Genomic DNA, 144,179 nt, shown 5'->3' with positions numbered 1-144,179 from the left:
CAATCTTTGTATGTTTTGAGAAACATGCTGACTGTGCTTCTAAGACTCTGAAAATGCCCCAAAGGACTTAGAGCGAAATAGCACACACCAAAAAATGTAATATGATGTTGTCTAAGAAGGTGGAACCCAGTAAGACTATAATGGGTGTGTAGAGTAGTGGAAAAGTCACTAACTTCAAAGGTTAAACAAATCTGGGGCCACATATAGAACGAGTAGGAGAAGGGGAGTAGGTTACGATACTAAGGCAAGACTGATCTCTTTTTATCTTTACTGCTAAAACATAACTTTGTAAAACTAACTCACAAACTTGGTATGCCACACAGAAAGGCTCACAGTATAAAAGGCTTTCGTAAGAAGAACAATAATGCTAGACTTGGATATAAAATCGTTATAACAGCGAACCATGGTACAGGAGCTCGTAAACTTCTCTGAAAATATGAATCATAAACTCTGGTCCAGACACAACGGTGGTGATGGTGTGTGGTGTGGTGGTGATGGTGTGTGGTGTATACTCTTGTGGTGTTGGTGTGTGGTGTGTGCTGTGGTGGTGTTGGTGTGTACTGTTGTTGTGATGATGGTGTTGTGTACTGTAGTGGTGATGACGGTGTTATATTTTCCTCTTTAATTCACTATAAGTCACCAGATTCAATAATCAATGAAGACATACCAGGTTAACGTGACCGCCTCCCTGCGAATTAAAAAAGAAAAGATATCTATAGATAAGTGGTGATAAATAAAGATAAGCAAAATACTAAACGTAGAGATTTGCATTATGATTAGAAGATTGCACAGTTAAAATATCAAAGAAATTGGACAAACATCCTAGAACTAGATACAATTAAGTAAACCATAAATTTTCACTTTTTGTATTATTATTATTATTATTATTATTATTATTATTATTATTATTATTATTATTATTATTATTACTACCCAATAACTAATGCCCCGATCTTTATGGAACTTATACTGTAAAGTCGTTATATACCTTCAAATATCCCATAAAATTCTGAGCAGATTTAGGGGGGCGATTGAATTCATTTGTGTTAGTTAAAGTATTATATACGACACCGTACAGTAGCTGGGGGGAGATTTATCCTCTACGGTCCTTATCAACATGAAGACATTTATCATTTACGTGAAACAAATTATTTATATAAATTAATTCGTTAATCCTCAATTAATTATATTTCGTAATTGTCCTCAGTTTAATCCAGATTTATGTTGTTTTTTTATTTCTTGGTGAGAGAGAGAGAGAGAGAGAGAGAGAGAGAGAGAGAGAGAGAGAGAGAGACCTTGCTGAAGTTCATTTATTTTATGATATTAAAGAAGAAAAATGAAACAATTTAAGTCTTGCGTAAATAAATAAGAATATAAATTTATTATACACATTTCCTGCCTCAATAACACACAAACATAAAATAGTCAAGTTTATGTGTAAAGATATATTATAGCTCAGCAAGGAGGCAGGTGAGTCTTGTTTATTTTCCTTTCTTAAGTTACTGTTTGTTTGAATTTTTATTTTAAACGCAATTTCATTAGTTATCGTTTGTGGTATTGTGTCCTAGGCTGTTATTTTATTGATCATTTAGTCACCTATATTCTCTGGCCATTGGTCATAGTACTGATTTTAGACTCTTGTATTGCACATGTATTGCAGTAATGGTGTTGACTCATGCTGCAGTGTTGCTGGTGGCGCTGCAGATGTTGGTGATGATGCTGCAGGTGGTAGTGGTGGTGGTAATGCTGTTGATTCTGGTAATGTTGATACAAATGTTGATTCTAGTGCTGCAAATGCTATACCGGTTAATTGTGAGGCTGCTTACGATGCTGCTGAGGTAAAATTGTGGTGCTGGTTGGTGGTGGTGCTGCTAACACTGGTGATGGTGTACCTTTGTTGTTACTGTTATTGCTGAATTTATAGGGTGACGATTATATTCTGCTGCTGTTTTCGTTGTTTTCGTTGTTTATTGTAATCCCGTTTTTCCTTTCTCCTTCCCATTTCTTTTTGATATATTTTGTAGTTAAAGGCAGTTGATAATTTTTTTTTTAGAAGCACGTGCCGATGTTTGAGTGCTGTTTATATTTGTGGTAGTCTGGGGATATTGGAATGGTAAATTGCGTTATGGGTAATGTTGTAGGCGTTGGTAGTATTAGTGGTAGGGGTAGGATGTGTGGCTCAGCTGGTAGGGTTTGTGGTAATTGTGTGGTTATGACGTAAATTTTGAAGGTGTTTAGAGTACCATCACTGCCTCATCCTCTGGTAGTGTATGGTACTTTAGGTGTTTGAGTACCATTCTCCTCCTCCTCCTCGAGTACTCAAACTCTAGTGAGTGAGGGACAGAGTGGTGGCAGTAAATAAATAACCTTTGTTTAAGGTTCCCTGCGTCACAACCTACTGAGGCTGATTTATGTTAATTATACTGTTTATAATTAATGCTGGAAAAGCTGGGTGGTCGTTCTGTCATATGGTCGTATATCGTGGTCGTGGTGGTAGTGCTAGATGTTCGTTCTCTTCCATGGTCGTGGTGGTAATGGTGGGTAGTCGTTCTCTCCCATGGTTCGTAAATCATGATCATGGTGATAGTTCTCAATGGTCGTTATCACAAGTAGTTGCACGTGATGGCGACTTTACTTGAGTGGTCGTTACCTCAGGTGGTCTGGGATGAGAGGAGAGTGTTAGGGTCATTTGTCTTGCAAGGAAAGATATATAAGGTGTTTTTTCCCTCGGTCAAGCTGCCAGATGTTGGGGTGGATATGTTTGTTGACGAAGTTTGTGTGTGTTATTTCTGGCTGTGTTTGTATTTCATCCGCTCGCTGCTTAAGTTTGGTGTTATATTGTTTGCTTGAGTGGGTATATTTAATTTTAGCTTGAGTGTGTTTGTTGTCTAGTATCTGAATGTGTTTGTGGACTTGTTTGTAAGTATTTGTTGTTTTGCATGAACTGTTTGTTGATATGGTCGAACATCTTCATTGATTCAGGGCTTGTAGGTTAGGTTAGGTTAGGTTAAGAGACTGCAGTAAGGAAGCAGAGAGAGAGAGAGAGTAATGTATTCACTGGCCAAAAACTTGTAAATGATTTACTAGATTTAAGCTACTGCCTCCAAGTTTTGTTTAAATAAATAATAGTGCCATTAGTCGTCTTTTGATAGAAAAATCTATTAATAAATAAATAAATATATATATATATATATATATATATATATATATATATATATATATATATATATATATATATATATATATATATATATATATATATATATCCATAAGAGTGTAAGTCACGGCCACTGTAACTTATTTACTAGAGAGTTTCAACCTTCTTAGGTAATGGGGATCTCACCCCAGGTCTCACTTAGGTCGCGGGCGTCCCAACCTTCCTTCTTCACCTTTAAGTTCTTCCTATAATCTTGAGTACTACTAGAGAGAAACCCAGGCTGGAGAACATTGGGGGGGTCATTCGACGTTTAATCAGAGTTACTCACCAAAATTACATACAAAGAAATATCTCCGAAGAAACTTAGCCAGGATTCGTATTCTGCTAAGCTGGTATGTCATTTACAACTAAGTGTAAAAAAAAGGGAGCTAAAAAGACTAATATTCAAGGGTCTGTATTATAAATAATTTCCTTGTAACTTAAAATATGAAAGAAATGTCTAGCAACAATAGTTTAAGTTTGGCAGCCATCTTTTTTTTTTTTTATTCATTGCCTTAGGGACCCACAGTTCAACTCTGTTCTTACAACTTTAATCAGGGGGAAAAATTACGTGGAAACCTCTCAAAGCTGAAACTATATTCCAGCCCACGTAAGTAAAATATTTCAGAGTTCCTCGGCTGATATAAGTTAAAAATCTGAATAGTTTGTGGAGTTTGGAAGACCACGAGACTTGATGGAACATTGTAAGGTAGGATAGGTATGGAACACTTGGTGGCAGAGTATAAGGCAGGATAAGAGTGGAACACTTGGTGGTACAGTATAAGGCAGGATAGGTATGGAACACTTGGTGAAACAGTGTGAGGCAGGATAGGTGTGGAACACTTGGTGACATAGTATAAGGCAGGATGGGTGTGGAACACTTGGTGACACAGTGTGAGGCAGGATAGGTGTGGAACACTTGGTGACACAGTGTGCGGCAGGATAGGTGTGGAACACTTGGTGACACGGTTAAGGCAGGATACGTGTGGAACGGATGCTCACAGATTAACACGTACTTAAACACACACATATATTAACACACACACACACACACACACACACACACACACACACACACACACACACACACACACACACCAAAATAAAACATATGCACATACAATTCTCTATGAAGAAATGCACATTTGTTTTCTATATTCATTCTGTGGAACCCTTTGATAGGATTATTTAATTTTTTTCAGCTATGATCTTTTTATCATGTTAGTTTCCAGTTAGATAATATTCATACACGTATACACATACCTGCTGTTATATTAGTTTTATTGCTTTTTGTGTAGATATAAAATACACCACTGTACTCTGCCACTCGGGGATGTTGTGTAGATATAAAATACACCACTGTACTCTGCCACTCGGGGATGTTATGGTCTCCACCGTTTTCACTCTTACAACTTGACTCAACTTCATATCACAAGTGTCAGGTTGGTCCAGGAGACCCGGTGGCCCATTAGGTGCACGAGGGGCTAGCCTGGCGGGTACTGTACTCGAGCTCATCCACTTCTCAAGCTGTGTTTTAGGTACTCCTTTACAACTGGATGGACTAGGGATGCCACATGTGCGAACCAGCTCCTCTTAGAACAGGAAGTGAACGGTATATCCTCTTGGCTCAACTCCAGGACCTCCTGACTGAGAAGAAGTGTGCGAGGCTCCTTGAGAGGCGAGAAATGGTGCCGACGTCATCCATCCATTACTTCACCTCTCTGTCAAATAAATCACCTCATCTCCTCGTCACTTATCCAAACACGGAATACGAGTATACTGTACTGTGCCGTGGCAACATTAAACAGAAATACAACTCAGGAAATTAGAGTCTGATGGTAAAATGTTGTCCTCCCTTCTGCTGATTATTTATCAGCTGGTAATCAGTTGGGGTGTCAGAAGGCTCACGTGACCTTACTGCCAATAACCTCACTTGATTATTTTCTTTTTTATGAATAACAGTATCATTGACTGACTTAAAGTATATACCAGTCACTGCTGTCGTGGAAAACCCATCTGCATGAAAGCGTCTCATTTACAAGTATTTTGTTTGTAAACATGTGATAAATTGCCTCGCATTCTCTTTATTTACCTCTTGCACATCTCTATGAATTGGTAAACAACAGTAAATTAATTCAGCAGAGGAAGTCTTGCATGAATTATGTGAAAACTTTGGTGGACTGGAGATTTATTACACGGAGGAGACCCAAATGTTTACACCCAACCTTCTCTTGCTTGTTTGAATGATATCTACAGAAGAAAGAAAAAAAAGAAGATTTGTGAAACGTGCGTCGCATAGATCTGACGCCTCGGTGAAATTTTATAGTAGAAAATTTTTTACCAACTAACTCTCTCATCCACTCACTCCATCTTTTAGCTTCCCAGTTTCTTTAACATTGTCACTTACTGTTAATCATTACTGAAGCCTCCAGCACCTAAAAGTCTTTGTTAGACGATGTTATATCGCCTGATTAAAGACTTGTTTTATCACACTAATCAGCCAAGTTATAAACGCTCAGCATGAAGGCCAATAACAACATAAAAGAGTGACATGCAACAAAATAAAGCCGAGTTGTAAAAAGTTATGACTTCCGTAATATTTTAATAATTGTTATGAGAAGTTTTAATTTTGTGAGAGCAGCAGTGAAGGATGACCTGTCTCACTCCACCATGTTGATGGGGGGGGTGAAGGATGACCTGTCTCACTCCACCATGTTGATGGGGGTGAAGGATGACCTGTCTCACTCCACCATGTTGATGGGGGTGAAGGATGACCTGTCTCACTCCACCATGTTGATGGGGGTGAAGGATGACCTGTCTCACTCCACCATGTTGATGGGGGTGAAGGATGACCTGTCTCACTCCACCATGTTGATGGGGGTGAAGGATGACCTGTCTCTCTCCACCATGTTGATGGGGATGAAGGATGACCTGTCTCACTCCACCATGTTGATGGGGGTGAAGGATAACCTGTCTCACTCCACCATGTTGATGGTGGGGTATATACCTGTCTCACTCCACCATGTTGATGGGGGGTGAAGGATAACCTGTCTCACTCCACCATGTTGATGGGGGTGAGGGATGACCTGTCTCACTCCACCATAGTTGATGGGGTGAAGGGATGACCTGTCTCACTCCACCATGTTGATGGGGGTGAAGGATGACCTGTCTACCTCCACCATGTTGATGGGGGTGAAGGATGACTTGTCTCACTCACCATGTTGATGGGGTGAGGGATGACCTGTCTCACTCCACCATGTTGATGGGGGTGAAGGATGACCTGTCTCACCCACCATGTTGATGGGGGTAAAGACTTTGTCTCACTCCACCATGTTGATGGGGGGTGAAGGATGACCTGTCTCACTCCACCATGTTGATGGGGGTGAAGATAACCTGTCTCACTCCACCATGTTGATGGGGGGTGAAGGATGACCGTTCTCACTCCACCATGTTGATGGGGGTTGAAGGGTGACCTGTCTCACTCCACCATGATGATGGGGATGAAGGATGACCTGTATTCCCGTAATATCGATATATATATATATATATATATATATATATATATATATATATATATATATATATATATATATATATATATATATATATATATATATATATATAATTTTCATAGCACTAAATTCGCTTTACTCTTATTCACAATAGCTCTCACCTCACGGACACTCACCTCCCAACTGACTTGTTACATGTTGGGGTGTGGGACCACCTGCCTCCCTACAGTACACCAGACTATTATAAAGCATGAATTACCTCCTGCTTTTGTTTTCGTTTCCAGTTTTCATTTAATTTTATCCTTGTTCCTCCCACCTTCCGCGGAATATAATACAGTGACTTGCTTATAAAGTTTAATTGTTTGTATGTTTCAGCCTACATTGTCATCAGATTTGGCCGCTTCTCTGACGTGCTTTTGTTTTCTTACTAAACATCTCGAGCACCCACCTGGACTTAGTATTTACTAGTTATGTAGCCTTTATGCGTGGATAATAGTATATACTCCTTTCGTCACCTTTCGATAATGAACATGAAGGAAACAGCTTGTACACGTAGTGCAGCGGACGGTGACGGTGATCACCAACTGTGCCAGACCAGACACACGAAAGCCTCGCGGCGCCACCACACTGCTGCAAGTCACTGAGATAAGCTCCACAAATTTAGTGCCAGGTCTTTCACAAAGTGTCTCTTTGCACTCCTTTATAAAGCAAAAATGTTTCTCATTTGTCAAGATGATTTGTGCAATTGCAAATTAAGTATGAGCTTCTATGCAATTAACTTTATTCTCTCAACAAAGTCATAAGTTTGAAGAAAATTTTTGCTTTGGCGAAAGCTGCAAGTAAAGCAAACCTTAGTTCAAAAGATATTTAACTATTAAAATAAAAAGAGACTAAAGATTACATTAGTGACAAAGGATTAGTGGAAGAGAAAGACAACGCAATAATAAGTTTGCATAAAAGACGGTGAAAATCTTCATAGATCTTACAGGTTCTTGCAAAAACCTTAGATCATGTTTGGCTTGATGATGCACGTATTTTATAAGCTTCAGAGGGGTTGAAAACCAACCTTCACATAATTAGTTCAGTCTATATATTCTTGTGTTCTTAATCTCCATTACTTCATAAACACGACTTTGGTAGAAGTCATTATTGAACCTGAACCAAACACTGATAACTTCGGTGTTGACGTCCATTTATCTAAGGCAACTGAAACACACACACACACACACACAAAAGCCATTATTGAGATACAGTCACTGCTCCTGTTGAATCTGTGATGTTTGTGGCATCTAGGAAAAATGTCTGCTGCCTGTTTATTAGCCTGGTCAAGATACATATGAGTATAAATTTATTAAAAAAATAATAATTTTGAGCACAGACTATAAACCTTTCTTTATCGAATATTGAGAGTCAGAGATTCTTTTTAGATGTTACACCACCTCCCACAGATGTTGCACTGGAAGAGCTAACATCAATGTGGCGAAGCTGTAGAGTGGCACACGTCCATTCTCCAAGCTTTGCGTTTTGTTGTTTTGTCAAGTCACCAGTCTTACCACAACAAGCTAATATACACCGTTCAATAAACCCTACTTTTATTACACGTGAGGGTATGTTTCATTTTGGTTTCTGGATATTACGTATACTAGTGAGCCACCTAATGTAATGTTTTCTGTTATTGATGTCTATATATTAATGATATTTACTTCAATGTTAAGCTCAATAGTGATAAAAAAATTAATGAGGTCCGCTTTTATTTATTTTTTCACCGCATTTGGTCTTGTTTTAATGAACAACACACATACTACAAGAGAACGGAAATATTTATCACCCAAGACCAGGGCAAGCAAACACATGCTGTTAAATCTTATTTGTGTGGTAACTGTTCTTCCGTAACGAATCTTCCTTACTAATGAGGCTGCACAACTGACACTTATTAATGGAACACGAGACAGTAATGACTCCGACACGCCACAATGGTTTTCTTCCACCACCTTGTACACACCAGTTATACCATATTAGTAACTTACTATACCGCCGCTATGGAGTGACTGTGGAGCATTAGTGCAATAGTTTGTATGTACTTAGATGTAGCTACTGTATACAAACACACACACACACACACACACACACACACCAGAGAGAGAGAGAGAGAGAGAGAGAGGGGATGGATCTACCCTAATGGATTCCCCATATTCTTCACAAACCCCGGGGGGACTGAATCAATACTGGAAATGCTACACCCAAAAGCTTAGTCCAAAGCAGAAAGAGAAACATTCTGTCGGTAGCCTTTAGCATCTGAGATTTTATTTTTTGTTAGTTTTGTGTGCTAAGTAGTAGTAATAATTAGTTTCCATCATTGAAGTAAAATGATGGATTTAATTGTAATTAAGCCTAAAAATTGGCTCAATGGATAAAAATGTTCTTCCATTGTTTCCATTTTATTTCATCTCAAAATTTCCGAGACCTTTGAGTGCCTTGTTACAATAACATCAAACTATCCGGGAGTAGTTATGTTTCTCTCTTATTCTATTTCTTTTATTCCTTTCAAAGATGCTATCTTGCCCACTGTTGATGTGTTCCCTCACTATGGTCCACACTATGTCATTAAACTGATGTTCTGTTCACAGGGACGTATTTATTCATCTGCTATGTATGCTGTATTAGGTGATTTAATCTCAATTCAGCTTTGTTGAATTCTGTATGATAGGTATTTGTTAAGCTGTTGAATATTTATACACTTATGGCGAAGTAGATACGTAATCCAACCCTTTTTACTGACTTCAGTCAGCGCTTGTATTTATGCTTGGAAATCTGCAAATATTACATCATCAGATAAACTAATTGGGTATAGTAGGAGGTAAATGCGTCGGTCCTGTAACTGTTAACTAAAAATGTGCGTCCTACTTATTGATTTTTTTTATTACACAATTTTCTAATGGTTACTTTTGGAATAGGAAGATGTAGCTCATTCAATGTGCAGTCCTCATATCTGAGTTATCCATGTGACCTGCCAATCCAAACGTTTTCAGAATGTCTTTAATAATAGTCCTAAATTTTATAGATATCTTGGGACTCTCTACTTTTTTTCATCGACTCCCTAAAAAAGCAAAAAAAAAAAAAAAAAATCGACCAACATTCTGAAAGTTAACATAGGAGAGTTATGACAGCAATGTATTCTTTTGTACTTTATTCCCAAGAGACTTCCTCTGCCACCTGGGGATCACAACACTGATGCGGGAACTCATTGAATTTTCTCTCACTTCTCAAACTTTTTACACCCCGTGAATATTTCATGGAGTGTTGAAAGGAGTTGTGATATTAGATTTCTTCTCTATAACCAACGTTTCTATCTGATCAACTCTCTCTCATCCATGACAAAGTAAAATGGAAAATACCAATAAATTGGATCTTTTGTGTAGTGTACAGTAGACCTTGTGCCTTTATAAACAAATATCATTTGCTTATGTCTCTGATAAAAGAAAATTATGTTCTGATTCTCAACATTACTCAAGTATATACCCTTCTTTTCCCTCATATCAGGACCTGTTTGGCAATTCTAAACTTTGTCACACTTCAGCCAGCCACGTTAATTACCAACAACTCCCCTTTGGTAACTTAATAACATATTCAATTCCTGCTTAACTTCCTGGTAATTAATCCAAACCACAGGATCATTACGTAGTATACTAAAACATTTATAAACTTAAATTAGAATAATTTATCTATCTCAAGGCAACACGTAATGATGTTTAGTTTCAAGTAATGTAAATATATCTGATTTGTATAATTTAAACACTTATTTTTGACACTGTGAGGAATGTTTATTTTAAGGCTTATGTTCATAGATGGTTTATTGGCCAACTGAGGAACACAATTACCTATCACAGCCATGACGTCTCAATACCTGGCCTCTGGAACTTGGTCTTTAGTACCTGGTCTCTGGTACCTGGTCGTTCTTTGTAGTACCGGCATAACATAAATATCCCTTCTACTGACACACACACACACACACACACACACACACACACACACACCAACACACACACTACCAAAAAAAAAAAAAAACACTGAATAACTCCGCAGTGGAATTCTCTCCTAATTTACACATCGTGAGACGAACCATTTGCCTATCACAGTAGAAGCCTCTACCCTTGGGTCTGGTAGCTACACAAGGGCATACTAGTGTGTCCCGTTAACTCGTATACTCTAAAAATAAATCAGGTCATAAACACGAGGAGATAGATTTTTTATCGAGTTATTTTTTCTTCAACTTTTACCTCACACTCTGCACTTCCTCGGTTCGAAAAAAAAAACACTTTCTTCTTTGTTTTCTTCTTTGTCTTCCTCTCTTTAGTGTTGTCGTAAAAGGGACATTGGTCATTCACTGCCTCTTCAATGACTTTTTTTTTCCAGGATGTTCGTTGTGAGGTGGTTTTCCAGGGGACATTTCACACTGTTTATTATTGCTTCTTCCTCGAGGAGAATGCACACAGGTTTCATATTCATGTTTGGTGTTGCCTAAAGACTTTTCTCTCTCTCTTCAAGTCGGGTTCATTTACTACATTAATATTCAAATTTTCAATGTAACTTTAATTTGGTGGTGTGTTTTTGTATATTTTTAATTATATTTTAATTTCTTTTGTTTACTTTTACAATATATTTTTTTTGCGATGGGGTGTGCGAGAGGTCCAGCTCATACGAATCTCACATAATGGGAAGTCTTGGTGTATTAATTTTTAACAGCAGGTAATGTGATACAAGACGAAACTCCTCTCCTGTATGTAAACTTCTCATAAGGTTCCTCTCTTGTATCTAGGAAGCTCATCAGTATAACATTTTAATAAACACTGGATGTCACACGGGTATAACTTGACGTGGTTCATTTCACAAAGAGACAATTTAGGTTTATTTTCTTCAATGGAATCTTAGTTCATAAAGGGCTAATATCTTTCTGCCTTGATAAAATTAACTTCTGAGTTTAGAGGATAAAGTCTTTCATATTCGATCATTATTTTCTTGTTTTGATGATCGGACGACTTGGGTTATCTGCATCCTATTGTCTATGGATGAAATATAAACATGGTTGAGTTTTCTATGAGTAAATTAAATACTTTATCATGTAATCATTGTGTAAATAAAAAACAACAACAACAGAATATTGATCCCATAGAATATAATTTGGATATATTTTTTCACAGAACAATATTACTCTCTGAAGGTATTATATAACTGTATATATAATTTGTGAGAGAGAATCCTGAAATGGCTGATTAAACTACCTGGTGAAATTATTAGGTTAATCCGACTAATCGTACTTTTTTCTAAGATATTAATTTAGCCTTTGTTTGAGAGATCAGTATAAAGCACATAGATTATACTTTTTGGTGAAGATAATTACATTTTAGTTTTGGGCTGCATTAGTTTGTCAGTCAACCTTATGGATGAACATATTGATTCACTGACTTGACTGATCGATGCCTTCCTCCAGTGCTGTTATTCTTAATATGGTTTAAAGCCTAAAGCACATTTTACATGACTAAATTACTATCCTATTTCTCCTCATTAGTAACATAAAAATATCAAGATTTTTTTTAACAATATTCTGGTATTTAACAACTTGCAACTTCATACGATTAAACAAAAATATCCCGTATTGGAATGGTGAAAAATTGGGCTAGATCCCATTCTAGACAAGGGTTATATTATGGGTAGAAAAAGGTCGTCAATGAAGACACGATAGGCAGGAGGAGGAAGGCAGGGACATTATTGTGGGAAGAAGGAAGACAATGTAGATATTATAGTCAGGAGGAGGAGGAGGAGGACACAGTACGTAAAAGGAGGAAAAAAGGAAGACATTGCAAGGAGGAGATAATGAGGACACTAGCTAGGAGGGAGGAAGATAAGGAGGACACTAGCTAGGAGGAGGAGGTGAAGGAAAGCAATGATGACACCATGAGTAAGAGGAGGAAGAAGACAATGAAGACAATATAAATAGCAAACGAAAAATTATATAGTGTTACTCTCGTCATTATTCTTCCACTTATAATGTAAACATAGATGGCGGCTCCTCCAAAACACTGATTTAAAATTCATGAAAGTTTGTATGAGAAATTATGCCTTTGACGTCATACACCCAGATAATACATTCTAATTCTTGACAACAACAACATAAATAGAAACTTTGAGAAAATACACTGGACATGGGGAGAAATATACTGGACATGGGAGAAATATAATCTGACTCAGTATGTTTTGTCTAAGTTTTAAAGGAGTTAAATTCGGCGTGATTAATGTTCCGTATCTTAATTATATGATAGGAATGTTGAATGTGGAGTATTTATAGTGTATAATGATCTGTATTATGGTATATAATTACATGGTAGAGGTAGACGTTCAATAATTCAATCAATCAAGGCACCACTGTCATCAGCTTCAATCATCTGTCATTAATCATTCATCCATTATCCATCATCATCATCATCATCATCGTCATAATTATCATTTATCCATCATCAATCATCAGTCATTCATCCATTATCCACCATTCATCCATCATTCATCCATCATCATCATCAGCATCATCATTATAGGTGTTAATGCGAATGTACTTATTAATTCGTTAATTCGCTATTTCCCATTGGGTTAATCACAAGGCATATCCCCAGTTAATTACCATACTAAGATCATTATTCATCGCTCCCTCCCCTCTCTCTTCCTTATCCCATCCAAGGAGCCTCTCAGTGTGTGTTCGAAACAGAGGTCCTTTCCATTGCTTGGCGATATCTCAGCCACTTCGTGGACTAAAAAGCTAGAATTTGACAAAAACATGTTCTTTAGCTTTTGAATTATATGTTCATTTTAAGTTGTTATAGGAAGTACACTGTAATGGTGTTTTGAAAGTGCATTATGTTTCAGAGGATGATGTAGTAGGAAGTTGTTTTGAAAATGGGTGTAGAAGAGGAGAATAATATTGGTTCACACAGAGAGTATTTTGGTGATTTTTCTGTCTTGTTCAGGATCACTGTTTGATTACCTTTGTCTCTTGTAAGGTTCGTTGAGTCTAATATATTCCCTTTAAATCTTGGTTCGTCGAGTCCAGGAACAGGTTACATGCTTGAGTACGTTCGAGTCTTTCTGTATACTATTATAACTTCTAGGGCTGTGATTTAACTTATGGGAGACATACCAAGGTTTTGTGTTATTAGTCCCAAGTGGTTGGTTAAAAGTGCTTTCTCTAGTCACGTGTGAACAACATTAACGACGCACGATATACGACCTTAGAATAACTCCCAGGTGATAGTTAATATGACCCCTGGGACGACTGCAGCTGTTGGACATTACCTCAATATCTTTCACCTCAATTGTTGGTCAGCATAGCTCACCAACACGACCTTGGGCGACCACAACTGAAGGCTAACAACTTCACCAACATGACCCAGAACGACTACAAATGAAGGCCAGCAACTTCAACAACACGACCTTGGACGACCACAACTAAGGGTCAACAATTTCAGCAAGGCGGGAACCAGCTCACCTGAGGACTAAGGGAGGGATTGCGGGTAACTGAAAGTTAAGCTTCTCAGACTAGACTGGAGCTGCGTTGTTGTGTTGTGTGCATGAGCGACACCAATACTTTTCTTCCCGCAACAGGCGTGGTTCATATATATTTCTTTCTTTTCTTTTATGATATTTATTTGTCGCCTTTTAGTTTAATCTTTGTTTTTTTCAATTTGTCTGTATTTTTTTTCCCTTTCGTATATTTTCCTTTTTCTGTTTTATATTTTGTTCATATACGGTGTTTTCATAATATATGTATTCGTAAACTATATTTTATTCCTATTTTGTCTTACTTATGGAGAAAAAAATTCTATTGGGTATTATAGAGGTAATTCTAATTTCGTTTCTAGTAGTCCTAAGACACCCCTGTGAAAATTTCCTGGTTAATTTACTTTCCGAGAAGGAAACCCTGATATTATACTGTACTGTATATAAACTCTTAACTTGCATGCCTGGAAATGACCCAGCGCGTCTCTTATATCGACCATCGTGCCTCCGGGAACACTTAGACCATCATGCCTCTTGTGCTGCTTCATGGAACATCCAGGTCATAGGTCTCCTTTGTTGCTTCAGGGAACACCTTGGTGTCTTGTGTTGCTTCAGGGAACAATCAGATCATAGGTCTCTTGTGTTGCTTCAGGGAACACTCAGATCATAGGTCTCTTAGGTCTCTTGTGATACTTTAGGGAACATTCAGATCATAGGTATTTTACAGTGCCTCAGGAGACACTCAGAGATACGTCACCCCTGTGTTGGAGATATACAAGGAGACTGGGATGGTCCTCGTGGGAGATGTAAACAGAGGGATGAGAGCAAGAGGTAAACATTAAGCTAGTGTGATGGCTCAACTAAAATGTCTGTAGTGTGTGTGTGTTTTCTGGTGACTTCTTCATGTTATTGTTGTTGTGGTCGAGGAGATAGTGGAGGTTAGGAAGTACCAAACCTCCTCCTTCTCTAATCTATGTTTAACTTGATGCTTATTTAATCATTTAACCATTACCTTAAAACTGTATATGAAGTGAAGGTAATTTTACAGCAGATAGTGGAATGTGTATTCACTCAGGACACTCTCTCTACTTGGGCGTGATCGATGTATTTCAGAATGTGACTCTTTGTTGTCTCGGTAGGGTTGTCAAAATTCTTCGTCTGTTGTGTCATATTTTTTCAATGCAATTTTGTATAGCTTAGTATTTTAAGTGACTATACGACGTGGTAGATATCGATGTTCTTTACTAATGTTTTATAATGGTGATTTTGAACTCACGTAAATGTTTGCTGAAATAATGTAAAATAAATTCAATCTGTGAGGAAAAAATTATTATCTTAATTAATTTCTTATCATTTTATTTCATTTCGAACATCCCTACAAACATCAACTTGCAGATGGTGTCATGGTGATTAAATTGGATATTTAATAAGAAATGAGAGATTTGTTCACAATGTTGATTTAAACACAAAAATGTTTATAAGTACATGGAAAGCAAATTTCATGGTCCTGTCAATGTTTCTTCTCTGTTAAGTCAAACGCTAAGTAAGAGTTTCGTTGGAGTGATTCTGTACTGGGGCTGCCTGCCCTGTTTAGGATGACGTAATAAGAACCAACACAGTTAGGTAAAACAAGAAAGCTTACACAATAAACTAAGTTTCCGATAGGATACGTGTAGCTGGGGCAAGTGGCTCCAGCAGAGGAAGGTGAGGTATGTAGGTCCGATGTTCTATACTGCGGCCTCCACAGGTGTGTTGTGTATACCTGGAATAAGTGGCTCCAGCATAGGCCAGGGTGGTGTTATAAGGACCTTTCTGCTAGAGTAGTGTGGTGAATGATGTATGAGAGGGAGCTAGTGACCCTTGGGGCTGTGTATAAGCTCTTGTGTCCCCCACCTTCCCTGTTGGTGGTGTTGAGGGTCACGCCTTAACGTAGATGATGTTGGCTCTGGTGGTGAACATCGAGGTAGTGACATATATAATCAAATAGTATGTGATTATCTGTGATTTTTTAAATTAATATTAAGAGAAATATTAATATGTTTCGGTACAGAATACTATAAGAAAACTGTAAACAAGTTCAACTCCGTAACTCTTGTGTGAGGTGAAGCGAGTGTGTAACAGAGGTGAGGGGGTAGCTGTGGGTGACGTTTACCGCTAAGTGAGGTCAACGAGTTGTGACATCACACACAACGCTCCAGAACGTTCCAATATATTATAAATTAACTGATTCGGCAATGTGAAACTTTTATTTAGTTAGAACAATTTTGGATGGGATAAGAAAGAGTAGAGAAAAAGAAGGACAGTAATTATACTGTTTAGTGGAGGTCAGTCGCCTCAAACTGATGGTAGTTGACCTTAATTACTTCAACCTGATAAGAAAAGACTCGCCTTCCATGGGGGATTCACCATACCTGTCTCACACACATACCTGTCCCACAGCAACAAAGTATTGTACAGTTTACACCTAATGAAGGAGACGACGCAGCAGCAGCCACCACAAAGGACCTCCGCTCCTTAGTCAGGTTGAGGAAGTGAAGGAAACAGTGCCTCATTAACTCCTTTCCTCCGCGGTGACTCAAACAGGGGTAAAATTTATTCTCGGTTACGTAAAAATTTAAGTGTGTTTACCTCAAGTTAGATATTTATTTTGTCTCGTGGGCTGTATTGTTTACTTAGTGAGTCGTGTTTTGGTTCAGTCTTGGTGCTATCTGGTCCCGGGAGAGTCAGAGAGGCATGTAACTCACCCACAACACACTCCACAAATTATACTAAAGTAGCACGTATAGCAACAAAATTACACTCACTTTACACTTATAAAAACACAACTACATCCGCTTTCTTATAACAACACAACCTACGTAGTACGACTGAGCAAAATCGACTACGTACTAACAATATAAGTATGTACATGTCTAGTTAGTTTGTGTAACTTTATGCCGTTGTGATTTTTTTTTTACAGTCTACTGGCCAATTGACACCCAATTTTTACTGTCTACTGGCCATTGGTACGTAATTTTTACTGTCTACTGGCCATTGGTACCTAATTTTTATTGTCTACTGGCCATTGGTACCTAATTTTTACTGTCTACTGGCCATTGGTACCTAATTTTTATTGTCTACTGGCCATTGGTACCTAATTTTTTGTCTACTGGCCATTGGTACCTAATTTTTATTGTCTACTGGCCATTGGTACCTAATTTTTATTGTCTACTGGCCATTGGTACCTAATTTTATTGTCGCATTGGTATTTTATGTATGCCATTGGTCTTTTTATTGTCTACTGGCCATTGGTACCTGATTTATTTAACTTCGGGGCGTTGATATCCAGGACATGTGTTAGTTTTCTCGTTGGTGTCGTCCAGTATACCCAATTCCTACCTCCCTCTCGTTGCCTCCATTATCCCCGGTCTCATGCTGAAGCCACCAGTCACCACCTGTCTGAAACCATTCACACCCTCTCTTCTCTGGCCTCCCTCTTCCTGTCACCCATCATTCTCCCCTCTTTCTCCTTACCTTCTGCAATCTCTATCCATTTTTATTTTACGTATCTGTCCAGTTTCAATCTTCGTCTCCCGTTTTTTTTTGTCTACAGTGTTATTTTCCACCCTGGCCCTTCTTTCTTAGGACTCTTTCAAATTCAAGAATGTCGTGATTTTTCCGAAGATTCTCATCCGATCATAACAAAAACCTATTATGATTAGAATTCTCCAACAGTCAAAAACGAATGCAACATGTCTGCTTTACTTTCTTCAGTAAGATGGGATTTTGTTTATAAATTATTTCTGTATAAGTCTGCCAGGGTTGTAATGGAGTGTATATGTGTTAAAACTTTAAGAATAATCACAATTATCAGGAAAGGCAACGAAGTAATCATAAATTTTCGTTTTTATCTTAGTCTTAACTCTTGGAGAAAACAATTAACACACTGATAGAAATACTATTTTTTTTTATCTTGTTTAAGGATTTGTCTTTAATCGTAAAAACACAGAGACATATTGAGCCAAAAACTTTAATTTTGCGAAACTTTATGGAGATTAGATCCTGTTTTGTGGTGAATATAACATTGATTAATAAAACTACGTAGTATATACAACACAAAACAAGTGAACTTTTTATCCCCTTAAAATCTAACTATTACAAAAGATAAAGTTATAATATGTATAAATTAAGTAAAGATTTAGCTTCTATCTTGAGTAAAAATTTACGATGAACTGATGGAACTCCCGTGGTAGAAAGTATTACCATCAAGATTTATTGTAACGCAAATTAAGTGGCTGACTGTGAACTAATTTATTTCCGGGAAAATAAAAGTGGTGAAAAAATGGTTATGATGAAGACAATAAACATTTCTCAATAAATTATTGGATGCAGCATTTTGGGACCCTTAATGTATTAGCAAGATTTAAATTCTATATTTTAACCGGGACACTTTAGAAAAAGTTGGATTTGAAGTATTGTAATTTAGGTCACTTCGTGTTTATGATGGTCGTTAAGGGAAAGATACAGCTAGCAAATCTGACTTCTTGTTAGACAATAGTGTCAATTAATTGTCTATATGCCGAAATGAAATGGCTAATACACTCCTAGATTGCTAATGTTTTGAAAATAATGAAGACAATAATATTGAAAACAAATCCCTTTCGAAAAAAAACAAAAGTATATATATATATATATATATATATATATATATATATATATATATATATATATATATATATATGTATATTTATATATATATATATATATATATATATATATATATATATATATATAATATATATATAGATATATATATATACATATATATATATATATATATATATATATATATATATATATATATATATATATATATAGAGCCAAGGATACTCATTCGAACAAACCTATAGTCAACGCAGAACATTACATTGTTTTCTTACTTTGAACTGTAACTCACTTTTCATAGACAGACAACTGAAGACAACTCGAATTTAATAGCCCCGTTGAGGTATGGGTGATGTTTAATAACTTATCTGAATTAATAAAAAAAGTGAATCATTTAAGAGAGTATTGTAAGAACCTTTTAGGTGAATTGGATATACGTAATGTCCTACCTAGCGGCGGTGTTGATGACTGTTGTGTTAGTTGGAGTATAGAGGCAGCGGTAGTGTAGGTACAGAATACAGTACTTACACTCACTCACTCATCTATCACCATTACTGAGATACAAAACATAAATATCATCACTATTAGTTATTCTCTTCACAAAAGGGGAGTAGGAATCAAATACTGAAAAAAAACTGCTCAAAATTACAGAACTTTCCGCCAGCTGTTGTATTTTATAACTGACAAGCGGAGAGGGAGAGATGGTCACCTGGAGGGCCTAAAGGTGGTGTATTCGCTAATGGAACTTTTATCACTTACCTTAACAATCATAGGAGAAATCTGTTTTGTCTTTGTCATCTTTGGTGTTTGTTTTGTCTGTTTATCCGTTTATCTCTTTACCTCTTTTTTGTTTTCTCCGCCTTTGCCATTATCTTCCATACAAATGTTTATAATGGGGTATAGGCCTAAGTTTGGTGTGTCCCTATGACTGTAAGAGACATTTAACCACATCTTAATGCTTACATATGCTTTATACAGAGTCCATGTGGCTGACGTGCTGTGGTTGGTTAGCATGAACACATTGGTGATCTATTAGGACAGTCGGAACAAATGTAATTATCCTGGCAGTCGTTAATGTTGTTACTGTGATTCAACAACTAAAGTATATAAACGGGTAATATGGTGTGTAAATTACGCTAGTCCATCAACACTAAAAGAATGTAAGAGATAAAACTTAATGTTTGTGGAAGTCAGCATAAGTGTATACATATGTAGCAGGAGAGAATGGTTGTGTATGTGTGTGTAGTACAGTGAGGATGCATCTGAGTGCAACAACAGGAAGGTCCGCACCACTGATTACTTCACTACTGTATTTGTGTGTCAGCGCCAGTGTGCCGATTGTCGAGGACTGTAACACACTAGTTAACGCATACTCACATTCATAATCATGTAACACCATAAATATAATAATAAAAACACAGAGTCACTTAACCATGAAGAGTAATACACACATACACACACAGAATCATGTATTGCAGCATAAAATTGGTCATTAACTTATATACATATCCGTGAATAGTTAACGCCTGATAAATATTTTTGAAGGTTAACATATTTTAATATTCATACAGAGTAACATACACTTTAAATACTTACGTATAGTTAGGCATACATATTCGTGTCCAGCAACAGCCAAAATATATTCACCTTCACCAACACTCACTTTATTCATAAACATATATACTATACGTGTGAATGACAAAGATGTATATATTAATGTTAGTAACACTCCGGATGTATTCATGAATATAGTAACACACACATATAACAATCCTCGATAATACAAGTATGTTCTCAAAAAGTTATTACTAATTTTTAATGCACTTACAATAGAGATCTAGTGTACAATATACAGCTTGCCACTCGGTAATTACTATAGTATTTTCGTCTCTTCTTTTGAAGATGTTGAAGTAGAAAAAAAGTCACTCGAATTTTATTTATTTGTTAAGGATTTGTTTGTTCTGCGCCAAAAGTTCACAATACTTCTGCAAATCGTCACTTTTCTTTCCACTGAAGCATTTGTCAAACTTTCTATAACATGGAGCAGCTTCCCTTTAAGTTAGTTAACATCATATTATGGTAAACCTTTACTTTAAGGAGAATCGCTTTACCCCAGGTCTCTCATGCAGCTATATATAGTTATATGAGGAATCCCTTCTCTTTTTTCCACCTGGCAGTCTCCATATTCATGCTTTGTCTCTGCTTGTCCTCATAGTTTTTCCCTTTCTCATCTATAACACGATATTGCATCCTTATACCCCAACCTTCAGCACTTTTCCTGGTTCATGCGGCTCCTTAGCGCCAGTAAATAACCAAGGAACAATAATAAAACGTGGTTGGCCTTCATGCTGACATGTGATGGGGGCAGTGTGTCGTTACTGTGGTGCCAATCATGGAATACACGAGACAGGAACGACACTTAAAGTCCTCCCTGGCCGCAATAGGTCAGTAGAGGACAATAACAACACGTAGCTTCTTGGCTTGGCAGTGACGCTTGTTGCTGGCTCTGTTGTGGTTCTCAGATGCTGATTTAAATGTCAGGAGTCACATCAAGGCTGAGGATACTCGGGACACACACACACACACACACACACACACACACGTACACACACACACACACACACGCTTATTTTTTGGTGTAGATCGAAATAATAATTGTGTGTTTAGAATATATTCATTACCAAGCATATTGCTTATGTGTCTTATGTGTGTGTGTGTGTGTGTGTGTGTGTGTGGTTAATACATCACCCAAGGAACCAAAAGGTAACAAAAACATGAAACGATTCAAACTCTCTCATGATATTTAACGTCTTGAGGGAATTCGTTGTAGTATCCTTCTGTATATTTTCTGAAGGTGTTAACTTTGTAGTACCTTATCTAAAAGAAGAGACACACACTCAAGAAAGCGTAAGTACTGTATCCCTAAATATCCTGTACTAAGACTTCAACCATACGATCTTCATTTACAATAAGCCACGCCCTCGCCCCTGTTCCCCCTTTCCGCTCATCCCTGCCCCTTTCCGCCTAAAGAAAGGGTAGAAGAACAGTCTTAAGATGCGAGCAAGTTGAACGATATCAAGGATCTCCAACCCTAGAGTAGGCGGCTATTGTTCATCTTCCTGTGACTCACCGTTCACGACCCTCTGTGTGTGTGTGTGTGTGTGTGTGTGTGTGTGTGTGTGTGTGTTGTCATTTCAGTCAAAAAGATGAGGGGAAGTAGTGAAAAAAGGAAAGAAGAGACAGGTGAAGGAAAGAGAGATGAAGGAGGAGGAGAATGAAGGAAGCCAAGATACAGGTGAAGGATGGAGACACATGGGGAAAAGAAAATGAATGAGGGAGAGGTGGAGGAGAAAAAGAGAATGAATGAGGGAGAGATGGAGGAGGAGGATGAGGAGACGAAAAGAAAAATAAAGGAAGAAAAGATACAGGCGAAGAAAGAGGAAAAGGAAGGCAGGAGAGACAGAAGAGGGGGGAGTCGATGAAAGAAGAAAGAGGAGGTAGAAACTTAGAGAGACAGGTTTAAGGTAACACCACCAAGTGAAGGCTTCAGGACTGAACACTTGAAGGTGGTAGTCTGCACCTTGGCACCTTGTCTCCCCACCTATTAACACGCGGTTTCCTGTGGCAGTACGTTGATAGTTTTGTTCACGTTACACATATTAATACCATGAATATTGGATACATTGTATATACGACGTATATTTGGGTATCCTTATTTTTTTCACTAAAAAATACCAAATTAATCCCATACAAATAAATATCAAGTAAAAGGACGTTTTTATATATGTTCACATAAAATGGTAAGAAAGATCTACGTAAGTGTCAGCTCCACAACGTCGTGTGGCCTCCACGCTCACAGATTAATAAACCTTAGAGATGGAAATTAAATTTCTATTTTATCTGCCACAAGGAGTGTTTAATTCCCTGTAACTTTAAACTGTGTGACACATTTTCCACTCCACTCCAGTCTCACAAACTTGACTTCTGACAAATGCAAATTAATAATTTTGTGTGTCCAGCCTTGTATCCCTGGAGTATAAACAGTATTTTAATTTACTTTCTAGTAACACTTTGGAGAAATCATATTTTATTCAAGCATAAATCACAAACCTAACAAACTATATTTTTTTAATCTTCAAATATGATGAATCTGGTACTGTATGCATTTACTTCTTTTGAAATATTACGTGAAAGAAAAATTTGCCGTGCGGAACGACAATTTCATCAACATAACTACTCATGAAGCTTGGATGTCACAGAGAGTTGGAGTAGCAGTGACTTCGTGTAGTGTGCGGTACTCTGATACACACGGCGAACCTGTGAGATGAAAGGGGATGAAATCTGATAGAGAGGCTTAACTGGGCAGAGGGAGAGTGGAATATGATGACGTGGGGGGGGAGGTAAAGGAGGGGGGAAGTTCAGATGAGATTGAATGAGGAGACGAGGGGAAGAGATGAAGGGTTGGAGGAAATGGAGAAGGTAGTAACTTAAGTGGAGAAGAGAAGGTAAGTGAGAAATAAAGCAGAGAAAGAGAGAGAGGAGGAAAGGGAACAAGACAGAATAGGGGAAAAGGGGAAGAAGGGGAACTAGAGGGAAAGAGAAGAGGAGAGGAGGGGAACAAGAAGGAGAGTAAGGAAAGAGGGGAGTAAGGGAACAAACAAGTCCTCTACAGTAATTTACCTGTTTGTGGAACGTTTAGGCGAGAAAACTAGCAGTAAATATTTCACTCCTGACCTTACAAGATTCGCAAGAAATTACTGCATTAAGTCGCTCGAGTGTTCTGAGAGATGTGTGTAATCTGTTTCATGAGTTTTATTACTAGTGATTATAAGATTTGTGAGGCAGACGTACAGCAGTAAGGATGTGACTTACTGTAGTTAGGAAGTGACGTGCTGTAGTGAGGATGTGACGTACTGTAGTGAGGAAGTGACGTACTGTAGTGAGGAAGTGACGTACTGTACTGAGGAAGTGTCGTATTGTAGTGAGGAAGTGACGTACTGTAGTGAGGAAGTGACGTACTGTACTGAGGAAGTGTCGTATTGTAGTGAGGATGTGACGTTATGTAGTGAGGTACCAGGACCATTGCTACCTTAAAGTCCACTCCTCATTGTCCATTGAAACATTGTCAAGGCTCCACTGTTGCACTATTGAATGATGCTGAGGTTCCACATATCACTGTACAGTACATTGTCTCCTGCTATTGAAACTCCATTAATGATTGTACACTATTTTACCGCCTTCTTGCGTCCTTGGTAACACTTGGAGGAGATTGACTAAACATGCAATCCATCTTCTCCCTTCCTTTCAGTTTAAAGTTTCTACATACTGTACTTGCTTTATGGAGGTATTTATTTTTTTATTAGCTATTAAATAATTATCAGAATAAATATTGTATAAATAAGAGATACAACAACGCCAGAGATGGTGGGTGTTGGTGTTACTTGATGCTCGACCACCTGGATCTTCCTCCCTCATAATAAGGATCAAACTGAGCCGCCGCATCTTGAGGGGATCAGGAGTCGCCTTCACCAGCGCCTGTGTGTTGTCCTGGAGGAGATGGCGAGTTGCTGGTGCTTGTCACATGGTCTAAATATTATCGGGTTTTAAAGCTTGATATTGAAGCATACGTCCCTTGAGTCATAACAAAGATAATGCTCGACAATTTTCTAAAAGACATCTGTAATGAGTACAGTCTTAAACTTGAATTTTATATTATGACAGAATTGGTTAAATTTTCTTGGATATTAAATTTTCTTCCTTGTTTTGGTTAAGATTAGCTTTGGCAGAGAACAACCCTACTACCCTTCTCCCAATAGACCACAAACCTGGTTCATCAGCCTCCTGTATGGGGGACAAAGTGGAAACAATTAAGATTTTCTAACCCATATGCCATTAAGTCTTTCGTGTTAAAGGGAATTATATCGTTATTTCTAGGTAAATCTCGGGGTCCAGCCTGGGATTATGGTAGTCGCTGTGGCAATGGGAGGAAGGGAGAGAGTGATGATAAAGAAAGGACATATAAGAGAGATGAAGGGGGGCAAGAGAAGAAGGGATTCAAGGAGGATAGAATAAAGGATGAGGGAGAAAGGGATAGAACGAAAGAGGAAGAAGAGAGGATGAAAGAGACGCAGGAAGGGACAGGCAGTGAGTGGTACCTAGAAAAGGGAAGTGATAAGAGGAGAGCTGTGATGAACGTACTGAGGAAAAAAGGAAAGGCTTTGTTATTATTATAATGAATGGAGAAAAGGGCGAGAAAAACCCGTCATATTTGTTAATGTAAAAAAAGAAAATATTTAAAACTAAGGAATGAAATAATGAAATGAGCCTTGATTTAGTAGAGGCAAAATATCTTCTATCATTAAGAATTTTAACCACACGATAGGGAAACGTGTCAGGACGCCAAAACCAGACGCATAACACCGGGGCTCCCCTCACTGTAGAAGGGGGCTACTATAATAGACCACATCTGTTATACCAGTTAAAAAGAATGCATGATAGCCAAAGAAGGGAGGGAGTGTTGTACTTTATTTTCACCACTTTGGGCTTACAGGAGTGGAGATGGAGAGTATGAGAAAATCTTTAATATATACCTGTCAGTTTGATACCATATTAGCAAAATACATAAAACATGTAGAGTTATATAAGATTTTTTTTTCTCATACATAGAACGGGCTGAATATTATATATGTATTTCGTCAAATGCTTTTATGTATTAAAGTATGGTTGAGGAAATATGATGTTCGTGAATTTTGCAATTTGTCGGGGTCTTGAACGGTATGTATATGTGAATTATTGTTATTTATAGTCCACATGTAGCAGCCAACCATACACATCATAAATGATTCTGGTAAGTAAATGTCATGTATTGGAGCTCAACATATTACAAGTGAAATAGCAATTATAGTTAATGTGCATTGTATATGTTTTTAGCTATAAAAAATAATATAGAAATTAATGTTTTCTCTCATTTTAGTTTATTGTTAATACTAAAGATTGGTATATCAGGAAGAATGCGCTTAATGGCTTGTTATTACGCTTGAGGTTGTGTGAAGGTGAGGCAGCCGGCCAGGTTGTACCTCGTGTGTGCACAGGGAGAGTAAACTTACCTAAGACTTTGTTGACACACTCTGGGAGCATCAAGCCGAGGACCCACCTAGCATGATGGAGGCGGCCTCACCTGGCAGGTGGTGGAGGGCAGTTGGTGTCATCTGGCAGGTGGTGGAGGGCAGTTGGTGTCACCTGGCAGGTGGTGGAGGGCAGTTGGCATCTGCAGGTGGGGGGGGCATCGGCAGGTGGTGGAGGATGGTGTATCCAGGTGTGGAGGGAGTTGGTGTCCAGGCGGTGGGGGAATCCAGGCAGGTGGGAGGCAGTTGGTGTCATCTGCGTGGTGGGGCAGTTGGTGTTCCGGCAGGTGGTGGAGGCAGTGTGTCATCTGCGGTGGAGGGCAGTTGGTGTCACCAGGCAGGTGGTGGAGGGCAGTTGGTGTCATCTGGCAGGTGGTGGAGGGGCAGTTGGTGCCATCGCGGTGGGTGGAGGGCAGTTGGTGTATCACCTGGCAGGTGGGTGGAGGGCAGTTGGTGTCATCTGGCAGGTGGTGGAGGGCAGTTGGTGTATCACCAGGCAGGTGGTGGAGGGCAGTTGGTGTATCACCAGGCAGGTGGTGGAGGGCAGTTGGTGTCATCTGGCAGGTGGTGGAGGCAGTTGGTGTTCACGGGTGGGGGAGGGCCATCTGGCAGGTGGTGGAGGGCAGTTGGTGTATCACCAGGCAGGTTGTGGAGGGTAGTTGGTGTATCACCAGGCAGGTGGTGAGGGCAGTTGTGTCACTGGAAGGTGGTGGAGGGCAGTGGTGCCAGGCAGGTGGTGGAGGTTGGTGTATCTGAGGTGGTGGGGGCGTTGGTGCACAGGCAGTGTGGAGGCAGTTGGTGTATCACCAGGCAGGTGTGGAGGCAGTTGGTGCATCTGGCAGGTGGTGGAGGGCAGTTGGATCACCAGGCAGGTTGGGAGGGCAGTTGGTGTCATCTGGCAGGTGGAGGCAGTTGGTGTATCACCGCAGGTTTGGAGGGCAGTTGGTGTCATCTGGCAGGTGGTGGAGGGCAGTTGGTGTCATCTGGCAGGTGGTGGAGGGCAGTTGGTGTATCACCAGGCAGGTGGTGGAGGGCAGTTGGTGTATCACCAGGCAGGTGGTGGAGGGCAGTTGGTGTATCACCAGGCAGGTGGTGGAGGGCAGTTGGTGTCATCTGGAAGGTGGTGGAGGGCAGTTGGTGTATCACCAGGCAAGTGGTGGAGGACGACTGGCGTGTCACCTGGCAAGACAAACATCTCCAATGTCGTCTTTGCTCTTCTGAGCGGCTGAAACACACCTAAGTTCACAGTCCATTTGCCTTATTATGAAATTTATTTATAATCATGGGTAAAGTTAAATTCCTTCCTATCCTTTTCCTGTTTATGTAACAACACGTGGTAACCTGTTGCAGCTTGAGGGAGCTCAGCTCATTGATCTCATTAACCTGGTTAAGGAGAAGCAACAGCCGTGGCCTCAATACCAACTTTATCCACATACCGGCAGGCAGGTATGATTAGTCCCGGCGGTTGGGCCGAGATAATGAGGCAATACTAATAATATACGGCTTATGGGGCAATATAGCCTCTGGGGGTGGTGCAGAGCTAGTCCCAGACAACAGTGCAAGATTACGTCTGGAGGGAAGCCCAATCATTGGATTAATTTTAAAATATCGGAGAATCTTATCACTTCACTTCTATTACTCCTCAGAGTAACAAGCTGCAGTCCACAAGAATCCCTAATATGTTTGCTCCTGTGATTCTATGATCGTGTGTGTACTTACTGTTGTCGGTGATGTATCAAACGTGCTGGCACGTGTACCTACGCTGGTTAGCCCAAGTCAAGATAATGAAGCAATCTCTATGATATACAGCTAATAGGGTAACACAGCCAGTGGTCGTAGGGAGCTGCTTCATCATGGGATAATGACACAGGTATTATTAAGCCAAGAGACATATTGCACTGTCTGTCGAGCGTGAAACTGTCATAATATTGTGTATTATCTAAAATTCCTGAAAGTTTTAAACACACACATTCATACATACATACATACATACATACATACATACATACATACATACATACATACATAAATAGTTACTTTTGTGCACCATAACACAGGAGAGAGACAGGCCACCACATATATCTTTGTACAAAATACTCCTCCCGACATCTGCTGTAACAGTTTCAGTGCAAAATAAATGCTGTTGGCAGCGAACGAAATCTCTTACATTGTTTTTGTAATATAACTTTGAGATCTCGTTCACCAAAATCAGATTCTGCAGCGCCAAAAGTTAGCCTTCACTTCTGTGTTCGTACTTGCTCCTCTGTTGTATATATTATTATGATCTTTAAATACCACAAGAGCTTGTAGACAATGACTTAACCTAAATTAAAGCCAATTCAATTTGTTTACTCGGTGAGGTCGAAGCCGAGTATGGGAAACTTGTTGTCTTGACAAAATTCAGATGGTTTGGTGTGGGAAGTTTGCTGACCTTTGGAAGAAATCGTTATGTTTGTCTATGAAATTTGCAAGAAACAAATAAAGTTACGGAGTGTGTCAGTGACTACATGATGTCAGTGACAGACAAACACTCATCTTGCCCCTACTTTACTGTTGCTCCACATTGTTGCACACTTAAACAGGTGATCAAACATACATAGAGTTTTAATAAGTTAGTACTATATAATTAACTGTTGCTTTTTAACAACAAACACATGTTCAGACACGCAAATAGGCTGATAAATTATTCACTATCTGTAACATCACGCATTCCATTTTCACTCTTGCTGAAAACAGACTAAACCAGAGTTCATGTATGTAAACAAGTTGATGAATTATTAATGATGTATAACACAACACTCATAAAATATTATTGAAAACGAATTCAGGTAAAAAACGTTAATGGTCCATAAACAAGAGTCATTGACTCCTCTTGTTAACTGTACTTTTAGTCGTTAGTCATCTAAAACACTTCAGTATTGTATAACACGTAGGTGCGTTAATAATCAACCAGCAAAGGATCGAGACTTAGACTCAATACAAACTACAGGTTGTTCACATTGAAATGAAAAGAAATGAAGCTTTTTAAATTATTCTCACACCTTTTCACAATATGCACCTTTCTTTCTCTGTCATGGTAAAATTCTAGACGATTACCATGGACGTAGGAACCATCCTTTTCGGGTCAAAACATACATACATTTACACTCAAATGTATAAATGTATGTCACATTAGTTAGGGTAATCGTCTAATTAAGTCATCAAAGGCAACTGACGTGTTTACTATTTTTGGATATTCCTGTTTTTATCTATAACTTAATGGATATAAACTTGTTATCTTACTTTTATTATATACGCACAGAATATCAAGACTTTCATATACTCTCATTAAACAGTAGGGCAGTTTCATCCTCCTTTCCAATACGTCAATGAGAATTAAATGGTATAAGTTGATGGGAGAGGATTCATTACCCACCTGAGAGTTAGCAAAGCACTTCAGCCCAGATCACAATATATTATAGGGAAACGTCCCTTAGTTCCACACTCCTGGTAATGTACTGGGATTTCAGGTTGGGAGGTTCATAATGTACTGCTGCAACTCAATAGTCTTCACTCTCTTTGATCTTATGGGTGTGTTTGTGTGTGTGTGTGTGGGGGTGTCTGTGTGTATAGGGTTATATAATTTTTTCCTATTTTAATGATATTCGTATTTATATAGAAGTATATTTTTTAGACGTAATGATTTAAATTATAATCTTCTTTTTTACGGTGATCATGTGTATGTCAGCCATATAACTTATGAATTAAAAGAGGTAAAATACTATTACTTGACGACTGTATTTATCGTGTCAGTTCTAAAGTTGCTGTGGCTTTTGTATCGAGAGGTCAAAAGGTGACGTCTCAAGATATTACAGTGACATGTGCTGGTAAAATGACTACAGATGTTGTGTATAAAGACAATTCTCAAAACAAACTTTACACCAATTTATAATCAGCACATATTCGGATTCACTTGAGCCAGTACAGTTCACCATACATAAATTATTAGTTATTTACATCCTTAACAGCCGTTCGTAAATACATCAACACAATGGTAGCAGTGATGGGTCTCTCTCTCTTTCTCTCTCTCTCGTTATAATAAATTTAATACCTCTGTTATCTCTTGCAATAATATATAACCTTCCAATGTCATTTTCCTCTCCCCCTCTCGGTTCAATTATCTTCCCATTGATTTCACATTAAGCCTCAAGTTCCCCGTGTAGTTTTAGTGCTTCGGCATTTCCTTCTTTATTTCATCCCTCTATTTCATTATCTCGTCACAGTCCCAACTGAATCTACCCTCTTAGCCTCCCATCCCTCCATTTTACCATCCCTCTCCCTTACCCTCTCCCCCTTCTTTTTTATAGGGAAGTATCAAGAGGGAGGGGGAGGAGTGGACAACTTCTCGAGAAAATTTGGTGTAATTTCCTAAGTTTCTTCTGGTGATAACCGTCTCCTCCATCTTTACCCTATTAGGAAATAACATAGTCTGGTCAGGTAAATTTAGATTGTATTAGTATCCACTATTAGCATTTCGTCCTCGGTTTGATGTGTTTGTGGTATACGAAGCTATCATCATAATACGTTCTGTGTGTTAACTAATGCATAACATGATTACCACTTTGAGCAGGAACTTCTTTAGTTTATCTTGCCATGGTCAAGAATTAACTACATATCTGGACAGATTATTATAATATTTCCTAATATCTTATCAGTAATTAATATGCATTTGATTATGTCCGGGACTTTCACAATAAATATCTACTTAGCGCATCAATGAAAGTGAAGGTATAAATCTGCAACGTTCCTTCTAATACCTTGGCTAAGCAGAGCTGTGTGTACACTGCAATGCACCGTAAGTTCTCGTATCAGTTCTTTTAGGAGATTTGGTAAGATAAAACAAAAGAGCATAGACTTAATGGTTCATGGTAGCAACTTGGGATCCAAGACTCAGACATAACGTATTATTTATGTATTTTTGTCGTGCAACTTGTCTGACCTTTTAATATTTTCTAAAGTTTATCTTGTGCTCACTGGGTTGCAAGACCTTCTGTGTAAAGACAACCTTGATTAGTAATATTATTTGGATAAAAGAGAAAACTCAATAGGACAAATGAATGCATTGTATTATGTAGGAAAGAACCCATCTCAACTGTATTCACAGTGAAATACCTTGGACTAATTCTTGACTCTTGTTTGTATGGTGAATTAATCGTAGATAATAATTATAGATAAAAGAGTACTGTTAAAAGTTATCTCTAGAAATGCTAAAAGCCTCTCAGCTGATGCTCGCAGGACCCTTTAGCTGGTGCTCATGTAATGTAACTTGGACTATTCATTCTCGTCATGGTACTCTTCCCTAACACAGAAGCCAAAATCCAAGTTATAACTTGTTCAAGTCACGGCGGTGAGGTTCATTCTTGACAAAAAAAAGCAAGAGATCACGTTGGTAATGAAATTTTTGCTGCAATGTAATGCTTGTTGAATTATATCAATAAACTTTCACTATTACTCCTGTAGACATACTATTACTGATTAGAGACCAAGTTTAAGACGAGAAGGACCCCCCTGGAAATAAGCACATGAAAGCTTTGCTTCGGCGCACAGGAAAATGTATACTCCCACGGTCTACTGTACGTGCACCTGCATAGTTTATATACATGCCTATCTAATTATAAACTTGCATGACACTTATTAAAAATTATTATTATTATTATTATTATTATTATTATTGTTATTATTATTATTATTATTATTATAGCCTAAATTCACAAACGGCCTTACTCTCACCATCACCATCATGTTAACACACTGCCCTAGTCTCACCCTTTCGGTCCTGGTCCCAGAAGCTCTAGGAGTCACAGAATATTAAATATATATATATATATATATATATATATATATATATATATATATATATATATATATATATATATATATATATATATATATATATATATATATATATATATATATATATATATATACTGTATAATAATAATAATTCGTGAACGATATCGGTTACATGCGTATCAGGTAGATATTGAAGTTGTTATTTCCGTCATCGTCTTATCACTGCCTAAGTATGTCATGCAGATGAATTGTTCCCAGTAATGAAGTAAAAATGTGGTGCGAGGCTGCAGGAAGTCGTCGTGTTGTATGTTCTGACACTGTTAACACGTAAACAACCATAACGAACAGGGTACACACTATGGTCGTACTTGACCACAACACCTCTCTTTATTTTTAAAAAGGATTTACTAAACGTAAAATTAGTCACTAGGGATTGAGATAATTGATTTTTAAACAATATTAACATCAGGAAGTTGAAGGGTTGGTAAGTAACAAACTTATTAGCTGGTTTAAGATAAGACAGATTTAGACCAGGCTAACTACTGTTTCTAACATTATACAATATATTTTTATGAGAACAGTTGTAAATAGAGGAAAAGAAGGAAGGAATAATGGTCTGCAGACGACAGTGAAGATCCATTGCCGAGGCTGGTCAACAGAATAGCCGAAAAGGCGAAACGTGTGGGCAAGACTAACAATGAACAGAAGACGAAAGTATTGGTCGTTTCCATATTAAAAGTTATTAAAAAAATCTGAATAATCATGCGATGCAGGTAACTAAAGATTGCAACAACTATATTTTGAAAGTAACATCAGTTGTGGTAGTAGATGTGAAAGAAGATTATAATTTATACAATTTACAGCATCTTAAAAATTATGTTCTCAAATATTCGAGTTGCAGAAATAGTTATTGAATTTTATAATTAAGTTTTAAGTCACTGCAATTATGTAAGAAATAGAGGAGGTTAATAAAGAAAATAAATAGCATTTAATGTTAATAGGTACGTGTACCGGGTTGTCTGCTGCACTAACAAGGATATCACTGAGGGGGCAGTAGTTATCATAGTCACTCACTTACAATAGGTTCTCATCCACATGCCATTACATAGAGTGGCAACCTTATCTTAGCTCCTCCCATTCTTCATAACACAGGTGGCAAGATTCACACCACACATGGTGGTCTGTGGGAATGTGACAAGAGTGTTGTTGTGTGTAATAAACCATGGTGAGGTGGTGTAAGTAACCAGGAGAGTGTCGGAAATGACTAATGTGGACATTGTTATGTAGACGGGGGGGGGGGGGACATTGATTTTTTTTAAGTATTCATGCAGTAAAACTTTTATGGTTAAGTACCATTAAAGAACAAATTACCTGATATATCACCTTGAATGATCAATATTTCCTGATCCAATACTACGAAGGCCAGAATTTCCCGAGAAACACCGATATATGTATATAATTTTCTAGATTATATTATTTGAATAATAAGAGAAAAGTTCATGTGTAAGGGCTGTTAGAATGACAGTCAAGTTCATAAAGGGAAAGTGTGGGAGTGTGCCACCTGCTGCAGTGTAGATTCAGTGTAGGGTAGGGTAGAGGGGTTTCAGGGGTGGAGGTGTGGTAAGTGGATATATGAAGTGTTTGCAGCTGCCTCCTGTCACAATACTCACCATCATGAATCAATACTTCATCCTGCTGCTCCTCCTTGGTAAGTAAACACGCTGGGTCACCTTTTGTCAAGACACTGGTATTACCTTGGCCTGTAACTCACGGCTTATTGCCACAATGGTGGTATAGTACCTCTTATTGTTCGATGTTTGGTGACAACTTTAGTGTAATGTTGACCTTTAATTCTCTCTTTGTTAATGCAACTGTTATATTAGCCGCCACTCTTCAACCCTTGTTATACTGGTCCTTTAGCTCACCACTTCTTAACAACATTTTGGTAGTGTACTGAGACCATTTTGTTGACACACTGGGGATACAGTTGGCACGTATCTTGTGCTGGTACAAATACTATTGACCTTGATGTTCATTGCTTGTTTCCACACTGGGTGACATGTTGGCCCCATATCTCAATACCTCTTTAAACTGGTGGTATATTGGCAGTTCATTTTTTTTTTGAAGTGGAAGTATTAGTCGAGTTATACAAATGTGTGAAAAATTTAGCTTCTGTTATAATTTGTAAAACGTGACATGTTGGTATATTATGATTAATTATTTCTAGTGGGAATGCTAATTTAAATCTTGTTACCTTGGCTGCTGCCTTGGGCTTCGAATTAATTTTACTGGCTCAAAAAATAATAACATACTTATATTAAGATAGCCTCTAAATGGTTGAAATTGTACACAGATTTATTAAAGCCTCGGACACAATCATTGGAGATGAAAAAAAAATATTATAATTTGGCTAAGATATAGAAAATTAAAACATGACTTAATTGTAAAATACGAAGACATAACTAAGATATCGGTAAGTGAAGATAGCCAAGGGTACAGGGAATTACATCATGACCAAGATAGAGCAGAAAGTACGTATATTCATCACTGAAGTAAAGCATGACTAAGACAATTACAATAATAACTAAACCAATGAGAACTAGAATAACAGCTAAAAATTTAAGACAAAAACCTCGACTAAAATGCTGTTAATTAAAATAGGACTAAGATACTGGTATTTCAAACATCAACATTCACTACACATTGACTCTTCCGTTTATTTTGGTCATCACATTCATCACTAAAGGCAAATATTTAAAGGGAACATTCTTTACTGCACCTGTCTTCTTCGCTCAATTACCTTCCTTAACAACTCGACGCCAAATTTAGTCATCATGCCTCTTGTCTTTCAGAGATGAACACGTTGATCTGCTTTCTATGGTTCTGTTCTATACATTAGTAGAGGTTCAACACATTATTATATCTTCACATCGTCTGATTCAGTTCGTTATCTTGGCTTTTTTATGTCATTATAGGTTCATTATGTCATTTGTATTTACAATTTTTAGTTCAGTGTAAGTTGAATAGGTCATCACGGCTGTGCCCTTCAGATCTATGTTGACTTCTTGAATTATCGTGGTCAAGTCCTGATCAATACACGCTACATAGTTCATCATGGTCAATATAGCTAGACTAATCGAGGAACAGAACCAACTGAACCTTACCTGGTTATCAACACTGTGTTTCCTGGCTTAGTCGACACACAGGAAGGTCATCCCCCGTGTCCTTCCAGACCCAACTGGGGTTTGGTTATCTATTTGTTCTTGTTTCTTCTCAGGGGTATCGGTCGCTCTTGATGATGAGCAGCAAGAGTTCTCGACGGTGGGAGGTAAGTGTCCTTTGTAACTTTTTCCCATCTTTTGAAAAACCCATTGTCAATACAACTAGCCTGAACAATGGGGGAAAACATCTGTAACTTTATTGAAGAGAATGTTGAAGTATGATTCGGGGATTTTCTTTATAAAAATGGGAAGGAATGACAAAACTAACAATTTTTTAACAGCAAAGCAAAGTAAAAGAAAACTTATGATATTCAAGAGTGATATAGTACAGACATGTCTTGAGGAGGGGAGAAGTGTGGTTAGGAAGTAATGAGATGCGAATTGGGAATTGAAGTAAAGGATGATAAAGAATATGATGAAATATATATGGAATAAAATGATATAAGAGAGTTGAGAAGAACTGTACAATAAGATTATATTGTTGTATGCCTCTCCAGTGAAACACTAACTTTTCGGTCTTTTAGGGACAAGTTGCCCCTCTCCTTTCAATACGGTGGGTGGAAAGTGTATCTATGCTGACGTCGTCAACAGAGGCACGTGGCAAGAAATGCGCGAACTTTGTCAAGGTCTTGCTGACAGATATAGCGTCCCCGACTTAGTCAAAGTAGACTCTGGGGACTTCTTCGTCGATCTAATCCACCACATTCACGCCTATGGTATGTTAAAGGAATTATGATATTCTTAATGTTGTACCTCAACTCCCAGTGTTGATGATGAAGTCGAACATGACATGGCAGAGAGACTGACCATACAGTACTGCTAAGACTATAACATATTTACTATAACAGTTACACACAAGTCAACCTGCCATACAGTTGTTCAAAAAAATCTGTTGGAGATACAATTAGTTTTCTTCATATCACCACCGAACTACCTTTGTTTATATTATTGTGGGCTGTTGTGTCAGTGGTTTCGAAACTCAGTGTACTGCCTTAATTGTAACTAAGACATCTGTGTAAGAAAACAAAGCCTAACCGGACATTGTCTAAATTGAATATAATTTAGCTGATAAGTGATAATGATGGCAAACATTTGGAAATTATTGTTTGCCCTTAAATCTTTCGTGACATTTCCCTTGTAATCAGCTGTTAATGAGAACAAACGACATGAGGACATTATTCTAGAATCTGGCAGATTGGAAGCTTAAGGACAACAGAACACAATACCTCTAGTTCATTGATATTAGAATGAGATAAACTATGTAATGATATTCTTAGTTGTAAGTTACGGTGGCTCGTTAGTTATTCTCGACTTTTTCTAGAAAATTACAGAAATTAAGTTGCTTTTGTTAAGTATGTGTAATATTGCAAGACAAGATGGTGTGCAAGTGTGGCGGCGGGAGCGCCCTTCAAACAATGACGTTATCTTTTACCTGTACTTGATCCATTGTCCGCCACCATTACGTTTTTAGTTCTTTAAATGGCTGTAGAGTAAGTCCTTCAGCAGTTTAATGATATCCATGAGAACATCATGGACACTTCAGCGTCGTTGGTGCTGGATTATGTCGGCCTCGATGCTCCTACAGTTGGTATCAGCTAGGATACTCGCATTTGTCCTCTTGTCTTCCCATCTGACTCGAGGATTACTCAGAAACTACGCTGGTGAAAAATCTCAAGGTACCTGAGTGTCACCTTTACATGACCAATGTTCCGGTGCCAGACAGAAGAGTAGCTTTGTTGATAGTTTTAGTTTTTTGTAGTAGTAGTGGTCAGGGGAACGAGAGCATCAGCCCCAAAGCCGACAACAGTCGCAGATTTCGACTTTGAGGCAACAGTCACTGAATGCCGCATAGATCTGCGGCTCAACTAATTCAACACAGCTAGGATAGCTACTTATGTATTAGGATATTTAATATTAAGGTTATAAAATGGCGGCGAAGGTGTGGCTATTAGGGGAGGCTGGAGGCCACGCTATTTAAAAAAAAATAGTAGTAGTAGATTTTGTCATCACTAAATGTGTTTCAGTCAAATTTCTCTGCAAAAACTGCTTCTGTTTGACTACTCTATTTGGAAAGGGGCTTGTGTGAGGCTTGACTACTGTTGGAGTCACATAACTGAGTTTATCATTGGATTTGAACCATTCCTTTTACGGGTGAGGATGGTACAGGGGCAAAGTACTCATCCCTCACTCAGCTTAGTTTTTGCCCTTGTTATCACATTTCTAATACTTCGATAATTTTACTATGAATCATTGTTTGTTGGTATGTGCAGCAAATGATTTAATATTAAATCTTATATTTGATTTAGGGAATTGTTTGAATTGCTCGAATTGCTGAGCAATGTTTTTTTTCATAATAAACAATTTTCGTACTGCAGACTGGCAAGATCGATACCTCTGGATAGGAGCATCTGACGGAGATCATGAAGGAGTGTGGACCTGGTTAGACGGCTCCATCGTCCTCATGGGCACGCCATTTTGGGCCAATGGTGGATGTAACGACGTGCAAGAGCCACAGGGTGGAACGTCAGAAAACTGTTCCGTTCTTGACCCATACTACCACATGTATTTCAATGACTTTAATTGTGAGGCGAAATTGAATGGAATCTGTGAATATTAAAGTCATGTTGTACATTTGGTGAGTGATAAGTTAATCTCTCATTATCCTGGCTCTCCCGTGAAGATCATAATGGTGAATAAGACCTAATTTTCTAGGAGGGAAATAGTATGGTGCAAGGTGTACTGATTTCTAGAAGAAGGCGTGTGGAGGGCATGGATTCTCTGCTCTCCACTTTGACTGCAAATGTTAACCACCAACAATAAAACAAGGAGCTCAACGAACTTTTTTCCAAAACTTTTCCAATGTCACATTACTTATGAAGACGTAGAAATTGTTAAGAAGCATTAGCAAATGATCTCTCATGACTGTGTAGCTATTAGTGCTTAAGAACACTCAACAATAATATACCACCGGTTACCACCTCAGTTCCAGGCATGGATATTACACCTGGTAACGTTTATGTAACTAGTTGTGGAATGTCAGGTAATCCCATCTGCTAGTCACACTGTACTGCCTAGTAATATCAGCAACTGGCAGAATTGTACTAGTCGGTGTTCCCTCCAGCTGGCACCTTATGAACTGGATATTGATAATTGATAATCCACCAGTTCAGGAACTTTTGTAACTGTTTTGTAGTTACAACTGGAGTTACTTGTAATCTCTGTAGTTGCTTGAGAGTATTAAATGTTCACAAACATAATATGGTTTTGTTATTTATATATAAAAATATATATATATCCGATAATTGGCAAATGTCCTTCTACAGGGGCAGTAAAAGGGCTGGGCACTTGGTGATGACTTGTGCAAATCAGAGCTGCGTGGAGGACATGCGTACGGTATGTCATCTAGCACGTGAGAAGGTAGTGATAAACTGTGCTTACTTGCCATTTATTTAGTTAATTCGGGTAGTGTAAATTATACAAATGGTCTATGTAGAGTACCCACATTTATATAAGTACTACTATCTATCTGTTGACTAAGGCTATTACTAGATTACAATTATGGTCCATCCACATTCACAGTAAAGTGCAACACAGCACTACCTGATTTGATAAAGATCTGGTGCAAAACAACACAGTAATTCTCAATAAAATGACACTTTAAGGCCATATAACACCATTCGATATACAATGCATAGCACAATGAATAATGTAATGCATAGTAATACATGTAAATTCAGTGGTCATCAATACCCTTCAATGCAAATACAAATACAAAATATTACAAATAAATGATACTAATGTAGAATATGTTAAATGCTCTGTAAAAAATAAAGTCCTTTGATAAATGGAAATAGCTTTGGTAACATTACTGAGTAGGTGTTAAGTTTTCCATCTCGAGTTTAAGTAGATCGCTAGGAATGACATCCTGGTATTTTTGTGATAAAAGTCTAAAGAAAGCATGGGAGAAAATATAATATTTACAAATGATAATGTATTAATGTGTCACTAAATAATGGGTTGAAATATGAGAAAAAAAATAGTAACTGGAATGAAAAATAAATCATTTGTGTCAGTTAACTGAAATCCATAGTATTGACATTCATTATGGGGATATTTATATGAAGTGTTGCTGCAGGTAATTGCTGAAAATAAACATGAATTTGGGTTTATTAGGAAAAAAAAAGTATAAATCACCCCCATATTTTAAAGATATTTGAGATTAAAAGAATTAAACAACTAAACTGCGTTCCAAATTTTATATTCTCTTGGACGGATGGTAAACAGCTGGAGTGGGACTACACATACGCTTCCAACTATTGGTCTTGTTAGGTCTCCTGTACATGATCTTCACAACACGACGTTAATCATTCGTTTTATCTTTATTAATTTTTTCCCCTCCTTTTATATTAAAAATAAAAGAGGTTTTATTGGATAGTAACATAGCCACAGCCACGGGGACCTGACAACATACCACATCGTCTCTTCCAAATAAATGTCCCTCGAAGGATTAACCACAAGGATACAGTACTATTTTTTTTTCTTGCTCTTTCATGGGGAGTGAGTGACTTGTGTTTATAATCATCACCTCTCTGATCACTTATCTGTTCTAAAAACCTTCAACCATACTTTGCATTTTGTATTCATTAGTTCGTCTTGATTCCTGTCTTGACTCTCATCTGCGTATGACCATATTTTGAAAGCCACTATTATCATTGGTGGTGTTAGTGATGATGGTGGTGTTAATGGTGATAAATGTGGTGTTGGTGATAATGGTGGTGTTGGTGATACTGATGATTTTGATGATGGTGGTGATGGGGATAATGGTGATGTTGGTGGTGGTGGTGGTGTTGTGATAATGATGGTGTTAATAATAATAGTAGTGTTGGGGATGATGATGTACACTGGAGAGGTCATTCATCATTGTTTTCAGGAATTCAAAGAAAACACAAAGACAATTTTGAAGTGAGCTTTTATTGAGATGAAAAAAAAATATACCTGATTAATTAAAATACTGCATGTCACATATATACAGTACATGATTCCTTCTGACTCTCTTATATATATATACACACACTGGAAGCAAAATTACACGTATAAGTTTTCATAGTTAATGTCAGTAGTTTTTTCTCGCTCTACCCTCTGGACACCTTTTTGTGTTGACTTGGGAGCGTGCGAGAAGTGACTGGCGGATTGGTTGTTGGCAAGTGTCAAATACCTTGATGTGTTACCTGGGGGTAAAGTTATAATAAAGTATGAAAGGAAACTATGATGTGCAATTGGATATTTTTTACTTATAGTAACTGTGTAAGTGTTTTGTTTGCGAGTGTATTTATGTTCTCTTACACGTGGGTGTTTGAGTTTAATTGTTTTTTTGTTTATATATATATATATATATATATATATATATATATATATATATATATATATATATATATATATATATATATATATATATATATATATATATATATATATATATATATATATATATATATATATATATATATATATATATATATATATATACTGTATGTGTTAGTGTCGGGGTATGTATGTATGTATGTATGTATATAGCCCACATCATTATCACAAAAATACAAACAAGTGCGAATAGAGACCATAGTTGTTACTTAAGTACTACACACAGCCTGTAAGACCATGGCTGATGGTTGTGGAGTTTGTTGGGCTGAAGACCCGCTCCACTGCAGACTCTCCTCCACCTAATATAGGAGTAGCTGGTCAGAGTTCCCTGTTAAAGTAAATTCTAGACAGGTAGTGGTTACACTCAACACAACCCAATCAAAATACATATTAAACGGTAATATTGACAATGTGAATGAATGATAATGAATTTATCAGATGTATTTGATTTTTATCGAGAGGAAATCTATAGAATACAACATATTCACAACAGTTAGCGTGACATTAACTGTATAAATTCGAGCGCTCGTGTAACCAAATAGAATTTATGGAGAATATTTCCCCATCCTCGGGAACAAGACGTGACAGTGAAGCGTAATACAGGGATGTATGCACTAGCTCTATATATACTGTATATGTACAGAAATGACAACTTTTGCCGTACGTGTGTAGTGAACGACAGGGGCAGATCACAAACCACCATGCATGTATAGTGAATTACAGGGGCAGACCACAGGTCACAATGCATGTATAGTGATTGATAAAGGTTGGTCACAGGCCACCATGCATATACAGTGAATGATGGGCAGGTCACAGGCCGCCACATGTAAGCTATAGTGAATGGCAAGATCTGGACATATGACGTGAAGACAGACTGCCATGCAAATAAAGTGAATAACAGAGGCAATACAAGCGCCACTGTTACATGTTTGGGGAATGATGGTGTTCGTAGATGGGTGTAGCTAGGCATTTACAGTGCATGTGATGACAAGGAGGGTCACTGGCCGCTTTATGTGTGGAGAGCGTGCGAGGGGCGGCGTACTGGTCAATAGGACTATGGGCTATCAAGGTAGGAATATTATCTTGGGCGAGCAACAGTTAAGGTTATACCTGGTTACCTAAGATGGTCAAATAAAGGAGTACTGAAGTTTCTGCGGGTGTGACTCCAGTTCTCGATACATTAACTGTGATAATGAAAGTAAACGACATGCTTTTTTTGTTCTGCCAACCATGAATGTTATTCCTACAGAAGTAAGTGATAAAGTTGTCTCTCCCTGCCTGATATTATCCTAATTGACTCTTCAGCAGCCCTTTGAGAGAACATCCCAGTTTCTCGCACATTCAGTGACCAAAGTGTAAGCTAAGTAAGGAGTAACAGTTAGGGATCTCATACAACGCTGTTTTACGTTGTGTCAGGCCTAGTGACACACCTCTTTGCTAGTCACATTAAGGGGACGTTGCCTATATACAGGAGTCACCGACTGTCACTTAAAACTAAACGCGGAGGCAAAACTTCTCAGGTTTGCCATCTCGTTAGACATCATTCTAAAATCTACTCTGCTAAATCTATTATATATGATTAATACCGTGTAAAAGTTAAATTATAGCATAATCATACTAAAATAAAAAATTTATTATGTTAAACTAGGCATGATTATGAAAATTTCTTATGAGCAATATATATATATATATATATATATATATATATATATATATATATATATATATATATATATATATATATATATATATATATATATATATATATATATATATATATATATATATATATATATATATATATATATATATATATATATATATATATATATATATATATATATATATATATATATATATATATATATATATATATATATATATATATATATATATATATATATATATATATATATATATATATATATATATATATATATATATATATATATATATATAGACTATATATATATATATATATATATATATATATATATATATATATATATATATCGTGCTAAGTAATGAAACCCGTCAATTGGACGTTAATGAACATCGAATCTTTAGTTGCAGCCACGATTTTTTTGTGTGGTCATAATAATTATGTTATCTACGGTTAACAAACTCCATCTTGTCCTATGTGGTACAGGTATGATCACATAACTGATCTCTGCTTCAAATTGGGTCACGTTTGCTCTCGTAATGTTTGTGGGATGTGACTGATGTATATACTGTATGTGGTTTAACTACAAGCATATTACTGCATATAGTTATGAATTTTCACACCAAAATAAAAATTTTTCTATTCGTCGAAGTAACTAATTTAGTACGACACACACACACACACACACACACAGACATACACACACACACACACACACACACACACACACACACACACACACACATACACATATATAAACACCATCATTCAGAAGCATATATGAAGTTTAAAATTTTCAAAATTGACATCTAACATCTACAACGAACACGTAAGAATATATATATATGTAAATATACATATAAGTAGATATAATGTGTGTTTATATAATTACATATATACAAGAAGCAACCAGTGTCTCTAATACACAGATCCCTGTCATGTATGATCTGGTATATGTGTTATGTGCTTATAACATCAACACCAGAGACGAGCAGCACGGCTCTCCACCTAATCCATGCTCCTACAGTCTTGACATTTTGATTATCTAATTAAATATCACAAATGTTTCTTGAAAATATGTTGAGCTGGCGGAAATTTATATTTTTATCCTTGTACAAAGTCTAACACACTACTGTAATAGTTATGGCTTAGGATTATGAGGAATTACAGTGTTTATTTGTGTGTGCACACCACGGGGGTCTGCCGCTATTGCTACTCATCCAGGCAGCTAAAGTCAAGTTTCCTTTTATTTCCTTAAGCAGAAATTTATCTTAGTATAACACATAGTACAATAACCTCTAGGAAGAAAAAGAATCACTTACCTAACATCGCTCAAATAGGATTACATAACTAAGCATGCGTAGTATGAACTATCTAATGGTTGGTTACAGCAACACAGATTTTTTAATATATATATATATATATATATATATATATATATATATATATATATATATATATATATATATATATATATATATATATATATATATATATATATATATATATATATATAGTGTTTTTGAAATCGAGCTGAAGAGAAAATATAAAAGTACATTTCTAGATACGGATATTAAGAGTTCATCTACCTTAGCCACCAATAATATATGAATATCTGTGTGTTTGTGTGTATAAATATGTATAGTATATGAACACGTCATGTAAATGCAGTGTGCCAAGCCAGGCTCTCTGTACAGTGTCGTGTTTCCTCCCTGAACCATCCTTGTGGCCTCAGTTTCTTTACCAACTCTTCTGACAGGCATTAAAATTTCCATAAACGAGTCATATCGTGTGTATTCAGTAAAATTTGATTATTTGAGCATGTAATTTCTTACATCACGTGTTTTTTTCACAATCCCACAGTCCATAGTTGAACAGAATTTGGGAGAATAGTCAACACATTTATTCTTTAAAACAAATTCCAGGAAAAAGTCCGTAAAATTTTTATTAACGACGATCACTTTCCACGTGTAATTATAATTTATCGTTATTAAGATGGACACTCAATAGTAAGTAAGAGAGGTATTATTATTTGTGACTTATAATCACATCAATCTTCACGCTAGCGCCATCAAAGGCATTCTGCTTGAGAATTTTGTTGTTACACTGATGCATACACACACTCTCTCTCTCTCTCTCTCTCTCTCTGTTATTTGAAGCGATGTCTCTGGCACACACACACAAAAAACAAAACAAAACAAAAAAGATTAGCTGCCATCGTCCCTACACGCACAAAAAAATGCAGCACTTGAAAAAGACACTCACTCACACACCACCAATGTAGTGTCAGATGGTCCTGGTTTTCAGATAACTTATATCACTGGATTCTTGCATCTATCTTGAGCTGAAGTATTGTTCTGTCGTGATACATACAAGTAAATGAAAAGATTTATTAAGCTGACTGAGTTCGCCATTTCTCTCCGAAAAATAATGGTAAAAGTCCGGTATGAGAAGTGTATAACAGGCACCAAAATAATGGCATTACATAGTCAGTATAAAATTTTGCTGTCCATTGAGTTTGGTGAAAATTCCGTCCATCTTTAGCTACGTGACCAACACTTCTTCATAATTGTTAAATGGTAATTGAAATACATGTAGTACTAATGGTTCTAGTTATACCTGCAGTACGTAAACTGATAAAAAAAATATGCATACATGTTGCTGGAGAACTTTAGATTTATTTATCAAGTTGTGGTTGATATCTGAAGATTTTAAAGTTATATTATTGTACGTCTCAAGTGTTTTATACTAAACGTCTTCCGGATATCTTTATGAAACAATTTGACCTCCGGAGCTTTCCTCACTAGCCCTTAACACCCCCGGGATTTCAGTCACTAGCCCCTTTAGCACCCTTCGGGCCTCCTTCACTAGCCCCTAACACCTTTGGGGCCTCCCTCACTAGCCCCTAACACCCCTGGGGCCTCCCTCACTTGCCTCTAACACTCTTGGGGCCTCCCTCACATGTTCCGCCTCTATTCCCCCTACATGTGTTGCAACTGTTTTCGTATCATCGTTATTAGCAACAATACCAGTACATTTATTACCATTACATTTATCTATAACATGGACACGCCCAAATAATCCTTTAGATTTAGAAGATAAAACTAATTAACAGAATGTTTCAAACCAAAACCTAGGGTGTGGTTAGGTTAACTTAGGCTTGGTAAAATAAAGGTTTAATTAGGGTAGGTTAAGTTAATCTAAGATGGGCCAAGTTAGGTGAAGTTCGGTTCTGGGTCTTGTGATTATTGAGTCTCTTACTTAGCACCAGAATATAGATCATCATTAATAGATATATAATAAATCCTATACATCAATATATTAGTAATTCTATAGAACTCTGAGGCTATAAGCAATACGTCATGTAAACAGTAATAAATTGTTATAGGTAGTGAATTTATGAGAATGATAAATTATATTATGGCAATAAACTTTTGTTTTAATATTAATGAATTAAATTTTTTTTCTCATCTATTTTTCTCTTCATTTACTCTTCCCTATTCCTCGTTCTCTCCCTGCGTATCTTTCTTCTTTATCGCTTTCTTTCTCTCTCTCTCTCCATTACCTTGGTTTAACACCTTCTCCAGCGCTGTATTTAATTTTAAGTAGGTTAGGTTCCCTTTTTTTTTATTCACAGGGCCGGTATATCAGGTGCTCAATGGTGTTGGTATGAAGTGATAATACTAATAAGCCAAATTATTTAACGCCGTAGTATTTGTATCTCGGGATGTAAAGAACGTCCCTGCAGTGTTAAAGTAACACACACACACACACACACACACACACACACACACACACACACACACACACACACGTAGAAAGTATTGTTACCTCCAAAATGCCACTATGATGTATATATTCTACAGTTGCATAAGTTGATAAGCATTTTATGAACTCTGCCTAGATCCCCTGTTCATATATTTTACCAAGAGTAAGGATATGTATGACAATATGGAGTTGACCCTTCTTCCTGTCTATGTGTAAAAATATCTTCAATGTGAACAACAGTTTTATGATACTAATGTAGTGATGGAAATAAGCAAGATGTGAAACTCAAAGAAAAAAAAGTAGTTTACTCAACAATTTTGGTCTTCTGCATAGATACCAATTACATTTTGTGGTCGATGTAGTATACTGAAAATTGGAGAGTGAAACAGTTACGTGAATGTTGTATATTTTCAATTAAGTTCATTGGCATTTCAACTTCGTTTGGTTCTGGTTCAAGAAAACCTCTGCTATACCTATGTTTCCCACATTTATAATTATCAGCCCCCCCCCCCCAAAAGTCTAATATACAGTAACCTTTATGGAGGGGGGGTTGCCTGTCACGCATAACCTATGGTAGTCCGTATCTGAACAACGCCCAATGGTGTCATGTGGTCGTTTTAGATGAAGGCTGTAAACGGTATTGTTGTTAACCAGAACTCTCTAAATATTAACTTCATCTGTTCCCCTTGTACTTGTGACTCAAGAGGAATGTCATGACTTCGAATACTTTTCTCTTCAGCCTTTCTCTCTGATGTTTTGTAAACTAAATATTTTATCAATAATAACTGAAACATCATGGTAGTTTAAACTCACTGTTACTAAGATATTAACCATTTTTGCATTACTAAGTTTTTTGTGGACTCAGAAAGCCGTTTGTTTTGTATTATGTAAATAACATTTGTCATTTTATCTGCTGCAGTTGTGGGCCTTAAGAAAAAGAATCCTTAATTTAAGTGTACGATTTGACATTCCCTTACTTTGGGTAATACGTTAATTACCGATGATCTGTAGTCTATGTGAAACCAAGTGCCATTCGCTTACTAGTATAGAGTGACCCCCTATTAATCAATTTTGAGATGGGTGTAGCAAAGAGGGGCGAATGGTTACTGACATATGAGAGAATTTGTCTTTTGCCAATACGACTGTTTGAGTTTGATTTTTATGTTATATAGAAGATGACTTGGTGCTACCTGTGAATTATATATAACTTGAATGAGTGTCGCCTCATGGATAGTATGGGTGGTTAAGTATAGTGTGGAGAGGAGTTTCAACCATTGGGAGGGGCGAGGCTGTAACTCCAGAAGAAGGGATGGCTTTAGTCACATACTGTGGGGATGGCTCTGTATCCCTGTAAACAAGTTTATTTATATATTATGGTTAACTAGTCCCTGTAAATAGACTACAAAACTCTATTGCAAATATATACACTCTGTGCATAATTTACAGTGATATTGTAAGCACATATTTTATAAACTATTTCATATATATGTATATCAATATATAAATGCTTTTAAATGCTTAGGTTAGGTTCATTCGTCTTATTTACAAGATTTCTTCCTTCTAGTAGATTTAAAAGAAGGTTATAGGTGCTCAAGCAGTCAGTATCCCGTAGCTGACTTGAATAAAATGCTTGACAGCACACGCTTGCACACTGCCCTTATTGGCTTCAGTAGTTCTTGACTCGGTATAGAAGTGAAAATTCTAAATTACATGATACAATATTTCTAGGTTACCAATTGTTCACTTCTAAAACGACAAAAAGCTAAATATTCAACATTTTTGAGGATTTTTTTCTATTTTGTGATAATTTATCTAATTTAGTTTTTTATTTTAAGCTTTGTTTGGATTTCTATGTATCCATATTGTTCACATATCCAGAAGACTGAATATTTAAAATATAATGTTAATGATGGCGGTGGAGATATTGTAATTATCCGTAGACAATAATGATGTACTTTCGGGACGCATCCTGTCTCCATAATACAATCGCCAGTCTACTATTGCTCGAAATTTTTGCAGGTTATCATTTACTTATTATTATTTTGGATGTCATTGAATAACATCACACGCTCACTGTAATTTATTATCTATACATCTTGATCGCCTTAGTACTGTGGTCTCTTTTTTTTTCAATCATATACAGTACTTATGATTTAGATTTATTCTTTTATCTTAATATGTTGTAAGCGTCCTGATCTTTTTCAGAAATCCGAAACACGAACACGTCAGGGAGATTACGTTTTATATCCTCCACTTTAAGGAAACATAAAAAACACACATGCACACACCCATCATGGCACAATTTCCTCAACTAGAATAGAAACTTTCCACTCTACAGAGGGTACGACCGTTCCTTTTATGCTAGGGGAGTCGCATTTCACCCGCGACCCTCAACGTCCTCTATGGCACAATCAACTTCCCAGCCGGCAGTGACCATCTTAGTCACTCATTATCCCTAGCACCTGGGAACTGTCGTCTTTTCCTTAGCTTAACATTATCTGATTGGTATGAGAATTTGGTCTTACCCAGACCCTGCTGATGCCTGCGTTGATGGCCTGGGCTGTGGTTTGTCCCTCAGTGGTTGCTGGGTCCCGTTGACTTTTCCCCAGCCCAAAAAATATCTACTTGCTGGGGGACAGTGGTCGGTTTCTCAAACTATTAGTCACTAGTTGCTGAGGACTGCGACATCCTCCTCAGCCCGATAGCACCTGGTCGCTCGGGAGTGTGGGCTAAGGCTCATTGTTTACTTGTTATGAACGCCTCCGCTATCCAAGTGGCTCCTAGCTAAGGGTGGTTTGGACCACTTGGTTCAGCTTGACGGTTCGTGGGCGCTGGGATCTGTGGCTAGTTGCTCTCATTTTGACGGTGACTGGAGTCTTTGGCCTCCAGCACTTGGTCCAACAGGTACTGGGGGCCGTCGGCATCTGCCTCAAGTCAGACGGTTGGTGAGATTTATGGCCACCTTCCCCCAGGCCAACGGTTGTTCGTTGCTGAGGACAGTGGCCACTTGAGCCCACTCCAACGATTACTGGTAACTGGAGACTGTGGCCATCTACCCCCAGTGCACCGGTTTCCAGCTGTTGAGGACAGTGGCCACCTGAGCCCAGTCCAACGATTTCTGGTAGCTGGAGACTGTGGCCACCTGCCACCAGTGCACCGGTTTCCAGCTGTTGAGGACAGTGGCCACCTGAGCCCAGTCCAACGATTACTGGTAGCTGGAGACTGTGGCCATCTACCCCCAGTGCACCGGTTTCCAGCTGTTGAGGACAGTGGCCACCTGAGCCCACTCCAACGATTTCTGGTAACTGGAGACTGTGGCCACCTGAGCCCACTCCAACGATTTCTGGTAGCTGGAGACTGTGGCCATCTACCCCCAGTGTACCGGTTTCCAGCTGTTGAGGACAGTGGCCACCTGAGCCCACTCCAACGATTACTGGTAACTGGAGACTGTGGCCACCTGCCACCAGTGCACCGGTTTCCAGCTGTTGAGTACAGTGGCCACCTGAGCCCAGTCCAACGATTACTGGTAGCTGGAGACTGTGGCCATCTACTCCCATTGTACCGGTTTCCAGCTGTTGAATACAGTGGCCACCTGAGCCCAGTCCAACGATTACTGGTAGCTGGAGACTGTGGCCATCTACTCCCACTGTACCGGTTTCCAGCTGTTGAGTACAGTGGCCACCTGAGCCCAGTCCAACGGTTACTGGTAGCTGGAGACTGTGGCCACCTGTCACCAGTCCAACGGCTGCTGGGTTCTGGCGTCTGCGTCAAACTGTCCTCAGTCCAAAGGCTGGTGGGTGCTGGGGGCGGCTTCGCTACGTCCTGTAGTTTACGCCAACCTGTGGAAACAGATAACATAGTTTATATCCTGGAGACACGGAACCACCAAGCTGGATAAATTGTCTTATTTTTTCACTAAATGTCAAAATACCAGTAAGGGATATTTTGAAGTATAACGACCCACTTAACAAATAACTGTACATACAACACTGAAGAGAGATAAATTGTGAATGACACTTAGAACACACAAAACTAATGAAAAATAACTGGTCATAAGAATTCATGAGAAAAATACCAGTATGTCACAGTATTTATGGAAATTGATGTGCTAGTTACATATATCTTTGCTTAAGCACTCCAGTCACTTATTTACTATAATATATTCACGGACTTTCCCAAACGAAGATACATTTGAATTTTAAGCATGCTTTTATTTTAGTGCAGAAATATAATAATAATAATCAATGTTCAAGGGGACTCTTTATCCGCTTCTCTTTTCTTTTATTATTTTTTATTTATTCATTTATCTATTTTTATAATTATTTAGAGTGTACATGAGTTCAATATATATTTAAACATATTTCATCACTCAAGACTACATATCCGTTTGAAGGTGTCGTGTGGCCAGGACTGTAAGGCTATACAACACATTATTGACAAAGATAAAGATAGGTACACAAATTTTATAACTCACAGGTACACAAATTGTATATCTCAGTTGCTCAGATTTTATAACTCACAGGTACACCAATTTTATAACTCAGGTATATAAATTTTATAGCACAGGTACACCAATTTTATTACTCAGGTATATAAATTTTATAGCACAGGTACACCAATTTTATAACTCAGGTAAATAAATTTTATAGCACAGGTACACCAATTTTATAAGTCCGTCTTAACGCGACTCATGAGTTATTATGTTATTGTTTGTCAGTTCAATGATCATTTAGCTCTTTCCTGCTCCATCTTTGGGGTCGTGTCGTGCAATGACCGTAGTACTGTAGTTTGGATACTGTATACGAGGGTGAGTGTGGCCTATGGTTTCTTGTGTTGATCACGGAAGGAAAATCGCTTGAATCCCTTTATCTTTCACGTTGCTTCATAGTAAGTCATTAGACATAGTAGAATGGCATAGTGTAACATAGTGGGTCATTAGGCATAGTAGAATGGCATACTGTAATTGGGGACATAAACGATATTAAGATAAACTTTACTAATTGGCAGATAGATCAAACACTATTTGTCCATGTCATGTCTCATTCTATCTTTTACTGTTCTATATGTAAGTGAATGCAGTATTTATATATTTTTATACGTATATATATATTCGGGATTGGATTAATACCTAGTCATCTTTTTCCTTTTATGAAATCAGTTCCTTCTGAAAATATTGATATCAAATTTGAACGCTATATTGGCATTACCGAATATCATGTATTTGATTTATTACGAAATTTTAGTCTTTTCTTATATCTTCTATACATGAATTGTGGCCCAATTGTCCTAACAATATCAGAGAAAATCCTTCTATCATTCATAATAAACTAACTTCATACATTCTCTGTGGTTATATTCCATTTTTTGTTTGGATATGACTTAAAATTCCTCTCATTTAAATCGCTAATCCTCCATAATCAACCAATTACACTAGCAGCAGTTTAATCAAGAAAATAATCCTAGATAATGAGAGAGACGTTGTGCTGGGATAACGCAGTGGAGAAAATACGAACAGGAATCTCTCTGGTCCTTGGTTTTATTGACGGTCACTAAGAGGTAGATACGTACAAGATGGTCTGAATAAAAGGTAGAAGTTTCAAATGTTTCTTCCTAAAATATCGTGTATTGTTCACCTGTGTTTAAAGACAAGATTTAGGCATTACATGGCAGGTGTGGTGCCATGACAGATGTAGTGTCATGACAGATGTAGTGTCATGACATGCAGTGTCATGACATGCAGTGTCATGACAGGTGTGGTTCAATGACAGGTGTGGTGCCATGACAGATGTAGTGTCATGACAGACAGATACAGTGTCATGACAGGTGTGGTGCCATGACAGGTGTGGTGCTATGACAGATGTAGTGTTATGACAGGTGTGGTGCTTTGACAGGTGTGGTGCAATGACGTGTGGTGCCATGACAGGTGTGGTGCCATGACAGATGTAGTGTCATGCCAGATGCAGTGTCATGACAGATGTGTTATGACAGGTGTGGTGCCATGACATGTGTAGTGCCATGACAGATGTGGTGTTATGACAGATGTAGTGTCATGACAGGTGTTGTGCCATGTCAGGTGTAGTGCCATGATTGGTGTGGTGCCATGACAGGTGTGGTGCCATGGCAGGTGTAGTGACATGACAGGTGTAGTGCCATGACAGGTGTTTTGCCTTGACAGGTTTGGTGCCATGACAGGTGTGGTGCCATGACAGGTGTAGTGCCATGACAGATGTGGTGCCATGACATGGGTGGTGCCATGACAGGTGTGATGCCTAGACAGGTGTAGTGCTATGACAGGGGTGGTGCCATGACAGGTATAGTGCCATGACAGGTTTAGTGCCCTGACAGGTGTTTTGCCATGACAGGTGTGGTACCATGAAAGGTGTAGTGTCCTGACAGGTGTGGTGCCATGATAGGGGTGGTGCCATGACAGGTGTGGTGTGGACACGACAACAACAGACCTACCCGGCATGAGTTCTCGGGACTCAGCAGTTTTGGGCAGCCGCCATCTTAGAAAATGAATAAGAACATAGTTGAAAATGTTTGAAAGTTCTTTAATACGATGAACATAAATATAGGGATGAGTGTCCGGATTATGAGAATGATGAAGAAAATAGATAATGTCATTGATGCCATCCACGTAAGTTAACCAGGGGAGTTGTGAGAAACTTTGCCTTTTAGTGTATGGTTATTGTTAATCTCGAAATATTTTCTATTGATCATAAGTTTTTGAGAAGTAGACGTATGGGACAGAAGGTGTAAGTGCCAACTGTTCCCAATATGTATGAAAATCACCTGCACCTGTCACAAAAAGTGAATCTAAACAATCTAAGAAATTTCAGAGCAAAAATGGAGGGCCAGTGAGTGTAGCTGTAGCAGGAAACTGTTTTTCTTCAAAACGACAAAGTCACCATCGTTAGCAAAATTCATCCAAACACTTGAAGTCGTTACGTTTCTTTTCCCATACTCCTACGGGAATTGGATTGAAATTTGACCTTGAAAGGTCCATGAAATGCTGCTGATGGAATTGTGAGTACTGTTCTTTATCATGAGCAACGCGTTCTCTCAAGGCCTTATCCGAAGACTCTGGCATGACTTCAGCTACCAAGGCCACACTCTTGATTGCTTTTGTTATTATAGGGATGTCCCGGGTATGCACACTTAACCAACGAGCGTAGTGTATGTAATGCAGTGCAAAGAAGAAAGAGATGAATTGTTCCAAAGCCTTGATATACACACTGAAGTATCCTCCCCCTTGGATGCACAGACAAATACAGGATATACAGTAGTGTATCCTCTCGCATTACAAGATCACAAAAATAAAATGTTGGAGACTTTTCATTCGATATTGATAAACAAGCTTCCTCGTCGTTCACAAATATTGCAGTGTTTTCTAAAACTTTCTTTCTAAAGTTTCAGAGAGCATCAACCGTCACCTGATGGCAGTAACGGCTCTTGTCAACTCTCAGGATCAACGTATTTGATACCTTTCATTTTTTTCTCCAGACAGTGCTTGACCACTGAAGCGAGTACGGTATACCTTCTCGTAAAACAATAGAAGAACAACTTTACTTGATGGATGCTTTCCTTCACTGCCGTCTACATTTCTTAAACGTCATTTCGTTGTATGTTCCTTGAACTTTAATAGAAAAGACACTAGTTGTACTTCTTGTGTAATGTAAACTGATTTTGAAGCCAACATTAACCTTGTAGACTTTCTGAGGTTTAATTTAAATTATTTCCCGCATTTAGTTTTGGACCTGTAGTTGACCTTCAGTCTGACCTTGAAATATTTGCCTTTAAGTTTTTTTACTGCCCTATGCTACACATGTACTAAGTTTCATGTTTTTCAACAATGTTGCCTTCAAATATGCAGATTTTCTCCAACCAAACAACATTAATAGTAATTTTACTTTGAAAATGCTTCCAATTTTTTTTTCTAGTCAGAATCCCCAAGGAAAATATAGTCCTTTACCACCCTCCTTTATCATCACCCAAATACATGCTTCAACACTGTTTACTCACATGCCTTTCAATCTTATTGTAACTTTTCGGATCTTCAAAACTTTCTGGATCTTTGCTACATCCAAATTTTTTAAACGTCCGGATCTTTGAAACTTCAAGATCTTCAAAACTTTCCATATCTTTGAAACTCAGGATCTTTGATACATTCTGGATCTTCTAAACTTTTCGGATTCTTTCGGGATCTTTTAAACTTTCCGAATCTTTGAAACTTTCTAAACACCCAGACGGCCGAAATCAAAGCCATCACTAGTTATTCTGGCACAGTAATAGTAATTCCCCCATTATCTCCTGTAGGAAAATTTTGACAATTATTTTAGTATAAAATGTAAATGTATTTCAACAGCCGAGGTCTTTAAGCACATAATATAAGATCACTTTATAAGATAAGTATATTTTGAATCCTTGCTAACCAAACCATATATTTTACATAAACCTTATTAGTAATGTGAAAATAATCGTACAGAGACATCTCAAATAATAATAATGAAAAAGTATATATTTACCTGTGTAAGCCGGGATTCGAACATGGACCACCATAATCGGCAATCGGGCAACTATCCACGGGAGGAGTAGCTTTTTAGCCTATTGTGGTCCAGTGGATAGTTACTTGATTGCCAAATTTGGTGGTTCATGTTCGAATCCCAGTACAATCAGGTGAGAATTGCTTACATCTAGAATAATGAAGGAAGGAGGCCTATATCTCTCTAGTGATAAAGTATTATGTTTCTGATAATTTCTACTGTATTGTTCATAATAATGACAGCTATTTTATTCTCGACCAAATACAAACCGGGGTCTTGACACGCTCACTCATTCTTTTAAGACGGTTTAGCAGTCGTCATATTACATAATTCAGCTTAATTCTAACACAAAATGATTATATGCGAATACTGTTTTTCGATCAATTGATTTTATTCGTAAATTAGATACACATGCCAAGTTAAGTTTTCTTGTTTGTGATTTACTGCCGGTGATGTTGGGGAGGAATGCAGCAGAGGATTATTTTCAAATAAAAAGTTAAGAAGTGAAATTTATGCTCCAAGTGTATTGAAGTACTGTATATTCTTTATGTAGTTGTTATTATTATTATTATTATTATTATTATTATTATTATTATTATTATTATTATAATTATTATTATTATTATTTATTTTTGTATTTTATTATTATTATTATTAAGGAAACTGTATAAAAGGTATTTTCCTTATGACACAGTACACCCAGTCAGTAGGGAAGACTGAGCTCACTGCCACGGTAGAGTGTGGTTGGCAATGGCAGTCAGGGTGACACTACCTATTGTGAGTGTCATGCTTGTGCTGTGCCACGGGGTTGTGATCTGAATAACAAACACTTAATAGGATATATCTGTTTATTTGATTATAAAAGAAGTTAATTGAAGAAGACAAAGAACGAAAACTAAAGATGAAGAAAAGAGATGAAAAAGAAAACAATATAATGAAAAGATCCTTAGACATTTATTTTATAACTTTTAGTGTATATATGTAAATTAAACTCAATAATCCATTAACCAGATTGCATCCAAAAATTAATATAATGAACACTTTTATATACCTGACTCCTGCGGGGATTCTGGAGCCTCACACCTAGATGAACAATAAATACGAAAAGTAATACATGACAAAACCTGAATGAATTATATTGTTATTCAGATACATAAACATAGTGAAAGAATATATATATATATATATATATATATATATATATATATATATATATATATATATATATATATATATATATATATATATATATAAAATCATTAGCATATAAGATGGTGAATAATTTATATCTACTTATGCATCTAAAGACGAAATTGTATATACCATGAATGTTCATGTTTCTTTATATTAGATTCCAACCTAAAGTATATCTGCACTGGTCATAGGAATTATACTCTAAGTTAAATACACTAAATCCATATTGTGAAGCAGTCTAGATTGGGATCATTGTAAGTCACTGGTCACTTTAGTAGCCATATTGTCTTGTGTACTTCTAGTAAAAGTAATATTCGTCGTTAAGCTTGTGGTATACCTTTTATTCTCTCTGCGTGTGATAAATTAAAGGTAAGATATAGGCATAAAGTGACTTATCCTATGAATAGATATCTTTTCTCTTTGCACATGTCTTGTGTTAACGAAGATAGTCTGTGTCTGGAGGATTTATAGTTACGGTGGTATTGGTACAGTCGCAGACAAAACTTCATAGACTCCGATCTGGAGTAATATGGATACTGGAAATCTGGATTTTTGAGTCTGAAGCTTTATAAACAAGTTTCTCTGTTAACTAACATACACACACACACACACACACACACACACACACACACACACACACACACACACACACACACACACACACACACTAAAAACTACTCAGAGAAGCACGCCATTTGTTGGCAAATAGAGGAATTTGTTTATGAAGAACCAAACTCAAAAGCCGAGAGATTCAGTGTCCATATACCTCCAGATGGGAGTTTACGATCTTTTGTCTACGACTGTACATAACTTGTACAGAACTTGAAGAACGACACTTGCTTCTGTGATCAGCTTATCATAAACTTTACAGATAATCTCTTCAGGGTAACAATACTTACTTACATGCATAACTGGGGCTAGGGCGGATAACTTGACGAAAGCCTTTGCCTAGAAATACGATACTGTACATACTTACTTGTACAACTCGCCCATGTTTCAGGAGACAGAGTTTACTTTTATAGATGATCTGTATATGGTGAAACGTCACAGAATTTTGATCATGATTTCTGTACTAAGAGTTGGTATACCTACTATTATGCACGGCTAATGATTAGGTACATGAGTCACATGATATAATATACTTTTACACGTGGAGTGTGATTGAAAATGTAACACTTACTATAATAACACAAAACAAAACATTAGCAACAACAACATCAAGTAAGTGACTATCAAATCATACCAGGACGAACTCAGAGAATGGTCATTCAGGTGAGTGAGAATCTTTTTTTTTTTTTTTTACATTAGAGACTTTGACCTAATATATCAGAATGACAAATTACCAGAAGAATAAACTGATAAAACCATGAGATTCTTTTGGAGATTTTGGAAGAATGTCAAGTGGTCGGTGGCTCCTCGCCCAATTCATTGTGATCTAAACCAATCTTAAATTAATCCTGGCTTACTTTAGTCCTGCTTAAGTGAGGGCATACTCTCCTTCATCAAAGAGTGGTCTCCCTGCAAGAGAGAGAAATAACAGATATTCACAAGAAAAAACAAAACAAGGCGGATTTATTGCACTAACACTATACTTGGGCAGCGAGGGTGGGATAACACAGTTGCTACTAAGATACTTCCAGAGAGGGTATAACATCGAAGGGGAACTAAGTACAACTGAGACATAAGAGCTTAACAAGAAGAAAAAACTCACAAACATCTAATTTATACATCTTGACATATACAACTTAGGGACAAACGACATTACACATATATTGGCTTTTCTACTGACACCCTTGGTAACAAAACAGGACTTGCTAGCAACGGATGGTGCAAGTGAGAAAGATACACCCACCAAAAAAAAGTCCTGTCAGTCATCTCTCCCATCCATGAACCTTGAGACTCATGAACCTGTGAATCTGAGACATCACACAGAGTTGGGCCTATAGATGGTGCACTGTGTGATGTCTCGGATTCACAGGTTCATGAGTCTCAAGGTTCATGGATGGGAGAGATGACTGACAGGCCTTTTTTTTGGTGGGTGTACATGTCAACGTGAGGTATACACAGTAGCTGAAATAAAGGATTAGTTATGCAACGACATGTAAAAGATGTGTGACAGGCAACATTTGAGAGGACTAACCATGTTTATAATACAGATTGGACACAAAGTTCTGTTCTGGGTTTATAATTAATTTCAACAAAACCGAAAGAGAGACAATCATGCTGTTCTTTTTTTTTTCGTCTTGTCGCTTAACAGTTTGTAATTTAAGTGTCCAGTTGCTAACGATAGAAGCTTGGATGAAGATGATTAATATACAGTCGAGATTAATAACAATATGGTAAGGTTTCTCCCTCCACACCCAGCATTAGGAGGCAGTTCATATGCTTCGGGAGACAAGAAGGGTGGTTAACTTGCCTGGAAGTGGAAGCCCAGGTGCTTCTGAAGAAACTGTTGATTATGTTCAAGAGACAGTTCAACGCATCTCTATAAAGTGCAAATAGTCCAAGCTTTATAACCTAATGACAAGCCTCAGCGTTATGAACTTGTGTGTTCCATGTTGAACTAGATCGATAGCGACAACGAGTACCTATAGATGGTTTTCTTCTCTAATGTGTCTGGACGAGCTACCCGCCATAATGCGTGACTATGGTGGCCTAAAAAAATACACATGAAATTCGTGAACACATTTGTGATAGCCCAATACTTAATGCTTGGTGTGTAGATGTGTACGATAGGGTGACAGGTCCCCGGTTGGAAGAGTTGCAATTCGTTATTTTTCAGAAAGACGATGTAGTGCTTCTCTATATTGGAGAGTTATTGTGCATACAGTACGTCCTTGTCGAGAATGTTCCTGGCAGATGGACTGAACATGATGAACCCGTCTCCTGACCTTCACGGCTTCCCGATAGAATTCTTGTTGTTGGGGTGTGTCAAGGACTCCAGTTGTTGACATTAAACGACATTAAACACTTCGTACAAGGATAGTCGATGGCATCAGAAGAGTAAAGAAGAATATTGATATGCTGTACTGAAGAATATATAAAACTCGATTTGTTAAGCAGTACAAAGAAAAAAATGCATAATTATACTACTTTCGGTTTTCTTGTAACCAAATTTCAAAGCCGGAACAGGACTTCGTGGACGCCTGTACAGTAGTATGGGGTTAAATTCTCCACGTTAGATAATAAAATTGAGTGATGGAATGAAGCCAGGGGCATGTTGATAAGTGATAACAGACAAGATACATGGTACTTGGGTCAAACAGAACTTGTAATTCAATCTTATGGTGACCATACTTATATCTGTAATAACTGACGTGGAGGAAACTTAAGTCAGTGATGTGCCATGAACGATATTTCATGAAACTAGTCATAAGTGACAGAAAAAGATACTTAGCCTGTTTCAGTAGTAAAGTAACAGATGAAAAATATAATGTCATATGCTAGATTGATATATTAGGTCATGGATAATCAGTAAAGAAGATAAATATTATAGTGTTTAGACAGATGGAAATTTGTTAATAATAATATGAAGCAGTAATGGGTAGGATGAATGGTATGTGTTGTACAGGTGAAAGGAATAAGAAAGATTAGCGAGGTCAGGCAGGTAAGAGTAACGAGCAACACTACACTACCAAGCACTCGGGATGATTACGTCCGAAAGAAAAGTGCTACTTGAAAATTTACTGAAAAAATGAAGTATTTGCATGTTCAGAATAACTATCATACAGAAGAAAAAGACGGACACTAATTAAGGTATTTGGTTGGGGATGGGAGAGTGGAAGGTGGAATTTCGACACTGTAGATTTCCTGATTCGACAGATGTAAAGCCCCTACCATGACGAATTATGAAAATTTTAGTGTGTGGTGTGAAATGTTACTTTTTACTTTTATTACGATTTTATTCTGTAGAAATGGGAGTGGTTAGTAGACTATCTCCCTTAGTAGCATATTTCCCTGAGTAGCCTATCTCCCTTCTTGGTTAAATTATTATTATTATTATTATTTACAATATTTTTAATGATCAAATTAGCCAAAAAAAAAATTTGCTTAAATATAACTTGGAAAATTATTATATTCCTTTGGAGACGTAAATTTCTAAGTTGCGAGGTGTTTTAATTATTTATCATTACTAGTGTGTTGTGTACCTATGAAAACATATGTACAGTAATTATAGATTGTATGAGAATTATATGTTTCGCAATAATATATGAGGTAAGGACGATTGTTATAGACGCGGAAGTCCAGTAAATTTGTATAATCATTTTAACCTCAAAAGGTGATGAAGACTTTCTATTCCATTTAGTTAGGCTTATAGCAATTCCAGTGCCTAGAGTATATGTTGTGCAACCAATAACAGTTTATAGGACTCATACTGACTATTAGGAAACCCCACCCCCCCCCAAAAAAAAAGGCAAATGATTTCAACCTTAAAATAAGTTAGATAAGCGATTTTCTATACCAAGGAAATAAGAATGCCTTCATAGATATACTAAATAACAAAAATTAGTATAAATCGAGGTGGCGCAAATATTGAAGATGCAGTACTGTGTATAGTTCCTGCCACAGTGTCTCCTCGTTAAAGTTCTAGTGATATTTTTTATTATTCGCTGCATTTTTTTTACTGGGTTACTTATGAAGGTGTACGCTACAGAAGGCTATATAATACTGTAGAGGAATAGATCTGTGCCTTCTACCATGATCCTTTGAAATAATTAGATTTTCGAGGGTTATACCAGGAAGCCCTATTGAGCTTGTTCAAGGGTTCAGAGCCACTGGAAATAAAGGTCATAGGTCCGGCTTAAGCTATGGTTCTAAAAATTCTAACAAAGGGTAATATTTCTGGATATTTCTGGACAATATATAGAGGAGCTCACTCGTAGCGGTCTTTTACAACTATGTTTATTTTCTCTGTGTTGGTTTTAACTCCTCTTTATGTCTCTCATTATCTCGTGTGTGTGTGTGTGTGTGTGTGTGTGTGTGTACAGAATGACCCATAATTCGCACATAATAGGAAATTCTCTAGTTTTGTTCTTTTCAAGTGTTCAGTAACATGGCTGAAAATTGACAAAAGACCACAGAATTAGTTTAATATTTCCCATTGGCTTCCCAGGTGCTGCACATCAATCAATAGTGGAATATTTAACAGTTATACCCAAATGAGAGACCAATTTATCAGTCAAAAGTAGAAATACTAATCATTTCCATCTGTATAAAGTTGAGTTAGTGCCAGAATTTCACGGGGATGTTACAGTACAGTTCGACGGGAAGAGTTGCTTATGTGAAGAGAGATCAGTGTTATTTAGTGTTGAAGCAATTTTCCACCTGAATGATAACTTTAACAGAAATATCTAACGTGTAAAATGATTATCGTATAATGGAATGGACTTGGATTTGGAATGACGATATAATAGGTTCGTATTTCATGATTGTAAACGTTATAGCTGATGATTTAGACGGCGATGTCCTATTCAATGGCCACTTAGATCCCCAAACACCACTACCCCTTGGTTTTTCCCTGTGAATTTATCTTAAATCTATCGTCTTCGACTCTACTAGTAGTGGCATTTAACCATTCAGTAATTGCAAAACAAAATTAAGTCTAATTGCGCAAAAACTACCAAAGAAACATAAGAAGCAGAATTAGTAAATTTAAGTAATAAATGTTTAAATGAAGAGTTATTATGAACTAAAAAATATCCAGACATAAACGTTACAGGGAAAAATGATAATTGTATGAGATTGCATAATGAGAATATGTTGCGAACTTAATACACTATAAAACATTCACTTGTTTTCATGCACACATAAACACAGAAAGACAGTCAAATTCACATTATTCCAGACACGCAAATTCTAAAACACACACACACACACACACACACACACACCCACATATTTTGTATTGTCTGCATCTTATGATCTTGTGTGAGTATGTGGTTTTTTACTGTGATATGAGATTCAATGACCTGTGTACTCAGTTTTCAAAATTAATTATTATTATTAATATTATTATTATTATTATTATTTAATGCATAGCCCAAATTATACGCGTCTACAAAATTAATCTGCTGACATAAACCACTTCACCTGTTTATAAAGCCAAGACTACTCTAACACTCTTAACAACCTTGAGCAAATGAGGATGAGGAGTCACTGTTGGTCTATTGTTAGTTGATCTATTGTTACTTCTTTTTTATTTTCTTTAATTGTATTTTATAGATAATCAATAATGGGTGAGCTCTTCCCCCAATCAGTGGTTATAGCTGAAGGGTGATTGAGATATGCAATCTTTGATTTATTTCCTCATATAAAAGAGCGTCTCGGGTAAAGGTAAATTTCATAACAGGTATTCCGTATTTTGTCCAACACCGTTATTATGACACTACACACCTGTTTTCATGAATTATATCTCCATTAGAAGATACGCTTAACTAGTTAATGAATAAACTTCAATGATATCTTTGTGTTATTGTGTTGTGGTATTGTTTTAACCCTGTCATTACGCATAACTAATAAACGTTATTGTAAGCTTGATTTTCCGTGTCACAGTTTCAGTCAATAGATGCCAGCCACTCCTTATTCTCCCTGGTCTTCTGGCTTCTCCTTCAGAACCTCGGCATTGGCTTTGTCGCCATGGAAGACGCACGTGCTTCGACTTTGCTATAAGCCTTTCAAGGATACCACTACTTTTTTGTTACTATTTCTAAATTATTGAATATAATAAAAGCATAAAGAAAAGCGTCTTTTGAATAAAATTGGAGTGATAGTTTCATATATAATTGGGTACGTATCTAAAAACCTGACCAGCTGATGATAAGATCTACCTTTGCTGTAGCCAGTCATGGGAGACTAAAGAAAGCCTGGCACAAAGATACCGTCTTGTATAATATCGCATAAGGCAAAGATATTTTTACGAGGATTCACTGTGTGCTTTGTTTTTCGGGTCTTTCGAAGCCATACTGGTACACACACACACACACACACACCAATAGGTCACTCCCATGCAGCAGAGATGGCTATATAAAAGCATTTACCGTAAAGAAAATGTATGTATATAACATAATTTTACAAGAATGCTGAAAGGACAACAACTATGATCAGCCAACTAACTAGCAGCAGTACTTGTGAGGGACAACACTTGACACAGATTACTCAAATACTATTTACACACAATATTCATTCAGCTAAATTTAGATGTTGTTTAAGGACTGCCGGGTAGTCTAATTAAATGCGAAATATCAATAATAAAATTAAAAAAGTATTGTTCGTATTTAACTCCATTTTGTTACGAGCAATAAAGCAGTGTATTAGATAGAGTTGTTAGATTATATAAAGAGAAAAAGTGCGTTTTTGCGAAGCATCAGAGCACTATACAAACAACATTCCCAGGATAATGGAATGTTTGAGCTGTGAGCAAGTGAGGCTGTGATAGTGTCAGACATGTTAGAGTGCATAAAATATATATCCAGCTATATCTGTCAACTAGAACACGAGAAACTAAGTGACTGAGAAATATACCGCTAAGTGATCCATACGAGGACTGCACAACTAGAGGCCTGACCTTTTCTCATAGGTGCCCAATGTCTGCCCACCTCCGAAACTTCTTGACTCTCTGGTCCCGCTCCCCACGTACCCATTCATACTAGGAGGTAAAGAGAAACAGGAGAAGCATTAGCCACACCCAAAGACATGAAACAAGATCAGAAAAAAAATCCAAAATGATATAATACTAACTAAATTAAGGGTAGTGCGATCTCTAACATTCTTCTAGGTAACACGTACACTGAGAAAGTTTACTTGTATCCACAGCTAACTGGACATAAACATGGGGTGAGTAAGTAGGGATATTGAAATTGAAACTACTTACAATGTGCTGCGATTCCGGTCTCATAGTTAAATAATAAAACATGGCGTGTAATTCCACACTAAATAGGGATAATTGTCTAATGGCGAAAGTGTCTTATGTATTTCCATGGCGCTTATTTCCACACTAAATAGCGATAATTTTCGATTGGCGAAAGTGTCTTATGTATTTCAGTATATTGGACACTTTTTCCTGGTAATTGATGATTATAAATATCATCATATTTCATATAAATGAGTAGTTTCATAGAAATCCCTAACCTATCCTATCCTAACCTAATTTAGGTATTATTTGCTTTCTTATGGTAGTAAACGACATCTTTAATGAAACAAAGCAAATTTACTATACACGAATTGAATATCATTAAGTTGCAGGAATAAAAACAAACAGTTATCCCTATTTGACAAAATAGTCAGTTCTTTTTTAAAGAATAAATGGATAAATTGGGATATCTTTGCAAAATAGGGGTATTCTTTTGATTTCTGCACTATAATTTAAGGGAAATTTGTTCACATGATAAAAAATCTGTAGTTTCATTTTGGACGTCGTTGACCGTACATGACTATGTGGTGTTTACACTTGATTCTGCTCGTTATAATATGGGCATTATTATCCCGTGCTTGTTGTCATGTGTCTTGATATTCATAATAATTAGTAAAAGAAGAAGAAGTAGTGGTCAATATGTTCTCCGAAAGCATGAATTTGTTTGTGACTTCGACGGTAAATATTCTTTTCCTATTAACGTCAGTTGAAAATAAAACGACTAGATTACGATGTTACGTTTTAATTTACTTCACATATAATAAATTTAATTTTTTTAACATTAATTTCAACTATATTCACAAGTGCCAATATGATCAATACCAGAGGAACGCCCAGGAAACGTATCGTAAATTTAAATCATCACTGCAGCTGTATAGAGTCTCCATAAGCAAGTTATAATAAGACCACAGGTTGAAGTTGTATGAAATAAAAACACTTAGAGAAAATGAAATACATCCCGTAGCCTACAAGACCTCGACAACAGTATCTCAAACTGATCCCAGCAAATCTAAAACGAAGCTAAGTGATCGTCAAGCAGTGTTGGAAGTTTACCTCCAGCTGACCCATAAGTTCCACCTTGTAATGAGAAGTTTGCCAAATTTCATCGTGATCAATCATGTTGCTGACATATTTGAGAGTCTATGGCAAATCCCGAAATATCCAGACCGAAAGTTACTCCCTACCCTTCCTCGACCTTGTAAAAATCAACTATGTACGTATGTATATTTTTTAATTAAGTAAGGAGAGAGAGAGAGAGAGAGAGAGAGAGAGAGAGAGAGAGAGAGAGAGAGAGAGAGAGAGAGAGAGAGAGACGCACACTGGTAGGGAAGATTTACCTGCTGATCTGCTTTAAGCGTCCAGGCTGAGGTGCCTATTCCGGTTATGTGTAGAACTTTTCCTCTGGTTAAGAAAACTGAATATTGTTATTTAGTTCTATACTAAAAATATTCAACAGAAAACACTGTAGCTCATCATCTTTAGAATATCTGTGAGTGTAGGGACGAATCCATGCTGATAATTCTGACATGAGCCACAATAGATTATGGTAACCTCCGAGGGTCTCCACTGCTCCAGCTCAGCCGAGTTATGTGCGCCGTGAACATTGGTTGATTGGATCTTGAAAACCTTACTCAATAAGTTGTAAGGCAGACGGCACACAGGAGACAGTTACCGGCAATCACTATATGTTCACGGGGGACCTGGTTATGCACCTGTTCCATTATTACTGTACACTATACTGCGTTATGCTGAACTCCTGCCAAGAGTCTTCCTATGGTTAACCGAGATTTTAAAACAAGTGTTTGATTGTATTTGGGTGTTATATATACAGGATATATATTCTTAATTAATTTACGTACATTAGCTCTATTTAACTCTATTTTTAAATGACGCCGGTTGTTTATACTGAATTGATTACAGGTATGATTCAATTGACAAAGAGACCAGACTTACACCAAACTTAGCTCACCGTCTCATTCTGTATCCACAACAACATAACAGTATAGTGAAACGTTGAATGATATCTTTATAATGCTCTATGATAAAATAAAGTTTGGGTAAAAAATATTGTCGGCCATGCAAATTCAGCGAAAACCATCAGGGCTGTAACGATACATGCTACAAAAACACAAGGACTAAACAGATAGACGCCCGAACATTTACACAGTGTAATAAAACTCATGTAGAGAGAGAGAGAGAGAGAGAGAGAGAGAGAGAGAGAGAGAGAGAGAGAGAGAGAGAGAGAGAGAGAGGTTGAAAACAAAGTGAGATGACAGGAAAACAATGCTAACGCGCACACCAAGCAAACAGCACCAGGAAAAGGAAGAAAAATGAGTTCATGATAATAGTGAAAGAACGTTGACGGTGAAGGACAGAGCGACCCGGAATAAGATGGCGTAGTAGGAAGGGTTGTCTGGACGGGCCAGGGACGGAGGCTGTGACCACATTAAAGGAGACAGAACATTGAAGATATGATGCTCAGATTAATTGAATCCTGGGTGAAAGACAGCGGCGGCGTGTACCTCTATTGAACATTAAAGTCAGTAAAGGACAGAAATAAAGTATGTAATGTAGGAGTAACTATATATATATATATATATATATATATATATATCTCAGTAACAGTAATGTATGTCATATCCGCATCAGTATGGGAGGTAAAGTGAAGACAACCTAAAAACTTTTTGAGTGACAGGTCGTGATCACCATCCCGGAGAGTCTGAGGTTGGCATCTTGATTGATTGATATACATTAATGTATAATGGGTCTAATTTTAATTGAATTTGGTATTTCGTTTGTGTAAGTCAAGTGAGAACCATGGCAATATACCACGTTTATTCTTCACTGTTCGTCACGTTGTCTGGTTCTCTCCTGTGTTCGCCCTTCACAGCCTCTTCCTCCCTATGTTTTCTCTCCTCTAATATATCTCACTGTTTCTCGCCCCTTGTAACTTTACTTTGAAATATATTTTAAAATATTCTCTCACAACTTTCTCCCGTAGGGTACCTCAGCTAGCATCCCTCACTAACTTTGTCAGAGGAGTTTTACCAAAGGATACTTTATATGTCTCGTGATGACACTTTATCTAAATAGCAGTTTGTGTGAGTCGATTATTTAAGACGCACACAGTAAAGGTTTATAATAGTCTAATTGTCACAGAGTAGTGATTTCACGCTTCCTTACATAATATAAAGGTATGGTAAGGGTTGTGGGGAATGTGGGAGTTTTAGTGTGGAGGAGGTGGGAGGTTTAGTGTGGAGGAGGTGGAAGGTTTAGTGTGGAAGCGGTGGTAGGTGTAGTGTGGTGTGGCTAAATTTGATCAAACTTTAGTTTTGTTTTATATCCTTTGAAGAGTCCACCTCTCATTGAATATTTATCCATTTTACTTCGTGTTTTATCGAGTTTTTCCATTTCTGTTTCCCAGCACATTCTATCTGACTACCTTGCATTTCCCCTTTACCCCTTTTCCTTCTCATTCATTATACAGTAGTCCCCTCAGAACAATTTCCCCTTACTGTAGCTACCAGTTATTGTTACCAGGGCTAAAAGTTTCATATAGTTATTACTTGAGTATTGACGTCCATTCTCTCTACGTCGCACTTTTCCACGCTGGTTCTACTTTCTACGAAACTTTGGTAATATAATCATTAAAGTATTTTTTCCACAGATTATCATAAACTTTTTTCTCTATTTCCGCATTTCTCAGTTTTTACACATTGATATTTCTCATTTTTAGTTTCCTATTGCAATTTTAAAGCCTTGGTTTCGAATCTTCATGTGATATTTTCCTTACACGCTCCACCACTCTCGCTCTCTGCCGCACCACACCTCCCCCACTATATTGTCCTACACGGAACAACCTCAGTGTCCTTACCCTGTAGCCTTACACTCATTATCCTATCACTAATCTCCAATATAAAGTCCACATTACACCTTTATACAGGATCGTTATGAATAAACACACTTCCGCATAACAAGAACGACCATTAAGTATACTTTTCCTCATATTTCGGTTTATTAATGAAATTTTTCAGGTGATCCTCGGCCGCTATTTTTACGTACATATTGTTCTAATATCACCTAATGTAACATAAACAGACCTGATCGAGTCTAACCCAATATTTCTTAAGCAAATCTGTCCCATCCAAACCCAAACTGACCTGACCTGGGCTTTGTAAAATGGCACAGTCTCTTGTAACATGAAAACCTAAGCTGGCTAAACCCATCCTACACAATATTTTATTTGACGAGGATATTATTGGTATTGATATTATTTGTCTTATTTTTCACACTTGTGTTTCTTTTCCGTATTTTTGCATATTCCTTTCCTACCATTACCCTCAGTGTATTCACATTTTATATGGTTTTATACGAGTATTCACATATGCTTAATATTTTAACTAAAAAAATCCCAAATGGAAGTCATAGGGCGTTTGAGTTTATTTTTTTACTCATATATTTAGTTAGTTTATTTCGTTAGTTTCATAGTAATTACACTATCTGGGTTACATGTATTTCAGTTTAGTGTATCTTACCTGTGCGCTGAAGGAGTTGACGTGTGTGTGTAATCCACACACACACACACAATAACCTACCTTCATTAATTGGCTGAATTCACGTGTACTCTGACCATAGGACTTACCTGTTCTAGTTTAATACTTGCGTGTTACTTTAGACCTGAACACGCTCTTGGTTCCCAACTAAGGTGTAACCCACTTGTTATAACGTATACACACACCTGGTCGGATTCAATTTACATAGAAGTGACCTACCTGTAATGAGGGCGGCCTTACGTGTCCCAGCTATGAGCCTACCTGTTCTTATTGGGTGTGGCCATATGTAGGCGGTGTTGTGAGGTCAGATCCTGGTGGGAACCCCGTAGGCTGCTCGGGGAACTGTTCACCTCGTTGAATCTGCCAATTGGAAATATTATCCATGAAATTTTGACGGCAATCCATGGGAGCTTTATGATTCTTTAAGAGACTTTCACTGGTTGAGATTTTAATTTTAGTACATAATCTTTTGTCTGCATGTGTCTATAAATGGATGGAATCTTTGAATAACTTTGCCAGTTTATACATGAACTTTTTATCCACACATAAATTGCTTCCCTTTGTTTTTAATGTCTAGTGAACAGTTACCCTTGTTTATTATCCCGTAAGTATCAGAAGAAGAATCTTTTCTAATCTAATAGATAAAACTTCTTCACTTGGACAGGGATTTTTTTTTTCGTGTGTTTTAGTGAGGTGTCTTACGGCAGTAGTGCAATGTGTCTCTAGTGACCCTTTTCGATGTTCTTGTTTAAAATGATACAGTGGTGGCGCCCTACCCACATTTTCGTGGAGGAGTTTAGCGCAAAAGGCTGGTGGTAATTTTCTCTTATAAAACCGTAATCGTGGCTGAATACACCCTGTGGCCGAGCGAATAATCAGCTATGATAATGATGGTCTCGTAAACAGTCACAATATTGGAGTAGAAAATTTCGCCTTTGCCACCCTCGGCGCTTACACCTCACGTCAATGATAACAAATGTTTTTATCCGCATATTCGTGATTTATTATATTTTCTTGTTCAAATGAATGTGAGTCTACCGAGATCACTTCCATTTTAGTGTCTATGTATAATAAATATTGAGGACATATATTTCTGATAGGCATTAAATACATATAATCTTACCTGAGGATCCAACAGCTGAACAACAATATATCTGAGTAAATCACAAGACTTTGGAATATAATAGAAGGGAGGTGGAAGAGACGGCAGCAGCTTGGAGACATACGCGAGGAGCTGGTGTTGAGGGATGGAAATTTGTTCTGTCCCTTTCAAACAGTCATTACCACAGGGAAAAGTTTGGTATAAAAAACCACTAGAACATGCAGCTTTGATATAGTTTATTCATATACAACCACCACCCAGTCCCTGTTGTGGGTCGTTCAACTACAAACACACATTCATATTGCTGTGACGAATGGGAAACAAACTATTTTTTTTTATGTAACACCTTTAATTAAAATAAAAACTCCTTGGTTGGTGTATATTATCTACGGTTAAGTATAAATCATCTATAATTATTGACGAGAAAAAATTATCAACAAAACTATTTTATTTACTACAGTACATTGACCATCATCGTCTGTAAACACCTTTTCCATTAAGAATTTTGGAAATTAACTGAGTATGAGGTATCAAGTTTATGATTGACATGTATGATTTGACGAATTATTCTTTCTGTTTTATCTTACGTGTTTATGTAAGTTGATTATATAGACAGAAGCTTAGAGAACACACACACACACACACACACACACACACACTAACATAAAAACCTACCTTCATTAATTGGCTAAATTCACGCGTACTCTAACCTCGGGTTTCGAAGAAGTCTTATACCGTGGCTTACAGACTTCCTCAGTAACCGACGCCAAGCTGTACGCTTCCGAGGGCCTGTCTCCACCTTTCAATCACTCACCTGTGGCGTCCCCCAATGCACTAAGATGGGACCACTATGCTTCCTTATGCTTATCAGTGATGCCCTAAGAGAAACCCCTGCTCGCTGGAAATATGTCGACGACTCCACCATTGGGATCATCATCAACAATTCTGCTCCCGACTATACCGCCCTTCAGGATTTATTGAAAAGTCTTCAAAACTGGGCCACCAACAGACACGTCACCATCAACCATACCAAGACCATGGTTTTGCACATCAACCTCTCCTCCGACGTTGTCCCACCCCCTTCCATTACTTTAGGTCCCAACACACTCCAGATTGTAGATTACATTAAGCTCCTCGGCGTCACCATAGACAACAAACTAAATTGGAAACTACATATCAGTGAAGTTGTCAAATCCTCCAGTTTCCGTCTCCACCTCCTCCGCCGACTCAAGTCCCTTGGAGTTCGTGCAACCGGGTTTCTTCGTGTTTACTCAACATTCATACTTCCCAAGCTCACCTATGCCTCCCCTACCTGATCTTCCTCCCCAAATGCCACACAACGTAAACACCTAGAAAAAGTGCAAAAGAGGGCATGCAAGATTATTCTCTTCCCTTCCTACTCCACATATCAAGAAGTGCTCAACACACTGACCCTCTCGGCTCTCGCTGACCATCACCACGACCTCATCTGCAAATTTGGTGAGAAGCTTCTCCATCATCCTTGACACCGGCTCCCGCTACCACCTGAGATCCCTCGCCCGATAATTGCTGTTCGACACCACTACCGCATCCAGCCCATACGAGCACGAACTGGTCGCTATAAGAACAGCCTAGTCCTAACCATTGTAAAAATTATCAATAACTTGTAATTAATCAGTGTATTCTCTCCTAGTCAATCTTACTTTTTGCACTGTCACTATGATGAAATGCCCTGTAGTTTGAGCTTCTTCCCACCTAGTTATTATATATCATATTTGTATCACTTATGTTACTTGTATATTATTTGTAAATAAAGAAACCCATTCTCCAATTATGTAACTGTATATTTTCAGCCTTCCGGCTACCATGCTCTTTCAATAAACCGTTAATTATTATTATTAATTATTATTATTTCACACACACACACACACACACACACTTCCTTACATCTATGAAGTTTAATTCTTGATTTTAATGTTGATCTACAGTACATGATTTAGTGGTTATTTCACCTAATATAAAAAGTTGAATCACCATAGACCGAGAAATTGCCTTTGAAATCCCATTAACTTATTTGAGCTGATGTCCCTACACACGTGCCCAAAAAATTTTGTTCCAATCAAAGTTTAATGTAAGTTTAATCTTGGCTCTGAAAGTCCAATACGGATTGGTTTTTTGTTTGATGGTTCTGTAGATTGTTTCGTAAAAGGAGAGAGAGAGAGAGAGAGAGAGAGAATAACATTAATGATTATACCAAAAATAATAACAATATCAAAATTAAGAAAATATAATGCATTGTACCGTATAGTAAGTGTACAGCCATGTGCATTGTACCACACGGTAAATGGAACATAAATACAATGAAAATTATTGGTAAAGGTTCCTACTACAACCTCCGTCCTTACCTTGTTATGCTGACGGGTGCTGGAGTTAAAACATCTCCCGCAAGTTCCACCAACAATCACACAGCAGCCGTATAAACCCATAGTAAAGAGACGTGAGGCAACCGAGGAGCCTTTGTCTAAGAAACTGAGCGACGTCCCATGGGTAATGTAGTGGAAAATCGTACCCTAAAGAGCTCTGACTTCCCCACCCGGAGAAAATATATCGTCCAGGTTCTCAGTTTCGTTGATTAATTCACTGAAGAAATATAAATCTTAGGTGTCTGGGATGAAGGCGGTATGTGTTATGTAATACAAACTTAATTATAATGATTCGTTTCGGAATATCACAGTCAAAGTTATCATTCCTCATTGTTATTGCCATCGCGACTTCCTTGCTTTAAGGCTCCACATTACGAGTAGTATACATCCATAAGTTTCGTTGATTTCTCTTCCCTTTTTAAATCTAGTTCATAAGAAAGTTAGAGGATATTCGTATATGTGTTTGTTTACTGTAGATTAGAGAGAGAGAGAGAGAGAGAGAGAGAGAGAGAGAGAGAGAGAGAGAGAGAGCCTATCTGCGTGCAAGGGGAAGAGTGTATGTGTAAGATAGATAGATAAATAGATAGATAAAGAGAATGTGTAGGTGTGTCTGTGTGTGAGAGATAGATAGATAGATAGATAGAATGTGTGTGTGCATGTTAAGCATAATAATTCTTCATTTAACAGAGTCCCGTACAGTAATCACAAGGCCGCGACAACTTCTTTTTAACCTCGTTCCTGCACTCTACTTAGGGTTGAGTGATTTCAGCCTCCCTCATCATCCTCACAAAATACGAGGACTATACGCCTACGGGTGCGTTACTTCCCTTAACGTAATGGTGTAATTCCAGTAATGGGCACAGCACACCTACAGGTAGTTGGAGGGAGGCACACACGGATGGTTTGTGGGAGTGGTGGTTGAGTAAGAAGGAAGAGAGGCTCGGTGACCTATACAGTGCACCTCCGCCAACCTCATATGATACACTTTTGTTAATTACCAATGTTATTCTTGTTAACATTGCACGCCGGCCATGTTTTATTAATATTTCGTACTGTAAATGTAAATCATATACATAGTTACGAGTATATCAGTTTCTCACATATAATAGAAAGTGAATGATGAAATAGTGAAGGTAATTACTCCTTACAGTCACCTGTATTCTACTCTATATCTACCTTGGTTTAGTTTATATCCTGTTCACTTCCAATGAATTTTACTAAGAGTATTTTCAAGCAAACTGCCGCTTACACAAATCTCGTAGGTCCGTGCACATGTTCTTCATGTGTTTCTGCACAATAGTTCACACTAATGTTATCGGAAGGTTTAATCCCTATTTTCAGTATTTTTTTCTTACTTGATATCATAATTTTACGTTAGGGTTTTCATTACGTCGTGGTGGAAGGTATACTATTGGCGTACCTTTACTTCACTCAGTATTATAACACAACGTTCATCACATAATCTAATTAACTACAAAACGTCTGGGCAGCGTAGCAATTTTAATAAACTAAATTTCTTTTCTGCATACTAAATCTTCATCGTATAGTATTATAACTTTATATTCATTTATAAATACAATTATGAAATTATGATGCCCATATACTGTATATTGTCTATTTATGAAGGTGTTGGGAGGCAGGCGTAGACATAGGGGGCTCAGGTCGTTAGCTGAGGAATCCATCCACTACACATATATATATATATCATGTCCACTATACAATCGTCTACATTCTACACCATACTCACTACACTATCGTCTACACTATATGCAATTATCTACAGTGCATCCATTCGATGTCTGGTGCACTGTATCCACTACACTATCTATGCCACTTCAACTTCACTATTACTTTTAGCTCAAAATTCTCACCTTTCGAGGCACTTCTAGGATGTTTATGTATGTCCATTCCAATGAACGCGCGCACACACACACACACACACACATAAACAAATATATTGCAGTACTCACAGATATTGCCTGTTTATGGAAGAAAATGGAGGCGGAGTGATGTCACCGTCAGAGGAGTATGGGGGCATGGCTTGAGCGGCCGCTGTGGACAGAGCCGTAGCCCCACTCAGACCGCTAGTGCTCAGACCCCCACTGAGGGCCCCACTAGCACTCATGGGCCCGCCCAGGACCCCCGTCAACCCTCCACCCAGACTAGATCGAGAGGTTGTCATGTTGGGTTGAAGGCCAGCCAAACCCTCAGCTCGGTTGGTTTGTTCGTCGTGCTGAAAGATCAACACTACTGGATTAAGAAGGTTTCATGGCTTTCTCGTGGAGTATTCTGGAGTCTGTGTAAGGGTTAATATGCATTGTGACTAAAACCAAACATTAACTGTACCTCTGACCTTGGGAACTCTGTTATGTGTTATACTCCATTTCGAGATATTGATGAAAAAAAAATATACTAAATCACTGAAAAAAACTTCCGTCTTATGAATCACTGACAAAAACTATGAAATGAACACAAAAGAGTACATAACAAAAACTTTTCTAGGATTGACCAACATTGACCCCAGAGCGACACACTGAATAATATAACCCACTTTAACCACACACTGTACATTAACCACTTGACTCTCACGATCTTATTTACGGTTATGAATATGTAGTAGAATATAATTAATAGATTATAATTATTTTATTTCTAAACTTATTTGCTTTCCTATCCTAGTATCACTCCTATCCAATAATTATACATAACGGGACTTACCGAGGAACAGTGACAGCACATGATGTCAGTGACGGCCTTTCTGAGACCCTTGTGGAGTGCCAGGAACAGTGCGGGGTTGACGAAGGCGTGTACGTAGGCCACATGTAGTGTCACCTGTGGTTAATAATAGTTATAACCCATAATACACACACACACACACACACACACACACACACACACACACACACACACACACACACACACACACACTCACCTCTCAGGGACCTGGGGATATAATAGCGGACCTTCATCGTGGTTGAGAAATGATGATGAGGAAAAGAATTAGAGGCAGGAGTGTTGAGTGAAATAGATGTGAAGTAGCAGCTGATGATAGTGATTAAACGTGGGAGTTGAGGATGATGGAGGGTGAGGTGGTGGAGAGTGAGGTGGTGGAGGGTGTGGTGGAGGGTGAGGTGGTGGAGGTGGAGTGGTGGAGGGTGGAGTGGTGGAGGTGAGGTGGTGGAGGTGGGGTGGTGGAGGGTGAGGTGGTGGAGGGTGAGGTGGTGGAGGTGAGGTGGTTGAGGTGAGGTGGTGGAGGTGTTGTTCAGACGACGTTTTGGAGACTTTCAATTTTGTTTTTTAGAAGTGTGTGTGTGTGTGTGTGTGTGTGTGTGTGTGTGTGTGTGTGTGTGTGTGTGTGTGTGTGTTTTGTGACTTTTAACTTCCTCTAAAATGCCTGGACATCAATTACGCTTTTTATCTCTAGAAACTTAAGCAACCATCTCCTCATGCATGGTAGGAAGAAAGAGATCCAGGCTAATCTAAAACCGTATTTCCTTCCAACAGTTGCCATTGCTTTCGACTTTGTATCAGTCACTCAGATAAAAACATACAAAACAAGATTCCAAACAGTAAAGCAGCATCAGAGATAAACCCACATCATTGTATCTTCTGGGATTGATATTAACAAAATGATAAAACATGAATAAAACTATGTTGATATTTTGTATATGGTATAATATGGGGAATTTTGTTCATGGGGTTTACGTCATTCATTTACAACCACTGTTTTTTTTTCTTCATATAAACACTGGTTAATTTTTTCTGTAAGTTTAAAGATTACGAAAAAAAAACATTAATCTCGGATGTTTGTTGGTGGTGAATGAATTGTTTTAATCTAACCCTTCACGCTTGATTTACATTCACTCTCTTTATCCTGCGTAGTAAAATCTCTTTAACTCTGAAACACAACCCACCTTCACAAGTCGAGCTCTGTGGCGTGTAGTACGGATAACATTGTTTTCTATCAGATGGTTCATAAAAAATAATTACCCTTAAACCTTTGTAACATAAAACATGGCAGGTGGATTTTCTTTCAAATGTAAGAGAGAAATAATTTCACAAAATCTCTCGAGTGAATTACTTGCTATCGGTGTAGAGGATTTAGCTCCCAGGTCCATAGAGTACTGTATAATGTATTAAATTTGACGGTAATTGGTGAGGTGGCTGGTGCTGCTACACTGTTTACTTATGATAATGCCTAGGAAGCCTATTGGAGAACTGAATGGTAATCCTATCCCCACCATCACTAAAACTACTATCACAGCTACCACTATTATCACTAACTCTCCCACCACCATCTTTAACTACTATCATCACTATTACCACTACCACTACTACCACTACTAACACTATCATATTAAATGCCACCATCACTGTCACAATCACATCACCAACATCATTCACCATCATTATCATTCACCATCATTATCACTTAATAACAAAAACTCTTCATCGGCAGCATTGTATTCATCATTATTCAGCAGCATTCACCTTAATCACCATTTAACCAGAACTGATTAGCGCTCACCAACTTTTCACCAACATTAACCACTTCCTGAGAATTGACCTTCTTTCACCAACACTCACCATATTATTGCCTCCCTAGAACTCACCGTAGCTCATAACTTCTCATAAGCCCTCATTACCTTTCCAAAATTCACCTTTCACATCCTCTCATCAATACACAGTTACACCTCTCCAGAGCTCACAACATGTCACACTCACATCACCTCAGAATTCACAACTTCACAACCACTCAACCACACACCACTTTTAATAACCTCTTACCTCATGGCTTAGCCCGGTCTTGCCCCCTGATGGAGTGAGGAGTGTGACGAGGAAGAGAGGACCCCAGAAGACGACATAGGCGACGGTCACCACCACAAACATCTTGACTCTCTCTACACCCTCGCGTTCCATCCTGGTGATGTAGTTGTTGACCTGGTGGTGTTCCCTCGACTCTGGGTCTGTGAGGGAAGGAAGGAAGGAAGGGTTTAGTAAGGGAGGGGAGGGGGGGTTAGAAAGGGAAGGATGGTTAGTAAGGGAGGGAGGGTTAGAGACGGAAGGAGGGATGGTTAGTAACGGAGGAATGGAAAACCAGTAAGGTAGGAAGGGATTGTTCATTAAGAGGGGGAGGGATGGTCATTAAGAGATGGAGGGCTAGAGAGGGAAGGAAAGAGGGTGGGAAGGTCAGTGGAGGGTGTGTGAGGGTAAAGAAGCGGATGATGACAAACTGAAGGAGAATAATAATTACCTCGACAAAGAAAAAATATATTAACGCGCTTGACTGTTGTTCCAGCACGATTAAAAACAAGATTGACAAAGGGTAGAACCTCACAGAATTATTGAAGAGTAAAATACGTGGTTTTATATGATTATCAGTTACATATATGATTTTATTTCTGCTGAATGAGTCTCTCGTTTAGACATACGAGTATGCATCACAAGAAGAAGAAAATTAGTCATCTTTCTCGAATTGTAAAATCTATGGAATTTAACAAAGTGTGGTTTTAAATAGTTTATTCTATGGTTAAGGCGTAATATTATGTTTTACGTGACACTTTGAAGAGGTTGACTTTCAAAACATATCAAGAGCTCAGTGCCATAACACCATGCGGATTATTAATGATATTAACAAAATTATCACAATACTGGGGAATAATCTAAGTAATATGGCTGCTGTTTTTACGTAAGTTTCTTATAATTTTCATGATTTTAATCTTCACTTTCCAACCCAGAGGAACATGCTTAAGGGAAGCTCTTGAAAAATCCTGTAATTTTAGTGGTAATAAAGAGAAACGAACTACCAGAGTTTAAGCCCTTGTGCGTGTGTGTAAATCAATATTCACCATTCCTTCCTTCCCTCTTGAGCCACCTCACTGGAGCATCATCATCGCCCGCTGTGAACTTGACGGCTCCTCACCGCTTTACCCCTCACATTATCTTTTATTAGGCCCGACACCTACGGGTGAGTGGTGGAGCAACACTCACCTGTGAGAGTATAGCCCAGCCTCGCTAACACACACACACACGAAGAGTTCTACCTTATTTCGAAAGTTCTAAAGCATAGAACTATTTCAGCTGCCGTGTTTTAAGTGTTAACACTCTCCTTGAGTAGACTCAAGTAGAAGTGGGTCCCATAGGCATCAATGTCCATTAAGGTCACTGATCCTTTAATGTAATTCACGATACAAATGTCAATGTGGCGTCAGTTAATACATATGATGTGCTAACAAGAGTATTGTACCACAGAACAATATGTATGACTTTGTAGACCATGTGAAGATATCTACTGAGTTTAAACTCAATATCATCAATATTGTTTAAGGCAGTAATTAATCCCAAACACCACTCATCTGCGGGTATAGTTATGTGTTCACTGGTTCTTATGCATCCTTCTCCAATCTCATGACACACGCCTATACTAAACTAACTATAAACATGCTTAAAGTTAACGCTATCATACCTAAACATAATCTAAGTCTAATCATTCCTAATTTAAATGTAATTCCGACTGAACTTAGACCTATTCCTGACTTCTCCATACTTAACTCTCACAAGTCGACGTATTTTAGTGTCTGTCAACCCCCTCCCCTACAGCGGCACCCACCTTGGTTTTGTGGCTGGGTGACGCTGATCATGGTGGTGACGAGGGAGGCGATGCGGACGGCCTCGAGGGAAGAGGTGGAAAGGTCGCGGTATAGCTTGTAGAGGTGGTAGACGGTGAGCAATAACACGAGCACGTTGATGATGATCCACAGCACGTTGAGCACGTAGTGCCGCAGTGGACCAGTAATGAGCGGACATGATGGCGCGTTGTGCTCCTGTAAGGGAGATGAATGTGGGAGTGTGATTACCTCTGGGTGTACGTCTTATGGTTTATTACCGACACTAAAGTATTACAACGGATAATAATGACAATAAGGATGAAAATACTACTACTTTTGCTTATAATATTAATAATAATGAAAAAATAATAATTCATGCCAACCATTACCTTTTTCCATACTTCTGAAACTGATCGTTGACATTGTTATTTATGATGCCAGATAAAATAGTACTATCAGTGACGTTAATACTATCTAACATCTCTCTTGTTGTTTTCCTTGCTGACATACACATACAAGGGTCGGTAGTACGCCAGCTAGTGTAGGCGTCAGTCAGTAACAACAAATATGAGTGATAAGTGAGGTCTCCAGCCTTCCCAGTAACTCAGTGACCCTTGACCTTCTCTTCTGACACACACACACACACACACACACACACACACACACACACACACACACACACACACACAAGGAAGTCTTCGAATTATGCTATGTAATAATACAGTATGTGTAGACAGAAAATTAATAAAGAATACGTAAAAATGGTTAAAAAAAGTGGGGGTGACAGTACATTTCCTCACAGTCAAACAAGTATTCCTATTCTCCTTTCTCAGCTGACTACTCAGAGACAGGTAGATTAACAGACAGGCAGACACACACCCACCCTCACCCACCTCGTCTATATTAGCAGCGAGAGCCCCTGAGAGGAAAGTAGGGCCCAGATTGATGGTGATGGAGGCGAACCAGATCATGAAGGTGCCGAAGAGGACACACTGCGGTGACTCCATCAGAAGAGGCATCATCTTGTGGTCCGAGTCTTCCGGCAGGAGGGGCGCGTCGTTCAGCACCTGTAGGAGACGAGAACGAGGTGGGGCGTCCGTGCTACCGTTTTATTATGGGGTGAGGGATGACGTTGGGGAGAAGGGTTTTTTTTATGAATTAATGTTTAGAGATTTGATATTAGTCACAATTTTATGTTGGTATCAGATTTTTTTGGTGTGGTCATTATCGTTTATGTTTTTCGTTGATATAAAATGACCTAATTTGACCTGACAATTATTCGAGGTCGTAAAATAAAGGAGTGTGATATATGTAATGTGTGTGAGGTTAAATTCGTCATTATTATTTTATATCTACCAGTAAGGATTTCTTTCGTGTGTGAATGAGCTGTTTTTATTTTTTTTAATATTAAGGATAGAAAACATATATACATTAATAAAATTAGGTAATGAGGCATCAATTCTTCTGTCATCTCAATATTTTTTCTTTTATCTTAACTTTTTTTTATGCATTTCATTCTAGCTAAACGTCACTGAATTATTATAACGTATCTAACTGCTACACTTACATGGCCTGCAGGTCAATTTATGTAAAGGTATTATGTACTGTATAATTATCATCTGTCTCATAACCAACACTACACGTTCCGGGTTTCACTTGTCATCCGGAAAGTCATTGATATAAAGAAGGTTATTTTCCTTACAACCTGGTGCCAATTGGGTAAAGGATTATTTTGTTACGTGTGAAGAAAAACTAATAATGACTGTTTATAAAATATTCAAAATGGATATGTTGAGTATAAGGAATAATGAAAAAACAAAATGAATGAACCTAGATATTAAAGATACAGTGTATAAAATGTATGAGCCAAAATCATGAATTCGAATTTGGCAGAAAAGCTATTTAAATTCACATACATTCTAATTTCCCATAATCTCTCAATCAGTGTAATTTTTTTTTATGTAGCGTCGTAACCTACACTATGGAATAATAAGATGAACACATACGTATATAAAGACACAAACTTTGGTATATTTTAAGGACATATTGAACATACAACAACAAATTAAACTGGCACTCAATATTTTTTGGGGGGGATTCAGGTGAGGGAGGGGGGGGGGTTCGGGGGTTAACTTCATTTGTTAAACTTGAAAGTGTGAGAGAAAACATTTGGGCTTTTCTTAGGTGATTTACACACATAATAAAGACAATTAAGTGACTAGCCCCTCATGGTTATATACTGTAGAAGCTAGACAAGAAGGATAGGAGGGGGGGGGGGGTATGTAGGCTATAGAGTAAACATTAAACATTAGCCACATTAGTGAAATAATAGCAAAACCTGTCAATTGGTTTTGTATAATTTTTTATTTGTCTTATTTTTTTTTATAAGCATTGTAATTTTGCTGCTATATGTGAAATTTTGAAAAGTGTCATTATTATAAAAGTGATCATCGGCAATACGTCAATTTGGAGATATATTGAGAAATATGGCACTTGGCGTGATAGGTAAGATAGTGATACAGCCATCATGTGCTGGGAAAGGCTGTGATCCACATTATAGTACGGACAACAACACTCCTTGTTTGTAAGTAATTTATTATATGGACAGCGTAGTGTAACCTCGCAAGATTTAACACCATGGTGACTTGTCTTTTACCTCGAATATTTATAATTTAAAATACACATAAACTTCAAAAGTCATTGTAAACCTTCATTCTCAAGTAATTATTTAGAGTCTTGTTGTATCGTTTTAATTAATTATATGTATTTAGCATTAGTAAAGCATTTTGTTACAGGAAAAGTTGTCGTGTTTAGTTTTCGTTGTTCCCGTTGATGTAACTCCCCCGAAACTCCGTCATGACAGAACAATAATATAATCGCTAATTAAATATTCACTACTTAACGCACAAAACCATTCTTTATGAATATCAGTATCAAAGGAATCAGATGGTGTCAGAGGGGCTAAGGCAGACTGTCAATTATTCATTATATTGTGGCTAAATTCTATATAAGTAGGTACCAATTTTGCTTATGATTTGCTGAGGTTATAAAGGGCATTTCATTAACCAGCGGTTCCCGATTTTTCATTTTTTTTTTCATTTTTCAAGTCTCGGAATTTTCATTTTTAGTTTTAGAATTGATGTCTGTGGGCACTTGATCTACTTTTGTGAGTATTGGCAGACGCAAATATTGTTTACTTGTCGCAACAAAGATCTGAAGCTGAGAAAAATGACTTAAATTGATGACAAACATTTGAAAGGTGTAGAGGCTTTCAGGCGGTAATATCATTAATACCTAACATTAAATTTCGAATGAGATGATGTGGTCAGTGGTAGAAAACATCTTCAGTATGCGTCATGAACTAATGGACATCACTAATAGACAGACTTGATAACATGACTAAGGCACATACTACTGTATCCCTTCGAGGACGTGAAGATATTACACAGGTAGTTAATCCTTGTTACCGAAGTCCTATTATACACTAACACTTAAACTAGTAATATCTTGGGTAAAGTTACATTGCTATAATAATTTCAGAGACATGAACCTTATCCCTCAGGCAGCTATATATGACTAACCCTGATTTTTTATTTACTTTACTAAAAAAATATAAGTTATTCACACTTGGTAGAAATCAATAGGTCTATATATTATCATGTTTTGTCTCAGCGCTTAAAGGAACTCAAGAAAACAGTCCAGAAACCCCAAAGCGTAGCAACAACAACAGCAACAACAGCAACAACAACAACAGCAACAACAACAGCAACAACAACAGCAACAACAACAACAGCAACAAGAATAACAGCAACAACAACAACAACAATAATAATAACACTGTAAAACAACGACAACAACAATATTTCAACAGTAAGAATAAAACTCACAAATAGTTCGGGCAGTTTATAGAAAATACATAATGACGCCGAGTAATATTTTCTTCCTTGTTAGTCGTATTGGATGATATCAAAGAAGTATTGGTCTCTCATATGTATAAATGTACTGTACCTTAGACGTATTGTGAGTAGAATGAAAGACAAATGAGAATTGAGACAACATATTGCAGTAAAGAAAATATAATAAAAGGGGTATAATTACTTATTTCATATTCACACCTACATTATCTGCTTTAATTAACCTTATATCTGATCTGTATTTCAAAATTTTAAACAAGAGACAATACATAAGGGTAAAAAGCACATATTATTTATTTGTTGACTTTCTGAGTGCATCCCCAGCGGTAGGAGGTGGCCACAGGATCTTTAATTCTTTCGAGAGGCAAAGAAATTTTATCTTTATTTACATTTTTTCTTGTAGTATGTTGTCTGAAGTCTTAATTGTCTTTTATTCTACTTATAGCGTTAATAAGGTACATTTATGCACAACCAAAACCACAAAAGCACATCTCCAACAACAACACAACAGCATTAAAACAAAAACAAAAAGAAACGACAACAAAAGAGAGAATGAAACAAAAATTATGACAACAAAAATACCAGGAACCCAAACAAAGTTACAGCAGCTAGAAAAAACAAACACAGCAGCAAAGGCAGTTACAGTTAAAGAAAGAGCAGTAATAGCAGCGTTATAGCAGCAGACAAATTATAAAAACAGTAACAGCATCATCAATAAAAACAAAAATGCCTTAGCAGCTGCAGTAGCAGTGAGCAACAGCAGCAGTAGCGGTGTCAATAACTTTAACGTCAGCAGCAGCAGCAGCAGTGTCCAGCTGTAACTAAGCAACAGCTTCGATAGGAGCGGCAGCAGTAGTGTCAGTACCAACAGCAACAACAACAGTAGCATCAATAACAACGGCAACAACAACAACAACAACAGTAGCATCAATAACAACGGCACCAACAACAGAAGCATCAATCAACAACGGTAGCATCAATAACAACGGCAGCATCAATAACAACGGCAATAACAACAGTAGCATCAATAACAACGGCAACAACAACCACAACAACAGTAGCATCAATAACAACGGCAACAACAACAGTAGCATCAATAACAACGGCAATAACAACAGTAGCATCAATAACAACGGCAACAACAACCACAACAACAGTAGCATCAATAACAACGGCAACAACAACAACAGTAGCATCAATAACAACGGCAACAACAACAACAGCAACAACAATGTAGCATCAATAACAACGGCACCAACAACAGAAGCATCAATCAACAACGGTAGCATCAATAACAACAGCATCGGCAATAACAACAGTAGCATCAATAACAACGGCAACAACAACCACAACAACAGTAGCATCAATAACAACGGCAACAACAACAGTAGCATCAATAACAACGGCAATAACAACAGTAGCATCAATAACAACGGCAACAACAACCACAACAACAGTAGCATCAATAACAACGGCAACAACAACAACAGTAGCATCAATAACAACGGCAACAACAACAACAGTAGCATCAATAACAACGGCAACAACAACAACAGTAGCCTCAATAACCACGGCAACAACAACAACAGTAGCCTCAATAACCACGGCAACAACAACAACAGTAGCATCAATAACAACGGCAACAACAACAACAGTAGCCTCAATAACCACGGCAACAACAACAGCAGTAGCATCAATTCAACAGCCACAGTGTCGTAGCAGCAGTATCAGTATTAGCAGAAGTCGTATCAATAACAACACCAGTAGCAGTGATGATGACGGTAACATAACAGCAGCAGCAGCAGCAGTCTCTACAGGGTCGGGGTCGGTGACTCGGACCGTAAAACTAAATGAATCATACACTGGAGCGGCTCCCAATTTCCTTCTCTCGCCACAAAATATTCTTTTAGGGATGAGTGTTTGACCTTTCAAGGGGTTCTTTTTTAATCAACGGAACGACCATTTCCTTTACGCGATGGAGGAATTATTGTCTCCTTTTTTTTTACGACTTGTAGGCATAACAAGATAATCTGGCGACGTAAAAGCAAGATCGGCGTCTTCAGTGTCCAAAAGTTCTCTAGCAGGGAAGGAAGAAACAATTTTGTGTGTGGACAAAAAGGCGACCAAAAAGGGGGGGGGGGGCTGTGGGAACCCGGAGGTCAATTTGAGTTGGGGATATCATATGATTTTTCTGTGGGTTCTCAAGAGACGATTTCATATTATTACCTCGTCGTTTATGTGGGGTGCTGCGCTGAGGGAGGGAAAGAGAGTAGGTGATATAATTTAGAATATCACAAACATAACTGTACAAAACTGAGCAGATTATTAACTACAAGGACCCTGGAGGCTGGCCGGACAAAAAACAAAAACAAAACGATTATAGTCTTATGTATGACCATAGAATAAGAATAATAGAATATTAGACCATCTTAGAGTTAAAGAATTTTGTGGGTCTGAGCTGAACTGATTGTGTGTGTGTGTGTGTGTGTGTGGACGCACTAAAACTAGGTGATCGTTAGGCCGATTTTGTTCAAAGTTGGTGCAGTTATTGTGTTCAACTTGAAGAGGACCAATTTGGTGTTTTTATCTAATTTTTTATTTTCACAAACTCTTCTTCACCATCTCCATTACCAGGGACTGTACAACTTTATATCGCTTTATGCCTTCATGGACGCTGCTCTGTATACTGCAGGTAGTACAGTATACCGATTAATTTTTGCCAATTTGTATTTAAGTGGGTCATCTAACAGCGGGTGTCCCAAGTAGAAATGACCCTATGCAGTGGAAAACCTCCCAGCACCACTTACCCTTCCAATATCTCCTCCCTCCCAGCACCGCCCCCTCCTCCCAGCACCGCCCTCCTCCTAGCACCGTCCCCCTCCTGCCCCCTTTCCCAGCACCGCCTCCTCCCAGCACCACTTACCCTTCCAATATCTCCTCCTCCCAGCCCCTCCTCCCTAGCACTGTCCCCCCCTCCTAGCACCGCCCCTTTCCAGCACCGCCTCCCTCCCACTCTCCTTACCCTTCCAATATCTCCTCCCTCCCAGCACGCCCCCTCCTCCTAGCACCGTACCCCCTCCTAGCACTGCCCCTTTCCCCTCGCCTCCTCCACCGCCTCCTCCCAGCACCGCCTCCCTCCCACTGCCTCCCTCCCAGCACTGCCTCCCTCCCAGCACTGCCTCCCTTCCACACCGTCCCCCTTCCTGAATGCCCCTTCTCCTCCCTAACACCCCCTCCTTGTCTTCTTAACCCACATATACATAGGCTGTAAGTACATGCAAATATCTCCCAGCAAGAGTTTTGAACGTTCCTACTGGGTGTCCGATAATAATAGGATGTGCTGAGGTGATTGGCTCCTGAAGTATTGGGGGAAGACCTACACCAGCTGCTCTGCCTTACATGTAAAAAGGAAAGAAAAAGAAGAAAGATGAACTAAAACGCTGGTTTGTTTTTCTTTGCCTGGGGTTGCTGTCTTCGCTTCAGGTTGGGATCAGTTTTGTAAATTATATTAAATGTATTACAAAAAGTATTAATGCTATTCATGAAAAAATATAATCAGATTAATTATATAACAAAATAGATTATTATTATGGTTTCTTTGATTAATGGTAAACGAAATTAGTTTGAAAATGTACGCATTATGATAGTAACATACAGTATATTCATGAAAAGGTAAATTAATATTAAATCTAATTATATTCGTAGAAAGATTAAATGGATTGTTATTAATAGTGACGTGCTTTTAATTATTGCAAAAAGGTGGACTTGTTTTAATGTCTTATGCATCTTCAGTCACTCACCTGTCAGTTCTCTATCATTTTATGCGACTCAAGGACAAGCTGTCCTACTGAGAATGTTGTCTCGGGATCTTGTATTTTATTTTGTCCCATTTTAAAATCTTGCATGCGATTAAATCGAAATTGAGTTTAATAAATGGTTTTCTTTTTCATCCGAAGACAATACGTCAGTAAAATACCATGAAAACAACAGAATGATTCAGAATATGTAGATGGGACTTAATAAATAAATATTATAAAGAACTAAAAAAAAAGACAAACAAATGAAAACTGTGATGAGTGACACAGGTGTAGGAGGCAGGTGTCACTGTAAACTCCTGGCCGCTGAGACTGGTTGTACCGGTTTCCTCATTCTTGTCGGTACAGATGGTCTATAAATTGTAAATTATGAGGAGGGCCACTTCACAAACATGCCTTTGTGTCAACAAACAACTGGGTGACCTTGGCCTTGCAAACTCATGCGTTAGACTGCCCACGAGGACGTCACTCCGGACAGTAATGTACTGCTCGTACTTTTGTTAAGTCTTCTCTCCTCTGCCTTCGTGTTATTTATGTCAGACGCTGTACACTGAGGTGGTGACGACAGTGGCCACCATTTGGTCTTATGAAATTGTCAAACACAACTCAGGTGATACCGTACTATTAATAAACGGTCTTTCAGGTGTTATTGAAATTCTGAATGAGAATGAAGGTTTATAATGACTGTATAAAGAATTAGTATGAATATGGAAAATTTACGAACCCAAGGTTTGTCACGGCTCATTGTTCCCGCTAGAGAATGGGGCTTTGAGTCCCCTGAGAGATAAAATATGTTTTAGAAGAGAATATAATTGGCAGTAGCTGTCGGTTCTTTATTGACTAGATCAGTTTAGGTAAAAGGTTAGGTCAGATTTAGTACAAGGTTTAGAGTAATTCTAGGGCTAGATTATTGTGTAAGGTTAAAGAGCTCATGTCTCTCCTTCCCGGGACTGGCTCCCAGCACTAGGACTGCTCATACACTCGCAAGAACACACCACTCCTCTGCAAGCAGCGTAACAGAGTAGCGCCTACAGCGGAAGCTACACACAGCGAGTTTCTACGGGGGCCTACATGACTCAAGAGACTGTTCCTTTACTTGACTTAATACCGTTGTTAACATGTTGATTGTGGACACCGTGACCAGCAGCAGGAAGGCCGTCTCCACCAACGAACACTTGGTCACCGGCTGGCAGCTGTAGATGGATCGTCCGAGTGGAATGAGGATGGCTGCCCGACCACAGTCCACCATTGCCTGATGGAACAATAGACCTTGCGACCACCTGTGGACATAACAGAAAAGTTTCCATGTTAGTGAAATTATATGGGATTCCTAAATTTTTATGTATAGGCTGTGCAAGATTAGAGATAAGAATTGTTAGCTTCACTTTTTAGGAAAATACTGGAAGTCTTCTATCCTCGACAGTGATAAGAGGGAGGACTGGAGGTCGATGTCACCATGCCTGGAAGAATTGATGGTTATTGCCTCCATCTGTGGGGCGGAGAGAAAGAAGGTCAAGGGTAGCTGTCTCCATCTGGTGGGATACTCCAGGTTCTTGTCACCATAGGTAGAGATATTTTGGTCATCTTTCATCTGTTAAAAGATTGGGAGATGCACAGAGAGGATAAAGAACAACTCAGTCAGTGTGATAACGAGGAAAATATTTATTATGATGGATTGGATGATTAAGGAAATATTACTGATCGGTGTAAGTTTGGTATAGGTGACGTGTACCTGAGAATGATGGTAGGAGTAGCGGGAGTAAAGTCATTGGAATATTATCACCATATATCTGTTAGTACCAAGAGGAATACATAAAATTTTCACTGATCTAGAAAATTAAGAAAATGTCATTGTGATCATGTATCGTAAATCATGATCACATAGAGTTATAAGTATCAGAACCTTCTCTTCATGAATAAGGGTACAGTGTCTGGATTCAAGAACAACACCGAGCCTCCCTTACTTGTTGATATTCAGTCTCTGTAACTGCCCTAGTAGAAGTGTTCAGATATCACGTTCCCAGGATATCTTTTCAGCTTACCTCTGTCTTTCCATTCAATTACCCAATATTACGCTAGTCTCCGAAAAGCTTGTTGACGCCACAGTAGTAAACAAAACCATTTTTTTTACAACAATGAAAAATAAAGTATTACACTAAACGACAGATACTGACAAAAAATGGCAGAACTTTTCCGTGAAATATATAAAAACGAATTATTTATTTTTATACGATGTTAATGATAAACCAATCAGAAATATGAATTTCTAAGTCATTCTTGTTCTCCGACTAAAAAGCGTCTCACGTGAGCCCATATCTTGTCACTGGTAAATAAGTCTCAATTTTTTTCTTTTCTTTTGTGAGGCGAAGAGGGCGAACACCAGGAAGACGACCAACAATAAGAGAGGCGGTGCTCGTGTTGTATGGCGGCATGACACTAATCTCAAAGGAAATTGCAGGGCTTTGTTGAAGCAGAGAAAAGAAGTGCGTCATATGGAGGGATAAAGAACAGGGAAGGGGACAGGGAATCATGTCATATAAGTGGCTGGGAGATAACCTGGCAAGTGCTGTAAAATGGTGACGTAAAGAGTATGTCTTATTGATGGTAGCAATGTGGAAAGTTCATGTATTGCCCTTAGTATATTATAATTTATTGTTTAACAGTGTATATCACACACACACACACACACACACACACACACACACACAGCGTATGTATATATCCTTATGAGGCTGCCAGTCTCATCACATGACAAAGACGTACCTCCCAGCCTAACTCTGGACAGCGGTCCTCCTCAAGATGTGGGAAAGACCGCAGCATAACCCTAGAGGCGGACCTTACAGAAACATGATAAATGATCTGACGGAGGGAGGAAGAACCCCCACGGGAAGAAAGGCTAAACATCTGTTCCAAAACCCCGACCATGCCACACTGTTGAGAAGCATTAGGCCTCGCCCTCAACCTTAACACTTCCAAGAGGGAAATCAACTCTGCTGAAAAGAACACGACGAGACGAGCGAGGAACGCCTTGCTAGACACTTACAACTCATCATTACCTTTATCACACCTGTACACAACAAACTACCGCAACGGAAGCTCAAACAACAGCGTAGAGCACTCAGAGGTAAGTGTTCCTCTATTGTAAATTAAATCCACAGCTCGCTCTAACACTGTACGGAAGAATTGCTACTTAAATATTACTGAGCGAGTGGCGTGACACCTGACAATAATTTCTTACATTTCAGGAGAGGTTTACCTTTTTTTTCAATCATAGTAACCCCACTCAAGGCTTTTCCATTGTCTTCAAATAGCTGCCATTAGCCACTATCTGTCCTGGAACCTTGAAATGTCTCCTTCCAGCCGCGGCCCACGAGATACCATCGCATCCCAGCTACAGATTTACGAGAGCCAATAATGGAGGTCCTCCTGGAATATATTTGGCTATACCATTCCAATTTCGGGAAATATTTTTGTTCTCTGACCAGGGATCAAACCAAGAGATCTAGGTTATTGAGACTCATGCATATCAACTGAATTCAACATTCCTACACTACATCTGTTTGTATCACACTGGGACAGAACCATGATAAGATTTACGTTCGTGTTTATAGAGAAAATAAAATAAAGTTTTTAGATCAGCCGACAAATTCCCCCAACACTTAATCCAAGGTATAATGATCCTTTGCGTGTTGTATCGGCGACCGAACTTAATTTTCTCTTACGATTTTGCTGTCATTTTTATAAAGGGAATTATCGCTGGAGTTTTACGTAAAGATATACCAGTTTAGATTTGGTTAAGTTGGCTTATATTAAGGTTTGGTTAGGTTATAGTTAGGTTAAAGTTAGGTTAAGGATTAGGTTACTTTAGGTACTATTAGTTTGATTTAGGATTAAGTTAAGGTTAAATTGATTTAAGGTAGTTTTTCGATAGTTTAAAGTTTATTTCAGTTTGGTAAAATTGAGGATAGGTTCAATTAAATTTAGATTAAGTTTGGTTAATGTTAAAGTCAGGTTAATATATAGTTAGATGAAGTTAGAGCAAGTGAGATTGAATTAGATTATACCAGGTTAGGTTGAATTAGATGAAGATTAATGAGGATCATGTTAAGCCTAGATTATGCTTGGTTAGATTATGCTATATTACGGTTTTGTTTAAGTTAAGGATAAGTTAAGGTTAAGTTGAGATTATAGTAGGCTAATGTTAAGTTAGATTAAGTTGCTATTAAAATCGATTAAAGTTTGTTTAGATTGGGAGAGGTTAAGGTTGCGTTATATTTGGCTTCTATTTGGTTAAGGTTAGGTTAGTTTAAGGTTGGGTTAGGTTTTAAGTAGTCACTATGCCCTTGACAAGCTTTTACCCCTACCGAAGCGTTCACGGTTACACACACACACACACACACACACACACACACACACACACACTTATATGAGAGAACTCATAGTAAACAACAATACAATTGGTTTACTCTATTAGGATATAATCTCAACTTCTTTTATATTAATTCTTTAATTTACTTACAATGAGGTTAAAGATTATTGAAATTTAACTCAAATCTAAATATCATCGATTTCCTTCAGCTTCTCAGAGTCAGTGCGACGGCCAAGAATGCAATTGCATCTCGCCCCTGGATTTGATCCTAAAAACCTGAAACAAGCGACTGTTTGCTCTTGGTTTTTGGTCGTTTCAATCAGCCTTGATCCAATTTGAAGAAATCGGTCATTTTTTGCCTCATGGGACACGCGATCCAGTATTGATATATAAATACATTTAAGTGTTTATTTTGTTACGTTTTGGTGAAGGCAGGTATCGAGTGAAGTAGAAGTACACAGGTAACCAGCTGTCCGCCATTTTTACCATTTACCTTGTAGGAACACTTTAAGGAATTGTCAGGCCTGATAAAACACAGTTCTCTTTCTTCTGGACTTCGGGATGTAGATACGATGCTGTTGATGATGTGTGGGGCTATAGGCGTCCAGTAGAGCCATACCGGTTCGCTCTCTTCTTTCAATAAAACAACTGAGAAAGTGATACAAAAGACTTTAGAATTGAGTCCGAGATTTAGGTTTGTTAGAGGAAAGTCCACGACATAGGGACAGATTACAGCTAGAAGTCGAACAATCTCTTGTCCTGGTGGCGCCGTTACAGCTGGGTTACTTATGAGCCTTTGTCAAAGCTGGCCCAGGCGGATCTCTGGCTGCAGCACTCCAGAAGCGTTCCTCAGTGTCTCAGGAAATATTTTAACCAACAGCACACTGACTGAAGCGGTTGACGACAAGTGCGTTGGTTGTGTGCGACTGTGTGGACACCTTAACCCCATCTCTCACAGAGACATACTTTAGCTTACTCTCTATCTTTCTCTCTGAATTTTCCAAGAAGTTTAGGGGGTTCTTTCCAACACGGACGTATGCAGAACTTTGCATTCACTTTGAGGCTTTTGAAAGAGGATGAATAGATAGCCCCCCCCAAGCAAGTTAGCTTAAGTCTGGGTAGCTACCTGGTGAGGAAGTCGAGGTATCATATCTATACAAAATTGTGTTGAAAAAATATGACCCAACGGACGAAGAATTTTGACAACCCTACCGAGACAACAGCAGTCACAGTGTTCATTTTGAAATTCATCGATCACCCCACAAAGAGGTCGTTTTTTTGAGTGACTGTACTAGCTGTATTATTAATCATTTTGCTTATATACTAAATTTTTTCTACATGATCAATCCCATTTGGTGTCATGATAAGTAATTTATTTATTATGATTTTCCAATAGCTCAGTTGTTCATCCATGAAATGAGATGTCAAAGGTACTGTGTCATGTGAGGGAAATTTTTACTCTATTTTAGCTAACTGCTGTATGGGTTTAACTCTGTGTTAATTTCTGGGCTTTATATTGCACTAGAATTATAGGTATATGTTACAAGCTATAATTTGTGACAGGATTCAGGGATAAAATTTTCCAGTACAGTTTCTTTCTCTGGTAATCAATTCTGAAGCATCTTTAAATCTCTTATATCATATTGCATTATTTGACTCGATTATTACTTCCCATGTTAAGGATTAGAATTTTATTGTTTTTGATATTCTGTTTAACAACCCACGTTCTTCTCTGTGTACTATCAATCCACGCTCTTCTATGTGTACTACCAATCCACGTTCTTCTCTGTGTACTATCAATCCACGTTCTTCTCTGTGTACTACCAGTCCACGTTCTTCTCTGTGTACTACCAATCCACGTTCTATTCTGTGTACTATCAATCCACGTTCTATTCTGTGTACTATTTTTCACACGGGAACTTTAGAAAAAAGAACATTCAAGTTTACAGACAATATAGAAGGTTTAAGGATAGTGTATTGTTTACTAAGGATGGTTTTGCGTATTATTCAACAAAGATTCCATTACCAGGCGCTCTGTAGGGTTGGAGAGGGTAATGATGAAAGTAAAGGTTGAGTGTTCAGGTAATACCTTCTTTAGCAATGAAATTTCCTTAAACTTAATGTGTTTCTGAAGTAAATTTCCATTGGTCTTAGGAAGTCATTGTTATAAAGTTCTTGTTGTCATGTTTGTATTTCGCGTTTTATCCTATTCTTTTAGTTTACTGGTACACACACACACACACACACACACACACACACACACACACACACACACACACACACACACACACACACACACACAATGATTGGTTGTCAGTATTTTATGTTTGTTTTACTTTATTGATGGAGATAAACTATTATCAAACTGTTGTGATGAAGTAAACATGAAGAAAAAACTAAACTTATAAATACATTAAGAAAATACAATAAATTAAAGATATCTTCAACTATCTGTCAAGCAGCATTGAAGTTCTACACAAGAGATGCACTCAGTTAACGTGTAGAATGAGCGTTCGAATGTAAACACAGTAATTACTCTTAAATTAGCTGTGTATAAAGCGTATAAGAGATACTCATTTAGACGTAAAGGAGCACTCAAAATACTCATTAGAACGCGTGGCAGGTCGCTACTGGGGTTCAGAGAGCCAATAAACTGGTGTTTTAAGGAGGCCATAAAGACGTGACTAGAATCCCTTCCCCTGGGGCAACTGATCCTCTGCGACATCACAAAAAAGACCATTCTCTCTAAGTGTCCAGCAGCCAATAACTCCCACCAACAAAAAGAAAATCAGATAAGAAAGATTTCTTCGTTGATAACTAATGGATTTGATTTGCAATGAGGTTTTATCTATATGTGATTCATTGCTTTTTTCATCTCAGATTCCGATCAGGTTCCAATTGTGTGTGTGTGTGTGTGTGTGTGTGTGTGTGTGTGTGTGTGTACAAATATTGCCTTTTGTTCCACTTGTGTGCTATTAACGTATGATAGAAGCAAGAATAAACAAGAAAATAGACACAGGAAAAAAGAAAGAAAAGAAGAGACTAGAGAAAGAATAAAGTGAGAAGAAAATATACGGGAACAGCTGGAATCCATCTTCCGTTATTCTCCACACGGTATCCATTTGGTGGGTGAATCCCTTGCCTCCCCTGGCCACCCCAGCCCTACCTCCTCTGCCACCCCCACCCCCTACCTCCCCTGCCCCCTACCTCCTCTGCCACCCCTACCTCCTCTGCCCACCCCTACCTCCTCTGCCACCCCTACCTCTGTCACCCCTCTCTCCTCACCACCCCCTACCTTCTCTGTCACCCCTACCTCCTCTGCCACCCCTACCTCCTCTGCCTATTTGTCTCCTTTTCCTCCTTCCCCCTCTGTCAACCTTCGTTGCTGCCTACAATGTTTTCCTGCCTAATATTGTTTCTTGGCTGTATCTCATGGCTTTGTCTCCTAGATGTGTCTCATTGCTGTATCTCCTAGCTGGGTCTCCTACTGTAGATGTGTGTCATTCCTGTGTCTCCTAGCTGGGTCTCCTAGATGTGTTTCCTAGATGTATTTTCTGGTCATGTCTCCTGGGTATATTGATTGAGCTCGAAAATGTAAGAGAACGAACACACACACACACACACACACACACACACACACACACACACACACACACACACACACCGTGATTGGATGTCAGTATTCTATTGAAGATGAATGAAAATAGATAATACACTTTCTTCTAGCCGTCTAGCGTATAGTGGTGAGAGCATCTCCTTCGTTACATCATAATGTGCCATTAGTGAATCATAAATCAGGAGGGTGCGTTGACTCAACCTGACTCCTTGTGGGGTGTGTCAGGTTGAGAGAGAATTACGATCATCACCCTCTGAATAATTGTGCTAACCTAACCTAACCTAACCTAACTTACGCGATGTGTGTAATGTAAGTTCATGCTTATCTATACCTATATTCAGATGGTCATATTTCAGAAAAAAATAATCGAATCAGAATAAAAGTGGGATAATTTTTTTCGAATATAGTTATGCAATTCGTATCCAAATATGCAGAAAGTTTAAATCTCTCTCTATGAATTTCTCTTTAAATGCAAATGGGACTTATTCACCATTGATGACCTTTTATCCCCAGAATTAAGGATTATTTTGCGTTCCAATTCTGTCTCTCAGTATGATTATACAGTATATTAAAAAAAAAAAAAAAAAAAACTCCATATTAAGGCAGTAAGCAACACGTGCCCCCCTTCAACACACACACACACGCGCGCGCGTTAAGAGACTAGGTTATTGCACTACACTTCCAGGACACGATAACGACCTAAGAGAGCCACTGAATCCGGGTCAGTATTCTCAACACAATCTTAACTGCTGTGTAATCTAAACTTCTCTCACCTACAGACGAGATGAAGCTTGGGTGAATTATCGACCACCTAAGGTATACACAACTAATAGCGATTGCATGATGCTATAAATCAGGATGAAAAGGGAGAAATAAAGAGTACAACTTATCAGCATTTAATGTGCAATAATGATTCTACTGAAGAAATAGATATAAAGGTATGATGTCATTTCATGTCATGTCAATTTCGTAATGTTTCTGGGAGAGTAAGAAAAAATCAACAACAACATTGACACAAGTGGATTATATATGGCACTGAAAGGTACTGTACCAGTTACTCACTATCGTACAACCTGCTGCTATTACTTATGCTGCCTCTCCAGTTGACAATTCGAACCAAACAGGACATTGTACTTGTCCAATGCTGAGCTTCTGACTACCAATCCGAATGCCAGTCAGCAGTCTCATGGATGTACACTGTGACACAACCTTCGCCGAGAAGCCACATCCCTAACACACGCTCCCTCTATTAGTTCATATCTAACTTTGCAATCACAGTATCACACCAAGACGATAAACTAAGCCTGGGTTCCATTTTCGGATGTTCGGGTGTTCTACAGTTCAGTATTCAGCACATATGATACTCGTGAAGGTCTCTGAGACAAGATAACCCGAGTTTTCGACTGTGTTCATCAGTGTGTGTGTGTGTGTGTGTGTGTGTGTGTGTGTGTGTGTGTGTGCCTGCGTGCGTGCGTGCGCGCGCGCGCGCTCCGTGCAGGTGAACGGGAACTGGTGGCCAACTTTTTGGATAATTTTCTGTCATTTTCCTCCCGTCTCCCCGGAACAACATGGAAACTTGGATATACAGTAAATAGATTAGTAGGTTGGGTTAAGGGGAAAATTAACCAGGTAATTGATGTATCATGTTGGATTATCTCTTAAAATTGTCGGCCATCATCCGACACATGTACACCTAATAAATACTTAATCATCCTGGGTCAAGTTAAATAACTATACCTCCATTCACGTGTTCATACAGGTGAGAGATTAAAAAACGATTCTTAATACAAACTCACTAAGAGAACAAAATCAGCCCGTTTAAATTTTCGAACAAACTCAGTGATTAAAATTTCAGAACAAACTCAACCATTACCTTTCAGGAAAAAAAAATAATCCCTAAATTTTCAAAGGAAACTGAAATATTTAGGTAAAAGGGAACACAACAGTATTTCAGAACAACTCATTATTTAATTGTCAAAGTAAGTTTATCCATTTAAATTACAGAGGAACCTCGGGTCATGTAGAGTTTCCAACAGTACTGAACCTGCCTTTTTTTTATTAATCGATCGTATTACGTACAATTACAAAAATAAAATAAAACGTAAGTGTCAAAAAAAGTGCCAGATGTTTATTTGGGGAATCACTGATATATACAGTACTCGTATAATACAGAATATTCCATCATCAGTGAACGGTGACCCAACAACTACTTCAGGATCGACACTTAATAAAACAAATATCTCAACAAGTCATATGCTTTGATCGCTTCAGAGCCAGGACGATAACCCAAGAACTAAATTTACACATGGGTGTCTATATTGGTGAAAACATTGACAGGGCATCTGGGAGCATGATATAAAGAAACCCACAAAGGAACACTTATGAACCACTCCACAGCACCAACAGAAGTGTATCACATAGGTTGAGATTGCATGCATATAACTCCCTCTTGGGTTGATGTTTGTGAACTAGTTAGGGCTCTACTATTATGATTACTACTGGCTCACGCTGGATATCAACCACGCTTATTTCCTTCTCATACGATATACTAACTCGGGATCAAAGGAGTGCCAGGCCAGTATGATAACCACTTCACCACTGTACCCTACGGGATTATCCATGATAAGTTTTAAGCCAGTTTAAAACGTTTCACTTTAAATGCAAATTAGGCAAATACCTCTTATTTGCACGTTTATGGGGAAAAATGAGAAAAAATGTGAGTTGGGATTTCTGGCTGGTGAATGTATAACAAAATTCTATGAAAAAATTCACGATTGTGACATATCCCTGACTGTATGGACAAAATGCATCTATTGAAAATCAAAACGCGTTTCTCTACTCCTGAAATATCATGGACTGAGAGGAGGTCGCTAGAGCGAAATGTGCTCAATGGTAGACTCTCCCGGCGGGTAAACAAAGCATATATATATATATATATATATATATATATATATATATATATATATATATATATATATATATAATCATTATTATTTATGAAAATTAATACTTAAAATTATTAGATTATTAGATAAATTAACACTTAAAGGCCTTTGCCTAGCTCTATGTTTCCCCATTAACGCATCTAGTGACGTCACAGCTGTGTAGACAGTGATGGACAACTGATGCAGGAGTTTACAATTCTTATTAAAATTTTGGAGTAAATGTTGGGCGTTTCGTGATTTCGTGACTTTTATTACATCATTAATGTCAAACGTATTTTCTTCAAACTATCCTTTAAAAAAGGAGAAAGGTGGACGTTGAAAAGCAACAGGTTTCGAACCATTAGGATGATGAACAACACAGCGAATGATCCCTTCCATAATGAAACAAAGGGGTAAAGTATCAAGTTAGTGTTGGTATATCATGAGGTGTTAACTTGTACTGTACCACAACCTCGGACCAAAACTTGGGGTGGTGGAGAGCAGCGATGTTTCCCTCCATCTGTTTCTCCAAAATGTCTGTGATAAATGTCGTCCCTGCTAGATAGCTTTCCAAGGACTCAATGGACTTTGAAATGAATCTTTAATATGTGTTTCTAAGGACAGTTGAATGGGGGTCTGCTGGACCACGACATTTAAAGAGGTATGATTATTTACGGTATGAAAGGTGCGTTTCTTTTTTTAGGTGACCTACTTCGAACTAACAATCTCCTCCGATACGGGTACAGAACGTGATCTACCATAATCCTTTTTATTTTGGGTCTGTGGGGGGACGCCTTGTTGACACCAGTCTCTCCATTCATACTCGAAGTAAATAAAAAGTAATACGATTAAATTTTCGGATTAATTGTCATTGCCTTTTTATGCAGCTGTGGTTTTCATCCGAGGGTAATTTTTTCTCTCTGAGGAATATGACGCACGATGACCATGAAAAATCCTCGTATTGTCGACTATTAAAGAACGAGCTGATGGTGTTTGTTTTTTTCTTCATGTTACCGACAAAAGGTTTATTAAAGTGTTTAGGAAATGCACCTGGAAAAAACCATCACACACACAAAAGGACATACACCCACACATATGTGAATGCACAAACACACACACACACACATACAGTCTCTAACCTGTCGTCTATTTTTCGTGTAAGTAAAATCATTCTGATTTATTAATGCAAATTTGTGTGAATACGTTTCTCAAAATAAATTAGAGTGACCTCGGTATTGTAGAGTGACTGTATTGGATGTTACAATGAACTTTGTATTGTAAATTATAGTTACCCTTGCATTATAAGTCATAATAACCTTAGCATTATATTCTAGTGACCTTTTCATTGTTAGTTCGGTTACAGTAAAATTACATGACACACGAATAAGAAGTATTTTCTCCGTGGAGGTGAAGCAACATTGTCAGATCTTTGATGTTGATCTTTCACTTTTAAACATCCCTATACAACAGCCCTAGGCGTTGTCATGGTGTAGGCGTCACCGTATATACATGTCTGATATGACACTAGGTATGACATAGACTATAATTATGTAGAAAGACTAAAAAATCTATTAACCAACAAACAGACCAAGACGACCAATAATGTTCTCTTGCTTGTCTGTCCGGGTCACGTGAAGCGGAGGGACAGTGAACTCAATATGAATAGCTCAAATAATGGCTGATACTAAATTAATTAAGCAATCCTAAAATATGTTAATTAGCCACCAAAAGACCAGGAAACATTAATTATTCACTCGGTAGCGTACCCCTGCCCCCTGCGACTCCGTTAAGGAAAGTAATGAACTGGCATAGGTGACTTTCCTTAATTACTTTAATGGACTTTTCCCAGGAAGTTCAATGACTTTTGCTTTTCAGTTTCAGTGCATTTTTCACCTGTAAGATTATTGCATTACATTACCAATTAATTACAGTCTATTATAGCAGAAAAATGACTTTGACAGCGTGTAGATATTATTATTATTATTATTATTATTATTATTATTATTATTATTATTATTATTATTATTATTATTATTGTGTGAAAACAGGTTAAAATATTCCTAACATTATAGCTAAAAAACACTTCCCCTTAATGTAGGACAATCAATTTCTGAGGTGATACGTACTGTAAGACGAGTATCATTAAGAGTTACCACAAAGTGCGTCTCTCTGAGGAGCACATAATCTTCACTACCATACTGGCTTCTGGGAAATCAGTGCTCGGTTCTGCGATTTGTGGCTTCCCTTAACTGTGTCTGGTTTTGTCTTGTCTCCTGGCTGCGTTTGTGTTCAGGTAGTGTTGAGTTGTCTTGTCTGTTGGTTGTGTTGAGTTGTCTTGTTTCCTGGCTCTGTTTGTGTTCTGCTAGTGTTGAGTTCTCTCGTTTGATTATCTCTTTCTTTGTTAGTTGCAGTTCTCTTAATGTCTCGGCTTGCCATGTTCTTTCTTGGCTATACTTGTTATCTCCTTATACTGTATATTAACTATTGTTTTACTTGTCGTTTCTAACATTCTAATGGTTTACAAATTCATTAAGTGTTTCTGATATTTGTACCTCTATACCTACCTACCTTGGTTATAACTTGAAGTATTGAATTATTTCCTTTAAGGGTGAAATTAGCCAAATAACAGCAATTATATCCTTGTATTCTAGTTGTTGGTTAGTGAATGAATTGATTGTGGTATTTTTTTTGTAATACTCTATCTGTACTTGTCGTGTGTGTGTGTGTGTCGTGCGTGTAGTTAGTTACTTTTACTTCTATCGAATCTCTAAGTATCTGTTAATGTCTATCTGTCTGCTAAAGATTTAATGTAGTATTGACTTATGTTGACACAGTGATGAGGAGTCCTTGCTTTGTGTTTATTGATAATGTAGGTCGTGTTTGGGTGAAATACAACTTGTTATTACGCATTGTTGTTGATTTTTCGTATATTAAGACCCAATCTGCCCAATTTCCACCATCATTCGTACAATTATCAGTCCTAGGAAATAATCAACTACCAAACGAAGGCTTTTATTCACATCCTCTTTGGTAGGGAAAATTAGGCAGCTTTTTGACATGTAAATTAGTATTAGTTCGTTTGTTGGCAGGTTTGGTATATAAAAATATGTAATCAAATTTTATTTGTAAATTCTGGTTGATATACAATAATAATAAAAAATATATATAAATTATGGTGAATATTCAAAGACATAGCGAATAAAAACCTGACTGGCACAGAGAAGTAGGTTAGCAAATTGTTACATTATGACCTTTGTTTACTTCTGACTGACTGCTGTAGCAAAGAGGCAATCTGACATTAATGTGAAAGTTGCCAGACAGAGAGTCGGGATGACATACAGCTGTCAGTTGCCATGGAAGACAAGGCTGAGTTTACGTGTTAGTTTCTATGGGAAGGTAACATGACATACACGTTAGTTGCCATATAAGAATAGACTGACATATACCTCATCTGTCACCTGGGTGCAGGATGACATCACATAAGGAAACACAACATGCACATATGAGTTATCACAATGGAGTAGAATGAAAGAGAAACAAAAACTACTCACAATTGTTGATCTTACACGTACAGGGAGACATACTGTATGCACGTACAAACTAACCCCCTCCAAAAATAAATCAAATTTTACCCTGTACACAATAACTGTCAACAATAAAATAACACATGAAACTAACGTAAGGATAATATGAAAGAATCCTGTTGGCATAGATGGAGAGAGTGAGATGTCAAAAAAATAGTTGTTTGACATGGAAAAGCCGGATGCCATACAAAAGCAGGTTACATAGAAATGCAGATCAAAAGCATAAGAAGATTGAGGTACAGGTGAAGCTGATGGTGGACAGAGTGACAACAGACTGTGAGCTGGTTAGCTGGGTGGCTCACAACGGCTCTACATGTCTGCTTTAAGCTCTTGCCTCCTGCATGACACACACACACACACACACACACACACACACACACACACACACACACACACACACACACACACACACACACACACACACACACAAGTATGCCACAATTTAGTTTTAACTAGTTGTCACATATTGCTGTTGCTGTTATGCTGTTTTATTCTTATTTATATGTTACAATGAGTTTGTTGTGACGAGATCAGCCCTCAAGGACAACACCATTGCACTGTCCCTTACACTCTGCCATGTATTAGTGTCTCTCTGCCGGTTAACTAGAGGTTAGTACTGTGTAGGTGTTGTACCACTCAGAGAGGAAATTGTCAGTGATAAACCAGCAATATTTTAATGTATGAGTCACAAATTAAATAATATAAAGAACTGAAATGTAAATGTAGGTATTGTATGTATGTATGTATGTATGTATGTATGTATGTATGTATGTATGTATGTGTGTGTGTGTGTGGGATATTTTCACGTCTAACTCACACGTTAACTACCCATTGACGGATGCAAGTGATATTGGGTGTAATTGTCTCCTAACCACTCAATCAGCATCTTCAACCTAAACTATTAACTTTTATCCATCACACTTCACCATTCCATTACATCATTCACGCCCCTTCCCTCATAACTCTCCCTCATAAACACCTCATTAACCTCCACCGCACCTACATCTCCTCCATCAACCCCTCATTACCGTAATCCTACCGACATCTCATTAATCACCCTCACCAACATCTCATAACTTAACCCCCCACCACCTCATAACCCACCCTCCACCACCTCATAACCCACCCTCCACCACCTCATAACCCACCCTCCACCACCACCTCATAACCCTCCCACCAACACGTCACTACCCTCCTTCACCAATACTCGATAACCCATCACCACCAACACCTCATCAGGCTCCCCTACCATCATCTCATCATACTCCCCCCTCCCCCAACAACAACAACAACATATAATTATTTTTCATACTAACACCTCATGTACCCCTCTTCCCCCCTCGTCATCTCCCCCCTCTCAGCGCCCCCTGTAGGATAATGACCAGCTGTTTGTCTTCATTTGGTCATCCGGCAGACCCAGACTGTGTAATTAGCTGCAACATTATGAAGTTCATGCGTGTGCAGTGTGTGCCCAAATGCAAAGAATTTTCCTCATCACCTGCCATGATGCCTCCTCCTTCCCCCAGTTTAAAATTCTCATTATTTTTAAGTTGAAAGAATTACCTCTCTCGGGAAATAGTGGTGCGTAGTTGGTATGTATCTTGTAGGTATTCATTATTCTAGTCTCTAATATGTTTCACCAAACTCTCTTAATGTAAAGGTGTAAGGCAAGTTAATTCTTCCTAATGAGTGCCATCTCTTTGCTTCTCCACAGGCTATTTTAGTTTTAAAGAGATCATAATATGGGTCATGCTGAAATTGTAGGCTAATTTTATCACTGAGGTGTGCCTCCCCCTTCACAAAATAGACTTCTCATTTCACACACACACACACACACACACACATTTTCATGGTCAAGTATTTTACTGCTGTATTGATAAGCAATTATTCTTTCACTGCTTCGTTTCTTTGAATTTGTTTTAGTTTTGCTTCATTTTAATATTTATTGATGAGTTTATTCGTAATTCTCTTTGGAATCTTAACCTGTTTTATTTCCTCTAGCAGTTGAGATGTTGACATGGTCAATCCTCACAGTACAGTTACCTCACGTTTCTATCATTAATCACCATCAGTCACGAGGTAAGAGGACAGTATTTTTGGTTAAAGGTTTTTGAGTGACGTGGCCAGGAGATTTTCACCAGCCTTTGAAAGCACTGCATCATCTCTCGGCAACTAATAATTTGAAAAAGTCACAAAACGGTCGATCAATGCTTTTGTATCTGTCGAGGCCCAGGGAGGAGGTTAGTGAAAGTGTTGCTATTCTCAGCGCCCTTTGTTAGTAGTCTCCGCTGGACCAAACTTTGAAGCTGACTTCATTTGTCGGTGAGTGGAGCCGAGAAAAGGGAGGCAGGGGAATATTCATGGCGAAAAGAGCTTTCCATCACGCTCTCTCCCTTCTGCTGGGGATAAACAACCCACTATCAGCTTGACGTTGCAGGACAATGATATAGTTAAAATTATGTTGATATTTAGTGCACATACAGATACTGAAATGCAGGGACATATATGCACAGAACACACACACACACACACACACACACACACACACACACACACACACACACAGACACACACACACACACGAGAAGCTGCGTGGACTGGGGTCGACTCTACCACATGGACTGAGGCCGTTAACACCATCATGTTCCCGGCCTTCAGTGTGAGATAAGAGTTGTAACATCGACCTCGTTAACACTTCCAGCCATCTCGGAACAAATCATCATCCAGCTGAACAACACCACAGCTGCACCAAGGACTAAGACACACACACAGTGGAAACTATCAGACCCTAGTTAACTTGTTTACTCCATTGTACAGTTCATCTCTACACTTCAATGTAGAGTACACATCTAAACTCCATTGTAAAGTACTATAGTAATTTAATTATTTCAGCTAGAGGACAAACACACAAGAATCACTTTGTAGAATTTAAGGAATTGAGAACGTCATGAACTGTCCTGTAAAATTCTAATTGACATTTTAACCCAGAGAAATAATCAACGCTATTAAGGGATGTAGACTGAAGAGGTATTAGGGACACCTCCTTACAACAGATTTTTTAAAGATAATAAAATGAATACGAATATGCCACTTAATTCTACTATATATAATTACGCTAAATAGGGATAAAACCTCAACACGAACACCTCTGTCAGTGTTGGACAGAGGCTACATTACCTCAAGTTATGAAAGATGCCATTATTGTTAACCTTTATGAGAATAATGGTGAGAGTAGTGACTGTAGCTAATATAGAAGGATTTCAGTATTAAGCATAACCAGGTAACTTTTTGTTATGGTCGTGGTAAACAAAGTTCAGTTCCTGGCAGAAAGAATTCCACTGCGGCCTTAGGGTTGCAAGGACCACCACCATCGACATGATCTTCTCATTAAGACAACTCCAGGGGAAGGTCAAGGAGTTAAAGAGGCCTGTATACACGGTGTACATAGACCTCACTAAGGTTTTTTACTTTTTGAGCAAGAATGACCTTTTCCAACTTCTAATATATTTCATCCAACATTTCCACGGAGGCATGAAAGGCGATAAAATATGAAAGTTCACCTTAGGAACCCTTTGAAACTTGTAGTGGCGTCAAATAAGGCTACGTCTTAGCTCCAACTCTCCTTGGAATATTTTTTCTCCTCCTTAAGCAAGTCTTCGGAATTTCAACCGAAGACATTTACCTTTACACCAGATGATTTTCAGATCTGATGAGAACCTCTTCAACCTCTCACGACTCAAGGCCAAAACTTTAGTAAGAAGGGTAGTAATCAGGGAGATGTTAGTAGACGATGTGATAGTGGTTTCCCATAAAGAGGAGCTGTTATAATAATTAATTAACCACTTCCCAAGCTTGCCAAAAATTTGTACTAACGATCAGCCAGAAAGAAAACCCCAGCAAGACATGAGGCAGGTACTGAAGAATCTCCCTCTATCTCCATCAACAATAATTATACACTGAAGATAGTTAACCAGTTCACACACCTCGGCTCCACCATCTTTCATTTGATTTGGAACTCTGTAACGTATTGGCAAGGCTGCAACTGCTCTTACTATATTAACAAGCTGAGTCTGGTCAAATAACAAACTGACGCTGCATCATCTGGTAGAACAAAATAACAAACACTCAGGTCCTACAAAAGGTCAAGCACCCTAGTATGTGTATTATGCTAAAAAAACGACGACTCCGATGACCAGGGCACGCTTACAGGATGTACGATGGACGAATCAACAAAGACATCCTTTACGAGGCACTAGTCGCAGATACCAGGTCTGTCGGACATCCTCAACTGCGCCACAAAGAACTATGCAAGCCTGACATTAATAACACTAACATTCATCAAAAAGGCTGGGAAAAACTCGCATAAAACCGGAGCTTCTGGAAGTGGGAACAGCACGAGTTGTACAAAAATATACCCAGTAGAGCAAAGACCAGGGTCCGCCGGAACAACAGAGAACGGACCGCTTAAGCTGGAAGAAATGTACCTCGACGCAGGGCGTTACTCTCTATAGTCTACCTCTCGTTAGATGAAACCACAGTAAACTTGTTCACACTATGACCATGAGTGAGTTTCATTATTGTGTTTTCTTACATCGTGAAAAATACTCATTAAAACTGTTTAATATTTTGGAATTTTACGACTCGTGGTTATGTGAGAAAGAGAAATATCAGGAAATAAGAAGAGACTAGAAAGAAGGATCAGAGAGACAGTCCAGTGATAATGCCGGGCAGGGGACCAGGTCAACTACCTACAAAGGTCACGAGGCCACGTCAATACTGGCGAGCATCCCTCCCTCCTCCCTCTCCCGCACCGCTCTCCTGCCCCCTCCAACGAAAAAAAGCGAGGAATTATGAGCCCGATTCCAGGTTCTGGTGATTCCCGAGCTGACACCAAACTGGCAAGCTGCCACGGGGAGCCCTAGATTATCGCCGGCTGGAGGAACTCCTATGGCAGGGGAACCAAAGGCGCCGGGAAATGTAACTGGCAGGTTATGGCTCTCAGGTGGTCTTCGTCGACCTCTTGTTGCGGATTACCACTGTGGGGGAGTTCGCGGCGGCCACCAGTAGGAGCATCTGTCCCGGTGTCCTTGGTCTGTGAGAACAGTGCCCATGCTTGAGGCTACTCGTTACAATGTAGTACCTAGATGGACTCGTGTTACTATGGAGTACCAAGATATGAGGTGGACTCGTATAATGCTTTAACTTCTTCAGGCTTTTCACTATAACGTTTATTTTGATTGCAGATCTGGTAGGGAGGATCCGAATTTTCCTATGAATTGGCAACTAAATACAACACACACGCACACGCACACACACACACACACACACACACACACACACACACACACACACTTCAGCACAACCATCTTCCTGGCTCAAGGCCAATCGTCATGAAAGAAAAATCCATGAGTCACAACTATCTTCCTCTACCCTGGGTTATGACAGCAGAAAACTAGAACACTTCCAACTAAACCTCGTAATGGTTCACAGTCTCCTGATATTGTAACTGTATATGAGCCAAGAACGTCAAGGGATAATAGTTATGTTCTAGAGAAAAGCAAAGAAAAAAATCGATAATACATAAAACATGAAACACATATTTACAAACAACTTAACATAATATAACTGATTTTTTAATATTTACAATTGTGTTCCGTTTGTATGTATGTATTGTTTCTTTTTCTATTAAGATGCTGATTACTGCAATAACCGAAACATTGACAATAAAGAAGAATATGAATCAAAACATTCCTCCATGTCCTTGCCTCATAAGCCTTGGTGTGAACTGCCTGAGAGTGAGAAGACAGATCACATACACAGAGTAACTAGATATATCATTACATTTGGTGGCTGTTAATTAAGTCAAACTGCCGGTACACTTGACAGTCAGCTAATGCGTCCATCAGCCAGTCACTCAGTCATTAAGCCTTCATCATTCACTCGAGATTCTCTGTAAACAGGTGAATGGGTTTCCTCTAATGGCTTTCTTGGTTCTTTTAGTTCTCGTGGTTCTTTTAGTTCTCGTGGTTCTTTTAGTTCTCGTGGTTCTTGTAGCTTTCGTGGTTCTTGTAGTTCTCGTGATTCTTGTAGCTTTCGCGATTCTTGTAGCTTTCGTGGTTCTTGTAGTTCTCGTGGTTCTTGTAGCTTTCGTGGTTCTTGTAGTTCTCGTGGTTCTTGTCGTAGAGATGAGAGAGGTACGGTATATTTCTCCGTGAATCAAAGGAACGTCTCTCATATTCTCTAAATGGCACAAAAACATTCCCGGATATTTATTTAACCAAAGTATCAATCAATTTATCATTAAAAGTATTATCCTAAGAGAGTAATTAGTAGCTGTTTGTGCTTCATTAAATTATTCTGTGTTTTAATGTAGTGGTTTATAAATTTAGATTTGGTTTTACTATAGCATCCGGCTATTTTGATGAGGCTCGTGCTATATACAGGAAGAATTCTAGCCGGCCTAAAATAAATAGTTGTTGGAAGTTGTTGAAATGATACGCACCGCTGGAGTCGTACATCCCCTTTAAATAATTTTCAATTTTTTTATATAATTTTTGCTGCCTTTACAATGACCTTTGTATGTGAATTGCGCATTCACGGGTAAAGGTTGTGGGTCAGCGGGGAACAGAGAGGAAGGGTCTCAAAATTATGTTCACTTAGCATATACCAAGAAAATTTTTCTTAAAGCCTATGAAAAAAAGATGAGTTATTGACACTGTTTAACCAATATATACAGTATAATATATGAGTATACTAGGAGAATTACCCTGCTTCGCTTGGGTTAGGTATATACTGAATAACCCTGACTGCCACAGTTTGCTCTTCCTGACATGTAATATGTTTGTAACGTTTTAGGTATATAACTGCTTCCGTTTTGGAGCTATGGCTGGGACAGACAGACAGACAGACACGCTCATGAACAGACATGTCCTTTTATTACCGTAGATATGCAGATAATATTAGGAGAGAACTTACCATCATCGCTCATATGAGCATTAGAAGGAATTGTAGCCGTCATCGATGTCTTTATGTAAACATGATGTGCGGGAAGTTGGACCGCATTATTAGGTCATGGGATGTTTTACCTCTGTGATGAATAAAGTTGCATAGTTCAGTACTCTTGTGAACACTATCATATGGTGAACCACATACTCGTGATCATTAGTGACTCCTGCAACACGCTTAAGCACATAAATACTTGTACTTGAGCGCATTTATACATATGCAACACTTACACATACAACCCTACTTACAAACATACATACACACATACACACACACACACACAGAGGATCGCACGAACATGAAAACAGAGACATACGAGTGTATGTTTACTGTATGTACAAATTTAACAACACATAAGACACTCTCGTACATACAGCACATACTGTACACACATACATACTGCTACACCCCAACACACGCTTGAATACAAACTCAATGTTTAACAGTTTACAATAAGTAAGGTGTAGCCTATGTATGCATATCAAGTATAGATGCACTGACGAACAGTACTTGACGTTGCTAAAGAGAACAAAAAAAACACATTGCTGTAAAACTTACGAACATTTCCGAAAATTTGAAGAACAAAATATATAACAACAGTACTTTAAAATTGTAAAAGAAATAAAAATCTAAATATATATTACTGTAAAATCTCAAATGAAATAATGTTTTCATTCCTACAAACGTTTCCTTTTATTCTATGAGTAGTAACTCTTGTTTGCGCTTTGTGACCATCCAACTTGAAATTTTTGAAACATTTTAACCCTTTTTCGTGAAATCTGCAAATCTAATAATTTCATTATGGCACTCTTACAATTCTTGGACATCAGACACTTTCTTTCCTATCTACTTAAAGTTTTGCAACATTTTAATTAGTTTTGGCAAAATTTAGAACTTCAGTAAAAATAGGAAAGCATCGAGATCCAAAGACCAAAAACTATAACCTGTAGATCTTGAACTCTACCGACTACTACATATGTTTGTTTTTAAAAGTCTTTGCCCTCCCCCACAAAAAGAATCACAAGAACATCGTGCAAGTATAAAATAAAAATTATTTACCTTAGAATACTTTGAGTATAAATTTTTCTCTGAGGTGTATGAGTTAGCTGGCAACATAACAATAAAGATCATATAATTACAACACATTAAGAGGCGAGCATTAGTGTTGCCAGAGCAAATCAACACTTGACTAGATTTAGTAGATAATAATGTCTTATATCATGATTTTATTAAATGAATATATATATATATATATATATATATATATATATATATATATATATATATATATATATATATATATATATATATATATATATATATATATATATATATATATATATATATATATATATATATATATATATAGTATATATAATATATATATATATATATATATATATATATATATAATATATATATATATATATATATATATATATATATATATATATATATATATATATATATATATATATATATATATATATATATATATATATATATATATATATATATATATATATATATATATATATATATATATATATATATATATATATTCATTCTAAGGTAATAGCGTAGATAATTATTTTATGATGTTTTTCACCTGTCTTGGCAGTAGCAATTACTATAAAACCCTGTAATTCATTTATAACCCCACAAAATATATATCAGCTCCTAGTGACTAAAGTGTATTACCACTGTAGTCACTCGCCCGCTCCGCCTAATAAAAATGCATTTGTGGTGATTAATTGATTGGTATTTTGGTTGAAGAAAAAATCAACTTAATAATTAATATGGATATAAGGAAATTAACTGGGAAATGATATAAACACAATGACCGTCAGTTTCATGTAGTCGTTTAGATTCACCAGTGATTGTATGATGGGAGAGTTGGCCCTATATTCCTCAAGTCTAGTTAAGAATAGTGGGGATATACGGTACACTAAATTCTAAATGTCTGGTACACAAGGGCAGTCTGGCCGTCACTGCATTCGGGTACCAATTTCCAGAACGATTAACTGGGAGTACCCCGGGGCACGAACTAACTGACCTCAGGATGGGGAGCGAGCCCTGTATCCTCTCAGCGAAGAACACCCCGAACACTTTCCGCCTTACTGCTTTCTTATCTTACGTGATTGTAGACTATTGTCACGCTCAGGTTTGTTTGTCAAAAACTTTTCACATTCTGACTTTTCAAAAACACATTGGTTCAATTTTGCTGAAACTTTGTGGTAATGTTTCCTTGATAGTGTTCTTTGATAGTTGTGTTTGCCGTCCTAGATGGTCATTAGATCTTGATAGGCTTTTTGTTATTTGCGATTAAAATGTGACGTCATCCATTCCAGTGTGACGACATACATGAGGTCAGTGCCTTAGGTTCACTTTGGGAATTTTTTTGTGGTCTCCCTATATGAAAATATCCCACTGGAACTATGACACATCTCAAGTTGAGAAAAATATTACCGACGTTTTCTCAACACACACACACACACACACACACACACACACACACACACACACACACACACACTACCGCTACCCGTCTCGATTTGGCATTAATCACATACAGGGGTATTGTCTGCCTTCTTGAATTTGGACACTAACACATCTTGTAACGCCTAGTCGACGGCCTCTTTCTTACACGGCCAAAACGTTCCATGACGTGCACACAGTTGTAAAATAAAGATCCACTCGTACATTCACTCAAAAAACTATCTATACAAAATTGTGTTGAGACAATATGAAACAATGGACGAAGGATTTTGACAACCCTACCAAGGCAACAGGAGTCTCGTGCTCATTCTGAAATTCATCAACCGCTCAAGTACAGATAGTTTTTTGAGTGACTGAACATTACAAACATTTTTACTCTCAAGGTGGTAGAAGAAAGGAAATGAAACTTTTAGATGAAATTACCTCAAAGTGTTGTCTTTTGGCTTCAAGCAGATTTAAAACTTTACACATAAGGACTCACTGATGTGTCAAGTGGAGGCTTATCTTTTGACACTATTTTAAATTTTTCTAATGAGTTCTTGCTGCTAGCTAAGGAATAACTTTTTTCGGCTATCGTTTAGAAATTTTTAATCATGATTTATTCTTTATTTAGAAACTTTTACTAGGCATCAATAAAACTTTCATGGTGGTTTAGAAAATTAATTTAAATGCTTTTTCTTTCGTTGATAATACACAAGTGAATAACATAGAAAATCAATCTCACAAGGGAGATGGAGAACAGCAACTGAGAGATTTAGAATATTACAAAACTTCTCGGAATTCACGTCTCTATTCCGTTGTGAGTTCAAATTCATATACAGTAAAGTGTATGCATGTGTGTGAGTGCAAAAATATACAGGGGTTGTTTGCTACGAACTGAAAATAAGACATGATTTCATATACAGGGATTATCCATATCAGAGGCAGAGTAATAGTGCGGTACTTACTAACATTTACACGGTTGAATAGTGACGAGGACGTATCGTTATCTAGCTTGAGTGAATAATAAACATGACTCTAACATATTGTGAGATAAAGAAAAGATTTAGGATAACCAATAGGGATATAGAGTTTAATAACAATAAGAATGATATGAATTTTAATATCCTGAAAAAAATATAACTTGGACTTACCAGTAGCTTTTGAACTCAAAGAAAGTGATGAATCCATATTGTTATTACAGAGATTGTGAAGAGAGAGAGAGATAAAAAAATATATGAAAAATATAAAAATTAAACTATGATCGCGTTTATCTTTCTTTTACACACACATCCCTCCATTCCTTTGTCGTCACAAAAGACCCAGACAGAAATACAGACAGACACCTACCTCCTGAGATGCTTCCTGGCGATGAGTAAGGTCATGAGGACAATATTAGCAGACATGCCGAGGACTCCCAGTGCTAGGATGATTGCCGCCTCAGTAGTGCCTCCTGGGTGGCACTCAAACACCGCGGTGGTCCCGGTACGGTTGCTCTCCTTGATAACCCCATAACGAAGATTAGCACCACCGAAGGACATGATGGCGGTAGTGGTATACTGTGGTTGTGGTCGTGGTGGTAGTGGTCTACTGTGGTTGTGGTAGTAGTGTGGAGAGGGTGTATGTATAAGCAAAGAGGAATTGAAGTTCTTGTGTGTTTTTATTTTATTTATTTTTTACTCTTATGATAATGCTCTTAGCTTAAGGACATTATAGATTATAAGAGACTTTTTAGTGCAAGTTGTAGACAGTAAGAGCTGAAGTTAGTGTTATATAAAGGGTGTTGTGTGGCGTGTTTATATTTGTAGTCATATTAGTAACAGCACTCATAGATGTGTTATGAAGATGGATTTTCTAGTTGTGTTCTGGGTAATGAAATTTATGTTGGAGTTGATTGAAGTGTTGATGCCACCTGGAATGAGAAAAGGAAACTAATTAGAAAATATTACCTTTAAATAGATTGTAAGATGTAATGATTGGTGTGATATATCACTGAGTTAGATAAAACAAAACAGCAAAGAAACAAACCATGAAACAATTAACTAAATATTATCAAGGAATATTGAGAATTTCATAAGAAACGGATGACTACAAATGATTTTTCCCAGATATATGGAAAGGGAATAGTGCTCAACCATGGGGGCCACCTGCACCTTCCTAGCGAATTTTAGCTCCATCTTGAAAATTGTACAAATGCCTAAGGAATAGAGAGAGAAGGGGGGGGGGGGTATATCAGTTAAATGAGATCAAAATAAGAATCATATTTAGGCTGGATTGCCCTCGGGAAACTATTAGGGGCAGTGAAGAACTTTTACAGGCTGGGATATATTAAAAGCAGATTCACACTGTTAGTTGAACACAAACCCTCTGACTGCTTATCAAATCACGCTTAAGTAGCCCCCTTCAGAGGTGAGACTTAAAGCTTCAAAAATTATGAGAATTGTTTGGTTAATTTTCTAAAAAATATAGTCGTGAGTAGACGCCTGTGTGATAAGGGAACTGTGTGACTGATGAGTTGTGTGGAACAGCATCTCACCGCTAGCAAGCCTTCCCTGTCGTTTGCTGTGGAACTTTCTTTTGTTGGGAATTTTATGACACTCCGATAATCAGTTTTGAGAAAATCTATAATTCTCTCAGACTCCTACATTAAACTTTTACCCTGAAACAAAATGTGTGTGTGTGTGTGAATGCACGCGCGTTATAGGCAGCCAAAACTGGTAGCAAAGACAAAGCTGGCCTTGAAAAACCCAAAACAGTGGGTGACCTCAATAACGCGTCAGACAGATGAACAGAGGCAGAAAGGCAGACCGATAAAATAGGAAAGTTCGTCACAACCCTGCCACGCACGGATTAAACACTCTCCCAAAATCTCAACACAAAGGAACAAAGGTTGAACGTTTACCACTACTACTACTCCCATTTGAAGCATTTCTCTTTCCAGTTCTATATCATAATTTCTTCCCTTCCCCTCACTATCCCCTTCCACTATTTGTCTTTTCCCCTTACACTCCCCTCCCACTATCTATCTCTTTCCCCTCACACTCCCTTTCCACTATCTATCTCTTCCCCTCACACTCCCTTTCCACTATCTGTCTCTTCCCCTCACACTCCCCTTCCACTATCTATCTCTTCCCCCTCACACTCCCATCCCACCATCTACCCCGTCCCCCACATTCGCCTTTCTACCATTTACCTGTTTCCTTCCAAGAGATTTCCTTTCACTTCTCTCCCCCTTCCATCATCTCCTTTAATCTCTCCTCCCTTATCATTTATCTTCTCCCTCTCTCCCTCCACCTCTCCTTCCCCCTCTCACAAAGAGACATCATTTCAGAAGAGATACGTTATTCCTAGTCTTGTCTCTCTCTCTCTCTCTCTCTCTCTCTCTCATATTTTCTCAACCCCTTCACCATTATTCCAAATTATTTCCTTGGTTCACTAGTCACGACCCTTCAAAACAAAACTCAGCAATTTGTATTTGTTTTACCTTAATTTTTCATTTAGGAATAATCACCTGGGAACTGCTCCAGCTCTTCAACTCCTACACGAGGTACAAAAGTTTTCTTCTCTCGCTGAACCTGACTGATTAATGCTGTTCTGTTCGGTGCCTAACTTGGTGTAAAGTTGTCATGTGCTTTCCATTATCATATATTTTCACACTCTTAAAGATGAAAGTTGAGACTGAGTTTTCGAGAGAAATGGAAATGGGAACACTAAAAGCTGAGATATTGGATTAAGTGGTGCAGTGTTGAGCAGAAAGAGAGGGAAGGATTGTGGCGGGGGGGGGGTGATATGTTGGTGTTACTAAAGAAATGCTGTGAAGAACTTGAAATATTATTGTGATGTTTTATATTGTGTTGGTGACATTTATTTTAAGGCAAGGATAAGTGAGAATTAATCTGTGAACATTACAGATCAGAATCAGAAGTTAGACAGATAGATAGATAGATAGATAGAAACGCCATTATACATTGATATTTAAGTACACCATTACAGAAACAGTACATAGTGGCGTCATCATGGGGCCGCACAGTACATAGTTTGGATATAAATAAAAATACACAAAAAAAAATATGGTCGCAAATGGAGTCAAGTGCATTTCCTCCTCGATCTATTAATAATTCAAAGTACATAATGGGTAGACTACATTTTTAATATATATAATTTAGTGACTTCTATATCGAGTCTGTGTGTGGAAATACGCATTTACACTAACATGCGTATACGCAGGTGTGTATGTCTGGGTGTTTGTGTATGTGTTTGGATGCGTAGAAGGATGAGTGGATGAGTGGTGGTTGGATGGAGGGAGAGAAAGGAGTGTAGAATTGTAGGCTGGGTGAGTAGGTGTGAGAGTGAGAGAAAGTGAGAGTTAAGTGAGGGGGGAGTGAGAGAGAGGAAAGTGAAGAGAATGAAAAATGAATGTGAAGGTGAGGTATGAAGAAGATAGAGTAAGATGCAAGGAAAAGGAGAGAAAGTGAGGTATGGGAGGAGAGAGAGAGAGAGAGTGAGGGGTGATTGATGGAAGTAAGACGCATAAAAGTGGACGTCAGTGTTTTGTTCAACTCTTAACGCTGACGAAGGGATGCTTTCTTTTTCTTCTATTGACAGGTTATGATCTATCTTTATTCCTTAAGATTTATAGGTTAATTTTTTTTGTACATTCTAAAATATATTAATCCGTTAGGGTTCTCGAAACAAAAATTGACCTTGTATAATTTGCGTCCACGTGGCTTGTGACTCTTGGGAATTCTTCCTCTCCTAAACTTCAGAATCTCGAACGGAAAAATTTAAAGGTTTTTTCATCGAGGAGGAAGTAACTGCTCATGTACGTCAATAATTTTATCTCCTACATCAATAAGTACAACTGTTACTGTAAAATGTATTGGTGTAACTTTGTATTGTACGCTGTGTTGCATGTCTTGTTGAGTCAATGGATGCCGTAGGAATTGCAAGGGTAGCTCAGATATGGAGTCAACACGTCCAAATTAAATGTGGTGTGGGTCTCTCTGTGGTCACGTCGTCCAGCTGCCCGCCACGTCTTGTCCTCAAAATAGCACTGTATTGATCCCTGGCGCCCTGCTCACTACCGCCCTGTCATCACTCGCCTGCTAAAGATAATTCCACGCCCTCATCCGTAGCCGCCAACCATGACAAATATTCAAGTGACTGTCATGCACACACCCTCACAATGTTTCCCGTCCATTCATTTGAGGAGGGGCATTGCACAGGGACAGTGATTTTTGTGAATACCCTTTGAATGTGACAGTTCAAGGACGTGAAATGACCACATGTAAATCTATGCACGTGTTATTGCATTATTTTTAGTTTAAACCCTTGAAACACTGGGATATAAAAAAAAAAAAGTTTCAACGAGAGACGTACCCAACACGAACCTCAGAAACGGTACCAGAATTTTAATAAAAGGTTCACTGAAATTGCTGGAACTTTCATTAAGGGCAATCTGGCTACAAAAGTTCTTCTTAACTGTCCAGCATCAGTACCATGTTACTCACTTATCATAAAGTAGTATCTTATAGTTTAGTGTTCCACTATCATTCTGCCAAATTCTAAAATAGATATGATAGGCCTCACCATTTCGTCTAATATGTCATGGAAGCCACACTTCCTCAACATTGCTAAAGCTGCCTCCTGAAAGTTGGGAATGCTGTACAGATGCCGTAGCTACTTCACTCCTGAGCAGTTGCTTCATGTATATAAGGGATTCATTCGTCCTAACTTGGAGTACTGTTCTCATATCTGGGGTGGCTCTTCTGTCCAACTGTTAGACAGGGTGAACTCAAAGGCATTTCGTCTTTTTAACTCTCCTCCTTTAGTTGACAATCTTTCTTCCCCTTGTCTTTGCCTCAATGTTGCTTCACTCTCTCTTTTACAGGCACTTTAATGGGCAATGTTTGGTGGATTTGGCATCCTGTGTACCGCCGGCAAGGCCGTGGGCTCGTAACACATGTCTTGCCCGCAGTGCCCACCGTTTCTCTGTGGATGTCGGTCACTAGAATAACCCGTTATAGTACATCCTTCTTTCCTCACACAGCCAAACTGTGGAATGCTCTGCCTACTTCTGTGTTTCCATACTCATACAGTCTGTCTCACATTAAAAAGCTGGTTTTCCGACATCTTCGTGGTGTAGGTAAATATAACCTTTTCCTTTTCCATTTTTAATTTCTTTCTATTCTTATTTTTTCGTCCCGTAGGCCCCGTTGTGGGTCGTTGACCTGTGCCCGGGTGGGCTAATCCCCATAAAAAAAATAATAATAGCATAGGCTGTGGTTATGTTATGATCGGAGCTCATAATCTACAATTCTTATTTTATTCGTTGTTTTATTTCCAAATAAGTTCGTAACAGTTTTATAATGGACACTAGTTTTACATTACGTTCTAAACTTACTGGCGAAGGAATATACTTGAAAAAATGCATTAATACAAAGAAAATAATGTACTGTATATGTGAAAGATAATAATAATAATCGTTACATCGATAAGGAGGGAAGGACGAAGAAGAAAATAAAGAAGGAAAGAAAATAAGATGACATAACTGGAAGACAAAGTATCATCAACACAACGACAACAAAAACAACAACAAAATGAGCCAACAAAAGCAAAAATAAACGCAACACATAAATAACAAACTAAAAATGATGAGAAAAAGGAAGCTAAAGAAGAAGAAGAACCAGAAGACGAACGAGAAGAAGAAAAAGAAGAAGAAGACCATTAGCAGGAACAAGGCTGAACTACCGACACCAACAGTAGCTACCATGAAGTTTACTCTGGCATGGGGAGTCAAGCAAGCAGTGCCGGATCAAATTGGGTAATTCCAGTGTTGTAGTTGGTCTAATCCAGATTATCCCGCAATCTGTTCTTGGCGTTGTACTGATGCGGATCATCTCGTTTGTAATTACTGAGTGGGAGGAGGGGGGAGGGTTCTTCACAGCTTGAGGCATGGTGTAGCAGCAGCAGTAGTAGGAGTGTAAGGTGAGGTCAGGCATGTAAGTGATGAAGAAGTTTGTGATTACTCATTGCGGAGGCTTGGGTGCTTCTTTACCGTTGATGCTGGTATGTGTATGTGTGTAAATTTCTTCTAGTGACGTGTGCCTCTCGACCCCCTAGACATTACACTCCAAGATGCTGTTTGTGTAGACCATCAAAGGCTCATGAAAGTGGGACATAGTTCTCAGCAACTTGAAGGCTGAGGGAGGATCTGAGTGCTATCCAATATTGCTTGGGCGGATACAGTCCTTTATCGAGTTGGTGTCTCGAGTTAGTTTACACAGGGAGTTGTTCTGTGTGTAGTGGTTATAGGATGTCCCCTTGAAGCTTAGTATCTTGTCTAACGTGTTTAGCGGTGTACGTGAGGTGGGCATCCATGAGAGCTGGGTTATTCTCTCACCTTGAATGTATACGTGTTGGTCACTGGGTTTGACTAGACGCCATCCCCCTGAGTATAACTAGAAGTGAGATATATTTTATGAGTCCAAGGATCGTGTCTGTCTTTGAAGACTTGAGATAAAGCTAGTGTTACTTAAGTTACTGTTATTGTTACTTAGGTCACTTTAATCTTACTGTTACTTAAGCTACTGTTACTGAAGTCTATTTTGATCAATGGATGTTGTTGATATACTCGTACATGTGAATAGATCGTCTCTGACAATAATTGTGTCAAGACTATAACAGATGATGTCAATTGCAATAATCACCAAAATATCCTGTTAATATACCCTCGTTTCTCCTCTAAGCCAAGAAATTTCACCCGATAAAATCTACCAGATACAAATGACAATCGAGAGAAATAATGATAAAGAAAAAAAAAGAAGAGAGGGAGAAGAAGAAAAAAAATGTGGTATTAAAAACTGAGGAGAAAAATACGTAGAAGTTGGTTCCTCTTGCCCTTTCACGACACCCGTAAAGCGGAAATATTCATACATTGTTATCCGCCTCGTCTCGGTTTTCTGTTAGACCGCCTACATATATTCCTCGTCTCTCTCTCTCTCTCTCTCTCTCTCCCCCCCTTTCCCTCCTTTTTTACTGCTATCGACTCAGCTGGCGGTCGACACTTGAGAAGATTGTGGGGTAGGGTGGGGTGGGGTAAGATGGGGTGGGGTAAGGTAGAGTCGGGTGGAGGAGGGCTTGGATATGTAGAGGTGACGCATCTTAACTCGATTTCAAATATTTTATGCTTTGAACTAGACAATTTTAGGGGGAACTGGACATTTTTAACTTGAGATTCTTGAGTCTTGCTATTACGCAGGTAGTAGGTAGTAGGCAGCTTCCAAACAGGGAGGTACTACCGCCTGGGAAGATATTGGAAGCATAATGTATTGTCTATTGGTAGACCCTGCTGCCATATGGCATCACAAAAAATGTGACCAAGTCCCAGGCTGCTGATCTGACTTTCTGCCTTATTTACACACAATGATATAAACGTACAAGTCACTCAAAAAAAAAGTCCAATAAGGATACTTGAGATTTGGGAAAACTGGATGACTCAAGGCTGACAGACGTATTGCAGTGAATGGTTACATATGATGGTTATATTTGTATTGTTTTCCTCTTACTTACAATGATGATTAAAGTTAAGAATGTTCCAACGATAACACTCTTCATGGTGGTAGTGTGAAGCGTCTTTTACTTTACTAGTCGTTTCATCATCTTTCACACATCCTTCCTTCCCTGTAGTGAACACATCCCACATTCACGCCACGCTTAAGACAAACGCCCTCTGGTGTACAGCAACGCTCAATCCCTGCACCTTTAGTAAGACAAATGACAGCAACCATGTCTGAGTGGCGCTGCTGAGGGGTGAGCTGCTAGAACTAGATCTGAGCACGGCTTTAGAATGGGTTGTGAGTCGGTCTTCAAAGCAGATTGTCAACAGGACGTCATAATAATTCATAAGCAGGGTTAAAGAATAGGTTGTGCAAGGCTTCAGAGTATTATCAAGAGAGGCTTCATAGTAGGTTTACGAACATGGTTTCAGAGAACGATAGGAACAAAATTTTAGAATAATTATGATCAAGGTTTCAGAATTAACAATTGGGTGATTCATGATTGTTAAGAGCAAGGTATTAGAGAAAGTAGTAAATAAGGGTTTAGAGTAAGCTATAATCAGGGCTTCTAGAGGAACTTCCTGTATTTTTGGGTAGAGTCTCAAGGGTGTAGTTAGGGTCAGGGCTGTAGAGTCAAGGGAGTCACACCCACACTGCTCTCCCGTCACAAGAGAGAGAGAGAGAGAGAGTGTGGGCGGTGAGAAGATTATAGCAGGTCTCTCCTGAGGGTGGTGGGTAGTCTGGCGATCAGGATAAAGCGAGATGCTAGGGGAAGGTCCTGAGTCGTAGGAAGGGAGGCAAGGTAGCGGGGTGAGGGTCCAGGAGACAGCTTGGGTAGTTCTCACACCATCTATATTTTACTTCCATATACCGATCAGTTAGACCTGGACTTTCTCAACTAACGTATAACAAATTGTGACCATATATCGTGTAGGAATACATACATACATACATACATACATACATACAGTTGGAGGAGGAGATATCGTTGCAGTAATCCGTCTCGGTGCTGACGACAACAGTGACACAGGAATTTAATTATTTCATTTATTAACGGAATCTTCTCGTCTTGGTCTCGTTCATCACTTCTTTCATCCCCACCGCTGTTCTCGAGTAACTATCACTTTATTATTACCATTCATTATTGGGTATATATGTGTTCGTGTTCCACAGCTACATAGTAAATCCACTTTTCCAAAGCATCATTACTTGAACAACTCGAAGCTTGTACCTAGTCGGTTTTAGCAGGCGTACCAACTGACCAGATGTAGTCACGGTTACGCATTCAATATAATCCACCAGGTTTCAATATCCATTGGCCAAATCTCTGAAGATACTTGTTTCCTAGACTATACATCTACAGGTGTCATATTGTTTCCACTTTTCTCTGGGCAAGAATTTGTTGAAATGCGTTGAGCTGTTATTCACTTATTAATTAAATCTTGACACATAAGATAATTGCCATCTGTGTACATATTTGTGTCTGTTGGTCGACTATCTCTCGATCTGTACTGATAGAATCCGGACATTATACACTACAGTCTGGATACAAAAGTCCTGGAAATCCATTCATTTTAACTTGGGTTCGTGAAAAACTTGTTTGTCTTTCTGTCTCTCTGTCTGCCAGACTGTATAAGTATTAACTCTCTACATATTGATTACTTCGAGTTATTCTGAACATCGCCTTAGGTCACGTTCACAGCTAAGACATAACCGTAAATCTCCCTTTGTTTAATTTTATTTTGAGGTGTGAGGTCAGCGAAGACTTGTATACTGTTTGGAAATCATTTTATCCTAATTCTTATCTGAAAAGCTCTATGGCTAATTTTAAGAGACGTTAAAGAATCATTCCGCCTCCTCAAGGGGTGAAGTAATTTGCTCTCATAATTTATCTAAAAAATATGAAATCTGTCTCAGGTCGATATTGGCAAAAGGTCAGAATCTTAGGTCTAAAGGTCACTCGGCCAGGACTCGGTTATCACGGGGCCTCGAGTCTGCTAGTCACCCCCAGGGCTATGCAGACTCATCCTACAAGTCCATCCAAGTTTTCCATTAGCTGGACAAATTAGTCATTGAATGCCTAATGTCTTTTCGTCTCCTAAGTTCCAGAAATAGAAATTGGTTCTTATTTGTCCAAGCCTTACCAAAAATGTATTTATTTAGTAAAATGTTGTAGTTATAAAGGTGAGATTGCCATTCACTTCAGGTGTACAACAATACAGAACAAGGGAGAAAAGGGGGTTGGTAGGTGAGTGTTGGGGGGTATAATAATGGTCATAGCCACACTGCCTAACTACCCCTTTGGGACGCCTGAAATGGCAATAGGGCTAAGTGGAATGGGAAGAACCAGGGCTAGAGTAGGGTCCGGCGCCCCTTTTCTATCACATTAAGGGTTAAATGGAACTACACTCTGAGCAACACGGATAACACTTAGTGAAATTAAGAAAAGATCCCTCCAACGACACACTTCGAACTGCTGACATCAAACTTGAGGATTACCCCCAGGAATTAGTTTCGTATGTTTGGTCGAAATCGATCAGAGTTTAAGGTGGCGAGGCTAAATTTGCCTTTGGTTTTATCTCAACTATCGTCATTAAACTCGTGCAACTGGACTCGTATACAAGTGCAAAATCGCTTACCTAGTAGATAGTGTTTATTGTACGCTAATGCTAGACGATACAGCGGTTAAGAAAGGTTGAACACACACACACACACACACACACACACACCGAGCACCGAGACCTTGCAATACGTAAACCGGATGAGAACATTATAGGGACGAAGCGACTCTCTAACAAGATGCAGTCATTGCTGATTGGATTGGATCTGTGGACCTACCCAGGACTATCGCTATCCCTGGTGCTTATTGCCCTCTGAAAGTAGACATCTATTGGGTTCCATCCATCCCGGAAATATAACAAGTATCAGCATTAGGTCCATGTAACCCATGTCTGTCCTCTCCCCAAAAAACCACGGTGTTGCTTCTGTAGGTGAAACTGTACAAAAGGGGTCCCCGCAGGCCACTACAACTGCCCTCAAACTTCCCCGCCCCGCAGCGTCCAGACTCGCCACTCAAGCAGGTCTCAGGAAACTTAGGGGAGCCACCTAGGAACAACCCTCTTATTTATCTGCTCCATCGCATTTCAACGACCAGCTGTTAAATGATCTGATCTCCCTTCTCAACCCCACAAACTGGAGAGTTCACAGATTCAGCTCAAACCGTAATAGATGCCAAAGGATTATCAGTGTGTTGTGATATCTTGAATATACGTTTCAGTAGTCGAGAAGATATCTAATAACATCTTTAAAAATAGTAATTTAAAATGCTATTATTAAGTAGATTACCAGAAAAAATTTAAATTCAGCTTTGAGAATGAACCATTGTTCCTCAAAATACTGTAATTAACAAAATATCATAAAATAGTCGTGAAATGTTTTGGATTCGTAGAAGCTGTATACCTTGCCCTGGGGAGTACTCGATGGGGAGGTCGTGTGGACGGCCTGGGGCGAGGTAAAGGAGTTAAGGTGAAATTCTTGATGGGGATAATTCCTGGAAATTCTTAACTAGGGTTGAGTTCTTTTCTGTAGGGTTCTGGCGTTGTTGGGAGGGGGGTGAGAGTGCTAACTGGAATGGTATGTACTGGCTGTAATGTGTCTTGGTCAAGAGGAGAAACATAGGAAAGACCTGTAAGGTGATTCATGTTGGGTCTAAAGGTTCTTTTATAGTGTATGAGAGAATAACACTGCAAGAAGTGTATTCCTTTTCTCTCTCAAGCTTTATTTTGTTTTCCCTCCCTCTCAAGCTTCCATTTGTTTCCCTCCCTCTCAAGCTTTCTTTTATTCACCCCTCCCTCAAGCTTCCATTTGTTTCCCCGCTCTCAAGCTTTCTTTCCCCCTCTCTTTCAAGCTTTCTTTTATTCTCCCCTTCTCAAGCTTATCGTTATTTCTTCCATTTTTTCTAATCTCTCACAGTCCACCTACGGCGCCCTATAAGTTGGGTGGCTGTATGTACTAGAAATAGTGGAGTTAAGGTAAAAGTTAAGGTGTTGGCAGCAGGAGGAGGAGGAGGAGGCGGGGATTGAGGCTAGAGGGATAGGACCGGACACAAGGAGTAAAGGACAAGGGTCAATGTGAAGTTCCTACCACTGAAGGTGAAACATTGATACAACCTCCTCGTTCTGTGTTCTAAATGCCAGGTGATGTAAATAAACTCATCTAGAATATAACAAAAATGTATTAAAAACTATAATACTGTGTTACTTGATGATGTTTGAGGAGGTTTGAATAATACCAGCAAGAGTTTCAGCTATGGTTAATATAGTTTTGAGTATTGTGCTGTTTTTTTGTACTATATATCATTCATAAAAAAATAAGAACTTTTGCAATGGTTTATTTTTGAAACTATGACTCTTAGCATTTAGAAATAGGACTATTAAAGAGTTCCGTGTGCAATATAGAAACTACATGAAATACATAATATTCATATTTATGAGGCAAAAAAAAAAGTGATCTAAGAATTATAAGACAGACAGGCTAAGGCACACACAGACATCTTTATTAACTCAGTCACATAGGAGTGGATTAATATATATCTTTTTAACAGATGATAAATCGTTATAATAAATTTGGTAAACCGTGACGTGAAATGTTTGAGGATGTCTCTTTGTGATATATGTCCAATTATGTCATGAATTACCTTGTCATGGCAATTAGTGTGATTAAGGACCTATTATAATTTTAGGGTTCCATTCCTGCGTTCCAGTGATATATCCTGGTGCTGCAGCATAGTCATATATCCTAGTGCTGCAGCAGTCATATATCTTAGTGCTGCAGCATAGTCATATATCCTAGTGGTGCAGAATAGTCATATATCCTAGTGCTGCAGCATAGTCATATATCTTAGTGCTGCAGCATAGTCATATATCCTAGTGCTGCAGCATAGTCATATATCCTAGTGCTGCAGCATAGTCATATATCCTCGTGGTGCAGAATAGTCATATATCCTAGTGCTGCAGCAGTCATATATATCTTAGTGCTGCAGCATAGTCATATATCCTAGTGGTGCAGAATAGTCATATATCTTAGTGCTGCAGCATAGTCATATATCCTAGTGGTGCAGAATAGTCATATATCCTAGTGCTGCAGCATAGTCATATATCTTAGTGCTGCAGCATAGTCATATATCTTAGTGCTGCAGCATAGTCATATATCCTAGTGCTGCAGCATAGTCATATATCTTAGTGCTGCAGCATAGTCATATATCTTAGTGCTGCAGCATAGTCATATATCCTAGTGCTGCAGCATAGTCATATATCTTAGTGCTGCAGCATAGTCATATATCTTAGTGCTGCAGCATAGTCATATATCCTAGTGCTGCAGCATAGTCATATATCTTAGTGCTGCAGCATAGTCATATATCTTAGTGCTGCAGCATAGTCATATATCCTAGTGCTGCAGCATAGTCATATATCTTAGTGCTGCAGCATAGTCATATATCTTAGTGCTGCAGCATAGTCATATATCCTAGTGCTGCAGCATAGTCATATATCTTAGTGCTGCAGCATAGTCATATATCTTAGTGCTGCAGCATAGTCATATATCCTAGTGCTGCAGCATAGTCATATATCCTAGTGCTGCAGCATAGTCATATATCCTAGTGCTGCAGCATAGTCATATATCCTAGTGCTGCAGCATAGTCATATATCCTAGTGCTGCAGCATAGTCATATATCCTAGTGGTGCAGCATATTCAATTATATCCCAGCACAGTATTTATTGGATCCGGTATTGGATATGTCTCAACACTGATGATATTCCCAGTAGAAGGGATTCGAACCCAGGACTGAATATTTGGCCATTAACTGAGATAGATTTTGAGATGGGGTTAACGTACTACACCTGTGAAGATTAGATTATACTTACAGGTGGAGAGAAGATCAATGAAATTTCCTAAGGGTGAATATCTGGAGGGGAGAGACGTGCCCTAGATAATTGGTGATTGGTGTAAAGAATTCATACAAAAGGGAGTTACTGATATAATTTATATTATATGCTATCAGGAATTTAAAGAGATTGTTCAATACAATTACGAGATATGGTATTAATAAGGTAAATTTTTATTAGAAGTTTGATAATGGATTGTTATGATTTTTTATATTATGATAAATATTTCCATAAGTGTTTGAATATTTAAGAAATAATATTAGACGATTTTCTGATGTTTTTGATGTAGTTGTCAATGATGTATAATGAAGTATCAAGTTTAGACGTCAGCTTACAACAGCCTCTCAAGTTGACAGAAATTGTTTTGACGGGTGAGCAGCTGGGTTGAATCACAACCAATCTAGAGGCAAATTACACTATTGGAGATTGAGGGACGGTCACCAAGGCCTTCACAACCTGAATGAGATTGGATGGTTAACTATCAATACTAAGATAACTGTATGCTGAAGCAATTAATACAATTTTATACAAACCATGGAAATAAGAGGAAAATTGTTCGCAGCCTCATTTGTTCAAAGCAGTTAAATTATGCTAAATCATCGTCATTATACTTCGCTCAAACGCACATAAAGACATACATCAGCATGCAGGCATGTCTATATACAGTAAATGTACAGTATAGCCCTACTCGGGTAAGACATACATGGCGCACCTGTACATCAGTAGTTGATTACCTATTACCTGCCGCTTCCTTGTCAGCTCTCTCTCTCTCTCTCTCTCTCTCTCTCTCTCTCTCTCTCTCTCTCTCTCTCTCTCTCTCTCTCTCTCTCTCTGTCTCTCTGTCTCTCTGTCTCTCTCTCTCTCTCTCTCTCTCTCTCTCTCTCTCTCTCTCTCTCTCTCTCTCTCTCTCTCTCTCTCTCTCTCTCTCTCTCTCTCTCTCTCTCTCTCTCTCTCTCTCTCATAGACAGTTCCTTGTCCCATCAATAGATTCGCCTCCCATTGTGTCCCTCGATGGCTGATCTATACATATAAGAGTGATGATTGTGTCCAATATATTACGGTTCACAACACTACGATGATATAAACTACTGGATATTTGTATAGTCTTGGAATAAATATTTTGTGGCTGCAACATAGTTTTTTTTTTCAGTAACTGGCGAGGGTAAGACTAAGTACAGAGATTACCGGTATGGGTGAGAGGATGTGGTGAGAAGGTGGATGTGAGATGTGCGCCGTCAGTCGTGTTATCTCACAAAAGACCTCTTCAGATTAACAACCCACATGCCCCACGCTCACCCACGTTCACACTATATATAGACCAAGTAATCTTATTATGTCGAATCTGATATAAATGTACACCGTTTTATTTTCTTTCATAACAAACAATACCACAATTTATCTGATAATCCATATTTACAACAAGAGGGTCGGGTCATAAGTCATTTCTTTAGTAAGGGTGTTAGTGGTGGTGCTGAGTCGACTATTTATGACCTATTTATGCTTAATAATGTAATAATAATAAATGAATACTCACACTTTAATGATTCTCTTGTAAGTATGAGAATAATACCAGAGTAATAATCGACGTAAATAAATGAAAAACGAGATACAATTTGGGGGTTGGTGTAGTACATATAGGTGTTAGCTTTTGTGGTAGTCAGATATCACAATAAAACAATAAACACATCAAACAACAAGGTTATTGTTTTATCGGAATCAAAATACAAATATAACTCACGTAGGCGGTGCAAACTATAACAAAATCCCACGTGAACAGAATTAATTCCCGTTAGATATAGTTAAATTACGTGGCAATCAGAAGCTGAATCTCAATTAAATATAACTAATCAAGAAATTAATAATTCCCAGGAAATAGTACTCCATCACCTCTACTGTAATAGTCAGGCTGATGACGTTTGTTAAACTACGTGTTGATCTTGCCTGGAGGAATGCTAAGAGACTGTGACCCGGGAGGTTTAGTCTGCGTTTTGGGAGGGGCAAGGAGATGATTGTGTGTAATACTGTTTAATACCGAGGCTACAACTGCTTCAAATGTTGGCAAAGGGCGCTGTACTAGTGCAGGTCTGTAATATACCCAAGACGTGTGGAGAAGACTTCGTCACTAACCACGACCTTATGATGTACTTCCGCGTTTGTCATATGCACTGCAGAGACACTGAGGCGCGTGTGTAGAGAGGAGAAATGAGGCACAGTCGTGAAAGGTGTTAGTGAATAGGAGGCAGCGGTGGAAGGAATTGAGTAACAAGATGGCAACGAAGATACGTACAAAGGACAAAGGTCAAATACGATTCGCTTCACTGAGTTTTCTTTACGCTCTTGAAGTTGAATACGACGCAGTTTCATTCCTTCTCTTAGATCCTTTTGTTGTGTATTAACATGAATCGTATATCTCAGTATTAGTGACCTCTCGTTATACACACGAAGATAAAAGGATGATAATAAAACATTGTTAATATTCAAACCATATATTGTGCTTATTCCATTTGTCCAGTGTATCTAAAACAATCATTCAAATACACAAGCTATCGATATTTACGATTAGTTTCTGCATTATATGGACTCTTAAAAATAAAACATAATCTAAAAAAAAAAAAAATATATAGAAGACTCACGAATGTATGTGAGTGTAGCTAGGTGTTGGGTGTAAGGGCTCAAGACACAATACATATATGTGCTGTCTGACTGGCTGAGGAAACCAAAGACCACAGTGGTTGACCGGTAGGAGAAAGAGGAGACGCGTTTGAAAAATATGTGAAGAAACGAAATCGGTGAATTTAATCTTACGGTTAAAGTGAAAAGGTTAAAAATCTGGTTAAAGGTTGCTAGGTTTAGGAAAAGGGATTGGTATACTATAGTTTTTTTTTTCGAGGAGACGGCTGAAGGAAGGGGCAGTGTTGAATCTAAAAGACGATTGGGGATAAAGTGTTGAGAAAGGGTGAATGAAAAGGTTTATGGAAAATCTCGAGGTATGGAATTTAGAGAGAGGAAGCGGATGTGTGGCTTTGAGGGGCTATATAGCAAGACCTTTACCATGAACTAAGACATTTTCTGAGTTGATAATTGAATGACTTGGACTATAACTAAAGAAAATGGATTATTTAGTGTAAAACTAGAAGACTGGGAGGTGGTTTAGAGAACAGGTAGTTATCATAGAGGTGAGTAGAGCATTAAGACAGATGATGTTTCCTTTAGCTCAACTTCAAACAGAAACCGTAAACTGTTTTAACAGGAGAGTTGCTCCCCTGATTCACATCCAATCTAAAGGTAAATTGAATTAGACCGGCTGGGCGGATATCAATATTCGTTTGAGTTGAATCAGCCAGTACAAAGCCTTAGAAAAGCATTGAACACAAGTGCCAGCTTTAAATGATCTCCAGCTGTTGACTACACACACACACGTACGCACGCACAGGAACAAACATACATACACACACACACACACACACACACACACACACACACACACACACACACACACACTATTTCCCATATTTTTTTTCCTTTTGGTGTCATCATTTCCTCTCTCTCCCCCCCTCCTTCCTCCTCCCCCCATCTCCCCCCATCTCCCATCACCACCCTCCTTCCCACCCTCCATTCCCCTCGCTCCTCTCCTTTTCTCTCACTACATCTCTCTCACTTTTCTCTCACTACATCTCTCTCCCTCTCCTTTTCTCTCACTACATCTCTCTCCCTCTCTTTTTCTCTCACTACATCTCTCTCCCTCTCCTTTTCTCTCACTACATCTCTCTCCCTCTCTCTTTCTCTCACTACATCTCTCTCCCTCTCCTTTTCTCTCACTACATCTCTCTCCCTCTCTTTTTCTCTCATTGCATCTCTCTATCTCTCTCTTTCTCTCTCTGGTGGACAACATCGTGTTCCAAGGCCTTGTACCCTCAATAAGTTCGCCTCCCTGTGTGTCCATGCCAGATAAACGTTTGCATACAAGACCGACGTTTATGGGCAATATATTACGCTTCGTCGCTATTACAATACGGGGATAGAAAAACGTTTGTGAGGAAATTGCTGTGCGGGAATGAATATTTTGAGATTTTTATTTTATTTTTTAATTTATTTTTCCTCTTATGATAAATGTTATCTATCTTTTCTATACTTAAGCTTTTGTTTTCTCCTTTATTATTATTATTATTATTATTATTATTATTATTATTATTATTATTATTATTATTATTATTATTATTAGTTGTACAATGCTTAGAGAATCTGGATCTATTATGAAGAGATCAGACATAGAAAATATAATGAACTTGTGTTGGTAAGACAATAAGGTGAGACAGGTGAATAATTATGATGTAAAAAAGGTGAATACATACATACTGTACATACATACATACATACATACATACATACATACATACATACATACATACATGGTAGTTCTGCTTGCATGAGAGACAGTTTATTATTATGAAAAAATAAACACAGGGAAAAGATCATGTTAAGAGAGTCTTGCATGAAGCTCACAGGTGTTAAGGTACAAGAAACAGGAACAATGTTGGATAATGAGATTGTTATTGTTGCTCTTGTCCCAAAAGAAAAAATGGAAAAAAAAGGCTACACTTATGACGACACGCATGCAGACAGACACATTCTCTTCACACGCAGGTATAAGAATATATATACACACACACACACACACATCTGTATATATATATTTCATGTATGTAAGAGACACACATACAGAACACACATACAAACTCACAGTCAGCAGGGAAGACACACATACAAACACACAGTCAGCAGGTAATGCACACATACAGAATACACACATACAGAACACACAGTCAGCAGGTAAGACACACACATACAGAACACACAGTCAGCAGGTAAGACACACACATACAGAACACACAGTCAGCAGGTAAGACACACACATACAGAACACACAGTCAGCAGGCAAGACACACACATACAGAACACACAGTCAGCAGGTAAGACACACACATACAGAACACACAGTCAGCCGGCAAGACACACATACAGAACACATATGCACACTTTTTGGCTATTTGGTTCCTACATATCGTCCCTCACAGCTGTGCGTGTGTTCCCGAGTTTACGAGTTTTCCATAACTTCTCATGACACTCTTTGCTTACATTGGGTCTTTATGGCCTCTGGCTGGAGAGGAAGGGCACAACCGTCCCTTGACTTCTAAAAGGAGACAGAGGTTAAAAGGGGAAAAGGAAGGAAGATATGTATTCATCCTTTGGTAACGAGTATGTTAAGTAGCATGGAGAAGGGGGGGGGGGGTAAGTGTTGTACCGTCCAGTTGGCCTTGATATGAAAGGGACGGGGAAGAAGCGTCTTTTAGCTGACAGGTGGATGAGAGACGTGTGGTTTTTCAGAAGAGGCAGAGAGGAAGGCAAAGGGAACATAACCACACTTAAGGTTTGTGAATGGCGTAGAGTGAAGGGGGGGAGGGAGCTCTTTGCTTTCCAACAGAGAGAAAATGAAAGGGAATATAAGTGATTCTCCAGAGGCACTTTTGTACTACCCTTGACTCTGCTGGTCTTGTCGTGATAGTTCGTCGACTTAGGTTTTTACCGACATTTGCTTCATGTAAAAGGTGGTAGTGAGAGATGAGGATACGCAATTGTTTTTTTTTTGTATTGCATCAGCTGACAGAACTCAGTGTTACAGAAAAGTGCCCGTCAAACTGTGATGTGTTGCCACTATTTTTATATGGGCGACAAGCGGAGGAATAACACACACACACACAACAGACACATACACACACAACAGACACATACACACATACAGTAAGTTCTATATACGTCGGCATTTGGACGCTTATGGACCAAGTTTCCAATTAAAAAAATAATCGACGAAATAAAAAACCCGGGAAATGACTTTTTAACGTCATTGTATTCGACATAACTTTACTGCAGCTAAAAACTGAAGTTAGACTATTTGTTCGTACTAAATAGAACTCGTTTGTACAGCAACCCCCCCTCCCCCCACCCCTTGCGTTCCCCCACAACCCTCACTAAGCAAACAAGGGGCCGCAAACTTGGTATCTTCTCTCCATCGGCCAACTTGCTTAGGTGAAATTAGCTAACATAAAAAAACCTCTTGTGCTGTTATATTCAGGATCTCAGTGGAGTTAAAATGACCCGAAAACACCTGTTGAGGATGTCGTATGATCTTAATAATTATTTCAGGTTTATAAATATATTTCTTGATATCTTACATCCGTTTAAGTCAGCGAAGATGATATATACATAACATTCCAAATATGAAAAACAATAATACCTGAATTATGTATTTAATTACCTGTCATGTAAGAGCTGTGCCAGGTAGATCAGATTTTTAAAATAACTCTTTTTTATAATTAGGTACTCGACAGGTGAGAACCCACAGCCCTATTAGTCTTATGGTTTCAAGTGAGGGAAATTAAAATCACCATATAATAATAATTTATATGAATCATGTCATTTACTGTTATTCTAATGAAGAGAACATGCACACACCATGATGACCATTATACATTTACCATAAAATAAATACACACGGCAATTAAAATCAAAAGCGGAAAAATTAAGCAAGTGTAGTTCTATAGTTGACGAGCCTGGGTCCTTCATCACGGGAAACTATTATTGGTTTGGAAAACACTCTAGGTGAGGTGTGTCTCTGCGTGTCTATGTCTATTTCAATACGCGACTGTATAAGACCTAACGTAGTATAACCCTGCTTTAGTTTAGGTTATGGTCTGATACGTGAGTTATATAACCAATGTACGTGGATTAATATGCATATAAACTTACATGAAAACTGGACCTTTAAAGAATATATATATCATATCTCTTCTTGTATTGGTGAAAGTACAGTCTTAGTATAATTTCGTAGCCATTTTGACACCATATGTATATCGTAGATTGAATAAGTCACGTGGATGTTAAAACAAAATTGACACTCGATTTCTTGTACTCAGCCCCCGCCGTCAACCTACTGTAAGTGAGATTTAAGTTCCTTTATTGAAATAGGACTCATTTGAAGGACTCAGTTGAAGTGGACGTGTTACTTTTATTCTCTCTCTCTCTCTCTCTCTCTCTCTCTCTCTCTCTCTCTCTCTCTCTCTCTCTCTCTCTCTCTCTCTCTCTCTCTCTCTCGGGAATAGATATCTCTATACCATTTCTCCAGTGATGAGGCAGGCTGAGCCACCTTCCCGCCTCAGAGACCCGGTCAGCAAAGAGAACTGGGTGACGGGGAAGAGGAATTGCCTGTTGAGGAACGCCTACATCGATCCTTAGCTGTCCACGCGCCTCCTCCTGCTCCTCCTTCTTCTTCTCCTTCTCTTCCCCCTTCCTCTAGTTCTCTTGGGTAAGAGTCCTCTGTTATTTTTCGTGTTCTCTCTCTCTCTCTCTCTCTCTCTCTCTCTCTCTCTCTCTCTCTCTCTCTCTCTCTCTCTCTCTCTCTCTCTCTCTCTCTCTCCAATACGAAGATCAGAGATAAAAATACTGAATATTTATGAGACTGTCCAATGCAAGGAAATGTATACAGCAGAGTGGGAAGAGACTGCATAGAAAGAGAGAGAGAGAGAGAGCTTGACTTATATTGCGGTAGGGTAATGACACATAATAAAGATGATAATAAAAAAAAACGTGATAAAGGCGATATTAAGATGACGCTGAAAAGAAAGTTACAATAACACGAAGATACGGAATATTAACACGTAATTAAGAAGCTGTAATAAGGGATAAATATGACACCTACTATACAACATAATAAAAAGAAATAATAAGAGATAATAACAAAAGATCCCAAATAAATTAAAAAACAAAAGTTATCTCATTTGCACACGATATTTTTTTTGGGGAAGATGCCGTTGCGTGTTCACTCCTGTTCAATAATTACCTTCATTAACAAACGTCAATCCAAAATCATTCTAAAATTCGCCAGAAAAATATAGTATTTGTTTGCACTCAATTGCGAATGTACTCTTTTCCTACGAGCGAGGATGGAGGAATTGCAAGTTTTGTTCAGGTTATGCTAGGCTAAGTTAGGGTAGTTTAGGTTAGGTTGGGTTAGGTTAGGTTAGGTTGGGTTAGGTTAGGTTATGCTAGGCTAAGTTAGGATAGTTTAGGTTAGGTTGGGTTAGGTTAGATTTTGTTGTTGGTGTAATTATTGCTGTTCTTCTAATTTTAGGTGTTTTAACTACCACTATTATTAAGCTTCATTCAAGTATTAATTTTGAGATAATTTTTAATTAAGAATATATATATCAGACAATATGTATGTACGAAAATAACAAAAACATTGTGCCATTATTCACAAGGGCTGAAGACATGTCGCTACAGGGAGTCAACATGTAACACTGGTAACTGTTCGTGTTAAGCTAATGAACTAACATGCACGGTCCAGGCTTGTATATGTTTGATTGATCGATGGCTGTAGGAAGCCTTCCACTTTAAACCATTAACTTGATGAAGCAAATATGAGTATTGTTCTAACCTAATCTAACCTAACCTAACCTAACCTTAATATCTATGTAAATGAGGTAAACATATGCTAAACAAGACTTTGCTTTTGGCATAGGAATGTTTATATGTTTCTTTAGCTTGAAAATCCCATCGAGAAATTCTAGATGACAAACAAACATTGCACTGTTGTTTGTACAGAAAGTCATGCATAACAAGCTCGTGAGATACAAGAGGTAAACACAAATTGCATGTCTATACTCTCGCTTGATTCCACTCCTTGCTTTGTCATTCATATGTTCTTGTTTGAAGGCAGAGACTTGTTAAATTTATTACAATATTTATGTGTGTGTGTGTGTGTGTGTGTGTGTGTGTGTGTGTATGTATTTTGAGTGTTAGTGTATATTTTGAGTTCGTGTATTTTATATAACAAGTGTAAATTCTGAGAGCCAGTGTGGAATTTGAACTACTGGTGTATATTTCATGGGTTCCTGTATATTTTAAGGTAAGCGTATGTATATATGTACATTGTATAATACCATCTACAAAAATAAAAGAAAATACACCAGTAAATGTAAGAAAACAAGCCAAGTGATATAGTGGTGTTTCATCAAATTCATCCAATACAAAATTTCTTAGTTTGTCGAATATCTGTTACTTTACATAACTTTATTTATTTTTTTAAATCTCAAATTATTGGTACGTTGCAGTTAGGTTGGATGGTATCAGGGGGCATTTCTGAGTCAGCTTCTTCGAATGGTATCAGGGGGAATTTCTGAGTCAGCCTCTTTGAATGGTATCAGGGGGTATTTCTGAGTCAGCCTCTTCAATTTCAACTATAAATTTAACACGTGTGAAGCCAAACACAATATGAGGCTTGTAAAATGTTGTCAGGGCGAGAATGATAAATGAATCCGACTGCACACCCACACACACACAAGTCAAGTCATTAGTCATAAAATATAATTTAACAATGCCAGTAACACTTGTACTGAGTGAATGATGCGGACACTGTAAGTTGAGCTGCTGGCCACAACTAAACCCTAAATCAAGATGAAGATTAAACATTGGTGAAGGAGTAGATGAGCCCTATAGTAGTTAAGATATTCTAAGGTTAATTAAAGAAGATTCAGGAGCTTAGGTTGAAAATATTCGGAAATATTCGTTAGCAAAATATATATTATTTTTAATTTATATTAACTCAAGTTTGGGTCATGGAAACAAGATTACACAGCGTGAATAATAACACGTCCTGGCACTGAGTGAACCTAATTTATTTGCATTGATTTTTTTTTCCTGAGATGGATTAAAAAAAATGATATTAATTCTTACTAATGAAGCTAATAATATTTTAATTTCTATTAATTCGGAAGCTATTTATTTATGAATTGCACTGTGTTGAAGAGTATGTCCTTTATCGAGAATAATACACCGGGACTAACTCATCCATTGTAATCATTTATTTAATTAATCAATAAGTGACTATTTACGAATAATAAAACTATTAGTTAAAGCCTAAGTCCATAACCAGTGTAACATAACAATCCGGAAACAGTAATATGAAATAAAGAACTCAACGCAATAAGAAAATTTTATAAAGGTAATTGAGGCAAGAAGATTATTCCATTACACCTCCGTTGATTTAGATTAAACAGTAAAGAATAGTTAATGACTTTACCTTTAATCAACACCGTAGTTATTTTCGAGTCACACACCTGTACATAAGAGCACACAGTCAGTTTATATTAGTATTGATTCTATGCCTCACACAGTCTACTTGATAACCCATTTAAAGTAAAACCTCTTCTCTATCTATATAAAATCCGTTGGATGGGGGATTTTACAATTAAGAGACCCTCGATAAAACGGACCTTCATATCTATACATCTCGTTAGATAGAGATGTGTGTGTGTGTGTGTGTGTGTTAACTTTTCACTAGTATTTTCCGGTTACATCATGTCTTCTCATAGTAACCTTACACTCCTCTCACCAAGCCTCCTCTCACCATTCCTCACTTGACTCTATTCATCCCTCGCACCTCCTCAGCTCCATTCAAAATAGTGCTACAAAATTTTCCCTCATTTCTTTCCTACCTGCATATACTGTACCACATAAGTGAAAATATAAGGGAAAAGAAAAATTACACCCTAGGAAAAATTAAGAAATCTTAATCTTTTACAACTCCTATAAGATTATGGAAGTGTTTTGCCTTTTCTGTGTTTCATAAGATTAAGAAGAAAACTAACTTGAAAATTTCTTAAAGAGACGCAATGTGTTTTATTTTTATTTATTTATTTTTTGTTGTTGTGTCACGTGAATGATGTTAACTGAGGCATGTGAGGCTGACGTGTAAGTTGTCAATACACAAAAGAACCGTCTTGGGGCCACCAGAGGAACCTAATGACCCTTGAATGGTACTCGAGAAGGCTTGGAGCTACGAGGGATGCATCTCCTACCTTCAATTCCACGAGGGGAAGTTGAAGGCGGAGAGCTCTCTTGGATCCAAACACTGAAGGATAAAGTGAATTTCGCAAACAAAAAACAAAAAAAAAAAAATGGGTAAAACTTTTTATAGAGAGAATGTGGAGACATGTTCACTGTACAATTTATATAGTGAACCAGGAAAATATTGAAATTCATGTGTTTGGTGTGTGACAAATAGAAATACCTACCCGCCCAATCTCCCATCAGTTCAAGCTCAATCATCCCACCCTTTCCATCCTTCACACCCACCCTTCACACCTTTCCACTCACCCAACCGCCTACTCTCCCCTCAGCCCACCCTCCAATCCTCCACCCTCCCACCCAACCTTCCGCTCGCTCACCCTCCCACTCCATAGCGCCTCCCCACTCCATAACGCATCCCCCTCCATAACGCATCCCCCCCTCCCCTCCGCCGGGATCTATTGTAGCTACGTAAGATATCGCACAATACTAGGCCATGCAGCTGACGGAGGGCAGCGGCGACATTCATTCTCCCTCCCAATATTGTCCTTAGGATCGTTGTGTCCCCGCTAGTCTGTCACTCCTCCCTAGCTATTGCGACAAAATAACGGCAGCTTATCCAGACTAACAGGACCTCGATCTCTAAAGAGAGATGTAATACCAACTCGGGTTATGGAAAATATGCAACATCAATATCATATTCACGACTGTGCATAAACATGGTGGCTGGTGCGTGGAGGTGCTCAGCAGGAAGGTTTGTCCCAATATCCTCCGGAAGCTCTCAATTATATCATCACCAAGTCTCATTTAACATGGAATCTTATGGAAGTAATTAAAGTTATTCTTACCAGCATTTCCCTTCACATTCCGAAGGCAGTTGATAAATTTTATGACCTTAAAAAGAACAGACTGACACTCAAGAAATATTGATGTTTCAGTAACAATCGTGTGTTTTGCAAAGCTAGCGATGCGAGAAAATCCTTCTCCTCATAAGCCATTTAGGCAGTAAATTTTATCACTGCAATAAACACTTACTTAAGGTTTCTTTAGAATCCTATGAACTATCGCCGGTGATGACCCAGCAGTGATTCCCTCTAGAATGACATAACCACAGAGGAAAAAGGAAAACATGAAGTTCCCAAGCGCTTTCGAGTAATTCACATCTTCAGGAATGTTTTCTTTTTTCCTCTGTGGGGTATCAGTACACACACACACACACACACACACACACACACACACACACACACACATAGTTCAGTCAAAGGAGCTGTGGTGTGATTATTAGTGAGTCAGAGTGGACGACTCAGTAAAGCTTGGTCGTGTATCACCTGGTGGCTCTTAATTGGTCGCCTCTCAGGTGTACTTGTGTTACTGGAGCACCTCATTACCTGCTGCTGCGTCTGTTGTTGTTATATACTCCCGTCAACTTCACCAGGCTTATGAATGTTTGTAATACTGAACCATTGTCACTTGTTCTTAAACTAGTACAGTCTTTAAAAATGCATAGATGATGGTTGTTAAAAGTGATGAAATTTTAACTGTATTTTTTATTTATTTTTTTTAATTTAACTTGAAGAGATATGCCCGAGCACCTTTACAGACAACATGCTCACAGGCTTACATCATCACCCGGTCATAACACTAAGGTTCTCTTTCTTTCACATCTCACCACCTTACTTCTCTCATTCTGCATCTAACAGTTCTCTTTTGTACATGAATGTTTCCCGTACAGTTTGTCAACAATAAGTTCATAAACCTCATCAGAGTTCCCCCATCTCCTCCTCCTCCTCTGTTCACTTCTCCCACCACACTATTTGCTCGTCTGTCTCACCCTCCACTACACCTCTCGCCTTTGGCTCCCTTCCTCTACAATGAACCATTTTTTTTTCTAATAATTTCTAAAGTCTCATGAATGCGTGGCAGAATTTTACCCTCCCTGAATGAGCTCTAATGCACAGTATCAATGGTTGGTCTTACAGTTCTTCCCACTATCGCTCCCTCATTCATGTGTTTTATTTACCTGAGAGCGACGTTGGTGGATAGTGCTCTCTGGCTATACTCTGTTCCTGTGGAGAGACGGGAAGAATTAACTCTGTCGTGAGATAAACAAACAAATCGGATCGGAATTGTACAGTACTTTTAATATTAAATGTACAGTTGAAAATGAAAAATTATGCGATTTTGGTTTTGAATTTGTTTAACGGAGTGCAAAAGCAAAAGTTTATGTTGAAACGTTGCTTCCCAGAATACCGTGGTTTTGATCATGTTGTTGAGCACACATAAAACAGCACGGCTGTTATTTTAGGAAACATTAAATACGAGGAATTAATTTGTACTCGCAGTGAGTCGGATTGGTTCACAGACGACACTTCATTGGATATAATCGTCGAAAATGTCTTTTGTTATAAGAATGTTACTATATACGTTAACACACCGCTGACAACGACAACACTTTTTTTTTAATCTCGATAATTATAAGTTGCTTACTAGACAATGTTGTCAACGTTCTACATCACCTCCGCTGTTGTCAACATATTGTATCACACATCACCATCACTGTTATCAGCACACCGTATAATATGTCATCAACACTACCGTCAACACACTGTATCACACCCATGGTGTCAACACACTAAGACACCACCATTGTTGTCAACTCATTGTCGCAGATACACGAAGAATTCTCCCACCAGGGAGGGCCTGGGGGCCGAGGTGGGGACCTGAGGAGTAGTTTGGGGTGACGAGGAGAAAGTCCCCGGCATGAGGAGCATCATTGCCTGCAGACAAGCTCTCTCCTGGTCATTTGGTGCCCTCTCAGGCATGTCTGAGCCAATCTTTTCCTCGATGGGTTTGCTCCGGTGGATTTGTTCTGATCTTTGGGGACGTTGATCTAGCTGCTGGGTGACAGCCTCTCTGAATTTTGGATCATTTGCTCCTGCGAAAGTTCTGAGGCGCCAAGGAAACTGGTAGAAATGCTGGCAGTGCGGTCTGTGAGTCTTTGCATGTACCAATTCGTCCCAAGTGGACTGAGAGGGTTGCTTCTTCCTACTGAGCGTCTACCACTGAGAGGTTCACATCAAGGCCCTTATGAACATGGGCCTAAAGTCACCGTATACTCTCCTAATGCGAGGCTGTCGGCGCACCTGAGAAAATACATCGTCCAGCTCAACAAAGCACCTACAACCATCTCAATATAGTACCTACCACCATCCCTACATAGTACCTACCATCATTCCCTCATAGTATCTACCACCATCCGCACAGAACCTCTCGTACTCACAAGCTTTAATCAACAAAGCAAAGTTTGGTAATATGGTTGGCTACGTCTATTCTCCGGTCTTCACCAACACTGGCCCCGGGCGGCAACACAGCAGAGCAGTTGATGTCGGGCTGAAATCCATTACAGTTGCTACTCTCCGATTTATTACTGTCGACACCAATAAATTCCAGCTGTGTTCAGTAACGACAAGAATTCTCAATTAGCTCAGCACGAACTATTTAACCCAAAAAGTGGCATGTGTAATTAACTGACCATTTCCCGCATTTGTGAAGGTTAAAATATTCCCGACAGTTCAAATTAAACTTGAGTTTAACTTTTAAGTGATAAACCTGATTAAAGAGAACTCGGTTAAATGGTGGCGTTAGGAATTGTTGCTGTACTCTTTACACGTGAGATAAACACCCACTTTACTGTTGCGTGTATCCAACTTTCTGCTTGTATGTTGGTCGACCCTACATGTGTCTCTCTCAACAATATTAACTATGATAACTCAGGTTCTGGAATCCTACCAATTTAATGTTCTTTCCAAATAACTCCTAATATGCGAAGGTCACGCGTAGACTCAGGCAGGAGTTGTGTATTTTGCCATGTCCTGTAGTTAACTGCATGTCGTGTAAATCGTGCTTCAACATACTGCGTCTCCCTGCTATTCGAATTATTATTACAGAAACATGAAGAGAACATATTGTGGGTTTTATAGATTAGTTTAGATACATTCTGACATCTCCAGTTTGGGAAGAAAATTAACATGGGAATATTTTAGAATCAGGACCCTGAATTTCAAGTGAAGGGGATATTGGCAACATGAACTGTGGGTGGGGGGGGGGATGTTATTAAATGTAGCACATGAAAATTCATACATGAAATTCAAGTAAGAATGTAAGAATTCAGATGGAGGAATAGATATGATTTTCCGTTGCTCGATCAGCAGAGTCCTGGAAGGAAATGATGTTCACTATTATATTTTCCATGGACATACATAACCAGTGACGTGATACGGTTATTTAGGGTCAGGTAGGCAGGTCAAGTCACGGATTCTAAGTCAGGTCTTTCTCATGGCAATTATGATAAAAAAGAAACACACACACACACACACACACACACACACACACACACACACACACACACACATTACTTAAACACTTAAACTTACAATACACAAAAACAAATCCATCATATAATCCTGTGATGCCTATTCTAGAAAACTGAAAATGAGATAAAAAAGATTGTAACATTGGAGACAGTTTGGGGGAGATGAGGGAGGTGTTTTACGATGTGTGGTGACGGAGGCGGAATCAGACTAGCAACAATAAAACACCAAGAAGGGGATTAAATGGGTTTGTTACTGCAAGAAACTGCCCACTTATGTTTGCGTGAAGCTTTGTCGAGATAGTTGACCACAGCGGTTCTGTGTGAAAGAGCAGTCTTACCCCACCACTAAACTCTATGAAAAAACTTACACTTTATTTACAACATTATGGGTCTATGAAGGTGTTTCTCCAGTACCATTATTCTCGAGGGATACCGTTTATCTATATCTATATCACTATTATTGTTCATATGTTTTCAAATGGAGTAGAGTTTATTATGCTTGTCCCACTTAATATGCCGTCGTGTTGTGTTTATATTGCTTGTATAATGTATGTATGCATTGATCCAGATCACAGTTATTGACAGTGGACAGTTGGCGCATTTGATTTCCTTCAATATATGTTGCAAATTGGTATAGACTGTGTGTGTGTGTGTGTGTGTGTGTGTGTGTGAAGCTATTATTATTATTATTATTATTATTATTATTATTATTATTATTATTATTATTATTATTATCATTATCATCATCTACCCAAGTGACATTTTATGATTCATCCTGAACTTTTTCCGCCACAGAATATTTTATCACTGGTTAAAGTGGCACCAGAGTCCTAACTTAGTTAAGGTCGTTCGCTGGTGGGTGAGCTCCGTGAAGCCTGCAAGTTCGTACCCTGAGGACGACTGAAATGAACCCAAAAATTCCGCACCTGTGTTCCTGAGAAGACTCGAGGAAACAAACTTTCGATTCTAAAAAAAGACACAAAGATAACTTGTTGGTTTATAAGTAACGATAAAGTGTGGTTTAAGATGAATAAATAAGATATTTTAAGAAAGCAGTTATCTCTTACATACACAAAATATTGACCTTAACATTTGATATAAATTCAGTGTAAATTCTTTGATGTACGGTACTAAATTTCCTGTCATGTTGTTCCATAGTTTTTCTTATAGTTTTTGGACATTTTCTATGAATTTTTTAATATGTAAACGTGGGTAATATGTCATAGAGATGGGGTGATTTTTTTGTATGAATATGACCACTAAATGTGATACTTAACGTTATTCCTCCGTCACGAGTTCAGGTTTTCTTTGAGTAATGTCCTATTCACTCCAGCTAGATTTTATTTAAACTGTTTCATCTTTGATTTGTGATGTTCGCTTTACATCAAAACACCTGATATCTCTCTCTCTCTGTCACACACACACACACACACACACACACACACACACACACACACACACACACACAGTAAACCTTTCGCCTGGCGTACTGAAGATCACACGTAAAGAGGAAAAACTTATACATGGGCGACATAATCCAGAGACAAGCCAAGCCTAAACTGAGGTATATGGGAGCTCCAAGAAGGAGCTTTATATGGCAGGCTTAAGCCCTCTGGTTGGGTTTTGCGTAAGGAATATATAAGGAGCCGAGGAGCCTAAACGTACGAGTGGAATAACTTTGTGTGGAGGGGAAGTGGCCCAGGAGATCCCCCACCCCTACTTTGTCTATAAACAACCACATAAGAAGAGAGAAACGAGGGGATGGTAGTTATGACACACTTTCTTTAATCTTACGATGAGGAAAAAAAAGCAAAACGCGAGAGAAGTTTTTGGAGGGCGAGGAAAGACTGGCATTCCAAACGTTTCTTGACATTATTTTTTATTTTTTTTTGTGCTCGAGATTTCCCAAGGAATGAAAACTGAGATGCTCTTGGTGTTAGGGGGGAGGGGAGGGTTGGAGAAGGAGGGGACTGGGGGGATAGAGGGGTGGGGACGGAGGGGGGCTGGGCGAAGGAGGGAAAGTGGGGGAGGAGGTAGGAGTAGGGGAGGAGGGGGTAAGAGAGCAGGGGAAAGAAGGGGACAGTGTGGGTAGAGGGAAATTTTAGCTTATAAACAAAAAGTCTACTTAAACCTTAGGATATCTGATTCAAAATGCATATGATTGACTTTACAATAGAATATTTGGGCACTTAATTTTTCGTGTGTGAAGAAAAACATCATGGAAAAAATACAATAACTAGAACGATCAGGGAATTTCTCTTCTGAATGATAAAAAAAAGGCTGCATAAAGGATTCAATATCACAAAAGATATGTTCAAAATGAGACTAATAATAGCAACAGAGAGGAGATGAAAGGAGGGGAGTAATTTAGGAGGTGAAAAATGTGTATGGATCGCATGAGTTAATGGAGGGGTGTGTGGTGTAGACTATATAAAGAGAACGTGAGGAGGAGGCCAAGTAGGGAGGGGAAGGATGAGACAACACAGCCATCAAGGCGGGAAGTTGAGGGTAATGGAGGGGAACTGGATGACAGGCAAGAATCTATACATTAGGAGTGAGAATTAAGAAGCTACAAAAAGACATAAACGATAACAAAAGAATAAGGAATAAAATGATTAAACGCGGGGATATAACTTACAAGATGGAATACATTTTCAATATGTTTAACACCATTTATACTTCGAATTTAGTGAAGTCTTTCTAATTATTTTGATGTATTTAAAGAACGCCAGAATGCAACAAATGGATTCAGAAGAAAAAAAAAATCATATATTACAACACTGGGATTAGTACATTATTTTTCCTTAATCAACAGCAACAAAATTTATCATATAGACAGATGCCAACTTACTAATTAACTATAGAATGTTACAGTAGGAAAACAACCAGAAGAAACCACAAACCTAACCTAACCTAACCTAACCTAAAGCTGATGAGGATAAAAGACTTGACATAAACACGAAAGAGACGACCTCAGTTGGCACTAATCCAATGACCCTTGGCTTGAAGTTCCCGGTTAAGAACGACATATCTCCTACATCGAGGAAAAAGCTGTATAGAAATTAGGGATTCGGCCGGATAACAAATTAGTCGAACAGCTAAATTCCGGATATTCTATCATAAAAGCCGGATGTGGATGATGGGTATTGTAGGAAGACAAATTTACCCAAACACACAAAAGTAAAAGGTTTATTGTAGATTACCTGAACCTTGTAGTCTTAAGTTGTTGTTTTTGTATGTTATAGTACTGACATATACTGTATAACTCTCTATTGTATAATTTGTCTAGGTTCAACTCTTCGTATAGGACAAATACAACAATGACACACAAATAAATTGCCATTTTATTTAACAGTCTAACATCTGCCAGTACAGCGAACAGGTGTTGCTAATTAAGGGGCTTATGGCCAGCCGGTGTTGCCAGGTCTACCAAAAGTTCAGGAGATATATCGACACAAAGTTGGACGAAGATAAAATTCCCTTTGATTACGGGGAAAAATACAATAATATACTGAAACTTAATCTGAAGTAACAAACAATAAACAACATCGTACTTATTAAAATCACATGTTACTGTGTTCAGCCAGTTTGGTACAAGTTGTAAAATCATTGAAAATTCAGTTGATGTGAGGAAGCAAACAAGGTACACGGTGTTTCGAATTTACAACGCGTTTAAACCTTGTTAATTATAACACAACAAACCCTAATTGACGGTCGTAACACGTCACTCTTGGCGTTAACTTAGTTGGCTTTGTTTACAGTTATCTCATGAGTGTCGTATGTCTTTGAGAAAAATTATAATTGGATAAAGAAACTCGGTACTGTATTGTACTGCATGTGACCTGCACCTGAATTAAGTGTATTTTCACATTTTAGAGAGAGAGAGAGAGAGAGAGAGAGAGAGAGAGAGAGAGAGAGAGAGAGAGAGAGAGAGAGAGAGGACATTACAGTGGCTCCTGACGGCTGGTTGGCTGGTTCACTGATTGATTGGGAAGCTGGCTGTAAACTTTTCACCTCCAGTAATTATTCCTCTTATACATCTAAAGTGATTTCAACAGTTGAGTCATGAATGGAAAAAAAAATCATTATTACTCACTAATACAATTTTTATCTGTATTCAGGTTTTGGAATCTTTTATAAATCTTTAAAAACCTTACAAAAATAAGATCATACATGTGATAGTGGTTTATTATCACAGCCAGTATATTAATAAGACTCAAGGTAAAAATTGCATAGTATTTTGTGTTTTATTAGTGAATGGTAAGATACTTTAGTGTTTAGACGCTACCGAGTGACTAGTCTTCCCTCTTCAATGGATATGAGACAACTAACTCTATCTGTTTGTTTACTAGCTGTTATAACCGCTCGCTTGAGCTTTAAGGAAGATTCCGGCTAAGGTTTAATGTTGCCATGCGTAAATACATAATTATATGGCACTTGTATATATGTCGGTATCTGGCTAT

The 144,179-nt window shown here is 38.3% G+C and overlaps 2 protein-coding genes across 8 annotated transcripts; one reads left to right on the top strand and one right to left on the bottom strand.

The window, feature by feature from the left end:
- Positions 1-33,501: 33,501 nt before the first annotated feature.
- On the top strand, positions 33,502-38,331 carry LOC121877658 (lithostathine-like). Its single transcript, XM_042383474.1, has 4 exons — positions 33,502-33,561; positions 35,131-35,181; positions 35,599-35,790; positions 37,450-38,331. The coding sequence occupies exons 1-4, from the start codon at positions 33,528-33,530 to the stop codon at positions 37,689-37,691; spliced, it is 519 nt and encodes a 172-aa protein (XP_042239408.1). The 5' UTR covers positions 33,502-33,527; the 3' UTR covers positions 37,692-38,331.
- An 11,051-nt stretch (positions 38,332-49,382) lies between these two features.
- On the bottom strand, positions 49,383-111,855 carry LOC121877657 (histamine H2 receptor-like). 7 transcript variants are annotated; one of them, XM_042383467.1, is made up of 11 exons: positions 111,293-111,855; positions 87,063-87,246; positions 79,131-79,304; positions 78,240-78,453; positions 76,418-76,596; positions 74,348-74,461; positions 73,600-73,862; positions 68,387-68,485; positions 63,228-63,308; positions 57,130-57,181; positions 49,383-49,765 (listed from the first exon to the last, which is right to left on the bottom strand). In XM_042383467.1, exons 1-10 carry the CDS (start codon positions 111,481-111,483, stop codon positions 57,166-57,168), a joined length of 1,515 nt encoding a protein of 504 aa, XP_042239401.1. In that variant the 5' UTR covers positions 111,484-111,855; the 3' UTR covers positions 49,383-49,765; positions 57,130-57,165. The 7 variants fall into 7 exon arrangements, with proteins under 7 accessions (XP_042239401.1, XP_042239403.1, XP_042239402.1 ...); XM_042383469.1 differs by having other exon boundaries at positions 87,075-87,246; XM_042383468.1 differs by lacking the exon at positions 57,130-57,181.
- Between the last annotated feature and the right edge of the window lie 32,324 nt (positions 111,856-144,179).

The sequence above is a fragment of the Homarus americanus genome, unplaced genomic scaffold (genome assembly GCF_018991925.1).
Source record: "Homarus americanus isolate GMGI-L3 unplaced genomic scaffold, GMGI_Hamer_2.0 scaffold13550, whole genome shotgun sequence".
NCBI lineage: Eukaryota > Metazoa > Arthropoda > Malacostraca > Decapoda > Nephropidae > Homarus > Homarus americanus.
Note: the sequence above shows the minus strand (reverse complement) of the source record. Positions and strands in the feature narration are given on the sequence as shown.

What these genes read in the sequence shown, in the direction of transcription:
- LOC121877658 (XM_042383474.1), top strand. Translation starts at nt 33,528, where the DNA reads ATGAATCAATACTTCATCCTGCTGCTCCTCCTTG. An exon ending in CATCCTGCTGCTCCTCCTTG is followed by an intron (nt 33,562 to 35,130) that starts GTAAGTAAACAC and finishes GTTTCTTCTCAG; the next exon opens with GGGTATCGGTCGCTCTTGAT. An exon ending in AGAGTTCTCGACGGTGGGAG is followed by an intron (nt 35,182 to 35,598) that starts GTAAGTGTCCTT and finishes TCGGTCTTTTAG; the next exon opens with GGACAAGTTGCCCCTCTCCT.
- LOC121877657 (XM_042383467.1), bottom strand. Translation starts at nt 111,483, where the DNA reads ATGTCCTTCGGTGGTGCTAATCTTCGTTATGGGGTTATCAAGGAGAGC. An exon ending in TAACAACGGTATTAAGTCAA is followed by an intron (nt 79,305 to 87,062) that starts GTAAAGGAACAG and finishes CGTCTCCTACAG; the next exon opens with GTGCTGAACGACGCGCCCCT. An exon ending in TGTGCTGTCACTGTTCCTCG is followed by an intron (nt 73,863 to 74,347) that starts GTAAGTCCCGTT and finishes TTGATCTTTCAG; the next exon opens with CACGACGAACAAACCAACCG.